This window comes from Zootoca vivipara, chromosome 3 (assembly GCF_965207765.1).
Source record: "Zootoca vivipara chromosome 3, rZooViv2.hap1.1, whole genome shotgun sequence".
In the NCBI taxonomy this organism is placed as follows: domain Eukaryota; kingdom Metazoa; phylum Chordata; class Lepidosauria; order Squamata; family Lacertidae; genus Zootoca; species Zootoca vivipara.
The window spans coordinates 116,594,330-116,718,571 of NC_142586.1; the positions used below are offsets into that span (position 1 = coordinate 116,594,330).

General features: G+C 48.3%; 1 protein-coding gene and 1 pseudogene across 1 annotated transcript; both read right to left on the reverse strand.

The window, feature by feature from the left end:
- Nucleotides 1-32,943: 32,943 nt before the first annotated feature.
- On the reverse strand, nt 32,944-121,581 carry ELP3 (elongator acetyltransferase complex subunit 3). The gene is made up of 15 exons (XM_035110832.3): nt 121,497-121,581; nt 120,743-120,842; nt 120,496-120,634; nt 119,568-119,638; nt 118,438-118,501; nt 115,252-115,320; nt 111,420-111,574; nt 90,724-90,885; nt 81,632-81,758; nt 70,152-70,345; nt 60,782-60,872; nt 58,146-58,211; nt 55,600-55,827; nt 48,795-48,876; nt 32,944-34,638 (listed from the first exon to the last, which is right to left on the reverse strand). The coding sequence occupies exons 1-15, from the start codon at nt 121,513-121,515 to the stop codon at nt 34,562-34,564; spliced, it is 1,644 nt and encodes a 547-aa protein (XP_034966723.3). The 5' UTR covers nt 121,516-121,581; the 3' UTR covers nt 32,944-34,561.
- On the reverse strand, nt 84,142-84,607 carry LOC148686484 (small nuclear ribonucleoprotein F pseudogene; annotated as a pseudogene).
- Nucleotides 121,582-124,242: the final 2,661 nt, after the last annotated feature.

Consider the following 124,242-nt stretch of genomic DNA (forward strand, 5'->3'; position numbering starts at 1 on the left):
AGGTGGGGAACTTGTGGCTCTCCATGTGTCTTTGAACTCCACCTCCCATCAGCATGCTAAATGGTCAGGGATTATGGGTGTTGTAGTCCTGAAATATCTGGGGACCCACAGCTGCCCCATGCCAGCAATAAAGGCCTTGCCATAGCCACCTGGTTGGCCACTGTGAGAACAGGCTGCTGGGCTAGATGAGCCATTGGCCTGATCCAGCTGCCAAGACTCTCTTGTTCTTAAGTGGTTCAGGTAGGTAGCAGTTGAAATAAATAAAAATTGTCCAGTAGCACCTTAGAGACCAACTAAGTTTGTTCGGGGTATAAGCTTTTGTGTGCATGCACACTTCTTCAGATACCTGAAGAATAACTGGACAATTTTTTATTTATTTGTTCTTAGGTGATAATACTATTGAGCTACTGTGTATGGGGTGTTGGGGAGGGGTGGTACCTCTGGGGGGCACATCATGCTCCTTCTGTGGTAGTTTCTTGACCTTTGGTCCCCCATCCTGCACACAGCTCTTACTTGTGGCTCCGAGAAGCCGTCAGCAGGCGACAGAGGCCACAATCCCGGGAAACGGCTTTGACTGGCCAGCTAAACCAGGTGAGGTCTCAAATCCTCAATGAGTTTGGGGCTTCCCCTGCTTGTGAAGACAGGCTCTGCAGATAGAACAAATGAGAGCAAGTGAGTTCAAAGATCAAGAAGTCGGTTTCTGCACGTGATGTAGAGAGAAGTGAGGGTTTTGTTGTTGTTGTTTAGTCATGTCTGACTCTTCATGACCCCATGGACCAGAGCACGCCAGGCACTCCTGTATTCCACTGCCTCCCACAGTTTGGTCAAACTCATGTTCGTAGCTTCGAGAACACTGTCCAACCATCTCGTCCTCTGTCGTCCCCTTCTCCTAGTGCCCTCAATCTTTCCCTCAATCAGGGTCTTTTCCAGGGAGTCTTCTCTTCTCATGAGGTGGCCAAAATATTGGAGCCTCAGCTTCAGGATCTGTCCATCCAGTGAGCACTCAGGGCTGATTTCCTTAAGAATGGATAGGTTTGATCTTTTTGCAATCCATGGGACTCCATGGGACTTTCAAGAGTCTCCTCCAGCACCATAATTCAAAAGCATTATTTTTTCGGCGATCAGCCTTCTTTATGGTCCAGCTCTCACTTCCCTACATCACTACTGGGAAAACCATAGCTTTAACTATATGGACCTTTGTCGGCAAGGTGATGACTCTGCTTTTTAAGATGTTGTCTAGGTTTGTCATTGCTTTTCTCCTAAGAAGCAGGCGTCTTTTAATTTCGTGACTGCTGTCACCATCTGCAGTGATCAAGGAGCCCAAGAAAGTAAAATCTCTCACTGCCTCCATTTCTTCCCCTTCTATTTGCCAGGAGGTGATGGGACCAGTGGCCATGATCTTGGGTTTTTTTTGATGGTAGGTGGGGTTTTTTGATGGTTTTTTGAGGGGCAGGTGGGGTCATCAACCTGGGAAGGAAGCCCATCTGGGAGAAGGAAAACTCTGATCCTGAACCTCCACCACCTTGCAGGAGAAGAAAAGGCTCAGGAGTAAACCCTACACAAATCTGGAGTGGGGCCCCTAAGACGCTTGGATGGCGCCTCGTATGCCTCCTTGCGGCAACTCCTGCTGCCAAGCTGGTGCCAAATGTCTTGCTCTGCTTTCCTTTGGCACATCAGCGAGGCTGGGGGGGGGGTCTTGTCGTCTGGGCAGCCCAGGACCTCCAGACACACTGCCCAGGCTTGCGCCCCGGAGAGTTCACTTTGGTTCTGCTGGCCCAGCAGTTTGAATTCACCCCCTGAGGCACACTCCATTGCCTCCCAAGTCAGACAGGTGCCAACAACTGTTCAAAGGCTTGGAAAAGGGCAACTAAGATTATCAAGTGGATGGAACAACTCTGCTATGAGGAAAGGGTGCAGAATTTGAGGGGCTTTTTTTTAGTTTTGAGAAATAAGAGGTGACATGACAGAAGTTCATAAATTATTCCTGGCATGGCACAAGTGGACAGAGAGGTTTCTCTCCAACTTCCATAGAACTAAAAACTTGTGGGCCTCCAATGAAGCTGAGTGTTGGAAGATTCGGGACAGATAAAAGAAATTCCTTCCTCATGGAAAGCATAATTAAACTGTGGAACTCTCTCCCACAGGAAGCAGCAATGTCCAGTGCTTTCTCCATCCCCCCTTGTTGTCTCTCCCTTGCAGAAAGAGGAAGAGGTGGCGCCATGCAGATGCGCAAAGGATGAAATGGGATTAGGTGTGTCTTTATTTATTTCCATCCAGCAATTTACAAAATCTGCACCGTGAGCAGAGATCGTGTTAAGAGCCAGGCACCAGGAACCCTTGACCCCTCTGGATCCTGCTGAGCTACAGTTCCCATCACCCCTGCCCATTGGCCATGCTTGCTGGGGCTGCTGGGGGTTGTAGTTCAGCACCACCCCGTGGGCCAAATGTTCCCCACTCTGTGGCTTATACAGAGACAAAGGCAACATTGCAAGACCTGGATCCTGGATCCAGACCACTGCAGTGCCCGGAGAAGGCAGTCAGGTCATGCACTCACAGCATTGACCAAAGGAGAAATGACCGCTGGGAGGAGTGCAGAGAGAATAAATGCCATGGTGAATCTGCAGCAGCACAAGCAGATGTCTTCATCTGCCCTGGCTGCAACAAAACATGTCTCTACTGCATCAGTCTCTATGGCCACAGCAGGTGCTATAGCTCTCCAATGGTTTGACTTCACCCCTAAATGCGCACTCCTCCATTGTCTCCCAAGACAGACAGGTGCCAACCAACCAATTCTGGCTGGGGGGCAACTGAAGCCATTAGCCCCCAACAGAGAGATGGGTCACAGTAGAAGGTCACTGTCATCAATAGGCACTTTGGTGCTGAGACTTTTTTAAATGTGGATGTTTGCTGGGTTTTTTTTTTAAAAAATATATTTTTATTAATTTTAATTATAACAAACATCATATAAAAATAAACATTGAAAAAGAAAAAGTTTAAATACAACTGTAACATTTTCCATACTGTTTATACCAGGCTTCCTCAACCTCGGCCCTCCAGATGTTTTTGGACTACAACTCCCATGATCCCTACCAGTGGTCAGGGGTGATGGGAATTGAAGTCTCAAAACATCTGGAGGGCCGAGGTTGAGGACGCCTGGTTTATACAAGCTCAAAGTGTGGGATTTTTCAAATCCCTCGACTTCCCTCTCCCCTCTCCATGGTTCCATTATTTTCATCATTAATTCATGCATGTCCAAATTCAATTCTCCATCTATTCGTATCTAATTCTATCTTTCGTTAAAATACTGTAAATGGTTTTTTTAGAATCCCGCTGATGTATCAACTTGTATACAATGCTTTGATATATACACAATAAATATTTCCCATTCATTTAAAAATTTGTTATTGTCCTGATTTCTGAGTCTTCCTGTTAACTTTGCCATTTCTGCATATTCCATTAACTTCATTTGCCAATCTTTTTCATGGGTACTGTATTTCCAACATTGGGCTATCCATATTTGTGTGGCCGGTGGTTGCTGTTTGTTATCCGCTCTGGGACTACTTTTGGATGTGAAACTATAGGATAATTTATGCATAAGAACGTAAGAATTGCTGGATGAGGACAATGGCCCAACTAGCCCAGCATTCTGCTCTCACAGTGGCCAACCAGATTCCTGTTTTAAAGCTGTAAGCAAGATCAAAGCACAAGAGCCCTTTCTCTGACGCTTTCCAGGAACTGGTGGAATGTGGAGGCAGAGCACAGCCATCCTGGCTAGTAGCCATCAGAAGTGTTCTCCTCCAAGAATTTCTCTAATCCTCTTTTAAAGCCATCCAAGTTGGTGGCCATCGCTGCCTCTTGTGGCAGGGAGTTTCATAGTTTAACCATGTGCTATGTGAAGAAGTTGCTTTTATCCACCCTGACTTTTCCAGTATTCAGCTTCCTTGGTTGTTGACGAGTTCTAGTATTATGAGAGAGCTTTGTGCCCCTTAATTTTTTTTTGATATATTTTAAGACGAATTGCTATTTGCTGACTTGTGAACCGCAATGATATTATAACCCCCGTGGTTATGGCATGGATGCATTTAGACAGCTTCTTTCGCACGAAGCTCTTTGAGCACAAAAGACAATTGTGGAAAATGGAGTATAGAGATGAATTGACTACGGCTGTTTGTGTATCCTAGCAATGCCAGGAAGCGTCTTTTTCCAACCAAATATTTTAGGGCCAAGGAAAACTCAGAGACACAGCATATGCTATAGGGCTGACTTGCTGAATCAAATTGCAGTGATTAGCATACCAATTGCATGCAGTTGAGTCTTTTCAGGAGGCGAATTTAGCAGCCAGGCACGCTGACCCCTCGGGTGCTATACTTTAACTCTCAAATTTTGCAGAGAGGACTGCCAATATCACATGCTGTTCTGCCTGTGTTTACTTGGATACAATGATGGATGGTTACATACAGCCCTTAATCTTGTTCTAGCCTTCTGAGCAACAGCTATCGCTGTAGGAATGACTTTACCATATTCTTGGAGTGCTGGAGTCTCAGCAGAGACTTTGCATGCGGACGTCTCTACCGCCAGCTCCTCCTGCTAACAAACCTTGACAGTGGCTCACGTGAAACAGATCTAGGGATCTAGGGGTCTTCGCAGACCACAAGCTTAACTTGGGTCAACAGTGTGATGAAGCAGCAAAAAAAATGCTCTTCTAGGCTGCATCAGCAGAAATACAATCAAGGGAAGTCATAGAACCGCTCTATTCTCCTTAATTAAAAGACCAAACCTGGAATCCAGTGTCCAGTTCTGGGCACCAAAATTTAAGAAGGGTATTGACAAGCTGGAAGGTGTGGAGAGGAGGGCAACCAAGACGATCCCCATGCCTTATGAGGAGCGGTTGAAGGAATTGGGTATGTTTAGCCTGGAAAAGCATAAGGAGAAGGGACAGAGGATGAGATGGTTGGACAGTCTTCTCGAAGCTACGAACATGTGTTTGACCAAACTGCGGGAGGCAATGGAAGACAGGAGTGCCTGGCGTGCTCTGGTCCATGGGGTCACGAAGAGTCAGACATGACTAAACGACTAAACAACAGCAACAACAACAACAACAAGCCTGGAAAAGAGGAGACTGAGAGGAGGGAGCTGAGTATGTTTAGCCTGGAGAAGAGAAGGTTAAGGGGTGATATGATAGCCATGTTCAAATATATTAAAGGATGTCATATAGAGGAGGGTGAAAGGTTGTTTTCTCCAGCTCCAGAGAAGCGGACACAGAGCAATGGATTCAAACTACAAGAAAGAAGATTCCACCTAAACATTAGGAAGAACTTCCTGAAAGTAAGAGCAGTTCGGCAGTGGAATTTGCTACCAAGGAGTGTGGTGGAGTCTCCTTCTTTTGAGGTCTTTAAGCAGAGGCTTGACAGCCATCTGTCAGGAATGCTTTGATGGTGTTTCCTGCTTGGCAGGGGATTGGACTGGATGGCCCTTGTGGTCTCTTCCAACTCTAGATTCTATGACAGCCATCTTCAAATATGTCAAGGGCTATCACATGGAAGATGGAGCAAGCTTGTTTTCTCCTGCTCTGGAGAGGAAGACCCAAATTTATGGATTCCATTTACAAGAAATTATCATAGGTTCAGGATACCAAGCCAACCTCTGAGATCAACTGGGGGAATGATCCCCCCATGGACTCATGCCAGTGAGGAATTGTGCCGTCACTGCAGTGGGTCCAGCCCCATGGAACACCTTTCCTTTAGAAACCACCCTCGCAGGCACACTTGCTGGGGATGCGGAGAGGGCCTTCTTGGTGGTGGCTCCCAGGCAACTTTGGAATTCCCTTCCTAGGGAGGCTGAACTGGTTCCCTTCTTGCTGTCTTCCTGCTGGCAGGTGAGGACTGTTCTAGCCCAACAGGCCTTGGGGAGCTGACTGGTTTTTTATTTATTTAAGGAAAGGGCTTTTAATAATGCTGCGCTGTTTTCATTATTCATATTTTAATAGATTTTTTAAAATATTGTTTTAATGGTATCTGAGTCCAATTACTTTCTAACCACTGTCATTCATAGATCTTAAGCTTTCTTTGTTTTATCTGTGCCGTTTTCATTTGGTTAAGATGCCTTGAGACCCCATCCAGGAAAAAGGAGGGCTATTAAATAAATATAAATATAGTAATAATGATAATTAATAATGCAAATATCGGAAGCCAGGTTAGGGTGGTTTTATTTCAGGAGGCCTTGGCAGCGTAAATGCTGCTGTTTTATGCTTTGGTGTTTTGAATTTTGTCCTTTGCACGTTTGTGTAAGGCCCAGATGTGGTGAAAAACATGACTTTTTTAAATAAAAAAACCCCCAACAACTAAGCAACCTGAAGCTGTGGCCTTCTGCAAGCTCCTCTCCCGCTGAGCTGTGGATCTTCCCTGAACCATGGGCTGAATGGTGCCCTTAATGGTGTGTGATTATTTCCTCTTTAGCCATCTGCTCCAGGAGACTTTGATCTTCTCCTCCTCCCAAGTCACATTTCACTGGACCAAATTGATAATATCTGCAGTTCCCTTCATTTGGACTCCCCCCCTTTTAATTTTTAATTTTTTAAAAAAGAGCCATTTTCATTTTAATCACTTCTTTATCGCCACCACTTAGCCAGCCTGCTCCACATTTAGTTAACTTTCAGCAAGGTTACCGTGCGCTGATCTCGAGCCATCATTACAGCATGGTTTAAGGTTTCCATAAACCCTCGACGCTTTTTAAAAGCTTATTACTGTAACCTCTATTTTTTTTTTAAAAAAAGGAATAAAACACCATCCTTTTAATTTTCTGTTCTCAATTTTGCCCCAGGCTTGTAGTGTGGGATGGGCACCCCAGAGGTCATCTGGCCCAACCCCGACCCCAGCGCAGGAAATCTCTTTGATTTTTTAAATGGAAGATGCGAGGATCAATAGGGAGCAGACAAACAACAAAAACAAGCAGAAACACGCTCATATATCATATAACATAAGAGCCAGTGAGGGGTTGCAAGGAACCTTTTCCAGCCCGAGGGCCATATTTCCTTCTGGGTGACCTTCCAGGGGCCACATAGCAGTGGTGGGTGGGGCCAGAGACAAGTGTGGGTGGAGCTACAGGTGTCAATCGACACACCCACCAACCCAACTCTCCATCCTTCAATCAGGCAAACAAGGGGCATTATCAGTGTCAGGGCCAGAAGTGGCTGTGGGAAGAGAAGGGCGTGGCCTGGGGAGAATCCAGAGGGCCGCACAGAGATGCTTGAAGGGCCACATATAGGTCTGGGGTTCCCCACCCCTGGCGTGGAGGCTGAGTGTTGAACGATGGCCAGGGCAATTAGCATTTAAATCCTTCCTCAGCCACGAAGATTTCTGAGTGACGACCCAAAGCCAGCTGCTCTCTTTCAGCCTTTCTGCAAAGGATTAAGATGGAAGAATCATTTCTGGCAATCTGCACACCTTACAAACAAGGGGAGATTAAAATGTAGTTATTATTGTTCCTTTTGCAAATTGATTCTCTTTCCTGCCCCAGAATGTACATTGTGACCTACGTTTTACGCGGTGGGGGTTACAGCTCATCCCCATTTGCCTCCAAAGATACCACTTTGGGCTCTCCTCCTCTTCTTGGATATATAGCATACACAACAGCTTAGCTACATTTCCCTTTTAAGTGTTAATTTTGACCAATGCTATTCTTCTAGAAAAAGAGGTGCCGGAACTCACCTTGTTGGAACTGTGCTGGAACGGAGTTCCGGCTGAAAAGGGAAAGTCCTGATTTTGACAGCTAGCAAGTCCAGATCTCTGTATATTCCCAAGTTTTGGAAAGGCCAGGCCTCACAGATCCTACAACCTGGAGTCTTTTGGAGGCAAGGAAAGGCATGTGTGTGGTTGTGGCTTCCTTGCTCACTCCTGTCCACAACAACAGCAGCAGCAGCAGCAGCAGCAGCCTCTCCGAAGTTCACCAAGGACAGCTATGAATTAGCTGCCTATTAAAAGCCCTGAGCCCTTTTGCCAATACATCAATGTCAAAACACTCATTTGTTCCAAAGTGCCCAAGATTTAGTCCGAAAAGAAAGGAGCAGGCAGATGGTTAGGAAATGGCTTCTCCAGCTCAATATGTGAAATTGGACAATAAAATCCCTGCCAGTGGAGAGATTTTATCTCTACCATTTCTTAGAACAATACCCAGGAAAAGTGTGTAGGTATATAGATTTGCAAGAAGCAGAAGCCTCTTGCAGGGGGGCATTGTTTCGCTGGCAACGTAATTGGGATTTTATGCTTTGAATGACTGCTGCCCAATAAATCTTTCCCCAAAAAGATCAATGACTTCTGTTGAAGCTGCGGGCAAAAAGTTGGGGAAGGAAGTGATGGGCTGGGCAGGGAGGGAGCAGGCAACAGAGGCTGGAGATGACACAAGGACTTTATACATACAGGGTATCTATGGTGCAACCACTTTTGGGTTATTGTGTACTGGGCTGGTCACTTCGCCTCAAAAAGGTGGAAAAGGTTCAGCAACAGGAAATAGAAATGACCAAGGAGATGGTGGAATAGCTCCCTTGTGATGAGCATTTGCAATTTGTGGGTCTTTTTAATTTAGTAAGATAAGATGAGGCATGATGGAAGTTTAGAGATTTTTGCATGGCATGGAGAAAGTGGGGGGAGAAAAGTTTTTCTTCCTCTCTCACAAGACTAGAATCTGTGGGAAGATTTAGGACAGATCTAGCGAAGGACTTATTCATAGTTAAACTATGGAACTCCCTCCCACAGGAAGCTGTGATGGCCTCCCAGTGGATGGCATCTGTCTCTGTCTTGGGAGACAATGAAAGAGTACGCCTTTGCGGGTGAAGTCAAACTGTTGAAAGGTCACAGCGCCTGCTGCGGCGGGAGAGACATGTTTTGTTGCAGCCGGGGCAGATGAAGGCGTCCGGTTGTGTTGCTGCAGACGCACCAGGGCATTTCAGCTCCCTGCGCTCCACATGTTCTCATGTTTTTATGGATCTGGTTGGCCACCATGGGAGCAGGGTGGCTGGATCCTGCAGCCAGGCTCCCTTTAGCTTCTTCCGTCCTTGGACATTCTTTGTGCAAAAGGTATTTGCTCTATTGCCCAGTCCTGGCTCCTCTCTGATGGTAACCGGCCCCGTTTTCTGTTTGTATTATTTTTAAAAATTGCAACCCAGCTAAAAATTCTCCCCTAAACAGACAAGGCCAAGGCACCAGCCCCAGCGCCAAGCAATGCTTAATTCCGGTACCCTCCCCAGATCCCTAATTGCCTCCCAATCTTATTTCTTTCCCATTAATCTTCATCCCCGTTCCCCAATAGCTGGGTGAGTCATATCCATCTCGATAAGCATCAGGGGCCGCTGTTAATGGGAGCCAATGATTAGAATAACCTGCTAAAGAAAATAAATCAACCTTCTTATTAGAGGGTTGGATTTTTCTCTCTCTCTCTCTCTCCCCGTTTTCCATTAGTATTTTAGGGGCTGATTAGATGACAATCACAGCCCTTATTTGCTCTTCTGCCGTCCTGCTGATGTCGCAGCGGGAGAGCAGGCGGGGGCAGGAGGGGGGGTGAGTCTTGCGATGCTGAGGGGGGTCACAGGGGAGCAGAGGACGCTCTCCAGCTGAGCAGAAGTGCTCGGAAAGTTCCTGAGTTTTGAGTGTCAGGACGACTTGGCAGCTTTACACAGTGTTTCGATATGTGCATGGAAGCAGCTTCTCTTGAGCAAGACTGTTCTGCTGCGCTGGCGAACTAAGTAGAGCAGCCAACAGGCTGCAGCCCAGTGGTAGAGCTCGCCGAAGCCACCAGGTTCAATCCCAGTGGCGTCTTCAGGTGGTGCCGGTATAATTTCCCTGCTTGAAACAGCCATTGCTGCCACTCAGTGTGGACCATGGGTAGACGAATTAAGGCCCGGGGGCAGGATCCGGCCCAATCACCTTCTAAATCCATCCCGTGGATGGTCCAGGAATCAGCGTGTTTTTACATGAGTAGAATGTATCCTTTTATTTAAAATGCATCTCTGGGTTATTTGTGGGGCATAGGAATTCATTCACACACACCCCAATATAGTCCGGCCCCCCACAAGTTCTGAGGGATGGTGGACTGGCCCCCTGCTGAAAAAGTTTGCTGACCCCTGGTGTGGACCATACTGAGCGACAGCCACGGTCAGGCCAGAGGGATGGCAGCTTGGAAATATTCCCATAAATAAAATAGGGATGCATCTAGGATGGAGGGTAGAATCATAGAATCGTAGAGTTGGAAGAGACCACAAGGCCCATCCAGTCCAACCCCCTGCAGAGCAGGAAACACCATCAAAGCATTCTTGACATATGCCTGTCAAGCCTCTGCTTAAAGACCTCCAAAGAAGGAGACTCCACCACACTCCTTGGCAGCAAGTTCCACTGTTGAACAGCTCTTACTGTCAGGAAGTTCTTCCTAATGTTTAGGTGGAATCTTCTTTCTTGTAGTTTGAATCCATTGCTCCGTGTCCGCTTCTCTGGAGCAGCAGAAAACAACCTTTCTCCCTCCTCTCTATAACATCCTTTTATATATTTGAACATGGCTATCAGATCACCCCTTAACCTTCCCAAGCTAAACATACCCAGCTCCCTAAGCCGTTCCTCATAAGGCATCGTTTCCAGGCCTTTGACCATTTTCGTTGCCCTCCTCATGAAAACGTTCCAGCTTGTCAGTATCCTTCTTGAACTGTGGTGCCCAGAACTGGACACAGTACTCCAGGTGAGGTCTCACCAGAGCAGAATACAGTGGTACTATTACTTCCCTTGAAGTAATAGTACCCTTGAGTAGGAAGTTGATTTTTTGTTTGGGCCAGGGGGAGGTGCAGGATGATAAGAAAGGGGAATTAATACAGAAATAATAAGTAATGGTTTAAAATAGACAGGTAGGGAGGGTGTCTGGAACCTCTTTTGTTCTTTAAAGGTACATAATATTGTTTTGTAAATGTATGGGCAGGAATTGATAAACCGGCAGCTGTTGGATAAAGGGAATTGAATATAAGGGGAATGAATTGTGGGTCAGAAGCAAATATGTAACATCAAGCAGCAACCGGGGGGTGGGGTGGGACGGACGGATGGAAGGACGACAGGGACGCTTCTAGGACAGAGAGGGAAGGCAACTTTTTGGAAATATTGTGTTAAATTTGATGTTACAGTGGTACCTCTGGTTACGAACTGAATTCGTTCTGGAGGTCCGTTCTTAACCTGAAACCGTTCTTAACTACAGGCGTGCTTTTTCGCTAATGGGGCCTCTTGTTGCCGCTGCGCCGCCGGCACACGATTTCCGGTTCTCATCCTGGGGAAAAGTTCTCAACTCGAGGGAGCTCTTCCAGGTTAGCGGAGTTTGTAACCTGAAGCATTTGTAACCTGAGGCGTTTGTAACTCGAGGTACCACTGTATTTGGCACTGATTAATTTTTTTTAAAAAAATATGGGGATAAATAAATAAATATTAATTCTCCAAAAAAGAAAAAGAAATATCCACATAAATAAAAAGAAGCGGACGCTTTTTAGGAGTTCATTCATTCATTTCGGACTCCCTCCTCCTTCTCCTCCCTCTTCTGCCTGAGAAACCAGGTCGCCTCTGCTCTTTCGATTAGCAGCACTCGCTCCAAGCCACCTGCTCTTCTGGTTTGACCCTGGCTTCCTCGCAGGAGTCCGCGGCAACCTGGCATGGAGCTCTGCAGCACTAATTTCTTGCAGGCGCCTCGAGAAGCACCTGGCTCTCCTTTGCCCCAGCTTTCTTCTCCGAGAGAGGCAGGTTTCCAGGCCACCTCTAAGGGGCTCAGCAGGGCGCCAATCGCTTGCTTTGGAGAAATCGTGGTGATCTCCCAGTGCAAAGGTGGGTGGGAGGGCATCATGACACTTCTGCTGGCACAGGGATAGAGACCTACAGGGACAAAATGCCCCCCCAAACACCCTGTTTGCCGGGTCTTCTAAGGCAGCTTTTCTCAGACTTTCAGAGTTCACCCCAAACCCTCCTTTCTAGGCTTATTCCTCCTCCTCCTCCTCCTCCTCCTCCTCCTCCTCCTCCTCCTCCTCCTCCTCCTCCGCCATTTCAGCACTAACCTTCTGAGTTGCAGCTGATGTGCAGAGACCCTGTCACGCAGTGATATACCTAAAACCTGGCATTTTTTGCATTTAAATCGATGGCTTGACTTCTCTACCTGTGTGGGGCTTCCCATGTGGCAGCCACAAGCTGCAGTATTCTGTAAAGAAATCCTGCAGCACGATCGCTGATGGGAGCAAGGCCCTGGCAGCGTATGGCACCTGTGCTCAGAGATCTGCCATGGTAGAGATTTGCTGTGTCCTACCTCCAGGGTACGCGGGTGGCGCTGTGGGCTAAACCACAAAGCCTAGGGCTTGCCGATCAGAAGGTCGGCGGTTCGAATCCCCATGATGGGGTGAGCTCCCGTTGCTCGGTCCCAGCTCCTGCCAACCTAGCAGTTCAAAAGCATGTCAAAGTGCAAGTAGATAAATAGGTACCAGTCCCATGGACTGCAAGAAGATCAAACCTATCCATTCTTAAGGAAATCAGCCCTGAGTGCTCACTGGAAGGACAGATCGTGAAGCTGAGGCTCCAATACTTTGGCCACCTCATGAGAAGAGAAGAATCCTTGGAAAAGACCTTGATGTTGGGAAAGATGGAGGGCACTAGGAGAAGGGGACGACAGAGGACAAGATGGTTGGACAGTGTTCTCGAAGCTACGAACATGAGTTTGACCAAACTGTGGGAGGCAGTGGAAGACAGGAGTGCCTGGCGTGCTCTGGTCCATGGGGTCACGAAGAGTCGGACACGACTAAACGACTAAACAACAACAACAACAACAACAACAACAACAGCAGGAAGGTAAACAGCGTTTCCATGTGCTGCTCTGGTTTGTCAGAAGCAGCTTTGTCATGCTGGCCACATGACCTGGAAGCTGTACACCGGCTCCCTCGGCCAATAACATGAGATGAGCGCCGCAACCCCAGAGTCGGTTACGACTGGACCTAATGGTCAGGGGTCCCTTTACCTTTACCTCCAAGGTCAGAGACAGTATGCATCTGAACACCTTGCTCTTATTGGCATCCGTCTGCCTCGAGGGACAGGAGAAAGAGAGGGAGGAGATTCACTGTCCCGAGGCTACTATGTTGGAGAAGATCATGGGGGGGGGCAGTGCCGGATTCTGCATCGGACTGAGCAGACATGTTGTACATACCCAGCTCACTGTAAATAGCCTGCACTAATAAAAACTGCTTAAAGACAAGCATGCGGAGAGTCGTTACTCTAGAGTAGTTAACCTTTGACAATACCCAACTCTCTCAACCCTTCCTCATAACACTGTGCCACCAGATGGCGCTGTGGAGTCCCGTCTTTTGCCAATGTGATTTCCCATTATGAGGTTTACTACGTGCTTTCCTGGAATGGTTTTTTTTAAAAAACAAACAAACACGTGTCTAGATCCAGCCTTGCTTTCAAGACCCTTGAGGCCACTTTGGTTTCCCAAGCCCCAAACTTGTCACCTCTGCCTGCCCTAAGAAGCCCCCCCCCCTTGGCGACATGACGTATTGAAAACCAGGGCGCCCTCAGAACAAGTTTAAAGGGGGTGGTCACATGAGGCCGCCAACAAGCCTTTATCTCTCCTTACAAATTGTGGTTTTATTGAAAGAGCAGATTGTGCTCATTTACCTGTCATAGCGCAGCTACTCATTAGTCTTGCCTTGGTGCCACAGGGATGGGGGGTCTTTGACAGGCCTGCGGAGCCCAAGACATTCCTTGGGAAATTGCCTCATCTGAGCATTAAATTAAACTTGTCAACACCTCACTATTCTGAGTGCTGTTCAAAAAGAGGAGAATTCCAGCAGGAATAAAATGAGGCCTGTCTCAGGCCAGAAATGAAACTTCCCCCAAAAAATTCAAAATCGAGGGAATGGTTAACATTCTGCGCTGAGATTCTCACACACAACTGGTGTGGTCGAGATTTGATGCTGTGCTCCTGTTGCTCGGTCCCTGCTCCTTCCAACCTGGTAGTTCGAAAGCATGAAGTGCAAGTAGATAAATAGGTACCGCTCCGGCGAGAAGGTAAACGGCGTTTCCGTACGCTGTTCCGGTTCGCCAGAAGCGGCTTAGTCATGCTGGCCACATGACCCGGAAGCTGTACGCCGGCTCCCTCAACCAGTAAAGCGAGATGAGCGCCACAACCCCAGAGTCTGGACCTAATGGTCAGGGGTCCATTTACCTTTACCTTTATCCTTAGATACTGATGTTCCTCCCAAGTAATTCTCGGGGAAAGCCATCCAATCCCAATTATTGTTGGCAACGTCTGTCTTGAAAGACGGTGGAGTGTTAGGAGCACCAAAATGCCCTCACCAGGCCACAAGCCTGACCAGTGTGCCTGGAGGTCCTAGGCTGCCTGGATGGCAAGACCCTCAGCCTGGTTGATGTGATCCAAAGGAAAGGAGAGCAACAGGCTGGGCTGAAGGGGCAGCCGGAAGGAGGCGAACGTGGAGCCAACCAACTGTATTCTGCTCTGGTCAGACCTCACCTGGAGTACTGTGTCCAGTTCTCGGCACCACAGTTCAAGGATACTGACAAGCTGGAACGTGTCCAGAAGAGGGCAACCAAAATGGTCAAAGGCCTGGAAACTATGCCTTATGAGGAACGGCTTAGGGAGCTGGGTATGTTAAGGGGTGATATGATAGCCATGTTCAAATATATAAAAGGATGTCATATAGAGGAGGGTGAAAGGTGGTTTTCTGCTGCTCCAGAGAAGCGGACACGGAGCAATGGATTCAAGCTACAAGAAAGAAGATTCTACCTGAACATTAGGAAGAACTTCCTGACAGTAAGAGCTGTTCGGCAGTGGAATTTGCTACCAAGGAGTGTGGTGGAGTCTCCTTCTTTGGAGGTCTTTAAGCAGAGGCTTGACAGCCATATGTCAAGAATGCTTTGATGGTGTTTCCTGCTTGGCAGGGGGTTGGACTGGATGGCCCTTGTGGTCTCTTCCAACTCTATGATTCTATGATTCTAACTGCCTTAGGGACTCCACTCCAGATTTGTGCAGGGTTTTCTCCTTAACCCAAAGATTTAGGATCAGAGTTTTTCTTCTCCGACCTTCCCAGTTGGACAAGCTCCACTTGCCTCTCACTTCCCTCTACAGCTTGTACAGAAATGGCCCTCTTGACTGTTGAACCCACTCTTGGTCTCGTCTGCTCAATCTTCCAGAGCCTACCTTCGCAGGGGAAGTTCCTAATTTTTCAAGGGTTTGAGATCTGTAAGCCCCCTCACCTGGTTTAGCCAGCCAGTTGAAGCTGCTTTGTGTTGCTGCTGTCGCCTGCTGGCAGCTTTTAGGAGCCACAGGTGAGAGTTACCTTTGAAGGTGACCATCCCCAGCCACTCTGGACGACTCCCAACAAAATAGTAAAAATACGATCAAACATCAAACATTAGAAACTTCCCTAAACAGAGCTGCCTTCAGATGTCTTCTAAAAGTCAGGTAGTTGTTTATTTCCCTGACATTCCTTGATGGGAGGGCGTTCCGCAGGGCAGGGGCCAACACCGAGAAGGCCCACTGCCTGGTTCCCTGTAACCCTGCAACCTCACTTCTCACAGTGAGGGAACTGCCAGAAGGCCCTCGGCGCTGGACCTCAGTGAAGGATGGGGTGAAGAATGGGGGTGGAGATGCTCCTTCAGGGGCTACTGGGCTGAGGCTGTTTAGGGCTCGAAAGGTCAGCACCAACACTTTGAATTGTGCTCGGAAACGTACTGGGAGCCAATGTAGATCTTTCAGGACCGGTGTTATGTGGTCTTGGCAGCCGCTCCCAGTCACCAGTCTAGCTGCCACATTCTGGATTAGTTGTAGTTTCCGGGTCACCTTCAAAGGTAGCCCCACATAGAGCGCATTGCAGTAGTTCAAGCGGGAGATAACCAGAGCATGCACACTCTGGTGAGACAGTCCGCGGGCAGGTAGGGTCTCACCCTGCATACCTGATGGAGCTGGTAGACAGAACTGACCTGCGCTTCCATGCACAGACGTGAGTCCAAAATGACTCCCAGGCTGCACACCTGCTCCTTCAGGGACACAGTTACCCCATTCAGGACCAGGGAGTCCCCCTCATCTACCCACCCTCTGTCCCTCAAAAACAGCACATCTGTCTTGTCAGGATTCAACCTCAATCTGGTAGCCGCCATCCATCCTCCAACCGCCTCCGGACACTCAAACAGGATAGCGATAACGCTTGTGCCACATTGCCAGGGCTGAACATTCATTCTGAAAACAAAACTCGGAAATTTTTAGGGGCTCCGTTCCGAGCAGCCCTTTCTGCAGACTTTCTTTTGCTGCTCAACTTCGGCCAGCATCGGACCTGCTTCTTTGCCCATGGGTCAGCCCAGCTGCGTGGAGGCATTCAAGGGATCAGAACGCTGACTGCATTAACCACCGGGAGGGCGGGCGGCAGCGGTGGCCTTGCCAGGGGAAGAAAAGAGAGGAGTCGGGGGAGGGCGTTCCCTACATGGTGAGTTGTTCCATTTAGCTGGGTAAGGGCACAAGGGGCCCCCCCAAGTGCAGAATCATGAAAAGCGCGTCTGGGAACCAAGGCACGAGCGTGACTCTGGGAGGTGACACCCTGTGGCATTATCAAACTGGGTGGTTTGCAAATGGCAAATGGATGGAAAAGTTCACCTTGGATTGCAAATATAGATCGTACATACATAAAAGGCCGCTCCAGCCCGGATGTGCATATATATTATGCAACATGTCATCGGTGCATTATTTATTTGTTTGTTTATTGCATTGATATCTGCCCTTTCACATTCATCCAGTGCTTTACCAGCTGCACTGGCTCCTGGTGGAGTACAGGATCAGGTTTAAGGTGCTGGTTTTGACCTTTAAAGCCCTATGCGGCTTGGGACCCTTGTACCTACGGGACCGCCTCTCCTGGTATGCCCCGCGGAGGACCTTAAGGTCCACAAACAACAATATTCTGGAGATCCCGAGCCATAACGTGGCTAGATTGGCCTCTACTAGGGCCAGGGCCTTCTCAGTATTGGCCCCAACTTGGTGGAACGCTCTTTCCCAGGAGACCAGGGCCCTGCGGGATTTGTCATCCTTCCGCAGGGCCTGCAAGACAGAGCTGTTCCGCCTGGCCTTTGGGTTGGACTCAGCCTGACCCCTGTGTTTTCCTCCCTCATGGCCTGGATTTATGGACTATTTGAAATGAGGCTGCATTTTAAATTTTAATTCTGTATTTTAATCTGTATTTTAATTAATTGTTTTTATGTTTTATTGTGGTTTTGTTGGTGTGAGCCGCCCTGAGCCCGGTTTTTGACTGGGGAGGGCGGGGTATAAATAAAAATTTATTATTATTATTAATTATTATTATGGCCCAGTGGGGATTCGAACCCAAGGGAGAAGGGGAGCAAGCTCCCTGGAGTGGCTTCTTTTCCTCTGGCTGATGGAGGGGGCCAGGCTGGTCCTCCCCCCCCCACCCCAATCTCGCCACCTTGATTTTCTTCCAGGGAGACTGTTTCCAGAGTCTGCTTCCCTCCCCCTATGGATGCAGAAACTCTGCGAGCATTCCACTGTTTTGCACAGCTCCTCGAGGGCCGGCTGCTGGAAGAGGCCACCGAATTGATTAATTAATTAAATAAAGAAAGAATGGATGCTTTATTATTTTTGATTGCTGCAAATCAAAGCTATGCAGCTGCAATTTGCATAACTCAACGCGGGTCCCCAAGTTCAGCTGTCTTTGGAGCGAGATTTGGGTTACCATGGTGCATAATAGAGATTTTTATTTCTTTTCCGAGGCTAAGTGGCTCGCTGCTCGCTGTGTCCTAGTGACCCACTTTTCAGGGTCGTCGTGAGAATGTCAGAAACAAGGGATGCTCTTATTCGTCATTCCCCGCCCCGCCCCCGAGCTTTTGGAAAAAGAACCGGCTCTAAATCCTAAATATAATTATGGATCCCCCCCCCTTTGTGCAAGAGCGAAGCCAGATGCTCCCGTAAGCGATCCTTTAAATTCTGCCGCTTTCCCCAGCTAGAGGCGAAGGCAGAGACCTGTCAGGAGGGCTGATGAGAATGTCAAGCACTCAGCCCAAAGAGGCAAAAATAGTTTTAAAGGGATCTCCAAGGAAGAGGCAAAAAAGGGCAACCCCTGAGGAATCCGGATGGGGCGTTAGAGGAGGACTCAGTGTGGCACAAAATGTGCACCTTTGAATTAAGATTCACAGGAGGTAGAATAACAGAGCTGTAGAGTTGGAAGGGACCCCAAGGGTCACCCCAGAAAGGAGGAAATGGAATAAAAAGTCTTGTCGTCCCGTCCCCCCCCCCACTTTCCTTCCAGGCAGGGGCCGGATTTAGGTTTGACTGAAGGTAGCTGTCCTTTGTCAACAACCAATTGTCCCTGTTTTTTTTTTGTTTAATATATGCTATATGGTAAATAAATAATAAAAATAATAATAAATTTTTATTTATACCCTGCCCTCCCTGCTCAAGACCGGGCTCAGGGCAGCTAACACTGAATATAAATATAGTAAAAACAAAACAAAACAAAACAGTTGACCTAATAGGTATCTAAAGCCATTTCCACAGGTTGCCCTGCAACCAGTCCATGCAGAATGTAGGCACCCTATATATAGAAAGGAGCAAACGAGTGATATTTTAGGGAGCAGGCGAGCAGGCAGGGCCCATGACTTACATCATAGGGGCCTACACAACACAAAACACTGTTGCTGTAGGTAGGTTTTATTTTATTTGTTTTTTTATCTTATATTTTGGAAATGTACATTCAGTTTCCTCTAAATTTTTTGCCCCCCCCAAGAGAGTGGGGCCTTAAGGTATAGCTTGTTTAGCTTATACATAAATCCGGCACTGCTCCCATGCCCTACACTTCAACCCCCCATACCTGAATTATGAAGGGTGGAGCAGACTGTCTTTCCTTCACTGAAGGTTTTGAAATAGTAGCGGTTGTTGCATTGCAGAGGGTTGGACTAGATGGCCCTTGGGGGGGTCTCCCTCCAACTCGAAAGCTCTACGATTCCATGTGCAATTCAGATTTTTTGCGTCACTTTACGCATATTTCTCGCTGAGCCGCGTCCGTCATTTTACCAACGGCACTTGGGGGGGGATATTTGTGTGTTTAAATGCAAAGGTTCAGAAATGCTGCGTTTAAAGATACCAGCTGCTCACTGCTCAACGAACAAAGGGGGGGGGGGTTAATTCTTAGAGGGACACACAGGAAGGCGCATTCTGCCCTGGACACTGTGAGGTGAGCCGACTTCATTAAAGAGATAATTCAGTCAACACCTGTGGTCTTGAGATAAGGGCTCAGCGCATCCTCAGCCGTTTCCCAGGGACCGATCAGTCACTTCCTCCGACAAAAAAAACGATTCCTCTCTGGGGTGCACTGAATGTTCCTCAGTTATCTGGGCTGTTCTAAAGGATTCATATGACCCCGACGCACATTCATACTTTGATTAGCAGGAGCGAATTTGCATTTCCTTCCCTTCCTGCGATGGAACCTTCAGCCGACAGGGAAATGGAACCAACATCAGTTTAGCGAGGTTTAAGGCACCTGTGCAAATAAAGGTTTATAGCAGCTTCCCTGAGCTGTTTTAGACAAGAAAATGACTGAGGTTTGGTGGCGGAGCATCTGCTGTGCATGATGAACGCACCAGCTTCAATTCCGGATGTCTCCAGATAAGGCCGGAAGTGACACGTCTGAAACCCTGGAAGAGTCACTGCTGCCAGTCGGGGTTGACAATACTGAGTTTGATGGACCGAAGGGCTGGCTCAGCGGTCTAAGGCAGCTTCTGGCTGGAGCTGAAGTTTCTGAGCCCTTTTCAAAAGCATCTGTTATAAGATTTTAAGGTCTCAAATACATAAATTAAATGTTCATAAATTTACAAGGCAAACACATACGTAAGTAACAACAACAACAACAACAACAACAACAACAACAACAACAACAACAACAACAACAACAAGTACATAAACCACGTGTCTGAAATAGTACAGGAGAAGAATCCTGAAGCCATTTTGACTCTCCCAAATTGACCTGAAATATTTCTCTGCAAGGAGGAAGGAAATTGGAAAGCCTCCCCATTGTCTTTAGCTTACCTGCCTTAAGGGTGTATTTGTGTATCATACGAAAAGGGTGAGCCTGTGACCTGGACTCAGGAAATAAAGTATTAACAATACAAAAGAATGCCCAGGCTGCCCAGGTAATGCAATCAGTGACCATTATCAGATATCCTGGCAGGCAGGATTTCTGCTGTAGACCGCCTCCTCTGCTGTAGACTGCCTCCTTCTGTGAGGTATGTATGATGTTTTGGGGGGTGGCGCTGTGGGGGGGGGTGTAGGCTGTGGTTAAACCACTGAGCCTAGGGCTTGCTGATCAGAAGGTCGGCGGTTCGAATCCCTCTGACGGGATGAGCTCCCGTTGCTTGGTCCCAGCTCCTGCCAACCTAGCAGTTCGAAAGCACGTCAAGGTGCAAGTAGATAAATAGGAACCGCTACAGCGGGAAGGTAAATGGCGTTTCCATGTGCTGCTCTGGTTTGCCAGAAGCGGCTTTGTCATGCTGGCCACATGACCAGGAAGTTATATGCCGGCTCCCTCGGCCAATAATGCGAGATGAGCGCGCAACCCCAGAGTCGGTCACGACTGGACCTAATGGTCAGGGGTCCCTTTACCTTTTACCTTGAGCTACAGGGTGGGCAATTTCAAAAGTCTATACATTATAAGGGCTTGCACACCATTGTTCTGGGTCCCTCCTCCCTCCTGTGTGTGGACCCTGTTCCAACAGTTAATAAAGATCAGGCTTACTAGTTGCTTTGCTTCTCAATATTCTCTGGCTGGCCTGTTATTTTCTCCTACTGATAGGGAACCCATTTAAGGACTCTATGCATGCTCTTGGGTACCCCATGAGGGAAAAGGAACAGGTATTTTCTTATAACACAGCCCTATGTAGGGATCTCAAGGAACGGGCACAGATGGTGCAGTAGCTTTACCTGTGCAAATGCACTCCCAGCCAGCAGAGAGACCTGGGCACTCATTTCATGCTTAGGGCTGAGTCCAGGAACATGCCCAGATGGGAGAATCTGTGTCATTATATCATGAAGAGGCCACAGTCTCTGCTGGCCTTCACTGCAATGAAATGGAACCTGAGTAAGCGCCTGGAATATTTCACCCCTGGGGGACAGGGGTGGCATGGGAAGCTGCATAGTAAACCTGCTTGGGCAGGATGAGACCATCGTTCCTGGCGACTGCAAGCAGAAGGTGGTGGTGGTTTGAGAGTCACAAATCACAACCTCAGCAAGTATACTTGGAGGGAAGAGTCCTCCTCTTGGAGAAAAGCTCATCCATTATCGATTTGTTGTTGTGGGGGAAGGAGAAGGAAGGGGCGGGTGACCTTTCGAGTGACCCCCACATCTCGGCTTAGCAGTTCCAAATGGCGCCTGATGCTTAGCTTTTAATGTACAAGAGATAAGAGGGGAATGGCAGATTGACCATGGAAGGAGATAATAATGAATTAAGAACAGTATACAGTCAAACCTCGGTTCTCGAACGTCTCTGTTTTTTAACGTTTCGGCTCCTGAACGCCGAAAGCCCAGAAGTAAATGCTCCCGTTTTCGAACGTTTTTCGGAACCCTAACGTCCGACGCCGCTTCTGTTTTGAGTTTCCCTATTGAACTGAAGCTTCCACTGTCAGTTTTCGAATGTTTCGGAAGTCGGACGGTCTTCCGGAAGAGATTACGATTGGAAACAGAGGTTCCACTGTATAATGAAATTACGAACAGAAGGCGAACCTGCCGGGTCAGCCAGTGGCCCACCTGACCCAACATCCCATTCCCAGCAGCCAACCAGATGCCCAAATGGGAAACCTGCAAGCAGGATCCGAGCACCTCTGTGCTCCTCTTGTTTCCAGCAACTGATCTTCAGAAGCATTGCTGGCTTTGACAGTAGAGGCAGAGCCGAGAAATTGTGGCTGGTGGCCTTTGATAGAGCCACTTCCGCCTCAAGGAGGAGGTGGGGTTGCAGGCTCTCACAACCCCTCCACTTGTGCGGGGTGTGTGGTCAGCCCCGTGCGATGTGTGTGGGGGGGTGTCCCCGGCTGCGTCACTGCCCAGGCGACCAATCCGGTCGGTCTGGAGGTGTGGCCTGCCTGATTTAAGCAGGATGCAGCCGGGAGCTCTCCCCCTTTTGCGCTTCCAGCTGCTCCGGTTTTCCCACCCTCCTACCCTTTAGGTTTTTACCTCTCTTGACCTTGCTATGGACTTTGGTTGGTTGCCGTCGAGGGGCCTGGTAGGATTTCCTCCACTTGGCAAATTGGCACCAGCCACTTGGTTTTCGCCTAAAGGTAAAGGGGCCCCTGACCATCAGGTCCAGTCGTGTCCGACTCTGGGGTTGCGGCGCTCATCTCGCTCTATAGGCCGAGGGAGCCGGCGTACAGCTTCTGGGTCATGTGGCCAGCATGACAAAGCTGCTTCTGGCGAACCAGAGCAGCGCACGGAAACGCCATTTACCTTCCCACCGGAGCGGTCCCCATTTATCTACGTGCACTTTGATGTGCTTTCGAACTGCTAGGTGGGCAGGAGCTGGGACCAAGCAACGGGAGCTCACCCCATTGCAGGGATTTGAACCACCGACCTTCTGATCAGCAAGCCCTAGACTCTGTGGTTTAACCCACAGCGCCACCTGGGTCCCTAGTTTTCGCCTACCTCGTAGCAAATCGTTACAACTTTGTAAGGTTTGGCGGTTAGACATTGGAATTATGTCTGGAGAAGAGAGGAGGGGAGGTAGCGCCATCACCTCCAACACACATTGAAGGGTATTCCGTTAAAGGATTCCGGGGGGCATTGCCTTGTTTGAAGCCTGGGGAGGCTAGGGCCTAAGGCACGACCCCTATTGGTGGCCCCGGGGGAGCTCCTAGTTGATGTGCATCAGCAGGACTCCCCCTACTGGTGGTTAACCCTTTCCAGACTCCCTGCAGACGGGCAGGAGTCAGATATAGTCGGTTAGAAAGAACTTCCTGACATTAGAAAGAACTTCCTGACAGTAAGAGCTGTTCAGCAGTGGAATTTGCTACCAAGGAGTGTGGTGGAGTCTCCTTCTTTGGAGGTCTTTAAGCAGAGGCTTGACAGGCATATGTCAAGAATGCTTTGATGGTTTCCTGCTCGGCAGGGGGTTGGACTGGATGGCCCTTGTGGTCTCTTCCAACTCTACGATTCTATGATTCTATGGTTAGTTCCAATGCCTAGGGCAATACCACTCGCAAGCTGTAACCAATAAAGTTGTGGCCTTTTTTAGCCCATTAACCTAAAATACTGGTCTCAAGTGACTTTATTCAAATTCTCGGGACCTTGCCACGCAACTACTTTATTTACAGAGATGCATTTCTGGGTTCCCCTTGGAGTCTACAGGCTGGGGGTTCAGGGGCTAGAAATTTGTGCGCAGGGCTATGGTGAACTCCTGTATTATAAAACTGACTATTACTGCCCTGGGGAGAAATAGCCTCACTTTCCTGACAGCACAGCTCCAACTTCTTGATTCTTGGTCCTGCCTTATTATTTTTAATAAAAGATTTCCAACTCTGCGCTGCCCTTCTGAGGAAGGCGCGATCAGCCCTGTGTGCACCATCTTAAATGTGGATTTATGATGTATTGCCGATTCCCCTTCTCCACCTCTCTGAAGGGGCGAAGATTTCCACTGCCGTCCTCGCATAAGTGCTGCAGAACATGGTGGATGTGAGCAGGGTGTTATTTATAGTGTCACGCTCTTGAGCGGACCTGGGTGAACTTCCAAGTCTGCAGGACTCACAAAATTGTAGAGGGACCCCGAGGATCATCTAGTCCAACCCCCTGCAATGCAGGAATCCCAGCTAAATTATCCATGGCAAGATGGCTATCCAAGCTCTGCTTAAAAACCTACAATGAAGGAGATTCCACAACCGCCTGAGGAGGCTGTTCCACTGCTGAACAGCTCTGTCATGAAGTTTTTTCTGATGTTAAGTCGGGATCTCCTTTCTTGTAATGTGCAGCCATTGGTTCGAGTCCCACCCTTCAGAGCAGCAGAAAACAAGCTTGTTTCTGCTTCCATGTGTCAGCCCTTCAAATATATTTGAAGATGGCTATCCTATCTCCTCTCAGTCTCCTCTTTTCCAGGCTAAACACACCCAGCTCCATCAACCGTTCCTCATAAGGCTTGGCTTCTAGACCCTTGATTATCTTGGTTGCCCTCCGCTGCCCACGTTCCAGCTTGCCAACATTCTTCTTAAATTGTGATGCCCAGAATTGGACACAGTATGTAGAGTGGGACTATGATGTCCCTTGATCTGGACACTAGATCTCTGTTGATGCAGCCTAGAATAGCATTTGTGGCTTTTTTTTTTGCTGTTGCATCACAATGTTAAGCTTGTGGTCTTCTAAGACCCCTAGATACTTTACACATGTACTACTGGCAATCAAGGTGTACCCCATCTTATATTTGTGCAACTGGTTCTTCCTGCCTAACTGCAGAACTTGACATTTGTCCTCATTTTGTGTTTCTTTAAAGAGAGAGCTGCCAGGTCAGAATGAGTTGCAGAAGGCGATGCTCACGGGAACTGAAGATAGGGATCTAGTTCTGACAAGTGGCAGGATCATTAGGTGGGAGTGACCATGCTCTTCTGGAGTTTATAATCCAGCGGAAAGGAGCAACCAAGCATACTAAGGTCCAAATTCTAGACTTTAAGAAAGCCGACTTCAGAAAACTTAGGGAAACGCTGGGTGAAATCCCATGGACAGTAATACTAAAAGGGAAGGGAGTTCATGATGGTTGGGAGTTTGTTAAAAGGGAGATATTAAAAGCACAACTTCAGGCAATACCAATGAGACGGAAACATGGAAGGTGCCTAAAGAAGCCAGGCTGGCTATCTAAAGAACTCTTGACTGAGTTAAGATTTAAAAGGGATATGTACAAAAAATGGAAAAGGGGGGAAATCTCCAGAGAGGAATTCAAACATATAGCCAGCACGTGTAGAAACAAAGTCAGAAAAGCTAAAGCACAGAATGAACTCAGGCTCGCCAGAGAGGTTAAAAGCAACAAAAAGGGCTTTTATGGGTATGTCCGTAGCAAAAGGAAAAACAAGGAAACAGTGGGGTCACTCAGAGGAGAACATGGTGAAATGCAAACAGGGGACAGAGAAAGGGCAGAACTCCTCAATGCCTTCTTTGCCTCAGTCTTCTCCAAGAAAGAAAACAACGCCCGACCTGAAGAATATGGAGCAGATGATTCAGCAGGGGAAACACAGCCCAGAATAAGTAAGGAGGTAGTACAAGAATACTTGGCTAGTTTAGATGTATTCAAGTCTCCAGGGCCAGATGAACTACATCCAAGAGTATTAAAAGAACTGGCAGAGGTGATTTCAGAACCACTGGCAATAATCTTTGAAAATTCCTGGAGAACAGGCGAAGTTCCAGCAGACTGGAGGAGGGCAAATGTTGTCCCTATTTTCAAAAAGGGGAAAAGAGAGGACCCAAACAATTACCGCCCAGTCAGCCTGACATCAATACCAGGAAAGATTCTAGAGCAGATCATTAAGCAAACAGTCTGTGAGCACCTAGAAAGAAACTCTGTGATCACTAAAAGTCAGCATGGGTTCCTGAAAAATAAGTCATGTCAGACTAATCTGATCTCATTTTTTGACAGAATTACAAGCCTGGTAGATGAAGGTAACGCTGTGGATGTAGCCTATCTTGATTTCAGCAAGGCCTTTGACAAGGTGCCCCATGATATTCTTGTAAAGAAGCTGGTAAAATGTGGGCTAGACAATGCTACCATTCAGTGGATTTGTAGCTGGATTACTGACCGAACCCAAAGGGTGCTCATCAATGGCTCCTCCTCATCCTGGAGAGTAGTGACTAGTGGGGTGCCACAGGGTTCTGTCTTGGGCCCAGTCTTGTTCAACATCTTTATCAATGACTTGGATGATGGGCTTGAGGGAATCCTGAGCAAGTTTGCAGATGACACCAAATTGGGAGGGGTGGCTAACACCCCAGAGGACAGGATCACACTTCAGAATGACCTTAACAGATTAGACAACTGGGCCAAAGCAAACAAGATGAATTTTAACAAGGAGAAATGTAAAGTACTACACTTGGGCAAAAAAAATGAAAGGCACAAATACAGGATGGGAGACACCTGGCTTGAGAGCAGTACATGTGAAAAGGATCTAGGAGTTTTGGTTGACCACAAACTTGACATGAGTCAGCAGTGTGATGCAGCAGCTAAAAAAGCCAATGCAATTCTGGGCTGCATCAATAGGAGTATAGCATCTAGATCAAGGGAAGTAATAGTACCACTGTATTCTGCTCTGGTCAGACCTCACCTGGAGTATTGTGTCCAGTTCTGGGCACCACAGTTCAAGAAGGATACTGATAAGCTGGAACGTGTCCAGAAGAGGGCAACCAAAATGGTCAAAGGCCTGGAAACGATGCCTTATGAGGAACGGCTTAGGGAGCTGGGTATGTTTAGCCTGGAGAAGAGAAGGTTAAGGGGTGATATGATAACCATGTTCAAATATATAAAAGGATGTCATATAAAGGAGGGAGAAAGGTTGTTTTCTGCTGCTCCAGAGAAGCGGACACGGAGCAACGGATTCAAACTACAAGAAAGAAAATTCCACCTAAACATTAGGAAGAACTTCCTGACAGTGAGAGCTGTTCGGCAGTGGAATTTGCTGCCAAGGAGTGTGGTGGAGTCTCCTTCTTTGGAGGTCTTTAAGCAGAGGCTTGACAGCCATCTGTCAGGAATGCTTTGATGGTGTTTCCTGCTTGGCAGGGGGTTGGACTGGATGGCCCTTGTGGTCTCTTCCAACTCTATGATTCTATGATTCTATGATTCTATGATTCTAAGTGTAAAGTCAAAAACAAAGGCTTTGCTTCTGCAAGAACACAAGATGAACACAAGATTGGACCAAAGGCATGTCCAGCGTCCTGTTCTCACAGCGGCAAACCAGATGCCCTATTATGGGAAAACCACAAGCAGGATCCGAGCCCGATAGCAACTCTCTCCAGCTGCAATTCCCCGCAACTGGGATTCAGAAGCATCCTGCGTCCAACAGTGGAGGCAGAGCTTAGCCATCAGGGTCAGCAAAGGCTGTAGGAGGAGGTTAGTGAGAGGATGAAATTGCTGACACCTATTTTCCATATCCTGTGTGTCCTAATGGAAACGCTCTTGCATACTCCTTGAATTATGGAATAAAGCCTAACTGGGATTTTGCTGCTTGAACCCCACAAGGGAATTCCCCCCCCAACAAAGCCCCTTTGTTTTAGATATCAGCTGCCCTGCTTTCTTTCAAAATTGCCCAGCATATTGGTATGGGCAAGTGGTGGCTTGTCTGAGGTTTTTTCATTCTCAGCTCTGCGAGGCAACCCAGAGAAAGACCCGGGAGAAAACACCTCTTACGGAAGCCTTTTGTGAAACCTGGCAGGTGGCGCTTGCAATGGCCCAGGCAGGCATCCTTTCTTCTCGCTTCTGGGGGGCCCTGATGTGTGCGGACTGATCCCTGCTGCTGTTTTCGAGAGCAGGGTGCCATAGGGCCAGTAGGAGCTCACGCTAATTTTCTCCTTTCATGGTGGATTATTATGTGGCAGGTCCTGCTCTTTACTGACACCAGAACAAAAGGACTGGCCTGATAGGAGAAAGGAAACAGCAACCAGGTGTGTGTGTGTGTGTGTGTGTGTGTGTGTGTGTGTGTGTGTGTGTGTTCATGGCAATCCTTCAGCGGCAGCACGGTAAGGAGAATTTGGCAAGCATCTTGGAAGTCACCTGTTTAAAATGGTTGTGCTTTAAAGACCACAAGGAACACATTCTAGACCTGCAAGGGAAAACTGCCAAGTGCAAGCTGTCAAATATGTAAGGTTAGATTAGTAGTTCTCAAAGGGTGCAGAACGCCACACAGGTGTGTCAGGAAAGGATGGCAAGCGTGGCGGGGAGATTCAAGGACAACCAAAGAAGCACCTAAACATTTCAGTGCAGTATATATTCTGGTATAGTATACAGATCAGGAAAGAGAAAGGCTTCTTTGTGCTGATGAGTTGCGTTTGTCTCAAATTAGACCTAATACAAATGAGACTGCCTGGCAACAGCAAGCTCAGACCTCTCAATGAAATAAAAAAAATTCCTTCAGTAGCACCTTAAAGACCAACTAAGTTTTTATTTTGGTATGAGCTTTCGTGTGCATGCACACTTCGTCAGATACACTGAAACAGAATCCACCAGACCCTTATGTATATTCAGAGGGTGGGGGTGATGGGAATTGGTGATGGGCTGATAGGAATGGTAAACCTGTTGATGACTGTTAACGACTGTTAATGACTTCAATTGGTCTTGCGGGGGAGGGGGGAATCAAGGGCTGAGGTGCTAAGGAAAGCTTGATCATGTATAATGAGATAAGAATCCTATGTCTTTGTTCATTCCAGGTGGCTCCATGGTTTTAAGCTTGGTAATGAGTTCCAACTCAGCAACTTCTCTTTCCAGTCTGTTTCTGAAATTTTTCTGTAATAAAACAGCTGCTTTGAGATCTTGTATATAATGTCCTGGGAGATTGGAGTGTTCTCCTACTGGTTTCTCTGTCTTGTGGTTCCTGATGTCAGATTTGTGTCCATTTATCCTTTGGCGTAGGGTTTGGCCTGTTTGTCCAATATAGAGAGCTGAAGGGCACTGTTGGCATTTGATGGCATACACAATGTTAGAAGATGAGCAATTAAATAGTCCTGAGATGGTATGTTGGATGTTGTTGGGGCCAGTAATGGTGTTGTCTGGGTGTATGTGGCAGCAAAGTTGGCATCTGGGTTTATTGCAGGCTCTGGTACCAGTGTCCATGTTAAGTCTGGTGGTTGTATTATTGTGGGTGAGTTGTTGTTTAAGATTGGTTGTTTAAACCTCTCAATGAGTTTGCATACCTGCTTAAGGTACATATGTAAGAGGCTCGTTTTGAATTATATTTTGGGAAGGATTACGTAGCTGCCTTGTTTCATGTTTTCTGGATTCCCCACGAGCATATTATAAAGCAGTTGTGCTCTATGTCATAAATCAAGCGCTGCCGGGCATTGTTTCTTTTTGTTTCCCAGTATATTTCTTATCAATGAAAAATTTGGTGTGGAGCCAGCAGATTTTCATTCTGAAAGTGTGGGGCAGAGGGAAAAGCTTGAGAACTACTGCATCAGATCAAGCCTTGCCTTTCTCAGAACAAGAGACCTCCTTCCCTTGGTGCGATTGAGACCTGGCCGGGACTCCAAGAGGAAAAAAGGGAAGTGATTCTCCCCCCCAATGCTCCCAACCAACCACTTTACCACTTTTCTGGAAACTCTGACCGCCGCCTTTTTGGGATGGATGCAGGGGGTCAAGGAGGAACTAGCTATAAATAACCACCACTCTTCCTGCAGTTGAAAGAACACTTCAATAGTGTTGCATTCACAGAAAACCTCAACCCAAAATTAAGATTTACACCATGGGTAGAGAACCTGGGGCCCACAATTGGCCCGGCCCAGGCTCCAACTTGGCCTACCAGCCATAGTGGCTATGCTCTGCCTCCACCGTCAGAGGCAATACGCTTCTGAGTGCCTGGAGGTGGTTGGAGGATGGATGGCGGCTAACAGATTGAGGTTGAATCCTGACAAGACAGAAGTACTGTTCGTGGGGGACAGGAGGCGGGCAGGTGTGGAGGACTCCCTAGTCCTTAATGGGGTAACTGTGCCCCTGAAGGACCAGGTGCGCAGCCTGGGAGTCATTTTGGACTCGCAGCTGTCCATGGAGGCACAGGTCAATTCTGTGTGCAGGGCAGCTGTCTACCAGCTCCACCTGGTACGCAGGCTGAGACCCTACCTGCCTGCAGACTGTCTCGCCAGAGTGGTGCATGCTCTAGTTATCTCCCGCTTGGACTACTGCAATGCGCTCTACGTGGGGCTACCTTTGAAGGTGACCCGGAAACTACAGCTAACCCAGAATGCGGCAGCTAGACTGGTGACTGGGAGTGGCCGCCGAGATCACATAACACCAGTCTTGAAAGATCTACATTGGCTCCCAGTACGTTTCCGAGCACAATTCAAAGTGTTGGTGTTGAGGTTCCGGTTTCCGCCTGCAGGAATGGCGGACCTGTTTTCCATCCCTCTGACCTTCGTAAGGAATTTGGCGGTTGCTAGGGGAGTAAATGGCAACCCCCTACCCTCTCCGGGGGTTACGGAGAGGGGCCGCTGGCCCGCGATGCCCCCAGACCCACTCCGACTGTTTATGGAGTGGGGGGAGCTTGGGCTGAAGCACTTACGAGGGCCAGGACTCCCGGACGCTAATCTGCATGGCGGGGATTTCCATGATTAAAGAAGATAATTAGGCTTAAATCTATGGACATACTTCAGAAGGAGGGGCAGAAGCGCTGTTTACTGCCGAGAAATCTATGCTGCTGAGGGTGAGGAGTTAAAGGCTGTATTTCATCTGGAAGAAGGACTGATGGGGACGGAGCGATAAGGGAAGCGAGTCTTTTTTATTTTTTTTCATATGAGTTACTCCGTACCTTCCCAGACGTGATGTCCTGGCTTGTTTGGAGTGAAAGAGAAGCAAAAGACTGTGTGAGTTGAACTTTATAAACTGTTGTTATTGAGCATATTTTTTGAAGATGAGGAGTTGCTGACGAGAAAAGCCCCCCTCTAGTTGGATGGGAGGAGTGCCTGGACGCGTTCGGAGGATTTATGAGTTGTGACGCACTTTGAATTGGAGCAGCGACCTGAAGCTAAGTTCAGCTATAGGGCAAGGAGATCCATTAATTTACCAAGAGTCTATGCATGGTGTGAGGTCTGGTTCTTCTGCCTGGAAAAGCTGTAAATTTTATAAAGATCGTTAATCTATGAGAGAAAACGAAAGTGATTTGAGTTTTTTTAAAGATGGCGCTGCTTCGTGTTGAGAGTCGACGCAATAGGGACGCTCCAGACCAAGAAGATTTATGGGGAGGCTGGACTGATTAACTCACACAGGAGAAAGAACATTTGTGAAACTTTGTTTGACATTTATCTCAGCAGCTGGGAAATAATCGGTTGAAAGAGGAAAACATCTATGTGACTGTAAGGGAAAGATCTGGATTATTATGAACTCGGAGAGATGATTTGAACTTTAGAAAAAAGACGGCAGTGGACGGTTGCGAGGAATCCCCAATTTCTTGAAGCATGGGAACCCAAAAAATTTTTCTAGATGATTTGGCATAACATTCGGTTTGATTGATATATATGTGTATAATTTGAAATAATGAATGTGATATAATTGGTTTTAATTGGAAAAATTAATAAAAATATATTTAAAAAAAAAATCAAAGTGTTGGTGTTGACCTTGAAAGCCCTAAATGGCCTCGGTCCAGTATACCTGAAGGAGCGTCTCCACCCCCATCGTTCTGCCCGGACACTGAGGTCCAGCGCCGAGGGCCTTCTGGCGGTTCCCTTGTTGCGAGAAGCCAAGTTGCAGGGAACTAGGCAGAGGGCCTTCTCGGTGGTGGCGCCTGCCCTGTGGAACGCCCTCCCATCAGATGTCAAAGAGAAAAACAGCTACCAGATTTTTAGAAGACATCTGAAGGCAGCCCTGTTCAGGGAGGCTTTTAATGTTTAATAGATTACTGTGTTTTATTTTTCTGTTGGAAGTTGCCCAGAGTGGCTGGGGAAACCCAGTCAGATGGGCGGGGTATAAATAAATATATTATTATTATTATTATTATTTGCTGGGAACCACAAGCAGAGAGAGGGGCTGTTACACTCAGAACCTGCTTGCAGGCTTCACTTGGGGGCACCTGGTTGGCCACTGATATAATAATAATAATAATAATAATAATAATAATAATAATAATAATAATTTATTTTTAGGAAGAGATGGTGGCCTAGATGGGACATTGGCGTGATCTAGCAGGCCCCGTCTCATGCTCTTTCTTTTGTGCTTGTGCTGAGGACAACTGCATTTCCCCCATGTGTTTGATTCCATCAAGGCAGAGCGAGAGGCAGAGGGAGTCACCTCTGACCCTCCCTCAAATGAGCTGCCATACTCCATTGCCCTGGCGGCCCGAAACAGCAACCTTGACATTTTGCGGAGAAGGAAAGGGACCGTTTCCCCTCCACTGCCTCCTCGAAGTCAAACGGGTTGAGGCCTCCGCGTTTGTTGCTGCTCAGACAAGCCTCTTTCCTTTGTTAAGAGGCAGCTACAGGCGACACAAGGAGGGGGGTCACCCCCAAAGAAAGGGGGAGAGGCAAAGATGCAATGTGTGACCAGGGATTAGTCTTTAAGAGAGAAGGTAATAACTGGAGGGACCCAGCGGCCACCAGAAGCATTATCTACCCCATTGGCCCTTTCGAGAACAGGGCTCGGTTGCAAGGCACTTTGATAAAGCAAGTATTGTGCGGGTTCAAGTTTGACTCGGATCAAATCAGACCTTTGAGCTGTCCATTGTCTCCCTCCAATTGGAAAGATCTCTCCCGATAAGGCTTTCTCTACTGTTGCTAGCTGGATCGGGAGCAGGACGTTTCCCCGTGCAAACCAGATGCTGGACATGAGAACATAAGATGACTCTGCCAGGTCAGGCCAAGGGCCCATCTTGCCCAGCATCCTGTTCTCACAGTGGCCAACCGGATGCAGGTGGGGATCCAGAAAGCAGGATCTGAGCACAAGAGCAGCTCAGTCTCTCCCCTCCTGTGGCATCCTCGCCCACCTCTCCGGATGCCTTGGTTCCAACCAAGCTGTGCTGTCAGTGGAGGCGGACCAGGAAGCTTTTACAGGTGTTCCAAAAGGCCCTTTAACACAAGAGGCACAGCATCTTGTGAAATGCCCCCCTCTCCCAAGCGAAAGTAGGATAACGCACACCCGTTTTTGCCTCCTGCACAGAGATTGGGGTGAAATCCTTGCCCCTGTAGGTGAAATCTCCAACTCCCCGTTTGCAAAGACACAGCCAAACAGCAAAAAACAAACAAACACCTGGGTATTTATTAGCAGGAGCTTTGCAGAAGATGCACATCTTTCACAAGCTCCATCTTTGGTGGCGTCTATGAATGCAAACCACAGAGAAGCCTTAGCGTCAACCCAAGGGGGGGGGGAACTGCTGCACTATAACTCCCACCGGCCGTAATCTATGGGAGTTTGAGCCCAACAAAATCTGGAGGGGCCCTGCCTCTGCTCTAAGTGCACGAGGACAAAGCAGTCCTGCTCTTTTGCAAACATGAAAAAAATATAGAGCTTACATGAGGGGTGGCCAACTCCCAAGAGACTGCGATCTACTCACAGAGTTAAAAACTGGCAGTAATCTACCCCCCCCCCCCTTTTAGGGGTTCAGGTCAAAGTTGTTGAGATTTTTTAAGGAAGGCCCATTTCTAAGGGGTTCGGGTCAAAGTTGTTGAGCTTTTCTGAGGCAGGTGGAAAAGGGGTGAAGAGCTAAAATTTTGAGCCTTTTGGGGTAGAGCCAAAGCTTCTTTGGGGGGAGCCAGTGACCTACCAGAGATCTACCACAGACGTATAGTGATCTACTGGTAGATCACGATCTACCTGTTGGACGTGCCTGGCTTACATCATCCAGGAGAGGCTATTGCATTTGGATCTAGGATTCCTCCTCCTTGGTGTCCCTGCCCCCTGGGGAGGGAGGGGGGGGGACATTTGTAAAATAATGCTGATTCTCCTCTGATGGAAGAGGCTGCAGATATTGACACCACAATGGACATTGGCACTGTTTGCATATTTTCTGCACCGTGGCTGAGTGGGAATCTGAAAGGAGCACATTGCAATTGCCGCCTCTTTCTCTCCTTGCAAAAGAACGAGGCAAAGATGTGCCACTGACAAGCGTGTTGAAACAAAAGAAGCCAAACTGCTAAAACAACAACCCAGAGTGGTCTTAAGCTCCCACAATGCAGAGAGGGCAGCTGAGTTTTGGACAAGAGGCAGGGTTGAAAGCCAATCAGATGCAAACAGCTTCAAGAGAGCAAGGTGCCCACAAGCAAAATTATCCTCTTAAGTCCTCCCCAGCAGAGGGGGAAAGGCGGCTAATGTACACACTCTTCAGCCCAAGGCAAGTTGATAGAAGATCTCCGCCTCAAGGTTCTAGTCCTCTTGAAGGTCCCTGCTGATAAAAGCAGGTGCTCGTGTATGAAAGCCACTACAAACCATAGAATCATTTCAAAAAGGGTTCCTTAGAAATAGGGGGGGGGGAACCATCCCGGTGTAAAATGGGACGCCACTGAGTGCAAAAAGGCAGGTTTCAAATTGCAGGCAGCTGTACTCTTAAATAAAACCAGAGACTTGAAATGAGCTCCCCTTGATTCTGCATTCAAAGGCAATTAATATTTCCAACTTAAATGGCAAAAAGAGAATCCCTTGCAAGTTAGAGGAGGAGTCTAGCTGCAAAGATTCTGCGGCCCAAGTGGGGGACATCGCCAGCGGGAGTGGAACTCTTTGCTCTCTGGGCTGCCCAGTATTTTCACCTGCAAACCAGGCTTTTGCATCAGGAGGTTGCCATTCCCCTTCTGCCTGGAGGCCTCAAGAGAACCGAGGTTCAAAGACACAGCCTTGAATGCTCCCAGCTCCGCCCGTTTCTCAGTCCAGCCTTTTCACCATGTAGGGCCCATCCAGTTCATAGCCGATCTTCCTGTAGTAGTCCCTGGTGCCCACACCTGTAAACAAAAGTGTGGAAATGGGTCAGTGGAAAGTGCAAGGGGTCTGTGCAAGAAGAGATGCTCCACGGAGGGCATCTGTCATGGACTGGTTGGACGCAAGGGAAGAAGGATCAGAGCCTGGGGAGTGGTGGCGGGACAGTGATGAGCTGTCAGATGGAGAAGGGGTAACAGGGCTTAGTGAGCTGGGAGAGTCGGTGGCAGAGAGAAGTTCAGAATCAGAGGCAGAAGATGAAGGGGGAGAGACCAAGAGGCAGAGATGAGTCAGGCTGGTGAAGAGTCACAGGGGTCTCCCTTTCCTGCCACAACAAGCTCCCTCCCCCCCCCCATCTCCCAGTGGCAGAAGAGGCATGAAAAGGGCAGAGGAGAGGTTGGCTGCATGCAGGCACAGTCTCCAATTGCTTGGAAAAAGCCCTGGAGAGGAGGAGACTTAAGATGGCTGTGGGGAGGAGGGGACATTCAGTCTCGGCAACTGATTTCAGGGAGTAAGACCCACAGGGAATGAGCGGCTGTGCTCATTAGGTCTGACACTTAGCCGAGTCTGCGGAGATGGTGTTTTTAATTCCAACTTTGAACTGTGTGGTGTACTAACGGGCACACTCTGCGACAGTATCCCAACTTGCATAGAAGGTGTCCCAAGAGATGCTCCATAGAGACCATCCCAACTTACTTGAGATTATTTCCTCAAGCGGAAGATAAGCCATTTTGGAATCAACATGGCATCTGGCCCATCGGACCTCTTCATCTGCTGCTCCCCACATGCATAGCAGAGGGTTGGACTAGATGACCCACGGGGTCCCTTGCAACGATTCTATGGTACTCCAGTCTTCCCTAGCCTGCTGCCTTCCAGCTGTTTTGGACCACAACGGTGCTGGCTGGGGCTGATGGGAGTTGCAGTGCAAAACAGCTGGAAGGTGCCAGGTGGGGTTGCATGCAGCTCTACTCTGATTGGTAGAGGCACTCCCTAGATCTGCCCTGCGCTGCCGCCCGAGATCTTTTAAAACTGGGAACCGAACCTGCGGCTTTCTGTGCCTAGAAGAATGTGTTCAGGCTTACACATGCAAAAACACCCACCCGCCTTCCATTTGCAAGAAAAAGTGCCCTCTTTTTGAACTGCAAACCATCCAAATGCACATTCTGGGCTTCCAGTGAGGCTAGTGGAAATTAAATGAACAGGGTGGGAGGGAGAGACTTGAACCCGGATTCACCTCTCGTTTTTTTTTTATAACAAAAGAGAAGGAGTGGTAAATCTGTGGAAGGAGCCTAGATGCAGAGATCATTACGGAGGACTGAAGAAGCTCGGCCCCAGTCCTGAGCACGGGCTGGCCCACTCGGCTCATCCTTGATCTCCACTCCAGAAGCACTTCTGCCTTCCGAGGCCACAATTAATTCCCCCCCCCCACCCACTCCTTGCGTGGGCAGGGGATTTGCAAAACACAATTGTCTCCCACAAAGGCTCCTTCTCTCCCTCCTATTCCTCTCCTCTGCTCCTTAATCAGATCCTGCCGCGCTCAAATCGTGGCTTAGTCCCGCTTGCTCGGTGGAGGAACAGCGGCTCTCTGTTAGCGTCCAGCGGAGAGGCAGAACCATTACAGGATAAACAACAGCTGCACACCCCCCTGCCGGGCTGAAAGCAGCACAGAGGCTTCCAGGACCCCTCGCTGGAAGTTTGTTTGAGAGCTTTATCTCGGCGGAGGCTGATTGGTCAGGGCAGAGAGGGCGCTGCCTCGCCAAACTCAGTCCACCTTCAGCCAGCCCCTGCCTTCCATCTTAGTTACAAGCCCAAGGCGTGGCAACGAACTCTCAGCTTCCTCCCCCTCAGGCCGCATTCGCAACACCCATTACAGTGAATGGCATTCCCACCAAAGAATTCTAAGAACATAAGAAGGATCAGGCCCGTGGCAGGCAGGATTCGACCTCATGACCAACTCTCCCCTCCTGTGGTTTTCATCCTGGCTAGCAGCCACCCATATGCCTGTTGTCTTTGTCCATGGAGTTTTCTTGGCAGGGATACTGGAGTGGCTTGCCAGTTCCTTCTCCAGGTGGATCACGTTTAGTCAAAACTCTCCACTATGACCTGTCCATCTTGGGTGGCCCTGCATGGCATAGCTCATAGCTTCTCTGAGTTATTCGAGCCCCTTCGCCACGACAAGGCATTGATCCATGAAGTTTGACATGAGTTTGACCAAACTGCGGGAGGCAGTGCAAGACAGGGGTGCCTGGCGTGCTATGGTCCATGGGGTCACGAAGAGTCGGACACGACTAAACAACAACAGCAGCCACCCATAGTCCTCTCCTCCTCCGTGAATCGGTTTAATCCTCTTCTGAAGCCATCCAAGTTGGTGGCCACCCCTGCCTCCTGTGGGAGGGAGTTCCATTGTTTGCCTACGGCTTCGACTGGCTGGCTAAACCAGGTGCATGCAGCCGGTGGATCTCAAGCCCTTGGTGAGTTGGGGGCTCCGCCTGCGTGCAAAGACAGGCTCTGCCGGGTTGAGTGGATGAGACCGAGAGTGGGTCCAATCGTCAAGAAGGGGCAGGTGGGGCTCGGCCACCTGGAAAGGGAGGCCATCTAGGGAAAGGAAAACTCCAATGCTAAACTTCGGCAGTGAGAAAGGCTTCAGGAGTCAACCGTACACAAATCCAGAGTGGAGTCCTTAAGGCGGTTGGATGGCGCCCTGTATGCCTCTTTCTGGCAACTCCTACAGCCAAGCTGGTGCCCAATGTATTTCTTGCTCTGCTTTCCTTTGGACCACACCAGCGAGGCTGAGGGTGGGTGGGCTGTATTCAATTCTGGGCAGCCCAGGACCCCCAAACACACTGCCCAGGCTTGTGTGAAGTACTTCCTTTTGTCCATGCTGGGTCTTCCAACACTCAACTTCATCGGGGAGCTGTAGTTCATTAAGAGTTGTTAGGAGATCACCCCCCCTTCTCCTCCCGGAGTTACAATTCCTAGAGATGTTGAGCAATCCATCTCTTTTCCCAAGGAGCTCTGGGGATTGTAGCTCTGGAAGAGGAATAGGCTGCAAGTGCCTCATTTGTATCATATGCCCTGAAGTCCCTTCTCTGGGATTTTTAAGCAGGAAGGAGAAAGGGCACTGCAATGTTGACCCTTGGCCTGCACTCCACTCAGTCAGGCTGCCTCTGCGAAGTGCAGCCGCCAAAATTTTGGGGTCCCTGCTGGGTCACAACAAACCCTCCAAGGAAACCGTCGCTCCTGGGAAGGCTCAAGCTATGCCTGCCTTGAGTTGCGTTCATGCTAGTGACTGCCGTGCTCGTCCAAGGTCTCAGAATCTTGTGGCTCAGCAAAATGCAGACTTAGCTGAGAGTTAGGTATGTTCACCTCTCTGAGTGACGCACACTTGAGCATCAGGCAAAAAGTGGCGGTCAATGAAAAGGGCATCCTATTAACCCCTTTCTGCTGCAATTCTCATTCAATATGTGGAAGAGGATGCTTTTAATAGAATCATGGAATTGTGGAGTCGGAAGGGATCCCAAGCGTCATTTAGTCCAACCCCCAGCAATGGAGGAATCTCAGCTTCTGCTAGGGGGAATGCTACCATATCCCCACCACTTTCTGACCCCACAGGAGAGGACAGAACAGGTCCAAGGCCTCCCACCTCCGGCACATGCACACTGCAGCCACCACATTGGAAACTTATACTCTATCATGTCAGCATAGAAATTCCCGTGCAATGAGCAACTCATCTTACCCTAACAGCCCCGCTGAGTTTTAGGGTTGAGAAGCTAAGGTCCACCCAGAGAACTGTGTGGAACAAGCACAACCATCTGAAGATGGTTCGCCCAAGGTCTAAACACGCAGCCCCACTGAGATTTTAAATAATATGTAGGGTTGACTACCAGAATCCAACAGTTTATTTATCTTCCATTATACTGAAAGGGTTGCCGCATGGAAGGCGGAGCAAACCTGTTTTCTCCTGCTCCAGAGGATAGGACTCGAACCCATGGCTTCAAGGAGATTCTGACTCAACATCAGGAAGAACTTTCTGACAGGAAGAGCTACTTGACACTGGAACAGATTTCCCAAGGAGGTTGTGGACTGTCTTACCTTTGAGGTTTTTAAACAGAGGTTGGATGGCCATCAGTCATGGGTGCCTTAGTTGAGATTCCTGCATTGCAGGGGGCTGGACTGGATGACCCTAGGGGGTCCCTTCCAACCCTAGAATTCTCTGATTCTAATATACATGCGTTCCTTAATCATTCCAAAACAGACACACCTCTCTCATTCTCTTTTTAAAAATGAACCATGTTTAGTTTGAGGGTTGGCGGGTAAGAACGTAAGAAGTGTCTGCTGGATCAGGCCAGTGGTCCAACTAGTCCACCATCTTGTTCTCTCAGTGGCCAAACCAGATGCCCCAAAGTGCAACACAAGTTCTCTCCAATTCACAGCAACTTGTATTCACAGGAATATCCTGCATCTGACATGAGAGGGAGCACATCACCTTCTCCTCCATGACCTTGTCTAATCCTCTTAGCAGGAAAAAAGACTTCATTACAGAAGTCAGATTACTCTCCGGTTTGCCTACGTATTTATGTTTCGTCAGCATCAAGTACGTAAGAGATGCAAAGCCTTCTCTCCTGCTCCTGCTACCCTGGATGTGTGCTCATGTGGGGTTTTCGTTATTCAGCAATGAGAAAAACTTTCCGAGCGCAATTCAAAGTGTTGGTGCTGACCTTTAAAGCCCTAAATGGCCTCGGTCCAGTATACCTGAAGGAGCATCTCCACCTCCATCATTCTGCCCGGACACTGAGGTCCAGCACCGAGGGCCTTCTGGCGGTTCCCTCGTTGTGAGAAGCTAAGTTGCAGGGAACCAGGCAGAGGGCCTTTTCGGTGGTGGCGCCTGCCCTGTGGAACGCCCTCCCAACAGATGTCAAAAAGGAAAACAACTACCAGACTTTTAGGAGACATCTGAAGGCAGCCCTGTTCAGGGAGGCTTTTAATGTTTAGTAGATTATTGTGTTTTATTTTTCTGTTGGAAGCCGCCCAGAGTGGCTGGGGAGACCCGGCCAGATGGGCGGGGTATAAATAATAATTTATTATTATTATTATTATTATTATTATTATTATTATTATTATCGGAACATGCTCAGAGGCATTCCCAAGAATGTAAGGAGAGCCTGCTGGGTCAGGCCAATAGGGGCACATCTGGTCCAGCATCCTGTTCTCACAGTGGCCAACTAGATGCCCCAAGGGGAAACCTGCAGCGGGATCTGACCACAATGACACTCTCCCTTCCTGTGGTTTTCAGCAACTGGCAATCAGAAGCATCGCTGCCTCTGACTGTGGAGGCAGAGTAGAGCCGTCCTGGCTAGCAGCCCTCGATAGCCCTCTCCTCCTCCTCCATAAATTTGCCCAACCCTCTTTTAAACGTCTCCAAGTTGGTGGCCATTATTACCTCCTGTGGGAGGGAGTTCCATAGTTCAACTATGCGCTGCGTGAAGGATTCCTTTCATCCCTCCTCCCATTTGTAGATGAAATAAGCCACCCTTGGTTTGAATTAAGCCATACTGAATCATTTCAGTGCTAAAAAGGATTTTGATCTGTTTCAGATTCTAAAGGAAAGGGAGGACATAACAGTTGCCGTTATTCGCATGCAGGTGAAAGCTTACGGTGGCCCCTCTGTCATCCATCAGGGTCTCTTCAGCTGCGATTCCTGCACCGAAGGGGTTGAGGTTGTTGGCTATGTTTAGTCTGGGGAAGACAGGTGACATGAGAGCCATCTTCAAATAGCTGAAGGGCTGTCACATGGAAGATGGAGCAAGCTTGTAACCTCCTGCCCCAGGGGGGTAGGACCCGAACCCATGGCTTCAAATTACGAGAAAGGAGATTCCAACTAAAGATCAGGAAGAACTTTCTGTTCGACTGAGGAACGGACTCCCTCCTCGGGAGATTTTGGACTCTCCTTCCTTGGAGGTTTCTAAGCAGAGCTTGGATGGCCGTCTGTTGAGGATCCTTTAGCTGCGATTCCTGCGTTGCAGGGGGGTGGGCTGGATGACCCAAGGTCCCTTCCAACTCTATGATTTACCCTCCCTCCTCCTTCTCCCCCTACTGCAGCAGCAACTCCCCCCACCCAACCGATCTGTGCCTGGTGCAGCTGGGGGCGAGGCAGAGCTGTTGTGGCGTCATTAATGAAATATTGCCGTCTCTCTAGGAGACCAATGAGATGTAATCGCTCCATCTGGAGCCTCTGTGGTGGCTCCGAGATTGTTTTCAATGGCACAAAAGGAAACCTAATAGATGCGTCCGGAGCAGCCCACCCCCCACCAAAATGTAACAAAAAGCCTAAGTGAGATGGAATTAGCCTGCAGATGGGCAGAGCACCCAGTCTCCCCGACGCCCAAATATTAATGTCAGGATGCTGATCATTAAGCTCCCTTTTAATGAAGTAGAAAATTCGAGCGTAAACTGTTTGCCATTTCAAAATCCATACCATAAGTTTCCACCATTAGCTCTTCCTTCTTACAGAGGGAGCTTATTCCTATTTATTTGCCTTTTATTTATTGCATTTCTAGTCCACTTCAAAGAGGCTCAAGGTGGCGCCTAACTGGGTTTCCCAAACTTGGGTCTCCTGCTGTTTTTAGACTACAAGTCCCATCATCCCTGACCACTGCTCCTGCTAGCTAGGGATGATGGGAGTTGTAGTCCGAAAACAGCGGGGGACCCAAGTTTGGGAAAGCCTGGAGTATATGGTCCTCTCCCCACCCCCATTTAATCCCCACACCAACCCTGTGATGTGGGGCCAGGTTAAGAGAGGCAGAGACTGGCCCAAGGTCACCCAGTGAGCTTTGTGGCCGTGCGGGGATTTGAACCCTTGTCCCCCAAACACTAGCCTAACACTTTAACCAGTACACCACGCCAGCTCTTATGCCAACTTTGCCCCCATTGAAATGTCTCTCTGTGTGCGGACAGCATGAAGATAGCCTGTATTCCTGGCTCAGGTCTGCAGAGATGCTCAGTAATTCCTCCGCAAACATCTCTCTCTTGGCTCCCCGATGCGCCCAGACGCTTTCCCTTTTCGCAGTTGCAGGACAGGTGCTGTCCTTCCAGTGCCTGCGCATGGCATGCAGAAGATCCCCAGGTCAACCTCCATTTTAAAAGGGATCTGTTAAGCAGAGGAGGTCCTGGAAAGCTAGTACCGGTCAGAAGGGGCAGACAGAGAGGAGTAAGACAACTGCATGTGCACTTTCTCATTCCATAGGGAGTCATGGGGACGAACTCAGCAGGAAGGAAGCCTCGCAGGTAGCCAACCCTGACGGGCAGCAATGTCTCTCCTCCGTTTCAGGCAGTACGTCTTTACACACTGCACAGTTGAACTATGGAACTCCCTCCCACAGGAGCCAGTGATGGCCGCCAACCCGGACGGCTTTAAAAAGAGGACTGGAAGTTAAGGCTATCAATGGCTCCTGGCCACAGTGGCTATGCTCCACTTTCATGATCAGTGGCAGCCATGCTTCTGAAACCCCCACTTGCTGGAAAGCACAGGAGGGGGAGGGCTGCTCTTGCATTCGAATCCTGCTCGCAGGTTCCCCAGAGGCACCTGGTTGGCCGCTATGAGAACAGGATGCTGGACAAGATGGGCTCCTGTTGGACGGATCCAGCAGGGGCCTTTGCATGTTCTTATGAAGAAGATTTCTACTAACAGAATCATAGAATCATAGAGTTGGAAGAGACCACAAGGGCCATCCAGTCCAACCCCCTGCCAAGCAGGAAACACCATCAAAGCATTCCTGACATATGCCTGTCAAGCCTCTGCTTAAAGACCTCCAAAGAAGGAGACTCCACCACACTCCTTGGTAGCAAATTCCACTGCCAAACAGCTCTTACTGTCAGGAAATTCTTCCTAATGTTTACGTGGAATCTTCTTTCTTGAAGTTTGAATCCATTGCTCCGTGTCCGCTTCTCTGGAGCAGCAGCAAACAACCTTTCTCCCTCCTCTATATGACATCCTTTTATATATTTGAACACGGCTATCCTATCACCCCCAGAGGCTTGTAACATAACAGAGGCTTGCGTGTACACAACATGCCTCCCTCTGCCCCCCGCCCCCGAAACGAACACAGAACCATAGGATTGCCGTGTTGGAAGAATGCAAAGATCGTCTAGTCCAACCCTTTGCACTACAAGAATCTTTTGCCCTACGTGGGGCTCGAACCCACAACCCTTGAGATTAAGAGGCTCATGCTCGGCCAACTGAGCTACAGATATTCTGAGGTTCAATGGCAGGAAGGAGAGCTGAGTCCTCAGTCCTGCCGTAGCTCAATTTCCCCCTTTTGTTTCTCAAAGGAGCTGGCCAACGAAGGGACAGCAAGCTCGGACGTCATCGCTTCCCGGAGCCTGCCCCCCCTTCCCAACCCCGGCGGCTGCAGTGCCCACTCAGGCATTCAGCATTTCTGGCCTGTGTCCATGTTAATTTTCTACTTGACGGCACACAAATCGAAATCTGGTCTGGGGGAAAGCTGATCAGCCCTGCTACGTGGTAATTAATTCGCGGCGCAGAAGCGCAACGCTGGCAAGGTGGACCCCCTCCCCCCTGCCCCAACGCTGCCCCACAGGAGAGGTGGGACGTCATTGAAATGACGGCGAGTGGAGGGGAAAAAAAGGATATTTTTATCTCCCCTCCCCACCACCACTGGCTCACACACAGACCCAACATGAAATAGGAAGGCATTAACCATCTTCGAAATGACTAAGGAGCATGTTGCAAACATTGCTGGACCGAAGTCTCTTATCAGGGAGTGATGGCATGCACAGAACATTTTTTTATCAATGGGGAAGCGGGAGAGATTGGGGGCAAAGGGCAGTCCTGGTCAATGCCTGGCCCCTCCTTTCAGCTGGGGAGTTGCAGAAGAAGCCTGTGGGAGTAAGGGGGCTTGTCCACCTGGGAGAAGGAAAACTCAGGACACCTTTGGGAGAGGAAAAGGCTAAGGGAGTAAACCCTCCACAAATCCGGTGTGGAGTCCTTAAGGAGGTTGGATGGCACCTTGTGTACACCTCCTTACGGCAACTCCTGCACTCAGCTGGTGCCAAACGTCTTCCTCTGCTTAGGGGGGGGGTCATTTGGGAAGCCCAGGACCTCCATGCACACTGCCCAGGCTTGCACACCGGGGAGGTCAGTCTGCTGCTGCTAACGCAGTTGTTTGACTTCACCCCTGGAGGTGCGCTCCATTGTCTCTCAAGACATACAAATACCGACAACAGCAACATGCAGGATGGCTATGCTGTGCCAGTGGCTGGAAACCGCAGAAGGGGAGGCACTAGACACAGGTTGGGGTGTGTGAAACATTCGGAGCCGGCAAGTTACCCCAAAGCTTTGCCTCGCCCTCTTTTTAGATTGAACTTCCTACTCAGAGAGATTTCTCCTCTGGGTTTCCATCCATTCCATCCAAGCACAATTTCTATAGCCTCCTTAATCTCTTTTTTGGAGAATGCCTAGGAAAGGCTAGATGGAAATCTGTCGGCGGGATTGCTTTGTCTTAGGGCAAAGGTGGGATTAGAGGGTCTCTTCAAACTATGCTAAACGTCACAGCGCCACCCCCCCAACCAACCAAAGCTTCGGCAAAAGAATGCAGCTTTTAACAAACACTCAAGGGGGGGGGAAGCCAGCCCCCTTTCCAGCCTAGCACTAAGTGCTAAGTGCCCCCTCTCTCCTCCCACAAGATCCACCAATTCGGCAAATCAGAATGATCCCCGGCTGAGAGAGAGAGAACTTCCATCGCCTGATGTGTGGCTAAGTTAAGAACTTAAAAGACTTCACAGGGGTCTCTATCACTATGCCAGCCCACGCGGGTGTCACGCTGGTTCAATATGGGCTCTTAAGCTCTCAAGAGCTTCCTCTTATTTGCTTCTTTTATGGAGCAAACGAGATACAATTACGAAGGATAACCAGTTCTTCGGCGTCTTTGAAAGAAGTTGAAAAGAAAAACGCCAAGTTTCCACTTCGGGAAGACCGTCTCCAAAGTCCAAATTGGAGAAAAAACATTGGTGGGGAAAGATTTCCTCCATTGTCAGCTCAATTCACAAACATCTAGTCCAAATGGGCAATGGAGATTGCATCTCAGCCTTCCTCAGCCCTCCAGACGTTTTGGACACCCACCATCCTTGTCTGGGGCTCATGGGAGCGGTAGTCCAAAACAATAGGAGGTCCCCAAGTTGGGGTAGGCTGACCTATAAGCACACAAGAAGAGCCTGCTGGATCAGGCCAATGGCCCATCTAGTCTAGCATCCTGTTCTCACAGTGGCCAACCAGATGCCCCTTGTGGGAAACCCAGAAGCACTTTCTTCCCCTCTATGGTTTCCAGCAACTGGTATAGAATCATAGAATCATAGAAACATAAAATACAATGCATAAAACACAATGATCTGCGGTCCCCCCAACAGTCCCTGCAGATTACCACCCATCCAGCCGACAAATTAAATAGCTGACAATTTGCATTGTTTGTAGCACACGCCAAGGAATCCAAGAGGCAAGGCAAACCTCTCTGCAGGGGAGACCAGCACCAAGCAGATTGGGCTGTTTTTCAAAGGCAGGATGCAGATGAAGGCTCCACTTCTCTCTGTATATACATATGGGTATGTATGAATCGAGACTTCCACTCCTGCTGGAAGTCACGATAATTTCGCTGCTGCATTGTGAACGCTCAGAAAGGTGGTTTGGAGAAAGGGAGGAGGAAAAGAAAATGTCCCATCCCACCCACCCGCCTCCTGAAATTAACAAAGCCAGATAATCTCCGCCAGTGCAATAAGTCAACCTTGCCTGTATTTTTACTCATGATAAAACCCCACAGAGGAAGTTGAGCGTTTTAGATTGCATTTCCCAGGTAACAGCTGGAAAGCCTCTCTTCTTGGGAGGCTCTTTGACCAACTCTCTTTCCCTTTTCTTTCTTGCAGCCCAGTTCTGAATCCTGATAGCTTCGGAGCGGAAGAGACATGCAACCGTCTGGTCGGGAATATTGTGCTCGCTCAAAGAAGCAGGCAGCTAAAGAAGCCCACTCAACACAGAGCTCACACTGCGGCTGCATCTCCCTGCTCCCCGATTGGGGAAGAGCACCGTCCCCCATTTACATTTCCCTCCGGTGCATGCTCCGGTTGGCGATATTAGCATTAGAACGAGACCCCTGCCATGCCTATAACCCTCACAAGGAGAGAACGGTTACCCAATTTCCTCCCGGTTCATTTAGATACAGTCTCAAATTGGCATCAGCAGAGAAATGAGCCCTTATGCTTAACAGCTCCTCTTTGCTTTCTGTCGCGGTGTGCTCTTTAGCCATACAGAGCGTTCTCATCCCCAATAGAACGCATCGAGCGCAGTGCCCGGGTTAGAAGGGAGCCAGTCCTCCTGCTCGCTTAAAGGTAAAGGGTAAAGGGACCCCTGACCGTTAGGTCCAGTCACGGACGACTCTGGGGTTGCAGCGCTCATCTCGCTTTATTGGCCGAGGGAGCCAGCGTACAGCTTCCGGGTCATGTGGCCAGCATGACTAAGCCGCTTCTGGCGAACCAGAGCAGTGCACGGAAACGCCATCTACCTTCCTGCCAGAGCGGTACCTATTTATCTACTTGCACTTTGACGTGCTTTCGAACTGCTAGGTTGACAGGAGCAGGGACCGAGCAACGGGAGCTCACTCCGTCGCGGGGATTCGAACCGCTGACCTCCTGATCGGCAAGCCCTAGGCTCTGTGGTTTAGACCACAGCGCCACCCGCGTCCTTCAACAAGTGCCACCCCGCAAATCTGAAACTCAAGGGAAGGATCGGAATGTGCCTTTGAGGAAAGCTTCAGGCAACCTCTTGTTGGGATTCTCTGACAGGGGTCAGCAAACCTTTTCAGCAGGGGGCCGGTCCACTGTCCCTCAGACCTTGGGGGGGGGCTATTTTTTTGGGGGGAAATGAAGAATTCCTATGCCCCACAAATAACCCAGAGATGCATTTTAAATAAAAGGACACATTCTACTCATGTAAAAACACACTGATTCCCGGACCATTTGCGGGCTGGATTTAGAAGGCGATTGGGCCGGATCCGGCCCCTGGGGCCTTAGTTTACCTACCCATTCTCTGGAGGGTAGGACTTGAACCCATGGCTTCAAGTTACAAGAAAAGAGATTCCAACTAAACATTAAAAAAAAAACACCTTTCTGGCAGTAAGAGCTGTTCAGCACTGGAGCAGACTCCCACAAGAGGTGGTGGGCTCTCCTTCCTGGGAGGTTTTTAAGCAGAGGTTGGATAGCCATCTGTCATGGATGCTTTAGCTGGGATTCCTGCCTTGCACAGGGTTGGACTAGATGACCCTCAGGGTCCCTTTGAACTGTAAGATTCTATTATTATTTTTCTTCCTTTTGCTCTTGCAGAAAAGGACAGAGACCTTCCTGAAGTCACAGGAAAACAGTAAAACAGCAATAGAAGGTGCACCACCTGGTCTACACCACTGTAACACCATTTTCAGATAGGACTTTAATACATGCAACGGCTTAAAATGGCAGATTTGGACAATATAAATTGTATGTTGCCTTGTTTTTCATGTTAGTTTTTATTGCCGTTATATACAGTGGCCGACCAGATAGATGCCTTTGGGAAACCCGCAAGCAGGACCCAAGCACAAGAGCATCTCTCCCCTCCTGTTCTTCCTAGCAACTGGGATTCAGAAGCATGGCTGCCTCAAACCGTGAAGGCAGAGCCGAGCCATTGTAGCTAGGAGCCATCCATAACCCTCTCCTCCTCTGCGAATTTGTCTAATCTTCTTTTAAAGCCACCTAGACTGGTGGCCATTGCTGCCTCCTGTGGCAGGGAGTTCCACAGGTCAGCTACATGCTGCGTGAAGGACTTTTACCTGCCCTGATCCTTCCAAAAATTCAGCTTCATTGGATGCACGCGAGTTTTAGCATTATGAGAGGAGGAAAGGCTTTTCGCCATTCGGTTTCTCCATGCCATGTACAATTGTATAACCCTCACCTCTTACTTGACTTCTTGATACGAAAAAGCCCCAAACACAGCAACCTTTATTCACAGGGGAGTTTCTTGCTCCCTTTTGCCCTTTTCTGAACTTTTTCCAACTCTGCAATATCCTTCCTGAGGCGAGGCAACCAGAACCGTACTCGGTATACTAAATTTGGTCACGTTACAAACTTGCATAACAAGATTTAAATTTGTCTTGGGCAGTCCCAACAAGAAGAAGTAATAACAATTTGAGACTTTGAATAACCACAGACCAAAAACAGATTAAAACTCGCATCCACTTACTAAACGCCTGGGTAGCCTAAACAGGAATATTTTTAGCAGGTGCCGGGCAGTACAGGTTAATGACCGATTCGTGCAAGCACAACTGGCAAGAGACCGCGCATGCATGCATTGTGGCGACCCGGAAGTGGCCGGAAAAGGGGTCAGAGGGCATTATGTCTGCTCCCCCGTTGTGCGCGATGACCTGGAACTCAAGTCCTGTGCAAATCGGGGGTTGCAAATCAGGCGCCTGCCTGATATCAATAGTGTTCAGAAAATAAAATAATCAAGAGGGCAACCAAAATGGTCAAAGGCCTGGAAACGATGCCTTATGAGGAACGGCTTAGGGAGCTGGGTATGTTTAGCCTGGAGAAGAGAAGGTTAAGGGGTGATATGATAGCCATGCTCAAATATATGAAAGGATGTCATATAGAGGAGGGAGAAAGGTTGTTTCCTGCTGCTCCAGAGAAGCGGACACGGAGCAATGGATTCAAACTTCAAGAAAGAAGATTCCACCTAAACATTAGGAAGAACTTCCTGACAGTAAGAGCTGTTCGGCAGTGGAATTTGCTACCAAGGAGTGTGGTGGAGTCTCCTTCTTTGGAGGTCTTTAAGCAGAGGCTTGACATGCATATGTCAAGAATGCTTTGATGGTGTTTCCTGCTTGGCAGGGGGTTGGACTGGATGGCCCTTGTGGTCTCTTCCAACTCTGATTCTATGATTCTAAGAGTGAGGTATAAGCAGTCTCAGAGAACCCAAAGGTTTACATGAGTAGGAGAAAGTCTTTGAAAAACCTGAGGGCGGGCAGGGGAGGGGGAAGGAATGGAGTGTGCTGCAAGGGGGCAGCGTTGAGCCAGGGCGCAACACCTCGCACAATTTTGCTGCAGCCCCCCCCCCACTGTTAAAAGTGGGAGGCAAATTTGTCTGGCATACCTGAAATGACTGCGATCTTCCACGACCCATGCTCTTCCTTAGCGATTCTCTCCGCCTCTTCCATCAAGAGCATCCCAAATCCCTAGAGAAGAGGAAGGAAGACAAGTGAGTGTCTTTTCAAGATTACAAGGAACTTGTAATTTAGGGATTAGCAGGGAGATTGTTTGTTTAAAAAAAACCTCTTGCTGGTGGAATGGGGGGTGGAGGTCACAGAAGAACTTGCAGGCATGAAAAAGGGAGCGTGACAGCAGAGATGAATTTTTAAAAACCCACTCCAAACATTTCTCTTTTGTTTCCCCGAGTAATCTAGAGGTGGTTTTGCTGGGACACTCCAGCTTGCAGTGTAGGAAACGGTGGAATGCACAAATGCAGTTTGGATTTTTAAAATATATTTAAACAAGGGTTGGGTGACCTTCGAAGGGCCAGGCGCCCTGGGCCCCAGAACCCTCCACAGGCCACTCTCTTCCCTGGTTGGAATGTACCTTTAAATTCCCATATTGCTCCTTGCTTGTCTGGATGGGAGACAGAGAAAGGTGTGTGCAGAAACCAGTCTGCTGTACAGGCACAACATTAGCACCTGGGGCTCCGCCCACTTTCCCCTCTGGCTCCACCCACCTGACACGTGGCCCTTGGGAGGTTGGCCAGAAGGAAATATGGCCCTCAGGTTCGAAAAACGGTCCCCACCCAGCTTCAACCGAGGCAGCTTTGCCCATGGTCCAAGTTTTAATCCTATTAACTTTTCAAAAGTCTTTGTTGTTGCTGTTTAGTCGTGTCCGACTCTTCGTGATCCCTGGACCAGAGCATGCCAGGCATTCCTGTCTTCCACTGCCTCCCGCAGTTTGGTCACTCATGTTGGTAGCTTCGAGAACACTGTCCAACCATCTCATCCTCTGTCGTCCCCTTCTCCTTGTGCCCTCCATCTTTCCCAACATCAGGGTCTTTTCCAGGGAGTCTTCTCTTCTCATGAGGTGGCCAAAGTATTGGAGCCTCAGCTTCAGGATCTGTCCTTCCAGTGAACACTCAGGGCTGGTTTTCTTCAGAATGGATAGGTTTGATCTTCTTGCAGTCCATGGGACTCTCAAGAGTCTCCTCCAGCACCATAATTCAAAAGCATCCATTCTTCGGCGATCAGCCTTCTTTATGGTCCAGCTCTCACTTCCATACATCACTACTGGGAAAACCATAGCTTTAACTATACGGACCTTTGTCGGCAAGGAAAAAGTCTTAGGTCGCTATTAACTCTTTCCCTTGATTATTTTATTGTTTTATCCTTCCTCTTATCTGCAAACTGCTTTGAGGTTTCTCCCCCTTTCTCCGTCAAGTCTTGCAAAATAAAAATAAAATGAATAAAAAGGCATCCCGAACGGGACTTGCCATAGACCCATTTTCAGGAGAGTCTGGCGTTTGCAAACTACTGCCCAGGGTGTTTGCACAATTTGTGGGCAGCTTGCTTAAAATTTGGAGGCTCTCAGGCTCATGTTGCCTTTGCTGCTGCCCCGCCCCCAACTACAAAAAATGGCAGCGCGAATTGGCCCAGGAAATCCTGCAAGCCGCAGCCGGGAGGACGATTTGCAATGTCTGCCTTTGCTGTGCTCACAAGGCCAGTCGGAGAGGGTTTCTGAAGGGGATGCAACCCTACCTCAAGCAAAAAAGAAGAGTTTGAAGAAGAATAGTTTGGATTTGATATCCCACTTTATCACTACCCGAAGGAGTCTCAAAGCGGCTAACATTCTCCTTTCCCTTCCTCCCCCACAACAAATACTGCATGGAACAAGAGCATTATTCTTGCACACAGGGGTCTCTCTTATGCTAAACGTACCAGTCTTTAGCATCCTGCTTTGGAGAAGAAGGGAGTGTTTATTTGTGTGTGTAGGGTAGGGAGTATTCATTTTTAGGGTACTGATGGCTGCCCACCCCCCAATAAACATTCCTTCAGCCCACATTTGTGCGTCATGCGCCAAAGTCTCCATTTCCAATCTATTTCAATTTGTTAGCGCTGGGCTCCAGTCAATTGATTTTCCTCCCCCTTCCACCTTCCACGTGCGTCAACCATTTTTCCGCTCCCGGCTTTTGAAATTTCGCTTTCAGGAGGTAAGCATTCATTTTCTGCTCTCTTTCTCTCTCTCTTCTCCTCCATGCTCCCCCCCCCCCCCGCCGCCGCCGCCGACAAACCCGCAAATTCCATTTTACCACTTCTGCCTTGTTGCCTGGGGGTCATTACTATCAAACAGAAGTTGCATCCTAATGCACATGCAGCCGGCGGAGAACGCTTAATTTAAAACAAAACAATTTTTTTATAAAAAACACACACAAAGACAATAGCGAAATTAAAACATCGGCCCTGGAGGATTCAGGTGGAAAGGAAACAAGGACCATTCCTCTACTCCACCATCTAAAATTATTACTGTATTAGGGTTATTGTATTTATTTATATCCTGCCTTGCCCACCTCAGGTGCAAGGCAGCTTACACAAATCAAAACAACACAGACGAAATGCAGAAAGTGTGGAAAAGATTGCAGTCAAAAAAAGCGATTAAACTCCAATGGAGTTAAAATAAGATAAAACCCCCCAACATTTATTAAAAATACAGATAATAAAAACAGGGCAGCACTATTAAAAAACCTTCCCTTAACAATATGTTGTTGTTGTTTAGTCGTTTAATCGTTTCCGACTCTTCGTGACCCCATGGACCATAGCACGCCAGGCACTCCTGTCTTGCACTGCCTCCCGCAGTTTGGTCAAACTCATGTTCGTAGCTTCGAGAACACTGTCCAACCATCTTGTCCTCTGACGTCCCCTTCTCCTAGTGCCCTCCATCTTTCCCAACATCAGGGTCTTATAGTCAGTTCCCAAAGGCCTGCCGGAATAAGACTGTCTTCACCTGCCCGTTGCAAGTACAGCAAAGAGGGAACCAGTCTAGCTTCTCTAAAAAGGGACTTCCAAAGTTCCTTGGAAGGAGCCACCCCAGAGAAGGCTCTCTTCTGCATCACAGCCAAGCAGACCTGTAGGGGTGGGTGGGACTGCGAGAAGGTTCCCCCCAAAAGCCCTCAAAGCCTGGGCGGGTTCATATGGAAGAATATGGATAGAATCATAGTCCAACCCTTGCAATGCAGGAATCACAGCCAGGGCCTAAAAGCCCAAAGCCTGGCCACTTAGGATCATATGCAAGCAGTACCTGTGCTTTGAGATGTTAATTGTGGCATATTTACTCATTTGTGGTCCATGTCTGTGTTTCAATTTTTTTTTAAGTATTGTTTTAATTCTATTGGAGTTTGATTCCTTTTAAAACAATTTTATATGAATTTTATCCGGTTTTTTAAATTAATTTGTGTAAGCTGCCTTGAGTCCCCGTTGCGGAAAAGGCAGGATATAATGAATATAACAATGATTTTTATCGCTAACATGCATTCCACCCAGGGATCCTTTGAGAGGCAGGGCACGATGTAAATGAATGAATGACTGAATGAATGGAATATCCAACCCTCTCTGGAGCCTAGGAGATACCTAGGGCAAAGTCTCAGAGGGCTATCTTGAAGAACAGGTTGATTTCTTATGGGGTGCTCTGGCTCCTAGCCAGTGCTTCAAACTGTGCCTTGTGAATTCTGTTTATTTATGGGGTTAGGGTTTTCTGGGTCCCTCCTGCTGCCAATGAGCCAGGGACTGACCCCAGATAGCGCCCTTGGGTGTTGTGGTGCCCCATCTCTGGAATATTCACCCAACACACTCACTAGGGTTTTTCCTGGCCTTTGCATGCGCCCAGATCTTGGCTCCAATGCATTTTTTTATCTGTCCTGCTTTTTTTATCTGTCCTGCTTTTAAATTGCTTTATTTCTCTGTTTGTGTCTGTTCTTTCTTCTTCGAAAAATAACAAGATTTTTATCGCCAACTGCTCTCATGGGCTGAAAAGTGGTGTTAAAAGGAATCATAGAATCATAGAGTTGGAAGAGACCACAAGGGCCATCCAGTCCAACCCCCTGCCAAGCAGGAAACACCATCAAAGCATTCTTGACACATGCCTGTCAAGCCTCTGCTTAAAGACCTCCAAAGAAGGAGACTCCACCACACTCCTTGGTAGCAAATTCCACTGCCGAACAGCTCTTACTGTCAGGAAGTTCTTCCTAATGTTGAGGTGGAATCTTCTTTCTTGAAGTTTGAATCCATTGCTCTGTGTCCGCTTCTCTGGAGCAGCAGAAAACAATATTTCTTCCTCCTCCATATGACATCCTTTCATATATTTGAACATGGCTATCATATCACCCCTTAACCTTCTCTTCTCCAGGCTAAACATACCCAGCTCCCTAAGCCGTTCCTCATAAGGCATCGTTTCCAGGCCTTTGACCATTTTGGTTGCCCTCTTCTGGACACGTTCCAGCTTGTCAGTATCCTTCTTGAACTGTGGTGCCCAGAACTGGGAATCTGGTATAAAATAAATAACTGGAAGCGAGTGAAGACGTGAATCCTGAAAAATGCCAACTAACTACCTAGCTGCTGTGCTGCCATTTCTGAATATTCTTCAAAGACATACAATTCATTGCGCAAGAACATAAGGAGAGCCTGCTGGATCAGACCTATGGCTCATCTGGCCCAGCATCCTGTTCTCACAGTGGCCACCCAGCTGCACATGGGAATACTGCAAGTAGGATTCGAACACAAGAGCAACTCTCTCCCCTCCTGTGGTTTGCAGAAATTGGCATCGCTGCTTCCAGAAACATTGCTGCTTCCAGCTGTGGAGGCAGAGCAGAGCCATCCCGGCTAAAAGGTAAAGGTAAAGGGACCCCTGACCATTAGGTCCAGTCGTGACCGACTCTGGGGTTGCGCGCTCATCTCGCATTATTGGCCGAGGGAGCCGGCGTATAGCTTCCAGGTCATGTGGCCAGCATGACAAAGCCGCTTCTGGCAAACCAGAGCAGCACATGGAAACGCCGTTTACCTTCCCGCTGTAGCGGTTCCTATTTATCTACTTGCATTTTGACGTGCTTTCGAACTACTAGGTTGGCAGGAGCTGGGACCAAGCAACGGGAGCTCACCCCGTCACAGGGATTCGAACCGCCGACCTTCTGATCAGCAAGCCCTTGGCTCAGTGGTTTAACCACAGCGCCACCTGGGTCCCAACAATAGTCGCCAACAATAGCCCTCTCCTCTGTAAATTTTCACCTGGCGCCTAAAAGTATATAATGAAGGTGCCAGAGGGACCTTCCTGGAAAGAGCATTTCAGAGAAATAGACCACCCTGATCTAGTTAAATACTCCCAAGTACATCTGCTTAAAAGTCTTCAGGTACCTGAAGTCGACACACCGGGTAACAGATACAGGACACAATATAGATTTTAACCTCTGGGGGAAACTTTGGAAAAGTGATTTGAAGTTCATAGCATGTTATTCCTTGAAGGAAAACTACTTGAAAATGATTTACAGATGGTATTTAACTCTGAGTAGGCTTGCCAAGATGTACAAGACTGAATCAGGTAAGTGCTGGAGATGCAAAGAGGCGGAGGGAACGTTCTTTCATATGCGGCGGCCTTGTAAAAGGGTAAGAGTATTGGGAAACGATCCATAATGAATTGAAAAAAGTACCCCCCCCCAAAAAAACCCCAGAGTCCTTTCTGTTGGGGATAATTCAGACTGAAATTCCCAGGTGTCAAAAAAGATTATTTATGTAGGCTACTACTGCAGCCCATGTTTTGTTAGCCCCCAAATGGATACTGAGCGAGGTCCTAACCAAAGAAGAATGGCAACTTAAACTGATAGAGTATGCACAGCTTGCGGACTTAATGTATAGAATAAGAGAACAAGAAGAACATATGTTTAGAGAAGATTGGAAAACTTTTATTGAATACTAGTGTAATTCAGCCCGTTGAATAAACGGGCGCTAGAACATCCCGGGGTTCAGAGAAGCGCTTGCACAGTGCTTCTCCGAACCCCGGGACCTGTCCTTGTTGTCGGTGGCAGGGGGACAGGAATGAAGGAGAAAGCAGCCCTTTCTCCTCCTTCCTTCCTCTCCCCCAGCCGCCGATAGAAAGGAGACATCCCAGGGTCTCCGAACCCCGGGACCTGTCCTTGCTGGACGCACACGCGCTCTCTCCCCCCCCCCCCGCTGCTAACGCTCAGTCCGGCTGGGAGCAACGGTTGGCGGCCGCAGGGAAACGGTAGGTGGGGGGGGGAGAGCGCGTGTGTGTGTGCGTGCAGTCTCTGCATCCAATCCCTGTGTCTGTGGGGCACATGCGCAGTAGCGCGGACACAGGGACACAGGGAATCTGGACGCAGAGACACTTGCACTTTATTATAGGATACAGTGGTACCTTGGTTTACAAACTTAATCCGTTCCAGAAGTCCATTCTTAAACCAAAACCGTTCTTAAACCGAGGTGTGCTTTCCCTAATGAGGCCTCCTGCCGCCGGTGCCCTTCCACCTTTGGGATTCCGTTCTTAGACCCTGGTAAAGTTCTCAAGCCAAGACATTATTTCCAGTTTTGCGGAGTTTGTAAGCCAAAATTGTTCCTAAACTGCACTGTTCTTAAACCGAGGTACCACTGTATGGGAAATAGTTGTGTACACCTGAAAAGGTTGGCAGCATTAAGATAAATTCAACAGTGCAAGTAAGTTTTGATGGATGCAATAAGGGAATACTGAATGGTTTACCGGTAGTTTTTGTAAAATATGCAAGGATGTATGATATGCAAAATGAACCATGGAAAAAGAAGAAGGGAAGTCACTGATATTTTAAGGATGTTCAAATGAATACTGTATTTTAAACTGTAAACAGAAAATAAATCTTAAAAAATTATATAGAGGCAGGCTTCAGGTACCTGATGCTGGAATTTCGAGGGGTCGCGGCTGCTGACGGGGACCACGCTCCCATAGACGTGGAGCTCTCGGACAATGGAGACGCCCCCCTTCAGCTCCGCCCGGAACGCCTCCTCTGAGCACTTCCGCAAGCGCAACAGGCCGATCAGGATGTCCTGCTCGGGGTCCTCATAGGATAGGAAGGTCTCCCAGCCGCCGTTGGCCGCGTACTCTCTCCGGATCAGTTCAACCTGTTCGAAAGAGAGGAAGAGGAGGAGAAAGGCCTGAGAAGCTGACTAAGAAAAAATTAAAAATTGAGATGGCAACCATGGGGGTGATCATAATTGTGCAGCCCTTGGAGTCCAAAGTCAATTTCACGGCCATGCAGGCAATTGTCTGCGTGGGGCTTTGAGTGGAGCATGTGTGTGTGTGTGTGTGTGTGTGTGTGTGTGTGTGAAATCGCTTCAAGTTTGTCCGCCTCGCTGCAGATGGATTTTCAGCAGCATCAGATAAGAGCTGAATGTGAGATTATTGTATTTTCACACAAGGGAAGCTGGTGTTGGAACTTTAAATGAGAAAGCATTTGTAGAAATCACACACCCATGCTGGGCAGGTCAGGCATAAAAGGAAGAATGTCCTGAACATTGCCAACATTAAGAGAGAGAGAGAGAAAGAGAAGAAAAAACGACAACCGAAGGGTCCAGACCGTAAGACCCTTCATGGCCTACCACAATCACTTATGCTCGATCAATCTTGCACAACTTTGTGCCCTCCAAATGTTTTCACTGATAGATCTAAATATATTTCACCTGTTTCTATGCTGCTTTCCACTCAAATGAATTCCAAAGCAGCCTGTAATCAATGATCAGCAGCAACATAATGAAACGTCCCAAGTACAGCCTAAATCATGGGTTGGCAAACTAAGGCCCAGGGGCCGGATCCGGCCCAATTGCCTTCTGGATCTGGCCCGCGGATGGTCTGGGAATCGCTGCGTGGATCGGCGTAGGGATTCTGATCATTCGGGCTGCGCCATTCCCCCTCTCCATCACACACACTGCGGTGGCACCTCCTCCCTCCCTCCTCCTGGCTTCTCCCCGCCCTGCCTAGAGGAGGAAGGGGGCTGGGCTTTGTTGAGCCGCAGTTGGCTGAGCGCCATTTTAAGCAGCCCCTCTCCGGATCCTGCCCTTTTGCACCGCTCATTGTCCCTCTGCCGCCGCCAGTCCCTGCCGCTCGCAAGACACAGGTAAGCAGCCACTGGGGCTCGTCCGGTGCTGTGGAGAAGGGAGGGGAGAGTTGGGGGGGATTCCCCCCCAAAAATATAGTCTGGCCCCCCACAAGGTCTGAGGGACAATGGACCGGCCCCCTGTGGAAAACGTTTGCTGACCCCTGGCCTAAATCATATAATACCATGTGCACTACATGTGCACAGCAACTCACATTAGAATCATAGAGTTGGAAGAGACCACAAGGGCCATCCAGTCCAACCCCCTGCCAAGCAGGAAACACCATCCAAGCATTCTTGACATATGGCTGTCAAGCCTCTGCTTAAAGACCTCCAAAGAAGGAGACTCCACCACACTTCTTGGCAGCAAATTCCACTGTCGAACAGCTCTTACTGTCAGGAAGTTGTTCCCAATGTTTAGGTGGAATCTTCTTTCTTGTAGTTTGAATCCATTGCTCCGTGTCCGCTTCTCTGGAGCAGCAGAAAACAACCTTTCACCCTCCTCTGTATGACATCCTTTTATATATTTGAACATGGCTATCATATCACCCCTTAACCTTCTCTTATCCAGGCTAAACATGCCCAGCTCCCTAAGCCGTTCCTCATAAGGCATCGTTTCCAGGCCTTTGACCATTTTGGTTGCCCTCTTCTGGACACGTTCCAGCTTGTCTGTATCCTTCTTGAATTGTGGTGCCCAGAACTGGACACAGTACTCCAGGTGAGGTCTGACCAGAGCAGAATACAGTGGTACTATTACTTCCCTTGATCTAGATGCTATACTCTTATTGATGCAGCCCAGAATTGCATTGGCTTTTTTAGCTGCTGCATCACACTGTTGACTCATGTCAAGTTTGTGGTCTACCAAGACTCCTAGATCCCTTTCACATGCACTGCTCTCAAGCCAGGTGTCACCCATCCTGTACTTGTGCCTTTCATTTTTTTTGCCCAAGTGTAGTACTTTACATTTCTCCCTGTTAAAATTCATTAGCTGCTGCCTGTTGGAGGAAGCTGGGCTGGACCACCTTCATGAGACACCCACCCAAAACTTTGCAAAGGATTGTGGGCATTAGAGCGTGCCATTCATTTGCCTTTGGTCACACATGACACCGAGAGGTTTTCTCCCCTAAACTTAGGGCTACCGTTGAGCTGAAATGTTTAAGAAAAACATTCAAGGAAGCACCTTTAATGTGGCTTAAAGAGGAAAGTAAAATAGGATCGCTTAAACTGATTTCATATGTGTGTATAGTTTTTATATATTCAGAAAAAATAATTTTGATGTGGCTTTATGAAAAATCACACATATACACACACATGGACCAAGGCCCGCTGAGAAGGAACAAGTCTTACCTGATAAGGTCTCACTTTGTGATGAATCTCTTGAATTCCGACTTCTCTCGTCCTCACATCGCGACACTAGGTGGGGGGAAAGGAGAGAGGCAGGTGGCAATTATGCAAGAGAGAGAGAGACATGATAAGGGACACTGCACTCCCCATAATCACCTCCAGAGTTTAAAATGAAGTTGGGATAGACTTCTTAACCTGATCATTTCAAATGGGGAGGCTTCAAAATAAAAATGCTCAGCGATCCATCCCTAATGCTTCTCTGGGAAAAACAAAAGCCCAATCCTTGGTGTTTCGAGATGCAAAAAAGGACATACTGATTGGCATCGGTTTCACTGAGCAAATATGCATCTCAGGAGAAAATGTGCCATTTGATGTAAAGCACCACGGCACAGAATGAGGTGCTAACTCTCATTGTGCTCCATGCTGGAGAGATATAGAATTGGAAGGCGGAGCAGTAATATAATGTCCTGCAGAGAAACTCTTGAGCAAGTTCCTTCGGAATGCAGGAGGAGGCTTTTAATGACAATTTCTGGGCGCAGAAATCTGATGTGAGTAGTATTAGGGAGGACGTCAGAAGAGTCCCCTATCTAGAACACCTGGCCCTTGACCTATCAGGGCAGGCAAACCACCTGTCCTTGGTACCTGGACCTGTGGCAGGTGGTCTGCCTGGCCTGAGAGATCATCTTCAAACTATTCTGGATAGGCATGGACGACTCTCACCGGCCCTGACTACTGGCCATACAGGCTGCCACTGATGGCAGTTGTGTCCGAAAACATCTGGAAGGCCACATGCTAGCTATCCTGCCCTAAAAGATAAAGTTCACAGCTTGGGCATGCTGTTAGTTCTGGCTGCTCAGGTGACTCTTCTGGGAGTGAGAAAGGCTGGCCACCTGAAGGTTTGCAGAACTTGAATAAGACCGCTGCAGTGCTCTGTATGTTGGGTTGCCCTTGAAGACCGCTTAGAAATTTCTGGCGGTCCAGAACTTCACTGCAAGAGGCTTGATTTGGATTGATCCAAAGGGTCGTAACACATCGGGCCAGTTCCTAACGACCTACGTGGGCTACCTGAAGGTCTGGAGCAGGTTAAATGGTTGGTTTAACCCAGCTGTGCTCTTAAGCATCGCCTGCTGTCTCTTGGTCGCCACCCATTTCACCCCACAGGAAGGATTGCCTGTTGAACTCTTGTCTTGGAGAGCCACGCATGGGGCAAGCCTTTTATCCTTCCAGTGCCAGGCAAAGAACCTTTTCATATTTATCCGAAACTGTTATCTGCTTTTTTGTTTATGGCCGCTGCCGTTTTCAGCTGATGACGCTCTTGTTGTTTTGTTTCTAACTGCAAGCCATTCCGAAAGCTTGACTGTGAGCCGGTGGGCAGGGTATTAATCTTCATACGTACACAAATGAATGAGGACGCGGGAGAAAATGTATTTGCCTGCAGAAAACCAGATGGCATGAAAGCAGTGTGCAGGCGGGATCTGTGATCTAAGGGGGGTCTTCCCCAACCTGGCGCCCTCCAGAGGTTTTGGGCTACAATTCCCATCAGCCCCAGCCACCAGAGCTGTGTCAGGGCACCAGGGTGGGGAAGGGTGACCTTAAGGAGACAGGACACCTCCTCACACCAAAACAGGAAAATATAAGTCATGTCCAGCAGGGAGGGAAATAAATAGGGAGAACTTTTCACATCCAAAATGTCTGAAGTGGCAACCAAACCTAGCTGGGCCGAGCAGTCTGTGGATTCTCACTGTGCTGGGCAGACTCTGCAATTAAGACCCACACACCAGTTCTGTGTTCTTGATCTGGAAGCTGCAGCGAAATTGCTGATGGGAGCGGGGCATTGTCAGCATACAACGCTTCTGCTAAGAGGTCTGTGCCGGCTGCCGATTAGCTACTGGGCCAGGTTCGAGGTGTTACTATGAGTATGCAAAGCCCATAGCAACTCGAGACCAGATCACCTGCGAGATCCTCCTGCCCCACATGCACCCATTCAAACCCTTCTGTAGAACTGGCGCAGTTACAGGTACCACGCAAGACCCGTTCTACATTTGCAACAACTTGGATCTTTTAGTGTGGCAGCACCTACACTTGGGAACTCCCTGCCTCTTGACACCAGGCAGACGCAAACATCCTCGTCTAGACAAGCCTGCCCAAATGTTTTAGAAAGCTGGCGCGAATTTTAATCTGCTGTTATTTTAACTTCTCAAAAAGTCTTTAACTATTGTTTTTTTTTCTTATTGATGATTTTATTGTTTCATCTTTTTTCTATATTGCTTTGAGGGTTTGGGTTTTTTTTTTTTTACAATTGAGTGGTGTATAAATTTTATGAAATGGACAGACATGCATGTCCGGATTTGATCAGTAGAGACTTCTCTTCCAATCGTAAGAGCAACGAGCCATCAGGTGCCCCGGCTGAGTTTGAAGAGGGAGGGCAAGATGGCGTAGAGCCCAAAAGACCATGCAAAATTTGGAAAGGTTTCCCTGCCCCCTGCCCACAAGCTCTTCTTGGGTGGGGGGCTGTGGCTTGCGGTCCTACTCTTGTGTCATTCCTGGGAACAAAGCACACTTCACATGGGAGTCAGTTCATCTCTGGAACAGGCAGGAAGGAGACACCAGAGAAGCTCGATTGGAACACCACATTTTACCTCCGTCCCCAGGTCTTTCATCCTGGCCAGAGCGAGTTCCCTCAAGTTGCCGTGCTCTACCCCAGAACTGACGAGAGGCATCGGAATATCCCTGAAAGCAAGAGTTCAGAAAAGGATTACAAACAAGGACATACCCACAAATCATTGACACGTTTTCCACCTGCAATGGAAGTGGTTCGAGGGCGTTTGGGTTACACTTGGGTCCTGCTTGCAAGCCTCCCTTTGAGCCATCTGGTTGACCACTGGGCCTGATGGACTCTAGGCTCCATCAACAGAAGTACAGTGTCCAGATCAAAGGAAGTCATAGTCCCATTCTATTCTGCCTTGGTCAGACCACACCTGGAATCCAGTGTCCAGTTCTGGGCACTGCAATTTAAGGAGGATATTGACAAGCTGGAAAGTGTCCAGAGGAGGGCGACCGAGAGGATCAAAGAATCTGGAAACCAAGCCTTATGAGGAACGGTTGAGAGAGTTGGGTGTGTTTAGCCTGGAAAAGTGGAGACTGAGAGGGGATATGAGAGCCATCTTCAAATATCTCAAGGGCTGCCACGTGGAAGAGGGAGCAAGCTTGTTTTCTCCTGCTCTGGAGGGTGGGATTCAAACCAATGGATTCAAGTAAAAAGAAAGGAGATTCTAAGTAAATCTCAGGAAGAACTTTGTGACTGTCAGAGGTGTTCGACAGTGGAATGAACTCCCTCGGAAGGACTCTCCTCTATTGGAGGTTTTTAAACAGGTGCCACCTGCCAGGGATTCTTTAGCTTTGATTCCTGCATTGCAGGGGGTTGGACTGGATGACCCTCAGGGTCCCTTCCAACTCTACAATTCTGTGACTTCCCCAGCCTCCATCCTTCCATCTGAGCCACTGCACAAGTGATTCTCACAGCTGCAAATAACTGTAAAAAGATCCGGGGGAAGTCAGTTGTTAGAGGCCAACAACTTCCTATAATAATAATAATAATTTATTATTTATACCCCGCCCATCTGGCCGGGTTCCCCCAGCCACTCTGGGCGGCTTCCAACAAAACAGAAATTCTAAAATACAGAAATCCATCAAACATTAAAATACAGAAATCCATCAAACATTAAAAGCTTCCCTAAACAGGGCTGCCTTGAGATGCCTTCTAAAGGTCTGGTAATTGTTGTTCTCTTTGACCTCTAGTGGGAGGGCATTCCACAGGGTGGGTTCCTAAGCTTGCTGGGGTCTCCCTCAACTTGTTGCATGTTTCGTTCCGTCCCAAAGACGAATAACCTAATTCCCATGTTCTCTCTCGATACAGCCTTGGCTTGTGGTAAGTCGATTTTACTTCTGATTCACACCAGACTCCGTGGAAGCAAGATACTTACCTATGGTGCTCTAGAATCAATATGGACTCAGACAAACCTTCCACTTATTATCCAAACCAGTGGATGTCCTCTTTTCTCCCTACTTGTAAAGCTCTTTGAAGTGGATCTTTGTGAAGCAAGGCGCTCCCGAGAGAGGGGAGATGCCCTGATGCATTTAAAAAACTCTTCTCCATGACAAAAACACTGGCTGCATGTTACAGTCTGGGGGACAGAGTGACAATTGGCAAAAGGACCCTCTACTCACAGTCAGCAGAGACTGATGGGAAGTTGAGGGAAACAGCCATTCACCGGCAAATCATTAATTTGATCGCTTTGGGGCAGTGGTGAGTGATAATTTAGGCTTCACAGATGTTATAAATCTGGAAGAAGAGAACATTTGAGGCTGCAGGGGGGACGGGACTCAGCACCACGTCTGGCTGCTCGCAAGAAATCAGGCCCAGCGGTCCACCTCATCCAGAACCCTCTTCTCTTAGTGACCAAGCAGATGCCTATGGGAAACCCACAAGCAGGATTCAATCACAAGGGCATTCCTCCTCTCTTGTTGTTGTTTGCAACAACTGGTATACTGACTTCAGAGGCATTCTGCCTGCGGGGAAACCTGTCTGTGTGCATACAAAGGGAGGCAGGACAGAGCCATTCCCTCCCCTCCTCCATGAATCTGTCTAATCCTTTTCTCGGTTGGGGGCCATTGCAGTCTCCTGCGGAAGAGAGTTCCACGGTTTAACTATAAACTGTGTGAAGCCCTTTCTTTCTTTTTATTCTGTTCTGAACATTTCCAACATTCAACTTCATTGGGTGCCCACAAATTCCAGGGCTATGAGAGAGGGAGAAAGAACGTCTCCTTTTCCAATTTCTCCATGCCAGGAATAATTTTATAATCTTCTGTCACATATCATAGAATCATAGAGTTGGAGGAGACCACAAGGGCCATCCAGCCCAACCCCCTGCCAAGCAGGAAACACCATCAAAGCATATCCTTCTTACTCACATATTCCCACGCCTCCCACAAAAAACCCTATGAAGTTCCAATTGTAGTAACCCTTAGTCACAGAAGAGAATTGATTTTTTGTGTTGCCTTTTTCTAAACCTTTTCCGACTATGCAATATCCTTTCCGAGGTGACGCAGGTGGAATTGTTAACAGTATTCCAAACGTGGTCACACTGTGATTTGTATGACGGTATCGGCAGTTTTGTTTCCAATTCCTTTCTTAATGATCCCAGAAGTGAAATTCACCTAATTCACAGAGATGTCACACATCTGGTCGACATCTCCATCGAGCTCTGCGCCGCAGCCCCAAGGGCTCGCTCCTGGTCTGCCACCGCCGGCTCAGACCCCGTGAAAGTAATATGTGAAATTAAGATTTCACTTTGAGTTGCAGTTGCTGTTTTACTGCCCATTCGCTCCGTGCGGATGGGTCTTTTCGGAGCTCCTGGCAAGCCTTTTAATTTCAGCCGTGCTGAACAATGTGATGTTGTTGGCAACCTTGGCTACTTTCCTGCTTGCCCCAGACTCCAGGCCATTTGTGGAGAAGGTAAAAAGCACAGGTCCCAATGACAATGCCAATACTTTGGCCACCTCATGAGAAAGAGAAGACTCCCTGGAAAAGACCCTGATGTTGGGAAAGATTGAGGGCACTAGGAGAAGGGGACATCAGAGGACGAGATGGTTGGACAGTGTTCTCGAAGCTACGAACATGAGTCTGACCAAACTGCGGGAGGCAGTGCAAGACAGGAGTGCCTGGCGTGCTCTGGTCCATGGGGTCACGAAGAGTCGGACACGACTAAACGACTAAACAACAACAACAAAAGGGGGCAGGAAGAGAGATTTTGCAGATTTCTCCTAAAGTTCCAGCTGCCTGGGTGAAATCTGCTCTTCCGGGAATAATGGAAAGCAAACAATAAAGACTGCAGTGCCTGGGGTGTAGGGGCAAGGACAGGGAGGAAAGGCAGGAGGCAGAGCTGGCTTGATGACTCTGGGGCGGGGCAGGGCAGGGGAGGCAGATGTTCCTATCCAAAGGGAATGTCCCTAAGGCTCAGTGGGGATTTAATTCCCGTACCCCCTGCTTTCTCCTGCATTGACTCAGCCACCCACCCCCTTCCCCAAACCACAATACCTACCCCCTCCCTTGTTAATTTATTCAACCCGTTTCCGAGAGTAAATACAACATCATCGAGCCGTTAACAGGTCTCTGAACAGAAGCAATTAGAGGCAATCATCGTTTCTCTGCTCAGTCTAAAATAGGAGACACCGGAGGGGAACGCGATCTCTTCGATCTCTTCCTCTAGGCACGTCAGGAGCAAAGCTGTCGAGGAGAACCCTGCTTCATCCCAATTACCAGAGACTTTCAGAGGGCCCAGAGGTGGCTGGGCAAGTCGCAATGAGGATGCCAGTAAGAGCTCTGCCTCCCTGGCAGGAGGCTGACATTGGGATATCCAGCGGGGCGAGTCTTGACATCTCTGGAACAGCGACACAGGGCGCTAGGATGCCCAAGGACGTGTCAGTAGCATCACCTGCTTTGTGCTGACAGCATGTGACAGCAGACAGAGGAATGCAAATTCGGGCAATTTTTGCAGGCATGACTCAAGGCGGAGGAAAATCTACTCTCCCCACATCCAATTGAGCTAAGGGCGAATGTTTCAAGATGCCCTTTGGGAGTCCCGCTTCCCTGCAAGGTCACGTGAAGCTTAGAACGCGACGTTAGGATGCTGAGCTGGCCATTATATATCTATTTTATTAGTTTATTGCTTGTATATCCCACCCTTTTCCTCCAAGCAGCTCAAGGGGGTGTATATGGTTCTCCTCACATAACCACCACAACAACCCTGTGAGGTAGGTTAGGCTGAGATGCAGCGCGACCGGCCAAGGAGCTTCATGGCCAAGTGGAGGATGCTGTGTACAGTTCTGGTTCCTTCATCACACAGAGGATATTATAGAGTTGGAAAAGGTTCAGAAACAGCAACCAAACTGATTAAAGGGAGGGAGCAACTCCCCTATGAAGAAAGCGTTTGAGACTTTTTAGTTTAGGGAATAATAATAATAATAATAATAATAATAATAATAATAATAATAATAACAATAATATATTTATACCCCGCCCATCTGGCTGGGTTTCTCCTGCCATTCTGGGCAGCTTCCGACAAAAAATTAAAAATACATTAAAACATTAGTCATTAAAAACTTCCCTAAACAGGGCTGCCTTCAGATGTCTTATAAACGTCAGATAGTTGTTTATTTCTTCGACATCTGATGGGAGGGAGTTCCACAAGGAGGGCGCCACTACTGAGAGGGCCCTCTGCCTGGTGAGCAAGCAGCGACATGACAGATGTTTTAAAAATTATGTGTGGCATGGGAAAAGGTGGATAGAGAAAAGCTATTCTCCCTCTCTCTTAAGACTAGAACTCGTAGACATCCAGTGAAGCTGAATGTTCAGAGATTCAGGAAAGAGAAGAGGAAGAATTTCTTTGCTCAGCATTCAGTCAAACTGAATTTTGACTACGCAAAAGCATTTGACTGTGTCGACCACAGCAAACTATGGCAAGCTCTTAAAAGAAATGCGAGTGCCTGATCACCTCATCTGTCTTCTAAGCAATCTCTATGTGGGACAAGAAGCTACAATGAGAACTGGATATGGAATAACTGATTGGTTCAAAATTGGGAAAGGAGTACGACAAGGCTGTATATTGTCTCCCTGCTTATTTAACTTATATGCAGAATTCATCATGTGAAAGGCTGGACTGGATGAATCCCAAGCCAGAATTAAGATTGCCGGAAGAAATATCAACAACCTCAGATATGCAGATGACACAACCTTGATGGCAGAAAGTGAGGAGGAATTAAAGAATCTTTTAATGAGGGTGAAAGAGGAGAGCACAAAATATGGTCTGAAGCTCAACATAAAAAAAACACCAAGATCATGGCCACTGGTCCCATCACCTCCTGACACATAGAAGGGGAAGAAATGGAGGCAGTGAGAGATTTTACTTTCTTGGGCTCCTTGATCACTGCAGGTGGTGACAGCAGTCACGAAATTAAAAGACGCCTGCTTCTTGGGAGAAAAGCAATGACAAACCTAGACAGCATCTTAAAAAGCAGAGACATCACCTTGCCGACAAAGGTCCATATAGTTAAAGCTATTGTTTTCCCAGTAGTGATGTATGGAAGTGAGAGCTGGACCATAAAGAAGGCTGATCGCCAAAGAATTGATGCTTTTGAATTATGGTGCTGGAAGAGACTCTTGAGAGTCCCATGGACTGCAAGAAGATCAAACCTATCCATTCTGAAGGAAATCATCCCTGAGTGCTCACTGGAAGGACAGACCGTGAAGCTGAGGCTCCAATACATTGGCCACCTCATGAGAAGAGAAGAATCCTTGGAAAAGACCCTGATGTTGGGAAAGATTGAGGGCACTAGAAGAAGGGGACGACAGAGGATGAGATGGTTGGACAGTGTTCTTGAAGCTACCAACATGAGTCTGACCAAACTGCGGGAGGCAGTGGAAGACAGGAGTGCCTGGCGTGCTCTGGTCCATGGGGTCACGAAGAGTCAGACACGACTAAACGACTAAACACAACAATAGTCAAACTGTGGAACTCTCTCCCGCAGGAGGCAGTAACAGCTTCCAACATGGATGGCTTTAAAAGAGGATCGGACAAATTCATGGAGGTTATTGATGGCCATTAAGCCATGATGTCTATGTTCTGCCTCCAAGATGGAGACAGCAATGCTTATGGAAACCCCAGGAGGGGAGATCTTAGCCTCAGATCCTGTTTGCTGGTTTCCCACTGGCATCTGGTTGACCACTGTGAAAACAGGATGCTGGACTAGATGGGCCATTGGCCTGATCCTGCAGGGTCTCCATAGGCGTTTATGTTCTTAAGCATGGCAAATGGAAGCTCTTCTCTGTATCCCCTGGCCTGGGGGGTCACACTTTGTCTCAAGTGCAGAGGCCAAGCTTGGAGGATCATACCTGTTCAGACTTGCACAACGCTCTCCTAAAAACGGTTTACTTTGATTCTGGTCACCTGATGGGCAAAGATGAATTACTTGGTAATGACATCCCTTCTTTTGATTAACTGCCATCCTCAAGCAGGCCAGCTGTTATTAGAAATGTTTGGCTGTGACAATTACAAATTGGATATTCTTCCTTCGCTGGGTAGAAACGGGTCGGTGATAAATGTGGGGTTTAATATTGTGCAATGTTATCGGCCGGCCACTGGTGCCTTGGCTAAAGTGGGACAACAAATTGCTTTTCTGGCTAATGAAAGTTGTTATCTGTTAAAAGGTGGATGGGATAGGAGATGATATGAGAACGCCACTGGTACAATTGGGACATTACGCAAGGACATAATAATAGCCTGGTGGATCAAGCCAAAGGCCTATATAGTCCAGCATTCTGTTCTCACTGTTGCCAAGCAGGTGCCCCAAAGGGAAGCCTGCATGCAGGACCCGAACACAAGTTCAACTCTCTTAAAAAAACAAATGTCCTGAAACCTCAAACATTCGGTTTCATTGGATGGCCATAAGTTCAAGTGTTACGAAAGGGGGGGTGGTTCTTCTCTGTCCACTTTACCCAATAAACAATTTTATAAACTTCTCTTAAGTTGCCTCTCACTTGTGTTTTCCCTAAACTAAAAGGTCCCAAACACTGCAACCTTCCCTCATATGGGAGTTGCTCCATCCTTGTGATGCAACAGGACTGGGGATGGACCTCTCTATATTCTAGAGCAGACTTGGCCCATCTGGTGCCCTCCAGATATTCTGGATTACAACTCCCATCACCCTTTGCTTTGTATGCACATGCTTAGTAAAAGGTAAAGGATCCCTGGACGGTTAAGTCCAGTCAAAGGCGACTATGGGGTGCGGTGCTCATCTCGCTTTTCAGGCCGAAGGAGCTGGCATTTATCCACAGACAGCAAGCCAGAGTGCATGGAAACGCTGTTTACCTTCCCGCTTCAGTGCTACCTATTTATCTACTTGCACTGAGGTGCTTTCGAACTGCTAGGTTGGCAGAAGCTGAGACAGAGCAACGGGAGCTCACTCCGTTGCAGGGATTTGAACCGCCAACCTTCCCGATGAGCCAGCCCAAGAGGCTCAGTGGTTTAGACCACAGTGCCACCAGCGTCCCGTCCCCAAAGTGGTAAGCACCAAGGCTACCCCCTCTGCCTGCCCAGAGCCCCTCCTTTTAACGATGCTGTGTGTGTAATTGTGAACACACACACACACACCCATCTTATTGTAATACCTTTTCTTGGGTCTATATAATCAAAAAGGTGAATTGCGGCAACACTGCCACTTTTTATCACCTCTCCCTAGTTTGGCTCCCCAATGGGGAAGCACCTGCCCAAGAGGCAAGAGGTCACGATCCACGGTGATTCACCAAGTGGAAACGGAGTCTAGGAGCAGCACATTATTGAATCATCAAACAGCATCTGCAATTACCATGTGATTAGCCTGGCCTGTGAGCGCACCCTGAATCACATGAAATAGCTCGACGTTCCTAATGAGAATTAGAAGTGGATGACAAGACAGCAGGCTGGGCTGAGCCAAGCAGGGAAATGAGGATTGTCGAGAGAACGGAAGGAAGTGAGGGCTTGGGGCGGGGGTGGGGGGAGACAGAAGAACAGCCTGCTGGGTCAGGCCAAAACGGGCTCATCTCGTCCAGCATCCTGTTCTCACAATGGCCAACCAGATGCCCCAAAGGCAGGACCCGAGTCTGTGGTTTCCAGCAACTGGGATTCAGCAACTGTTGGAGGCAGAGCATAGCCATTATGACTCTCCTTCACTAGAGGTTTCTAAGGAGAGGTCGGGATGGCCATCTGTCATAGATGCTTTAGTTGAGAATTCCTGCATTGCAGGAGGTTGGACTAGATGGTCCTCGGGGTCCCTTCCAATCATTCTAGGGTTCTACGATTACTAGCCATCAATAGTCTTCTCCATAAATGTGTCTAATCATCTTCTAAAGCCTTCTAGGCTGGTGACCATCACTGCCTCCTGTGGGAGCGAGTTCCATAGGTTAACTATGACCTGTGTGAAGAAATACGTGGAATCATGGAATTGTAGAGCTGGAAGGTGTCCCCGAGGGTCATCTAGTTCAACCCCCTGCAATGCAGGAATCTTTTGCCCAACCTTGGGCTCGAACCCACGACCCTGAGATGAAGAGTCTCATGCTCTACCAACTGAGCTATACCAGCTCCTTCCTTCTGTCCGGAATCTGCCAACGTTCAGCTTCACTCGACGTCCATGAGCTCTGGTGTTAGGAGGGAGAAAAACTTGCCACTCTGGGCGGCTCCCAACAGAACATTAAAAACACTATAAAAGATCAAACATTAATAGCTTCCCTAAACAGGGTTGCCTTCAGATATCCTTTAAAAGTCAGGTAGTTGTTCATTTCCTTGACATCTGGTGGGAGGGCGTTCCACAGGGTGGGTGCCACTACCGAGAAGGCCCTCTGCCTGGTTCCCTGTAACCTCACTTCTGGCAGGGAGGGAAACACCAGAAGGCCCTCGGCACTGGACCTCAGTGTCCGGGCAGAACGATGGGGGTGGAGACGCTCCTTCAGGTATGCTGGACCAAGGCCATTTAGGGGTTTAAAGGTCAGCACCAACACTTTGAATTGTACTTGGAAACATATGGGAGCCAATGTAGGTCTTTCAGGACCGGTGTTATATGGTCTCAGTGGCCGCTCCCAGTCACCAGTCTAGCTGCTGCATTCTGGATTAGTTGAAGTTTCTGGGTAACCTTTTCCAACTCTAAAATGCCCTTTTTGAAGTTTGGTGACTGGAACTGTGCAGAGTATTCAAAATATGGGGGGGGGAGCTATTCCAGTGATTGTGACATTCAAGCCTTCAGAAAGTTTCTGTTTCACAGTAAGTGGCACCAGTGATTTTAAAAAAGGAAAAAAAGGCCGGTACGCACCATGAAGTTGTTACACTTTTAACACTGGGGGCAGGAGGTGCCAGTACTGCGTACCCTTGAGTGCCCCCCCCAAAGCACGGAGTGGCCCCATCTGACTGCAAGCAACTTTACCTCTGCACACGGTATACTCGCGTCCACGGAGGCACGAGAGCCAGTATCCTCGCCACCAAATCCACGAGGGTGCTCGGAGGGTAGCTCTTGTACCTCCCGGTCTTCCAGAGCTCGTACAAGCCGGTGCCACGGATCACGAGGGTCGGGTAGAGCTTCATGCCATCAGGGCGAAAGGCGGGATTCTCGAAAAACTCCTGGGGGGGGGCGGGGAAACAGGAGAGACACAAGATCAAAATGCAAAAGGTGCACAATGGCAGCACTTGAGTTCAGCAGCTCTGTTTGCACGCAGGGATATAACTGAGGCTGAAAGAGGCCGTCCGGAGGAGACAAAAGAACATAAGGGGAGCCTGCTGCTGGATCAGGCCAGTGGCACACCTAGTCCAGCATCCTGTTCTCACAGTGGCTGACCAGATGCCCCAAAAGGAAACCTTCAATCAGAATTTGAACACAACTCTCTCCCCTCCTGCGGTTTCCAGCAACTGGTATCATAGCTGCCAAGTTATCCCTTTTTTTAAGGGAAATTCCATTATGCTGAATAGGCTTCCTCGCGAGAAAAGGGAAAACTTGGCAGCTATGACTGGTATTCAGAAGCCTTGCTGCCTCTGACTGTGGAGGCAGAGCAGAGACGTCCTGGCTAGTAGCCACCGATAGCCCTCTCCTCCTCTGCAAATTTGTCTAATCCTCTTTTAGCACCACCACTGCATCCTGTGGGAGGGAGTTCCATAGCTTAAATAGGCGCTGCATGAAGAAATACTTTCCATTTTCCCTCTATCCACCTTTCCCCAACGCCTTGTGTCCCTTCCAGACGCCTTGGGCTGCAGCTCACCTTAGCCCCAGCCAGCCCAGCATCGGGGTGGCGAAGACTGCTCTAGGTCAAGCCTTACAGGAGCACTTGGTGGGCGGGCGGGCGGGGGGGGAATTGCCTTTGTTTGCCGAGATGGCAGGCCTTGAGCAACAGAGCGAGACTTTCCGCTGCAGGACAAAAACCAAAGCCATCAAGGGTCGCCTGCTGCTCAAAATGCCGCAGGTCTGGCAGAGTCTGAAGTGGGGCAGGGCACACGCCTCGCTTTATTTCAGCAAGCAACCGCTGCTCTATGAATTGCAAAACAACAAAATGTCAATTAAAAACCCAGCAGCGCACATTGTCAGTGCAGCAGTCAGACTCACCAGCCACGACACGCATTTTATAGGAACAATAATTGATTTCGCTAGCAGAAGTCTGCCTCAGAAAAGGGAGAAGGGGGGACATGCCTTGCTGTTATTAACACTAATGGCACTGACAGGCTCCCATTCATTCACGCCCTTGTAAACCTGCGGCTGGCATAAATAATCGGGAGGTGATTGGTATAAATTACTCATTTCGGTGCCAGGAAACTGCTGCTTTTTCATCAAGGTAGAAGGGGCAGTTACTCAGCTGTGTAACAGCTGCCTCTCCTCCAGTACAAATCAGTGGCCTGGCAAACAGGTAGATTATCTTGTCTTAGCGGGAGAAATATCATCAGAATTGGTTACCTCTGTCAAGAGGTATTGGAGAAAGGAAAGGCGCCCTTTGGCAGACAAGTTGACAGAAAACAAGAAACGCCCCCCACCTCAATGAATTCAGGAAAAAGTGACATCGTCCTGCTGTCCACCCACATCATTGCGTGAAATGAGACAGGCTGGAGGAAGAGGCAGGACCTTTTTAGTGGTGGCACCTACATTGTGGAAGAGATCTGCAAGGCTACAGCAATGGATGCAACCCTTACCTGTGCCAAGCAGGCTGCATCTGAGGCACAACGAAAGTCAGACATTGGCACCAACAGATGCACACACACACCTTTCCACCCTCTAGTTCAAGGACATGCACTCAAAGAAGGTTTTGAGCTGCGCATGGGCCCAGGGGCCGCCTTCTCGTTGCACAGGTTACCCACAACAGAGGGCAGATCAATTTTGCGTTCCTAATCCAGGAGTGCACAGAGCAGATTTAAATTCTGCTTCCTTGTTCACTCCTGCATTCTTGGAGGGTAATGAATAGCAGCAGCTAAGATTAACACTTCAAAGCCACGACTGCTTTTGCCGATTGTCTCCAAACCTGCAGGGCATAAAACAGTCCCTTGGCTGTTGACATATACAAATGCAATAATTTCTGTCGCTTTCCTATGTGGCTCCAGCATTAAAAGTCTACAGGGGATTAGATTTTCTCTCTTACCCCCAAATCATACAAACACTCGCTCTCCTTTGTGCCGATCTGGACTGTGTGATGAACCCTGAAGATTAGCTTAAGAACTGTTGGGAAATGCCACAAATACGTTTCAAGAGTGCCATAATCATCTGCTCAGCACGTGAGAACAACACAGAGCATACTGCCACAAAACAACTCCCAAGTTTCGGTGCGAAAGAATATGAGCTATCGAGAGCAGCAAGGATCACGGAGAGGTTTAGGGAGCAAAACACCCCACACCAAAGGGATTGTTTATACTAGCACAACAAATACAAAATGTAAAAAGAAGGAGTGCGCAGAACGGCCCTCACCAACCCGGAGCCCTTCAGATGTTTTGGACGAAAACTCCCAACTGGAGGACACCGGTTACTTAAGAGACTGCCTTGTCCCTTATCGGAGATCTGCACTGGTTGGCAATTTGTGACCAGGCTAAGTTCAAGGTGTTACTGTTAGTATATAAAGCCCTTAACAACTTGGGTTCACCTACGACATCACCTTAGGTAAAAGGACGCCTGGACGGTTAAGTCCAGTTAAAAAAGACTATAGGGTTGCGGTGCTCACCTCGCTTTCAAGCCAAGGGAGCCGGCATTTGTCCGCAGACAGCTTTCCAGGTCATGTGGCCAGCAGGACTAAACTGCTTCTGGTGCAACGGAACACCGTGACAGAAGCCAGAGGGCACAGAACCACCGTTTACCTTAATGCCACAGTGGTACCTATTGATCTACTTGCGCTGGCGTGCTTTCGAACTGCTAGGTTGGCAGGAGCTGGGACAGAGCAGCGGGAGCTCAGTCCGTCATGGGGATTCGAAACTCCAACCTTCTGAGTGGCGAGCCCAAGAGGCTCAGTGGTCTAGACCACAGCGCCATCCACATCCCAACTCGAGATTGCTTTACCCCACAAGTGCTCACTCGACTGCTTCAATCCGCAGAACTTGCATAGCTACAGGTGCCATGTAATTCCCATTCTGAAGTGGTAAGAACTTGTTTAGTGTGGCAGCACCTAATCTTTGGAACTCCCTGCCTATTGATATCAAGCAGGCACCTTCACTGCATTTTTTTCGGCGCCTGCTAAAAACATTCTCGTTTAGGCAAGCCTACCCAGATGCTTGGGACGCGGGTGGCGCTGTGGGTTAAACCACAGAGGCTAGGGTTTGCCGATCAGAAGGTCATAGAATCATAGAATCATAGAGTTGGAAGAGACCACAAGGGCCATCCAGTCCAACCCCCTGCCAAGCAGGAAACACCATCAAAGCATTCTTGACATATGCCTGTCAAGCCTCTGCTTAAAGACCTCCAAAGAAGGAGACTCCGCCACACTCTTTGGTAGCAAATTCCACTGTCGGCGGTTCGAATCCCCATGACGGGGTGAGCTCCCATTGTCTGGTCCCTGCTCCTGCCCACCTAGCAGTTCGAAAGCAGGAAGTGCAAGTAGATAAATAGGTACCGCTCTGGCGGGAAGGTAAACGGCGTTTCCGTGTGCTGCTTTGGTTTGCCAGAAGCGGCTTAGTCATGCTGCCACATGACCTGGAAGCTGTACTCGGAGACAGTAAAGTGAGATGAGCACCACAACCCCAGAGTCGTCCGCGACTGGACCTAATGGTCAGGGGTCCCTTTACCTTTACCTTACCCAGATGCTTAGAAAGTTGATGTGAATTTCAACCTGTTTCAGTAGTCTAACTTTTTGTATGCTGTTTTAATTTTTGTTGTAGCATTTTGAAAACCGCTTTGAGGTTGGTTTGTTTTTTTGGTTTTTTTACAATCAAGCGGTGTATCTGTCTGTACAGCCGCAGCAGGCGTTGCAACCTTCCAATAGTTCGACTTCACCCACAAAGGCACAGCCCTCCATTGTCCCTGGAGACAAACAGATGCCAACAGCAATATAGGCATTTGTTCCCCATGAATTTCAATCTTTCTCCATTATTACAGCACGTTACAACATGTCGAATCAGTACAATTGCTATTTCAGATCATGCACTATCTTGCTAGGCAGTTTATCTGATAAGGTGAAAACCTCTGGCGTGTGGTGTTTAAATATCTCACTCTTCGATGATGAGAATTTTCGAACACAGGTGGGTGCTGCTGACCTTCAGGAATTATTCTTATTGCTCATGTGAGCTGATGTTGCTTTTCTTTTTCCTTCCTGTTATATTTGCAAAGAACACCCCCCCACACACACACACCAAGGACAGCATTTTGCAATAGCAACAAACAGAAGGGACATTCTGTGCCAACAGTTTAAGCATGCAAAAAAATGAAATGGGGGGGTCTAGAATAGGCTTGCCATATGTCTGGTAAATTCTGAACATGTACGGAAATCGGATGCTTAAAATGGTGACCGGGGGGGGGGGGAGATTTTAAGAGATGTCTGGAATTTCCCACACGTATGACAACCTAGGGCTTTTTTTTTTTGTTTTCTGTTTTTGTGCGTGTGTGTCACCGAGGCTTTCTGTCCCGCTTCGGCCGCCTTCGGCTTCATTTTCAGCCCTGTCCTCTCTCCCCTGGCACTGGCTCCTCCCACCATATTGCAGCCCACAGGCAAAGCTCTCCGCGGGAAAGGCCTGTGCCAGGCATGGAGAACCTCCCTTCCTCGGGTACCCCCCCCTGGGCTCCCAGGGTGGGCAGCGAAGGGGTTGCCTCCCCTCCTTGAGAGCCTCTTCAGTCCTTCTCCCCTGGAGGTCTCGGGGTCTCTCCCCCCCCCCACCTTCGCACCCCTGCAGGCCTCTGGCGTCACTGCTGCGGCAAGGCCTTTGAGCTCCGTCCCTTAAATGTGGGGTGGGGGCTGCCGCCTCGGGCTGGGCGCGGGGATTCACTGAGGCTGGGGCCTGTATTCTGAACATGCTCAACTTCCCTTAGGGCGGGTGGGTGAGGTGTCCCCTCAAGAATTCAGGTGGTTTCCTAAAAAAAAGCTTAACAACTACTCTGGGGGGTATCAGAAATTTTACTTTTTGAAATATGGCAAGCCTAGTCTAGGATGCAGCTAGGAAAGGAACATCAGCTATTGTAGTAAGGTCAGGGCAGCATGATTTGCAGGCACCGAGGCCTCTCTCCAGAGACACAAGAACTGCTCACACATGAGGATGCTATGGGTGAGTGATGGCCTGTGAGAGCAGCAAGCTTCAGGCTTGGGATCAACATTATATTGGAATTTGGCCATTTGCAGTTGGGTTCAGAGGTGGGGGGCCCGCAATTAAATGAACACCGTTGACTTTTCCTCTTGCAGTTATTTAAAATGTTTGAAATGTCAGGGATGCAACAGCAACAATTAATCCATAGGCAGAATGGAGACGAGGGCTGCAAAGGTTCATCGCTCAGACCTCTAAGTTGGCCCTGTGAACTATGAATTCATGATTCATAAGCAGTCCTTGCCGGCAGGGTGAGGGTTGGGGAGTTTTGTTGATTTTGAGTTGCAAAGAAAGAAAGAAAGAAAGAAAGAAAGAAAGAAAGAAAGAAAGAAAGAAAGAAAGAGAGAGAGAGAGAAAGAAAGAAAGAAAGAAGCAGCAACAACAGAAGTTTGTCAGTTATTCATAGAATGGCTAGGAAGTTTGGGTGGGGGGGGGGGGATAAGCCTACATCACACAGTCCATAGCTCATACACACGCATTGTGCCTGGTGCTGTATAGTGTGAGCAACACACGAGCACCGAGATCTAGGAAAACAGTCTAAAAATATTTAGTGCCTTGCTGCCAAGATGCTTATTTATCAAAAGGAGAAGGTGTGTGTGTGAGAGAGACAGAGAGATCAGCCATTAAGTTGTCCATAGTTCAGCTGACTGCAATTTGTCTGCAATTGAAAGCGATTATTTCAGGCACTTAGGGAGCGCTGAACAGAGCTCTAGAAAGCATTTCTGGAGGCCTGATCACCTAAACACCTTCTGGCCTGACCTTGATAATGTGCCTGTGGGGAAGTCACAGGACGGTTTTGGCACGCAGTCACTGTTGCCTGCCAAGAACGGCAGGTTTTCGAGGGACAGGAGATTGAGCAGCACCGGTTTAAAAATGACTCAGGATCAAGTTGTCTTGCTGATGCAAGGATGGAGGGAAACCACCTTCCTTCCTTCCTTCTTTTATTTCAAGTTTTAAAATCCACTTCTACAGATCTACAGCGCAGCAGTGGGCGACATTTCTCAGCCTGAGGGCCGCATTCCCTTTTGCGCAGCTTTCTGGGGGCCACATATCAGTATTGGGCAGGGTCAGAGGCAGAAGCAGGCAGGGCAACAAATGTAAATCTTACATTTGTGCAGGAGGCTAGTTTCTACACACACTCCCTCTCTCCTCCATCCTAGGCAAACCTCAGCAGACAAGCTCCACAACCAGAGAGAGAACATGGTGCCAAGCAGAACCAGTGAGGGAGTGTGGCCTGTGGAGGATCCTGGGGGCCAGCGAGGGCTACATCTGGCCCCCGGTTTGAGGTTCCCCACCCCTGCTGCAGCAGAAGCACCAGAGGCCTGAGGGGTTCATTGGCCAGTTTGAGCCAGTATGAGACGTTCAGGCATATCCTACCTTACTGGCCAGATGCCCTTCTAGTCCTGCAGCCCTTCTAACCCATTCCAAAGAAAACAGCCCTTTCCTCTGTAGCTCTCCACACCGCCTCTGCTTCAGATCTCCTCTTTTCTCCAGCCGCCCATTTCCCAAAGCTCTCCTTTCCCCGATGCTCGTCTCCCTTGATCTCCTATGCCCTCTTCCTTCTCTGCAGCCTGCCCAGCAGCCCCCCTGCACAGATTTATGATGGGAATGGGGAGGATACAACCCTAAACTGCAGTCCTGGCCTGAGAACATGAGGAAAGCCTGCTGGATCAGGCCCAGGGCCCATCTAGTCCAGCATCCTCTTCTCAGATGCCCTGTGGGAAACCTGGAAGCAAGAGCCGAGCACAAGAGCATCTCTCCCCTCCTGAGGTTTCCAGCAACTGGTACCCAGAAGCATTGCTGCCTCCAATTGTGGAAGCAGAGCACAGGCTTTGCGACTAGTAGTCTACTCTTGAGTAACGACCTTCCACATGCTTGTCTTTCAGAAGCTTTTATTAGTGCACATTATTTACAGTGTAACGAACTGCTGGTTTCATGTCTACTCGCTCGAGTCAGATTCCTGCACTGCCCCTCTCCGCGTTCTGGACCAACATAAAAGCCTCGGAACTGAGAAGCGCCTCCCTTTCCTCCTCCTCCTCCTCAATTCCGGCGTCAGGGGGGGGGGAGAAAGGTCTCCGGTCTGACTGATTCCTGTCCTCTCTTTCCCCCTCCCTCTCTCCATGCCGATGGAGTGGGGGCTCTTGGATGTTGCCAGAGCCCTGGCACTCCCTTTCCGTTTCCTGACTCCCCCCTTCAGACCCTTCGCTCTCATGACTGCTGGGAGACGAGCTGCTTTGGATGGGGGGGGGGCTGTTCTCTGTAAGCCCTCCCCGTTACACTTGCTTTGGGCTTTGGCTTTGGGGATGGAATGGCCGTTTTGGCAGTTGTTGGGCGGTGGTTGATGATGTAACCATTTGGCCCCGCCCTCGGAGATCTGCCTTTCTATTGGATGCTGTTGGAGTCTTCAGAGCTTCTGCTGGTGATGTCTAATTTGGGCGTCACTTTTTTGTGTGTTTAATCATTATTTTAGGTATGAAAGGTGTGGTTTTTTGATAATTTTTTTATGCTAGATCCCTCCCTGATGGGCAAGGTACGCTTTGTCCTAATTTGATGCAATTCGGTTCAGCGGTTATGGTGCAAGGTTGGGATATCCGCGCACGCAGTGGGAATATTTTTTATATATAGATTAAACCGTGTGCTGTGTGAAGAAGGACTTTCTTTTATCTGTCTTCAATCCTCCAACATTCATCTTTGTTGGATATCCATCAGTTCTGGTGGTCCCCCCCCCTTACTTCAACGTTTAGGCTGGCCTTTGCTAACATGGTGTCTTTCAGGTGCTCCTGGACTCCCACTCAGTCCCAGCCAGCATGGCCAAAGGTTAGGGAGCGATGGGAGAGGCGGTCCAAGACAAGTGGAGGGGGCCTTGGGTTGGCAATGGCTGGCCGAGGCAATTTGCTTTGACGGGCCAGCAGGGGAGTTTATAAAACGATCAGATTAATAGCTGGCATAAATCAAGCGCTCGGCAGGATTAATGAGGTTTTTAACAGAGCCTGCACCTCAAGACCGCATCAGGCAATAAAAAAAGACACACTTGTGAGTTGTCGTCACATATGAAAAATGAGGCGACCCAGGAGGTAGACGGATGGAGAGAGGCAGGGAGTGGGGGCTGGGGGCAGAGATGATCCATGAATCACACTTGTTGTTCGGAACAGAACTGAGAGGAGAGACAAATGCAGGAAAAGACACGCTCGGGATTCCCCCCTTTTTGCTGCATTTTGATGTCAGGCGCCTCCTGAAGCCCTTTTCATGCAGACAGGCCTATGCAGCTATTTACTCTTCTTCCATCATTTTAGAATCATAGAATCATAGAGTTGGAAGAGACCACAAGGGCCATCCAGTCCAACCCCCTGCCGAGCAGGAAACACAATCAAAGCATTCTTGACATATGCCTGTCAAGCCTCTGCTTAAAGACCTCCAAAGAAGGAGACTCCACCACATTCCTTGGCAGCAAATTCCACTGCCGAACAGCTCTTACTGTCAGGAAGTTCTTTCTAATGATCATTCTGTTTTGTTTTTACGGGTGTCTTACCATATATACCCTACACTGCCTGGGTATTTCACAGGTAGGTAGCCGTGTTGGTCTGCTGTAGTCAAAATAAAAATAAAAATAAATAAATAAATACCTTCCGGTAGCACCTTAGAGACCATCTAAGTTTGTCATTGGTATGAACTTTTGTGCATGCACACTGAAAGCTCATACCAATGACAAACTTAGTTGGTCTCTTAAGGTGCTACCGGAAGGAATTTTTTTATTTGGGTATTTTACATGAGTTGGTGGCGTATATATATATATACTTCGATTAAATTAAAAAATAAATAAATTCTAGGGCGTGAGGAAGAGTGGCTTCCAGCAACTGGCATTCAGAAGCAAGGCTGCCTTCAACTGTGGAACAGTTTATCTCAATGCCTAAGAGGTCCAAGCACACCGCCTCTAGCGCAGTGGAAAACTCCTACTTCTAGAAAAAAAAAAACAACTCCCAACACTGTCAGGAAAGCAGCATTTCCCCTCAGCTAAGGGGAACTGTTGACGTTGCTGCGTTCTCAATCTCACATCCTTCAAGCGGTGCACAAAGAACCAAAACCCCCGGACATGGCTATTGATCCGTTTGGCGATTCCAGGGAGAGAGATTACCAAGGCGCTCCATCTTCAGATTCTCATTATCGCAGAGATAGATGATGAACTAAACGAAGCCTCACACAAGACAGGAAGCATTCAGGCAGCCGGTGCTATTATTAGAAGATTTATAATCCGTCTAATCTATTTAACAATGAAGATCTCAGAAACAATGGGACCTCTCCGCTGATTCGCAGCAAGGATGGTAAACTGAAAGACCCACCAGTCCCTGTCATAGCATATAAAGTCACTCAGGTCAGGGGTGGAGAACCAGAGGTGCAACAGGGGATGCTCGACTGTAACCCCTATCATCCTTGGGCATTGCCCATGCTGGCTGGGGATGATAGGAGCTGGGAGTTCAACAGCAGCTGGGCAGCCACAGAAGTTCCCCCTCCCTGGCTTAGATTGCAATAGTGCACCCTACGGAATATCACTCCTGGCATTCTGGAATGCCCTTCCCTCTGCCATGTGGGAAGCAGAATCATCATCATCATCATCATTTTATTTGTATGCCACCTTTCCATAGTTGAAACTATGCTCAAGGCGGCTCACAACATGACAAGGTTTACATAATTACCAACACAACAAAAGTCATAAACAATAAATAAAACACATCAAAAGATGCAAAACCAAATGGAAAACAATTTCCACATAAATCGTAAAATTGAAAACTAAAAATACAACATTAACATCAACAACAATTTAAAATGACACAGATAAAAAAAATCTCTGCAGCACCCGTTGGTGGTTTCTAAGGACTTCTAATGATACAACCTCTGTGGTGTAGTGGTTAGAGTATCGGACTAGGACCTGGGAGACCAGGGTTCAAACCCCCACTTGGCCACGAAGCTCACTGGGTAACCTTGGGCCAATCGCCACCTCACAGCCCAACTTCCTCACAGGGTTGTTGTGTGAGGATTAAAAAAGGAGGAGGAGAACCATAAGTGCCACCTTGAGCTCACAGGAGAAGAAGGTGAGATATAAATGTAACAAGCAAGCAAGCAAACAAACTTTTTGCCCGTGGTTTCCCTGACTCATACAGTTTGGATCTTGTTTTTACTTAATCCCTGCTCTCTAGTATGTTCTTATGATACTGTTTTATTGTTTTAATATTAGGGGCAGATGGGGAAGGGAGCCCATCTCCTAGATGGGAAACTCTGACCCTAAAATGCTGCTGCCTTGTGGGGCATCTTTGGGAGAAGAAAAGGCTCAGGAGTAAACTCTACGCAAATCGGAGTGGAGTCCCTATTGGATGGAGCCTTGTACGCCTCCTTCTGGCAACTCCTGCAGCCAAACTGCTGCCAAATGTCTTGCTCTGCTTTCCTTTGGACCACATCGGCGAGGCTGAGAGGGGGGTCTTGTCATCTGGGCAGCCCAGGACCTCCAGACACACTGCCCAGGCTTGCGCCCTGGAGAGGTCACTTTGGTTCTGCTGGCAAAGCAATTTGACTTCACCCCCTGAGGCACACTCCATTGTCTCTCGAGACAGACAGAGGACAACAACAGACAGCTTTTATATTGCATTTGTGTAGGCCCCAGTACTACTCCACCGCTCTCGTCTCTGAACCTGAGCCTGCTTCAGCTAACGCTCAGCTTCCCTCCATGGAAAGAACAGCAATGGCTGCTGCCCATCAAGGCTGTGCCCTGCCCCTCTATGGACAAAGGGAGCAATGATTCTGAGTATCAGTTGATGGAAATCGCAAGTGAAGAGGGTGCCCTGCTTGTGGGCTTCCCTTTGGAGCATCTGTCTGGCCACAAGACGGGGCCCCCTTCAGCCTGACCCAGCAGCCAGGCTCTTCAAATGTTCATGGTACCTCCTTGAACATGGACTTTCCCCCTGAACCAGGATCAGTGTCTACAAGTTATCCAGGTTCCTGGTAGAAAAGGGAACCTGGGGGTTCATGGGGAAGGGGCCTTGGTTACCCTTTCACCCCTTCAACCTTGACTCTGAACTGTCTCTTCCCCCAACCCCGAAAAAGGAAGGACCACAATAAGGGACCAACGGAACAGCAGCCGAAAGGAGTTCAGACAGAAGCCACTCTTACCCCAAACTGGTCGATGTCTCTCTCCAGTCCCATGTTGGGCAGGTCTGGCATCATGTGTGCCACCACTTTGAACCCGGCGTCTTTGGCTAGGTGGAATGATTCGCACACAGCCTTCACCGTATGGCCCCTGGGGGTGGGGGAGGAAATGGGGGTTAGAAACAGAAGCAAGCATCTCATGAGAACCTAGGAGCCTGCTGGATCAGGCCAATGGCCCATCTAGTCCAGCATCCTGTTCTCACAGTGGCCATCCATTTTCATTTCATTTTTTTCTTCCATAGTGGTCATTTTTCTTCAATGACAATGTTTAATTTTTTTGGCCATAAAATAATGTTACTTGACAAAACCTTTAAAAAGCAAAACCGGGCAACTAAATTTCTTTCTTTTTTTTTAAATGATTTTTATTAATTTTACAAACAAAACTAAACAAACTACACAAACATACAAACATACAATATAACACTGTCCCTTCGTTTTCCCTCCACCCACTGGTTCACCTCTGCCACCAGTGAAACCCGTGTGCTTTGAGAATCAAAGGGGGTCCATTGTAAGTTGGGTTTAGCCTCCCCCCTCCCTCCTCCACCCTCCTCCCCCCCCTGCCACTGAAAGGAAAAGAGTGGAGGTGCTCTGAGGATTGGCTTCCCCCAGCTCTTTCATAAGTATACATTTGACAAAAACAGACATAATAGGGGAGAATTTTAACTCCCCAATTCTTATTACCTTAACCTAATACTTGTGACTTCCTCAATAGTCTTCCTCCTGGTTTTCCTTAAACAAAATCTAAAATTTATGGCGGGTTTTCTATTTCAGTTTAAAATCCTTTTCTTATAATATTGACTCAACCCTCCTCCTTTTCCCTGCTGCCCTCCCACAGACCCCCTCCTGCCACAAGAGGGACCCGTGGGGTACAGCATTTCCAAGGTTCCATTATATCCCCTCCTCACCCCTCTGAGCACCCCCTGCCACTGAGTATCTCAGAGTAAGGAAAGGAGAGTAGACAGCTTTCTGCCTAAACCTAACTTAACTTACAAAAATTTACATTAACTTAAATTCTTTCCTAAGCCGTTCTTATAATTCCCTCCAGAAAGCACAACTTTTTCCATTCATATTTACACTCCATCTCTTCTCCCTAAGTCTTTTCCCCCATTTGGATCAGCATTTCCGTTAACAGGCCAAAATTTCAGAAACCGTCTCTCAGAAACTAAAAACAAGGTCTTTTAACTAGATTATTCACCCCACACCCATTCTTTCCCATCTCCATCTCCAGGCCCTTGTGCCCCCCTGCCCCTGTCTTTCCCATTCCTCCCTAACATCACCCCACATTTCAACCCCTCCAGGATCTTTAAGTCCATCAATCCTCAAATTCCTTTGCTTCTCATTTTCTTGCTCTGCTTGATTTTCTTCCTTTTGAGGTCCATGCTTTGCTTCATCCCAAACATATTTTTTAAAGTCCAAGTCCTCTTTAAGATTTTCATCTAATTGTTTCTCTTGGCATCCAGATTCAGTCTCCACAGTCTCGAAAATCAAATTTTCCTCTAAATCCTGGACTTGGACTTCATCCTCATCTGCTGGCAAATTGGGATGCTGCCGTTCCTTGTAGATATCCTCCCATATTTGTAGATAGTTTAGCACAGCCTCCTGGAAGGCTCGAGAGTACTTTGTTTTCATATTTCTCCTGACCACAGACAAACAGGAGGTGGAGGACAAAGAGGTGCTGGAAAATTCCTTTCTCAGACGGTCGACTCCATTTTGGCTGTTCTTTTCCTTTGTCTTTTAACTCAAACACAACTCCATTCTTGATTCCAATATTAAATAGTTCTACCACATTTTCAGTCAAATTTTACTGATTTTAACAGTGCAATAAGTCCACCCGGTCTTTTGACAGCTTGACAGCTTTTGACAGCTGTCAAAGCGCTCTCCCCCTTAATAATGCTGTACCTCAAGGGGTGCCGGACTCGGGAGTTGAGAGGGTTCAAAAAGGTCTTTCTTTCTCTCGGGTCCACAATTCCAGATGCCTTTTGTCGTTCAGCTTAAGATTATTTAAAGCGCCTCCCAATTTTCCATTAGGAAGAGACCGACTTCCGTTTCTTTAGAGTCTCTCCTGTTTTTCCAATTAACGAATTTGAAGTCCGTAATCGCAATTCCACTTACTTTTTGGAAGTTTAAATTTGTTCGGAAGAATCTGCCGCTTGCCGGGTCAGGACTCGGAGCTTCACTTCTCGGAGGTAAGATATAGCCCAAAATGGCTCCCGCGGTTCCACCCCGCCGGCTCTCGATCGCTCTATTGAGCTCTCGGGCAGCGGGGGATCCGCAAAAAACGGAGCAACCGCTGGGCTCGTGAGTCACCGGGACTCTCTACCCGGTGTTTTTACGGGGAATCCGCTCGCTCTGCGGACCTCCCCCCCCTCCGCGAAGCCAGGGACATCGGCGCGCGAGGTCCCTGCGTCCTTCTCTCCGCCGCGACAGACCGGAAGTCCGGGCAACTAAATTTCTTAGCACAGTTAAAAAAACAACAACTCCCCCCCCCCAAAAAATAGTTATTCTCTCATTTCTCCACCTTCTTCTTCCACACCCCTAATATAAAGGACATTATTGCACCTTATCAGAACTTCAGCAAGGTATCTAGATAATGCACCATCAATATATTATTCTGTATTTGCAAGCTGCATGTTCGTGTAGCCATTTGTATGGCTTTGTATTCCATCCCCAGCTTCAGCATCACTGGCTTCCCAGTCAGCCTGTTTAGGAAGGGCTTTGGGTTGAGCAACAAGACCAACCTAAGGGCGGCTGGAGCAACAAAAAAATTACTCACGGGCAGCACGCGTGCCCGCCAAAGCTCTGAAAAGAAAAAGGCCATCCAGATGCCTGTGGGAAACCAGTAAGCAGGATTCGAGCACAAGAGCAACTCTTCCCTCCTGTGGTTTCCAACAACTGGGATACAGAAGCATTGCTTTTCTTTTTTGGGCTGACCCAGCAAGGCTCTGCTTAATGTTCTTATGTACTATAACCAAGTCTGAAGCCCTAGGCACCACATAAATGAAGCCGCAGGTTCCCCTCCTGCCTCCAACAATTTTCTCCTCTGCGTATTTTTAAAGATTTGTTGGCATCTTGGAGCAGGGACCTGGCTTCCCATTCTCTCCCCCCCCCCCTTCATATCTATATCTATATATAAAGCCGTGAACAGAAGCAGAACACTCTAACCAAAACTGAACAGCTGGGACTTGTATTTTGCACCATTTGAAAGCAAACAAACAGATACCGAACCTCATACCCTAAAGGCTTTCATTTCCTTGAATGACTGAAGCATCGTCATTGCCCAGCGGATAAAATGCCATGGCGGGCTTTGCAGAATGAATAGAAAGGCTGTCTCCTGTTCGCACTGTTACAATTCCCACCTACCCCAAATTCTGTGGGGTAGCCAGCCTCATAGAACCAATGTGCTTAAGTCTAATTAACGCATGAAGGAGTTAATACCATAGAGGAAGCTGCTCTGCTAGACTTAGCTATGTCCACTTCCCCTCACCTTGGGGAGAAGTACTGTAGGTAATCGGGCATTGTCCTCTCTCAGTCTACCTGACAAGCTCACCATGTGAGGTGGCCTGAGATGGCTGCTCCAGTTTAGACTGCATGGCTGTCACAAGCCACTCCCATACAAATAATTTAGAAACTTTCACCACTGTGGAACTAAACCAAGTTTTACTTCCTGTGAAATTTTTCTGAATGCTGCGTGGAAAAGCACATGAATCTGACATTTGGAGAGTTTGTAAGTGCTGTAAACCATAGTGCTAGGGGAAACTTTTGGAACTCACTTTAAAGGACATACAGTCATACCTCAGGTTGCGAACGCTGCTAGTTGCGCGTTTTTGGGTTGCGCTCCACGCTGAACCCAGAAATACCGGAACGGGTTACTTCCGGGTTTCGCCGCTCACACCGAAGTGCAAAATGGCGTCGCACACATGCGCAGATGCAGTGCTGCGGGTTGCGAACGTGCCTCCCGCACGGATCACGTTCGCAACCCGAGGTCTGACTGTATTTTAAAGGTCTAAATCCTATATTTCTAAACACCACTTAAGAGCGGTTCTGAGAAATTTCGTTGTTCCCTCAAGGGGACAATGACAATAAAGATCTATTCTACACCAAGAGGTTCAGAATTACCGGTATTTTTAAATAAACATAAATAAAAATAAGTACGTGTTGCTACTATTAGATAGCTAGTTATAATAGGTGTCAAATGTATTGCTCTGCTTTCCTTTAGAGCGCATCAGTGAGGCAGGGGGGGTCTTGCCGTCTGGGCAGCCATACATACTCCAATGCTTCTGGAGAGATCATTTCAGTGCTGCTAATGCAGCAAAAACTATGTGGGAGGCAGCAGTCATAACAGGTCTCTGCAGCCACAGCAGGTGATTTGATTCTCCAGCGGTTTAAATTCACCCCTGGAGGCACTCTCCATTGTCTCTTGAGCCAGGCAGAGGCCAACAACATCTTTCCGCCTGTAGTGGTTTGCTCCCCATATTCTGAACCTTCCAGAGGGCAATGATTGTGATGCAAGAGGGTTTTTAAAAATAAAAATAGGAAACAGCCTTGCACCAGATGTTCCACCACTGAGCCTATTACCCTTCCCTACTGTATTATTACAATGCACAAGCAATTCACGGGACAATGCAGCGGCGCTTGGAAATGACTGCGCCTTCCTGAGCAAAGTTCTCTGCTCACTCGTTGCTGCCTGCATCCTTAGAGGCGTTTTAAAAAAGGAAAGGGGAAGGTGTTCAAATGGAAACACTCACCAAATGCGTAAGTGCACAGCTTGTTAAGTAAACAAAGGCAGGAACAGAGGCTTTTCATACAGGTAAGGAGAAACGCCTTTTTCACAATGGCAGAGGTGCCAGAAGCGTGGTCATCAAAGGCACAGAAGTGAGCCACAAGCATCTTGCTCCCTGCCCTTTGCAGCTGCAGACCCTGCGCAAGGCTCCTGTTTCTTTGGACAAACTTAGCAGCAATTTGGCACAGGCGGGATAGTGTGAATTGGCTGCCACTGAGAAGAGGTGGACCAGCTTGACCCCACCTGTCCTGAGAGCGAGTTTCTGGGGTGGGGGTGGGGAGACGAAGCTGGAAACGGTGTGGGCAGCGATGAAGAAAAATATTAGCTGCAATGATGGGTGCCAGAATAGCATGAAAAGAAAAAGGATGTGAGCTTGCTTGCTCCTTACCCTTCCTAGCTGACGCTTCTTCTCTCCAAGACTAATTTTTAACACTCATTTGCTGGCGATTTGGTATAGGTGACATGTGTGAATTAGCCCATGGAGGCAGGACGAGAATATTCTACTCACCCTGAGGGTGTGTTTGGGGATGGGGAGAGAGAAGCCAGGCATGTTGCAGGCAGGGCAGGGGACTATCTAGTGTTGGCCAGTGGGGTGCACCACAAGGGGTAAGGGGGGGGGGGTCAGCAACTGCAGTCATATGAAAGCGGCAGATAGATAAAGGCCCGGGTATGAGATGGGGAAGTGGAGATCTCACGTTGCCACCCTCTAGACCTCTTGCAGAGGGATTCACAAAGAATCATGATCACAGGATCCAGGTCAGTTCATATGGGGAGATTGCGGTACTGAGCCGTTTAAGGATTTATAGGTCAAAAACAGCACTTTGAATTGGGCCTGGAAATTAATTGGCATCTGGTGCAGTTGGGCCATCATTGTGTTGTATGCTTTAACTGTCTTGCTCCTGTGAGCAACCTGGTTGCTGAATTCTGTACCAGCGGAAGTTTCCTAGCTGTCTTCAGAGGCAGCCCCACATCTAACGTGATGCGGTAATCTAACCTTGAGGTTTTTTCAGTAGCACCTTAAAGACCAACTAAGTTTTAGTGTGCATGCACACTTCATCAGTGCTACTGAAGGATTTTTTTTATTTTGTTTTATTTTTTTATTTTGTTTCGACTCAGACCAACACGGCTACCTACCTGTAACTTGAGGTTTTTATTATTCTTTTTATTATTATTATTATAAAACATTGAGGTTTTATTATTTTAATAACAACCTTGAGGATATTATTATTATTCTACCTGCTGTCAACAACTTGGGGGGGCTCATCAAAGCTGTCCCGCCCCACCTTCCCCGCGTGCTCCCTTAAGACGTTCTCTTCAGCTTTGCATGTTCTTCCCGTTTGCATTTTATGCCTTGCCATTCCTCAATATTGCCACGCTTAACTGGCTTTTTAAAGGTGCTGCATTTTATATGCCTGAATTTATGACGAAGTTGTTATTCGGCAATCTTGCGTAGGCAGAAAAAAGGTACGGCAGCTTCATAAATAAAAATACGCTCTTCGCTGGAAATATCCAAACTAAATCCCGTGTGATATAACAGTTGGGGGGGGATTAGGCTAGGACCCAGGAGAGAGACCAGGGTTCGAATCCCCACTCAGTCAGAAAGCGACCTAGGATTAAGGTTTCTGTCCCTCAGGCCAACCTACCTCACAGGATTGTTGTGGGGGTAAACTCTTTGGAGGGAAAGGGGGCATATAAATGCAATAAACCCAACCCAACCCATAAACTCGCTTAAATTTACATAAATAAAAATTACTCTCCTCTTAAAGGGGATTGTCCTATCAGGGCAAGGCTGAACATCCCACTGGTTGAGGGAACCAATGGCAGGGGGGGGTATCTCTTGGGCCTTCCGGGGGGGGGAGAGGAGAAACTCGGAGAGGAGAGTTAGGGGACTAACAGCACAACCGAGAGCTGGTGTGCCAGTCACTGTGTGAAGGAAGGCCTTTCATAAGCCCACCCACCCACCCTGGATGGACACGTGTGGGTGATGGGGCTTGTTCCGTTCCCCGCTGGTGGGAATTAATGCCTTTGTCCTTCTCACTGTAATACTGCTCCGTTGACAGAATTTAACTCTCTCGAGTTCCCCGAAACCATAATGGCTCTGCTCTGGCTCCAGAACACCAGTTGCTCGTGGTCACAGATAGACCTTTCCTCCTCCTCTATGTTGGTGGCCATCAGTGCCACCTTGGGGAGAGAGTTCCACAATTTACCTGTGTGCAACTTTACATGTCCTGCATGTTCTGTACTGGGGGCTAACAGATTGAGGTTGAATCCTGACAAGACAGGTGTACTGTTTGTGAGGGACAGGAGGTGGGCGGGTGTGGAGGACTCCCTGGTCCTGAATGGGGTAACTGTGCCCCTGAAGGACCAGGTGCGCAGCCTGGGAGTCATTTTGGACTCACAGCTGTCCATGGAGGCGCAGGTCAATTCTGTGTCCAGGGCAGCTGTTTATCAGCTCCATCTGGTACGCAGGATGAGACCCTACCTGCCTGCAGACTGTCTGGCCAGAGTGGTGCATGCTCTAGTTATCTCCCGCTTGGACTACTGCAATGCGCTCTACGTGGGGCTACCTTTGAAGGTGACCCGGAAAATACAACTAATCCAGAATGCGGCAGCTAGACTGGTGACTGAGAGCGGCCACCAAGACCACATAACACTGGTGTTGAAAGACCTACATTGGCTCCCAGTACGTTTCCGAGCACAGTTCAAAATGTTGGTGCTGACCTTTAAAGCCTTAAATGGCCTTGGTCCAGTATACCTGAAGGAGCGTCTCCACCCCCATCGTTCTGCCCGGACACTGAGGTCCAGTGCCGAGGGCCTTCTGGTGGTTCCCTCGTTGCGAGAAGCCAAGTTGCAGGGAACTAGGCAGAGGGCCTTCTCGGTGGTGGCGCCTGCCCTGTGGAACGCCCTCCCAACAGATGTCAAAGAGGAAAACAGCTACCAGATTTTTAGAAGACATCTGAAGGCAGCCCTGTTTAGGGAGGCTTTTAATGTTTAATCGATTATTTTATTTCATTTTCTGTTGGAAGTTGCCCAGAGTGGCTGGGGAAACCCAGCCAGATGGGTGGGGTATAAATAAATAAATTATTATTATTATTATTATTATTATTATTATTATTATTATTATTATTATTATTAGTGCTTGAGCAGGGATGGGGGCAGGGGGCAGCCTGGGGCCGGAAAGGGATGTCTGGTGGGCTGCATCTGAACCCTGGGGCTGAGGTTCTCCACCCCTGCCTCATAGCTTGAGGCACACAATGTGGGCCAGTTCCATCACTAGGGGTGAGCTCCTTGTTTAATGCTCACTTTGGCCCACTGACGGCTGCTCAACCAGCTTGTCTAGCAAGGAATCCTTTCTAGCAAGGCTATTATCCAAGAGGAGGAAGTGTTTCCACTTCATCAAACACACTTCATCTCTTTCTTGGACTCTGAGAAGGTGAACAAATCCGCTTCCTTTTTTCTGAATTGCATCTTCCCAGAATACAAAGGACGCGATGGACAAATGCCAATTCCATCCTCCGTGGCGTTGCAGAACTAATCTTGTCTGTTGCCATTCCGTGGAGAGCTTTAGCCCAGGAATTTGGTCAATGTGCAGCAAAAAAAAAAATCAAGCTACCTTATCGTTAATTAATTCAGTATTATTATGACTAACGCCTTCCTGTGTATGTTTTATGATCCTTATTTCCTTTACTCTTTGGGGCTCCATGGTGGGAAAAGCTTCAGAAAAGGGCAACCAAAATCACCATGTGGCTGGACCACCTCCTGTTATAATGAAAGGTTGCAACATTTGGGTTTTTCAGGTTAGAGAGATATCTGGAGGACTGTCACGTGGAAGATGCAGCAAGCTTGTATCCTGCTGTTCCAAAGGGTAGGACCAGAAGCGATGGCTTCAAGTTACAAGAAAGGAGATCCCGACTAACCCTTAAAAAGAACTTTTTGAGGGTAACAGCTGTGAATTCTTCTTCCTTGGAAGTTTTCAAGCAGAGGTTGGATGGCCACCTGTCAGGGATTCTTAATCTGCGATTCCTGCATTGCAGGGGGTTGGACTGGATGACCCTTGGGTACCCCTTCCAAATCTATGATTTCATGTGGGATCACTTGTGCAGTCATGTGTAGCATTTGCTATGCCTTTGAACTGTGTTTTTTTCCTGGGTACCACATCGATGTATTAAAAAGCTTTTGGTAGAAACTGCTACCCCATTTCAAGTTCAGTGAGAAGGAGCCAGGATGTCAAAGCTGCACACACACACACCCCACCTTGCAAGCCCCCTCTCCTTACCTATTGGTGTCTCTGGCCACGTCCTCATAGACACTCTGCACACCAATCTCCAGCCTGGTGCATCCATATGACAACATATCGCTCAAGTGCCGTTTCAGGCAGTAATCTGGCCGGGTCTCTATAGTTATGCCAATGCACTTTGTAAGGCTTCGCTCAGAGTATCTGCGGATCAGAGATGGGGGTGGGAAGGGATGCAGAAGAGAGAAATATAAGTGAAGTCTCTGCTACATTAAGCCGAGGCAGTCAATATTATGGTCCAAAAAACAAAGAGCCCCCAAACAGGAGACGTGTCGCAACTAGCAAGGCTGGCGCTCGTCGTAACAGTTGGGTTCACAGCATATGGTTGGCAAATTGTGTTCACAACAATTGTGACGGATCTGCATTCTGAACCGCCTGATTAAAATACAAATCTCCCATCATCTGGGCATCCTGTAAGCAGGCAGCTTTCGCTGACGGACAGGCTGGCAGCCGATCTCGCCAGCAGATGGCTGTGGCATCGGAGAACGTTTTGAAATTCTGTCTCACGGAATGGCTGTGGAGAGGGAGGGTACCTTCTTGGGCATTTTTCTTTTTGGAAAAGATGCCCCTACGTTTGCTGTGAGACGACTTCATACATCCTGTTCCGCAGAAGAACTAAACGTACTTTGCAGGTCTTTTTTTTCATTTTGGACATACAAACCCAAGATACTGACTAGTGCAAAGACTTCCTGCCCGCTGCCCGCTGACTGTCTCTCCAGAGTGGTGCATGCTCTAGTTATCTCCCACTTGGACTACTGCAATGCGCTCTACGTGGGGCTACCTTTAAAGGTGACCTGGAAACTGCAACTAATCCAGAATGCGGCAGCTAGACTGGTGACTGGGAGCGGCCGCCAAGACCATATAACACCAGTCCTGAAAGACCTACATTGGCTCCCAGTACGTTTCCGAGCACAGTTCAAAGTGTTGGTGCTGACCTTTAAAGCCCTAAACGGCCTCGGTCCTGCATACCTGAAGGAGCGTCTCCACCCCCATCACTCTGCCCGGACACTGAGGTCCAGCTCCGAGGGCCTTCTGGCGGTTCCCTCCCTACGAGAAGCCAAGTTGGATGGCGCCTTCTGGCAACTCCTGCAGCCAAGCTGGTGCTAAACATATTGCTCTGCCACATACAGTGGTGCCTCGCTAGACGAATTTAATTTGTTCCAGGACTCAATTCGTCCTACGAAAAATTCGTCTAGCGAGTCCCGGTTTCCCATAGGAATGCACTGAAACTTAATCAATGTGTTCCTATGGGCTCTGGGGGACTGGCGGCGGCACGGGACGGGGCTTCAGAGAAGGTCTCCGAAGCACCGTCTGATGCCGGCTGTGTGCGAGGCGGCGGGGGGGAAAGCAGAGGAAGGAATGGATCCGTTCCTCCGCTTCCCCCCCCCTTCTTCCCGCGCTAGTGTTCCGCTGGTCTCTGCCGGTTGCCCCTCACTGCTCACGGCAACCGGCAGAGACCAGCGGAACACAAAGGGGAACCAGCTGCAGCGCGGGAAGAAGGCAAAGGAAGATCAGCTAAGAGGCGCTGACAGCTGTCAGCGCCTCTCAGCTGATCTTCCTTTGCCTTCTTCCCTTGCTACAATTGGTTCCCCTTTCGCTAGACAAATGCCTTTTGCAAATAGGTTTTGTGATCGGAGGTTTTTATGCCCACGTTTCACAAGACGAAGCGGCAGCCATAGAAAACCTCATTGTCTTGCGAGGCAACCTCCGATCGCAAAACCTATTCGTCTAGCGAAAACTTCGTCTAACAGGGCATTCGTCTAGCGAGGCACCACTGTAGTTGTTTTAAACTGTTTTAATATTGTGTTTTTAATTATTATAACCTACCCAGGGACTTTAGGGTGAAGGGCGGGTAATAACAACCCCCGCCGGGTGCCGTCCAGCTGTTTTGGACTACAACTCCCACCAGCATCAATACAGCCTTACCGGCCGGGGCTGCTGGATATGATCATCCAAAAGGGCTGGAACATACCAGGCTGGTTTGTCATGATGTGCAAACTGAGCTATTAAGAACATGCAATCACTTCGTGACAATTTTGGGAATCTGACCCACGTATTGGTTAGCTCACTGTAAATCATTTTTAAAATTGCAACCCAGGGAACACTGATATTCCTCATAAACTTGCCAGGATTACCTCCATGAGAACTATCAGTAATAGAGGTGCTTTACAGACACCTCTTTTTTAGGGAGAGGCACAAAGCCCATCATTTTGCACTGGCGTTGGGGGAACAGGGCTGCTCTTATCAGTCTCGTTATTTTGCTATTTCGGCAGCGTGAGTTCATATTGTACTCTTACGCTTTTAATTGGTTTTTATATTGCCTTCTATAAGTTTCTACGTCTGCCTCCAGCTGTGTAGGAGGAAAAGTGGAGTCACATGCATGAAATCCATAGGGGAGGGGCCTTCCTTGCACCCCAAACACTGCTCTGATGCTGCCAGGTAAATCTTCATTTGAATAGCAAGCTCCAAGTGCTACAAATCCTCATGAAAGCCCACTGCAGAAGATCGTGTGCTGTTTGGCCACCTGGAAAGGAATCCACTGCTGGGATCTACGAGAAGCAAATGCTAAGATCCTGCTGCAATGTATTTTCTAATTGCACAGTTTTCTATGTTTGAAAGATAACAAGATATAACTTGCATCCTAATAGCCCCTGGGTACAGAATAAGCACCGTCTTCCTCTTCGGCTACCCACCCAACTCTGCAGATCCCAAAATCATCTTAGATGAGCTTAATTAAATGAATAGACAGAAAACAAAACAAAGCAAGAGGGATGTTTTCTGAGATTCCCTGACAAGAGAGTCCACACCCTTCCTCTATCCCCAAAGAGGCTGAGGGAGCCCTACCAGCTGTCTTCAGACTTCTCTGCATTTTCTCTTTTCACATGCCACTTTCTCACCGGCTCCAAGGAACATGAAGCCAAACAGACCAGCCATCTATACCTGGGTCACTCATTTTCCCCAGCTCAGCCTCTCGGCCACCAGGGCTGCACCTTTGAAACTGGGAAGCTCGATTCTTGCTCAGTCTCCATATCTAAGGGGTACACAGCCCATAAGTACTGGGCTAGAACTCAGGATCCACTTCAGATCGAGGACTGTACTTAGAAGAACTAAAACCTCCTTCCAGAATTTCGCTAACCTCCTGCATCCCCCAGAACAGGCCTCCTCCCCCTGCAGCACCACATCTCCAGCAATTGTCTGAGGTCGGGAGGCCGAAGGGGTAGCAGCAAGCAGGTAGCCAATGGATGCTGAATAGTATTTTTGCTGTAAGGTAAAGGTAAAGGAACCCCTGACCATTAGGTCCAGTTGTGACCGACTCTGGGGTTGCGCGCTCATCTCGCATTATTGGCCAAGGGAGCCGGCGTATAGCTTCCAGGTCATGTGGCCAGCATGACAAAGCCACTTCTGGCGAACCAGAGCAGTACACGGAAACGCCGTTTACCTTCCCGCTGTAGTGGTTCCTATTTATCTACTTGCATTTTGACGTGCTTTTGAACTGCTAGGTTGGCAGGAGCTGGGACCAAGCAATGGGAGCTCACCCCGTTACAGGGATTCGAACCGCCGATCTTCTGAACAGCAAGCCCTAGGCTCAGTGGTTTAGCCCACTGCGCCACCTGGGTCCCATTTTTGCTGTAGGGATCACCAATATTTTTAGGCCCTGGGCACATTTGTTGAGGGAATGCAAAGCCTCCTCTGGTCATTTTTGATCCCCTCCCATAGAGTGAAAAATATGAACACACATACTTCACGTTTCCAAGGGATCTGGGTAAATAAATGTCAGAGAGCTGGAAGAAGAAGTGGGGGAGAGTGTTGCTCTTCCAACTTCAGCTCTGTGTACTTTTTCCAAGGGAGAGAAAGGTAACCAGCTCAAGATCAAGGGCTGAGACTTCATGGGTGCTTGGAGGGGCAGGATGGCCACCGGTCAGGGCATCTCTAGCTGTGATTCCTGCACTGCAGGGGATTGGACTACTAGATGATCCTTGGCCGGGGGGGTGTCCCTTCCAACTACTGTATGATTCTATTCAACACTCCAGAGAGCCCCATCCCATCCTCTCTCTTTTTCACGGCCACCCCCCCCCCCGCGTCTACTCTCTCCCCTCCATGAGATCCAAAACACAGTCCAGCCTTGCAAGACGGAAGCAGGTTCCAGATGTCTCTCTGTTTTCAGTGAATGAATGATTGAACACTAACCTTCAACCGATGACTAATATACAGTGCGTGCACACACACCCCAACTAGGCGGCTGGAGGCAAAGGGTAATGTTATTGGATTCGAGTCTAATCATATTACTTTGAAGTTGTAGGAGAGGTGCTTTAGAAGGAAGAATACAATTAAGGCTCCCAAACGACACAAAATGTTTTTTATATATATTATTATTCATGCATTAATCATAATTCCACTTCCAGGCATCCATCTACTCACCGCTGAAACACTGCATTGCAGTAACTGGTTTGTCGGAACAACACTCTGCAGCAAGTTACAGCTGAAATAAATTAACTTAGCAGGACTGCACTGGTAGATGTCACTGCTGGGCTGCCCCTACCCCAAATAAATAATAATAATAATAATAATAATTTATTTATTATTTATACTCCACCCATCTGCCTGGGTCTCCCCAGCCACTCTGGGTGGCTTCCAACAGGAGAATAAAATAATCGATTAAAGATTAAAAGCCTCCCTAAACAGGGCTGCCTTCAGATGTTTTCTAAATGTCAAATAGTTGTTTTTCTCTTTGACATCTGATGGGAGGGCGTTCCACAGGGCGGGCGCCACTACCGAGAAGGCCCCCTGCCTCGTTCCCTGTAACTTGGCTTCTTGTAGCGAGGGAACCACCAGAAGACCCTCGGCGCTGGACCTCAGTGTCCGGGCAGAACGATGGGGGTGGAGACGCTCCTTCAGGTATACTGGACCGAGGCCATTTAGGGCTTTAAAGGTCAGCACCAACACTTTGAACTTTGCTCGGAAACGTACTGGGAGCCAATGTAGATCTTTGAAGACCGGTGTTATGTGGTCTCGGTGGCACAAATAAGCTGTTGCGTACCTTGATGCTTTCCAACCAGACTACCAACCAGATCTATTTTTGAGGGGCACGTTTGGACTAGTATCCCAGTCTATCCCTTCGACTCCAGACAGGAAATTGTAGAGTCACTATGGTGTACAGTGGTACCTCGGCTTACAGACGCTTCAGGTTACAGACTCCGCTAACCCAGAAATAGTACCTCGGGTTAAGAACTTTGCTTCAGGATGAGAACAGAAATCGTGCAGCGGGGGCGTGGCGGCAGCGGGAGGCCCCATGAGCTAAAGTGGTACCTCAGCTTAAGAAAAGTTTCAGGTTAAGAACGGACCTCCAGAATGAATTAAGTTGTTAACCCGTGGTACCACTGAAAGACCATGGTTTTGAGTTTCCTCCCCAACCCTCCAGAGCAGATTTGGGGATAGTGTGGGGAGAGGGAGGAGAGGAATTCCTGTTGCACCCGTGGGAATCTTTGTGGTGACTTCTGCCTGCACACTGGGTTGGCTGAATGCAGCCCAAGGAGTTTGAAGCATAACTCCCACTACTCAGGCAGTGACTGTGAACAAACATGAGTCAAAACATGGCCACTGAGCAACTCCCAAATGCCGTACACAATGCATGTTATTAGGTTTTTAAATTTTGGATTATGCAGAATGCTTTATCTGAGTGGATGTAGCAACCGAGTAATTTCGTTGTTCCCGCAAGGGGACAATGACAATAAAGATATCTTATCTTATCTTATCAAAGTTTCCAAAGGTTATCCCAGGGAGTAGTATCCTGACATCCTAAAGCTGTGTTATTCAACTTTGGGTTCCCAGATGGTGTCGGACTACAACCCCATCGCCCGCAACCAATGAGACAGGATGATGAGAGTTACAGTCCAACAACATCTGGGGACTCCAAGTTGAGGAATATCCTTCACCTGCTGCCCTCCAGACAATGTGGACTACAACTCCCATCGTCCACAGCCAGATTAGCCAATGGGACAGGATGGTGGGGGTTGTAGTCCCAGCACCATCTGGGGACTCCAAGTTGAGGAATAGCCTTCCTTCACCTGCTGCCCTCCAGACTATGTGGACTAATAATAATAATAATGATAATAATAATTTATTATTTATACCCCGCCCATCTGGCTGGGTTTCCTCAGCCACTCTGGGCGGCTTCCAACAGAAAAATAAAACACAGTAATCTATTAACCATTAAAAGCCTCCCTGAACAGGGCTGCCTTCAGATGTCTTCTAAAAGTCTGGTAGTTGTTTTCCTCTTTGACATCTGTTGGGAGGGCATTCCACAGGGTAGGCGCCACCACCGAGAAGGCCCTCTGCCTAGTTCCCTGTAACCTCACTTCTCTCAGGGAGGGAACCGCCAGAAGGCCCTCCGTGCTGGACCTCAGTGTCCGGGCAGAACGATGGAGGTGGAGACGCTCCTTCAGGTATACTGGACCGAGGCCATTTAGGGCTTTAAAGGTCAACACCAATACTTTGAATTATGCTCAGAAACGTACTGGGAGCCAATGTAGATCTTTCAAGACCGGTCTTATGTGGTCTCGGCGGCCGCTCCCAGTCACCAGTCTAGCTGCCGCATTCTGGATTAGTTGAAGTTTCCGAGTCACCTTCAAAGGTAGCCCCACGTAGAGCGCATTGCAGTAGTCCAAGCGGGAGATAACTAGAGCATGCACCACTCTGGCTAGACAGTCTGCAGGCAGGTAGGGTCTCAGCCTGCGTACCACATGGAGCTGATAGACAGCTGCCCTGGACACAGAATTGACCTGCGCCTCCATGGACAGCTGTGAGTCCAGAATGACCCCCCAGGCTGCGCACCTGGTCCTTCAGGGGCACAGTTACCCCATTCAGAACCAGGGAATCCTCCACACCTGCCTGGCTCCTGTCCCCCACGAACAGTACTTCTGTTTTGTCAGGATTCAACCTCAATCCATTAGCCGCCATCCCATCGTCCACAGCTAGATTAGCCAATGGGACAGGATGATGGGGGTTGTAGTCCCAACACCATCTGGGAACCTAAGGTTGAAGAACAGTGTCCTACATTACTTTGTGCTGTTGAGTACCAGCACTCAATATGTAGCATGGCTGGCCAAGCTGGGGTAGTGGGACTCTGTGGTGATTCCACTGCCTGGGGCTGGAACACAAGGCCCCATAGCAACCAAGCTCCCCTGCGGCACCTTGAAGGCTAACAAATGTATTGCCATGTAAGCATTTGTCAGGCGACTTGGGCTGAATGTAGTATATTTACGGTGACGCATGCCTCTGCTGAACCGGCACCCTCCTCTCCCTTTGACAGCTTTGTCTGCATCTCAGGGTGTTCTTGTGAAGATAAAGAAATCGGAAAGATCTTCCCGGCGCTGAAAGGAGCTGCCAGAACAATGAATACAGAAAGCCGCTCTTAAGGTTAGCTAGTTAATGACCGAATTGGACAAAGGAGGGACGGCTGACAGAATAGCTGAACTCCCTTTTGTCATGCAGGCAATCGACAGAGAAATAAAAGGATGGATTCTGGTGGGCTTCCCAAAGCCATAAGGCACCAGCATTATCGGAGTTCAAGGACACACTTTCCAGGCAGGCATAAATGTTTAAGGTACCATTGCAAAGCAGGGCTGGAGCGGAGTTGTGGCCTGGAGAGCCCTGGAAGGGCACATTTGGCCCGTGTTCCTGAGGTTGCCCACCCCTCAAGCAAAAGAATGTACCACATACATTTGACATCCAAGGCCAAAGCTTATTACAGATACAACACAGTTTATCTGCCACGGGGGGGGGGGGTGTAGCTGATGGACGGAAATGTTTTAATATACTGGCCTCGGTCCAGTATACCTGAAGGAGCGTCTGCACCCCCATCGTTCTGCCCAGACACTGAGATCCAGCGCCGAGGGCCTTCTGCCAGTTCCCCTCGCTACGAGAAGCCAAGTTACAGGGAACCAGGCAGAGGGCCTTCTCGGTAGTGGCACCCACCCTGTGGAATGCCCTCCCACCAGAGGTCAAAGAGAACAACAATTACCAGACCTTTAGAAGGCATCTCAAGGCAGCCCTGTTTAGGGAAGCTTTTAATGTTTGATTTCTGTATTTTAATGTTTTGTTGGAAGCCGCCCAGAGTGGCTGGGGGACCCCGGCCAGACGGGCAGGGTATAAATAAATTATTATTATTATTATTATTATTATTATTATTATTATTATTATTATTATCATCATCATTATTATTATTATTATTAAAGAAGGCTGGTTTGCAGCAAAACCTCGACTCCTGAAATAAGGGCAGACAGCACTGAAAGGCACACAGACCTGTCAGCCTAAGAACAGCCCTGCGGGAGCACAGGAAAATGGCCCATCTAGTCCAGCATCCTGCTCTCACGGCGGCCAACCGGATGCCCCAGCGGGAAACACGCAAGCAGGGTTGAAGCACAAGAGCCCTCTCTCCCATTGTGGTTGCCAACAACTGGCATTGCTGCCTCCAACTGTGGAGGTAGAACATAGCAGTCGTGGCAACTAGCCATCGACAGCCCTCTTCTCCATGAATTTGTCCAATCCTCTTTCAAAGCCATCCAGATTGGTGGCCATTGCTGCCTCCTGTGGGAGTGAGTTCCATAGTTTAACTATTTGCTGCATAGAATCATAGAGTTGTAGAGCTGGAAGGGACCCCGGGGGTCATCAAGGTCAACTCCCGGCAATGCAGGAATCTCAGCTAAGGCATCCATGACAGAAGAAGTATGAAGCCGCACTTTCTTTTATCTGCCCTGAATCTTCCAACATTCAGCTTCATTGCATGACCACTTCTAGCAGGGGTCCCCAAACTAAGGCCAGGGGCGAGATCCGGCCCAATCGCCTTCTAAATCCGGCCTGCGGACGGTCTGGGAATCAGCATGTTTTTACATGAGTAGAATGTGTCCTTTTATTTAAAATGCATCTCTGGGTTATTTGTGGGGCATAGGAATTCATTCATATTTTTTTCAAAATATAGTCCGGCCCCCCAAAAGGTCTGAGGGACAGTGGACCAGCCCCCTGCTGAAAAGGTTTGCTGACCCCTGACTTTTAGTGTTGGAAGAGAGAGAGAAACTTTTCTCTATATACGTTCTCTCTCTTTTCGTATAATTTTTATTAAATTTTGTTTTACATTTTAGAATATGCATTTAAACAATGTTAAAATGACTTCCCTTCTTCTCTTACCATGGTTCATTTTGCATAACATAAATCCCTGTAAATTAAATAAACTAAACCATTCAGTATTCCACTATTACATCCATCAAAACTTATCTACACTACTGAATTTATCTTAATGCTGCAAACATTTCAACTGTACACAATTTCTCCCCATATATTCAATAAACACTTTCCGATCTTCTTTAAACATATATTCTTCTTGTTCTCTTTATATGTTAGGTCCGCAAGCTGCGCATATTGCCATTCTTCTTTGGTTGGGACTTTGCTCGTTTTCCATTTTGGGGCTAACAAAACATGGGCTGCAGTAGTGGCATACATAAATAACCTTTTTTGATACCTGGGTATTTCCATCAGAATCATCCTCAATGAAAAGGACTCTGGTTTTTTTGTGTGTTTTTTTTGAAAAGTACTTTAAAACATTTTTTTCATTATAAATTATTTCCCAATACTGTACTCTTTTACCCTTTCACAGCTCCACCATAGAACGTACCCTCTCTATATACTTTCTCCATGCTATGCCCAATTTTATAAACTTCTATAGTGTCTCCTCTTACTCGCCTTTTCTCCAATTAAAAAGTCCCAAACGTTGTTGCCTTTCTTTAGAGGTGGAGCCACTCCACCCCCTCGAGCATTTTGGTTGCCATTTTTCGAACCTTTCCCCAACTCTGCAACATCCTTTCTGGGAGGCACAGAAGATGATTCTGGCTTCCTGAAAGCAGCCGTTTCCAAACCCCGAAGCAGCTGCAGCACAACAGAAAAGCCCACATTATTGATTGAAGCTATCGTTTGGCTGATCTCGGCAAATAACTCTGCAATCGCCATCTGTTTCAGGATTAGCAGAACCAGCCTGCTTGGTTGAAATGTCACGCTGTACCTAATGCCCAGTGACACAAATGTGCCGCTCAGTGACAAAGACCCAAGACAAGGTGTGCACTGAAAAGGCTGCAGCTAAGCGGAGAGGGAGAATTCCCACTTCTACCTTGATCCCTGCCAGCCACGGCAAGTGGAACTAACACAACAGCTGGGAAGGCCGTTCTCTTGCAGAAGCGCAGCAAGGATGTTGCAACTTAAGCTCCTGCCCTATGTACCGGGTCTGAGTGCTGTCACAGTGCTTAAGAATCCTATAATATATCTGAAGGGCCTGTAGGTTTATCACAGTTAGGCTTAGAACAATGTCCTTAGGTAGACCAGCGCAGGCTGGTCTCAAGGCACATCAAGTCCAACCCCCTGCACTGCAGGAATCTCACCTAAAGAATCCCAGACAGACAGCCATCCAACCTCTGCTTAAAAACCGCCAAGGGAAGAGAACCCACCACCTCCTATGGTAGCCCATTCCACTGTCAAACACTTCTTACAGCTGTCTTGTCATCTGCACACCTTCCAGCTTGTCAATATCCTTCTTAAATTGCGGTGCCCAGAACTGGACACAGCAGTCCAGGTGTGGTCTGACTAAGGCACAATAGAGTGGGACCATTGCTTCCCTTATTCTGGACACTTCACTTCTGTTGATGCAGCCTAGAATTGCGTTAGCTCTGTTTTCAGCGCCTGGAGCTCTGAAGCAGGGCTGGAGTCCGGAGTCTTCACAGCCTGTTGGAACTATCCATAGTCTGGTAGATCTGTGTCTCTGACCCAAGCTTGTCTGTCTGTCTGCCCCCCTCCCTGCCCCTTCTCTGTTGAGGTGGCTCCAGAGCACTCTGCTCCCCTCTCTGGCTACAGACTGCCAGCTTAAGTGCCACCTGCTGCTGCTGGCTGCCATCCACCCACCCACACATGTCACAGCCAGGCTTCAGAGGACCTCGTCCAGCGCCCACAGGTCAAAACAGGACCAGATTATATGCACCTGCCCATTACCATCTTCAGCAACCTCTTCACTAGCAATTAAACCAAACTACTCAAGTCACGTTGCAGATACAACTTCAGGACTTGGCAGGTCTTGCCAAGCAAGACCTTTGTGAGTTTGGCATTAAGTAAAATGAGCGCTTGTGCTGACAAGGCAAAATGGAGTATAGCATTAACAGGAGTATAGCATCTAAATCAAGGGAAGTAATAGTACCACTGTATTCTGCTCTGGTCAGACCTCACCTGGAGTACTGTGTCCAGTTCTGGGCACCACAGTTCAAGAAGGATACTGACAAGCTGGAACGTGTCCAGAAGAGGGCAACCAAAATGGTCAAAGGCCTGGAAACGATGCCTTATGAGGAACGGCTTAGGGAGCTGGGTATGTTTAGCCTGGAGAAGAGAAGGCTAAGGGGTGATATGATAGCCATGTTCAAATATATAAAAGGATGTCATATACCGTAGAGGAGGGAGGAAGGTTGTTTTCTGCTGCTCCAGAGAAGTGGACACGGAGCAATGGATTCAAACTACAAGAAAGAAGATTCCACCTAAACATTAGGAAGAACTTCCTGACAGTAAGAGCTGTTCGGCAGTGGAATTTGCTGCCAAGGGGTGTGGTGGAGTCTCCTTCTTTGGAGGTCTTTAAGCGGAGGCTTGACAGCCATATGTCAAGAATGCTTTGATGGTGTTTCCTGCTCGGCAGGGGGTTGGACTGGATGGCCCTTGTGGTCTCTTCCAACTCTACGATTCTATGATTCTATGGTACCCCTGTGATCCTCCGTCACCCATCTCCAGGCTCAGACTGCCTTACTGAAATCAAGATACTCTATCTCCACAGCATCCCCCTGATCCACCAAACTTGTAACACCACCAAAAAAGAAAAAGAAATGTGATTTGTCTGGCATGACTTGTTTTTGAGAAACCTATGCTGGGTCCTCTTCTAAGTGCTTGCAGAGCAATTGTTTATCTGTTGTAAGACTTTTCCTGGTATTAATGTCAAGCTGACCAGTCACTAGCTACCTGGGTCTTCCCCCCCCTCCCCTTTGGAAGGTGGGGACAACATTTGCCCACCCCCAGTCCGCAGGAACCTCATCTGTTCTCCAATAATCCTCCAAGATTATAGTCAGAGGCTCTGAGATTACATCCGGAGGCTCCTTTAGTACTCTTGGATGTAGCTCATCAGGCCCTGGAGATTTGAACTCATTTAAAAGTAACTACCGTAGGTTTTCCATCACTACCTCTTTCTCTATCTCGGGCTGCAGCTCCCTCCTTACACCATGTTATCACCAGGTTGGGCATCACTTTCCTTTTGGGTGAAGACAGAGGCAAAGTAGGTGCTGAGCAGTTCTGCCTTCTCTCTGTACCCAATAGCATTTATCCATCTTCTCCATGCAGAGGACCTGCCACTTGCTTGTTCTTCCTCTTGCTTCAAGCAGAGCCAAATAAACTTTTAAAAATTATTTGTAACCCTTCTCACAAGCCTGAGCTCATTCTGAGCTTTTGCCTGCCCGATCATCTCCCTGCAAATAACACCACCCAGTTACATGTTTTTTGGAGTTAAGAACCGGAATCATTGCCAATTTATCCAGGGTTTTATCCCATTAATAGGTGTAACCAGGAAAGGACCCTGTTCTTCCTCTCAAGTGGCTTTGACCAGCCAAGACAGGCAGATGCAAGAGCAGCTAAGAATAATTTCTTCACAGCTGCCGCAGCACAGTCTTACAAAATGATCTGTGCTACAATCAGCTGCTTTTGGCACGGGACTACATGTTCTTAGCCCAGTGCAAAAACAGGCTTGATCACATTCCACGAGTACCTCCCACCCGGCAATCCCCTGCAGATGTAGGAAGTTTAACCTGCTGTCTGCGTGATGGGGGCTGGCATGGACATGATGGTGAGGTGGATGTGAAGTAAGAAGATAAGCAGAGGCCTGCAGTGGCCAGATCAGGCCAAAGAGGGCCCAGCATCCCCTTTCACACCGTGGCCAGCCAGATGCCCCAATGGCTTTAAAAGAAAATGAGACCAATTCATGGAAGCTGGTCATGACGGATGGCTATGCTCTGCTTCCACTGTCAGAGGCAGCAATGCTTCTGAATACTAGTTGCTGGAAATGACAGGGGGAGAAAGTGTTCTTGTACGCAGGTCCTGTTTGTGGACTTCCCATTTGGGTATCAGGTTGGCCGCTGTGATAACAGGATGCTGGATTAGATGGGCCATTGGCCTTATCCAGCAGGCCCAGGGCTGTGTGTTCTGCTTGAGAGCAGCCCTTTGGGGCCACAGGCAGAGGATTGGCTCCCTAAGATCATTGAGTCCAGGAGGTCTCCTGCATGAGAGGCAGGTGTTCCATTGCTGACCAATGGTGCCTCCTTGCATCACTTGGGAAGACAGGCGAACTAATATCAGTGTACTGGAAGAAGCAAAGATCACCAGTGTTGGAGCAATGATTCTTCAACATCAACTTCATTGGACTGGACATGTTGTGCGGATGCCTGATTATCGTCTTCCAAAGCAACTACCGTACTATATTCCCAACTTTAAAATGGAAAGCGTAATGCTGGTGGTCAGCAAAAGAGGTTTAAAGACTGTCTCAAGGCAAATCTTAAAAAATGTTGTACAAACACCGACAACTGGGAAACACTGGCCTGTGAGTGCTCCAATCGGAGAACGGCCTTTACCAAAGGTGTCATGTGCTTTGAAGAAAAAGAAACTCAATCTCAGGATGCAAGGGAGAAACGTGCTAAGAGGAAGGCACACTTGGCAAATCCACACCGTGATCAATTCCCGCCCAGAAACCAATGTCCCCACTGTGGAAGGACGTGTGGATCCAGAATTAGCCTCCACAGTCACTTACAGACTCATGGTTAACACTGTGTTTATGGAAGACAATCTTACTTAGCTACGAGTGATCGCCAAAGTAGAAGAAGCCTCATTGCATATCAGATGGCATAGACAGTGGCTTTTTCACAGCCCGTTCCTTAGTGCTCATAAGAAGTGCCTGCAGGGTCAGGCCAGCAGCCATCTAGTTCAGCATCCTCTTCTCACCATGGCCAACCAGATGCCCATTGTGGAAAACCCACAAGCAGGACTTGAGCACAAGAGCACTTGCCCCCGTGGTGGTTTCCAGAAACTGGCATTCAGTAGCATTCCTGCTTCCAACTGTGTGGACAGAGCATAGCCACCCAAGTCGGTGCCCATCCCTGCCTCCTGTGGGAGGGAGTTCCACAGTTTAACCACACTCTGTGCGAAGGAGGACTTTATTTTCTCAGTCCTGAGTTTTCCAACATTCAGCTCAAGAATTCTGTCCAGCTGCTGTTGCAAACAACATACTGGACCATGATTCAATTCACACGTCAATTCTTACGCCTTTTCTTGAAAATGTTCTTAATGGGTTTGAGAACTCGCAACGGCAAAGGATGTAGTACACTGATAGAAATGTAAATGTGTGCCTAAAATCACGGGGGAAGGCAATTCAATCCAACACACCTCTGTTTAAAGGTAAGAGAATTGCTTTTGCTCCATCAAAATGTCAAGAGCAAACCCAGGCGCTGAATGGTCAGAGGTCAACCCTCCATTTCAGCATCACCTCTGCTGGTGACTCACACCTTCCCTATCTTTGTTTCGCCAGCTGCACATCAACAAATGTTTACCAGGTGCAAATATTTGCACTGAGCTGCTTGGATTGAAATGTGGCACAGGCGACAATGAAGAGACCAATTTTGGCAAGTGGACTATTATTCTTGCACATGGTGGGGCTGTAGCTCAGTGGTTATAGCATCGGCATGGCATGCGGGAGGTGCCAGGCTCAATCCCTGATGGTTATCTTCAGGTACGACTAGGGCAAGATGCCTGCCTGACACCCTGGAGAACTTCTGTCTGTCAGTGTTAACCAGGGATGGGGACCCTTCGGCCACCCGCCCCTTGCCAACATCGCCAAAGGCCAGGAACAGGAGTCCAGCAACACTTGGGAGGACCACAGATTCTCAGTGCCAGAGCATCTACTTTGCAGGAAGTCGGTCCCAGGTTCAATCCACAATGGCATCTTCTGGTAGAGCTAGGGAGAGACCCCCCTGTCTGAAATCCTGGAGAACCATCACCAGTCATTGTAGACAACACTGAGCTAAAAAGACCAATGGATCCTAGAGCCTGCTGGATCAGGCCAATGGTCCATCTAGCTCAGCATCCTGTTCTCACAGTGGTCAACCAGATGCCTGTGGGAAACCAGGGAGCAGTTCATGAGCACAAGAGCCCTCTCCCCTCTTCTGGTTTCCAGCAATTGGGATTCAGAAGCATTTCTGCTTCCAGCTGTGGAGACGAGAGCACAGCCCTTCTGCCTAGCAGTCAACCCTAGACCTCTCCTCCTCCATGAATTTGCCTAATCCCTCGTTTGACTATGTCCCTATATTTCACAGATGGGGAGGAGAGTCTGAGCGTAACTGCATCCATTAAGGACTCAGAGATAGCTACCTCGGTTTCCCACACTGGATGGGCCATATATATATGTATAAAGGAATCTCAGCTTCTTTCGGTCTTCACACCCCTTTGCCAAAGTTCTCGATTAAGCCACTGATCCCTTCCGTCGTCTTCTCAGGAACTGAACTGCATTCAAAACAGCAGCTCTCTTTTTTGTTCGAAACATGATTCATTGTTAAACACCACAAAAAGAAATGCATAAAGGGGAGAGACAGATCAATAGCTTTTTAATCTTGCTGGGAATCTTTCCGTCCTCTTTCAGCTTACTCCTAAGTCATCCCACTGAAGATGGTAGCAATTCAGAACTAGAAATGAGTCCTGCACCTGCTGCCCCAGGATGACAGGTGGCTTACAATCAGAATTCACCAACCTGGTGCCCTCCAGATGTTCTGGACTACAATGCCCATCAGCTGCTTCCAGCGCATTGCGAACCCACCTTTTCCACAAGGAGCTCAAGGTGGCATGCCTGGTTCTCCCCCTCCTCATTTAATCCCACAACAACCCTTCAAGGCAGGTTAGGTTGAGAGGTCCAAGGTCACCCAGTGAAGTTCACAGTTCCGTGGGGATTTGATCCCTGCACTCACCTGGGTCCTGGTCCAACACTCCAACCCAGGAGGACCAACCTTTCCTACCAAGTGTCCTGCAAGAGTACTTTGACATGGAACCTGCTTGACACAGTGCCTTGTCGCAGGGGGGGGAGCGAGGCCAAAATATGATGCCGCCCACGCCAGACCTCCCCCAAGCCAGGTAAGCGAGGTGCAGGGTTTGGGGAAGGGGGCACAAGGCTCTGACAGGAGGATGGAGGAATCTAGGACCCTGTCAGAACCCACCACCTCATTTAAAAAGCTTTGAAAAGGCAGCAAGAAGACTTGGCAGGGGATGTCAAAGGTTGCTGAGGGCCACAAAAAAAGGTCTCAAGGGCCAGATGCAGCCGTTTGGCCACATACTGGACCACCCTGATCTTACCAATGCAGTGCACTGGCTGTCTTTTGTTGAGAGGACATCTCCCCTCCTCCTGCATGGCTATTATTCTTATTCCGATATTGGTCGCCTTTGTATTTTCATTTTACAATTTCAGTTGTAGTATTTTTGTAGCCCGCCCTAGGGTCATGTGGTGAAAAGGTGGGGCTATAAACCCAAATAGCAAATAAACAAACATGAACTGGGGCAATCCCGAAGACAGAATATTGATCTGGGAACTCAGAGACAAGACACAAGACACACATCTTTGAAGAGCTTCCCCAATCTTAATATGGCGGTGGGGGGTGCATTCTGGCCAAGTTATCAAGAGTTCAGGAAATACTAAGATGTCAAATAACACCCTGCGTCTTCTTAAAAAAAAAAGGAAGAAATTGCTTGGGAGATACTGGATCTTGTGGCAATATTACGACGCAGCAGCATCTCATTTCCATTTAACACCTATAATAAAATGAAAACGGCGGAACTAGCAGAATGAATATTGTTTCAAGATGCCATCAGTACAAGGGAATAGCGATGCGAGAAGCGGCACGAGAAAGGCAGTCAAAGAGAGTCAGTGTGGCGCAGTGGTTGGACCTGGGCGACCAAGGTTCAAATCCCCCTTACTCGGCCATGAAGCTCCCTGGGTGACCTTGGGCCAGTTAGTCTCTCAGCCTGACCTACCTCACAGGGCTGTTGTGAGGATAGGATGGAGGGGGGAGGTGAGGTGAGGGGGGGGGGAGAACTATGTGCTCCACCTTGAGCTCCTTTGAAGGTGGGATATAAACACAATAAATAAAGCACAAGAAGACTGTAGGTAGAATAGAATCATAGAACTGTAGAGTTGGAAGGGACCCTTTAGCCCAATCCCCTGGAACCACTGGAATCACAGCTAAAGGGTCCCTGACTGATGGTCATCCAACCTCTGCTTAAAAGCCTCCAAGGAAGGGGGGCCCACCTTCCCACCCCTCTGAATTAAAGATGGGGGGCAACTCTCTCTCTCTCTCTTTCTCTCTCTCTCTCCCCCTCTCCCCACACATACATATAAACCGGACACCGCAGAACTAAGGTTTCAACAAGAGTCCTCTAGCCCAGTGTTTCCCAACCTTGTGCCTCCAGATGTTTTGGGACTACAACTCCCATCATCCCTAGCTAGCAAGACCAGTGGTCAGGAATGATGGGAATTGTAGTCCGAAAACAGCTGGAGGCACAAGGTTGGGAAACACTGCTCTAGCCTTCTTTCCCATCGGCAAAATAAGCCCAGCACAGCTGAAAGATTTGCCCTCCCATCTTCCAATTTGTTTGGAAGCCTCTTAAGCATCTTTGAACAGCACCTAATTGGAAGGCAGTGTTATCTTTCTCCCTTTCCCCTGCCAAAAGTTGCTGGCAACTTCACAGCAAGTTCAACTTAACTTTGCTGGGTTTTTGCAGAGGGTGAGTCACGCAACGGGATCAGCGTCTCCTCCCCTCGCCAGAAATGAGTCAGAGGGGGGAAAGCGAGATAAAGAGAATTTGCACCTAGGATTTAAGCCCCTCTCTGGGCTCAAACATCTTCCCCCCTCCTTCACAATTCCCCAGCTTTTGCATTCCGATGCCTACAGGTGAAAGCCTTTCTCCAGAAGAACGGAGCCGACAGCAGAATAATGGCTCTTCTGCCATACAGACAGCTGTCCTCCCACGAAGGGCTGCTCTCTGCCTTATCGCCAAGTGCCCCCCCTCCTTGTTTGATAGAGATCCAGGAAATGTTCTGAAATCCCCTTAATGCCTTGTGTTCTCAAGAGATAAAATTAAAACTTTGCTCATCAGCAGTGACAGGCGCCCTTCACAAAAGGAAAATCCCTTGCGGTTGGGTAAGCGGATCCTGCACCCCCCAACCCCTGCCACCTCCCCCAGGTATCAATGTTGCCTGATGCAACGCACCCTCCAGGGAGAAAGAGCTCCTGCTGGAACTTTCCACTGACTGGCTACCTGCTACCATGTCAGAAAGTCCACAGAGCAGCAAGATCACCCTGCGAACGCAGGAACCCATTCCAGCCAGAGAACATGGCAGCCAGGAAATTTTGTGTCTCCACAAAGAGATTAACAACAGCCTGGCAGCCTGCCGGATGGTGACAAATGAAGTCCCCACTACTACCACACACACATACTGACTAGGGTATGGGGCTGGGCAGGATTTCCAAAGGGCAGGGACCTGCTTTCGCACTCTCCACCAACTAGGTGCTTTTAAATTTATTTTACAAACAATAAAGTGCTTCACAGCCTGAAGCCATCAAAGCAGTGTCGAATAGGGGTCACCTTAAACCTTATGTCCCAGCTCCATCACTGTGATCATCCGCAGGAGCATCGTTTGGCATTCCCTGAATTGGCGAGGCTCATTCGACAACAACAAGAAATGGAGCCTTCAGTGTCATCAGCCCAGTCCTGTGGAACTCCCTGCCAATAGAGATTCTGCGGGCACCTTCCGTTCCAACTTTTAAACGCTTGCTGAAAACTTTTCTTTTCCACCAGGCTTACGCAGGCAATTAGGAGTACGTTCTCCCACAATGGTTGATTGATGCCTGTTTTTAACCTTTTTGTGGTCTTTATTGCACGGCCTTTGTGTTTTATTGCTTTGTCTGTTTCTTAAGACATAGCAGTACATAATTTTTTAAATAAAAGAATAAATAAAAGCAGTAAGTCAAAGCAGAAGCGAAACACAAAAAGTACAAGGTGAGTCTCTCTGAAGCTGTAATGGCGCGAAGTGATTGACAGGTGGGGCACCCTTGCCCTCCTGCCAAACTGCCTGGTGGGCAGTGGAGGTGGGAAGAATCCAGGCTACTGGTTCCAAATTCCTGGTCTAGAGAGAAAGCCAGGGATATTTTTATTTGAGGCTGTACCCAACATACACCATAGCACAGACCCACTGAAATTAATAGGCATGGTCCACTTGATCAGCCCCCTAGGCTGGATCCTGATTCTCCTTACCCTTCTGAGGGCCAAGCCTGACAGATGGGTAGGGCTAACCTCCTGTCAATTATCAGACGTCACAACGACATCTTCCAGAAGCTGCCCCCCCCCATGCGGTGCTTTGAAGCCCCAACAGTCAGCTGGGGCTTCAAAGCACCGTGCAGGGTTTTATGCAAGCTCCAGCTTTGGCAGATGCCACCAATCAGGTGGTCAGCAACACCCACAACCACGTTTTTGGAGCAGACCAGCCGCATCTGTACTTGCCTCACACTCAACATGATGTCAGGGGTAGGGAAGGTGGATGCAGCTTGGCCAAAATGGCCTCATGGGCCAAACAGAGAGGCCTGGCGTGGCCAATTAGGGCCAGAGGTTGCCTGTGAATGGGAGAGACCAGTCTGCAACATGTCAGTTCAATGCAGCACCGCACAGCCAGTGGCATGGGCTACTCACCAGACAATACTTTTACTGCATGCTTGCAGACAGTGAAATGACTAATGGGGGCGGGGGGGGGGGTTGCAGGGGTGCCCTCTCACTCCTGAACAGCAGCGTAATAAGAGGAGGCGCCTCAAGCAAGAAACATCAGTGAACAGAATGGGAAAAATTGTAAAGGGATATTTTAAGTATGTGCTGCCCTCCAGAGGAAGAGCCCTATCAAAAACCTAGGCTGAATACTGTGCCTGATTTTTCTTGATCTTTACTGTTACGCAGAAAGATCTGTGCCGACGGAAGCCTGGCTGGTTCAGTGAGAAGACAGTTGGGCTCATTTCAATGGGTCTACTCTTAAGTAGGACTAATGTTGGAGGCAACCCAGAGCTTTAATGATACACTCCTCAAACGCTTCTTCCACGTGTGCCCAAATCCCACTCCTGCACAACTATCAGAGAGGCACAGTCCTCTGTACCAGGAAACCCCAACTTCCACTATCCAATAAGCTTCTGAAAATTCATCTCGGAGAAAAACCAAATCAGTACTGGAAGATTCATTTCAAGCAGCTGGATAAATCGTCCTTGCCAACGAACCTTTTGGCCAGCCTTCACCAGCCTAATGCTCTCCAGGTGTTCTGGACTACAACTCCCATCATCCCTCACCATTAGCCATGCTGGCCAGGGCTGATGGGAGTTGGAAGCCCAGCCCCTAAACATCGGAAGGACACCAGGCTGACGAAGGCTGCCTTACGCCGTTCCCGAGGTGGTCGCTCATGCAGCGTAGCTTCTCGATGCAAGAAAAGCAAGCCAACCACACACAAAAATGAGAACAGCCATTCAGAGCCTGCAACCAGGGGGCCACCTTACCTGACAGCTTCTGCCACGTTGTTGGAGGTGTGGCCCGATAAAGCGTCGTGCAAGTTGCGGATAAAATAATCCCGGTATTCTTCGGGAAGTGCCATGAACGTCCCACCCATCACAATGAACTCCACTTTGTCCACACTGTGACCCAACTGCTTCAGCTGCAAAAAGTAAGATGAACACATGAGACAGCTGCCTCCGTGCCTTTCAGAAGATGGGGAGATGCATAAGCTAAAATAATAATTATTATTACTTGTCCCCTGCCCTGGAGGGGAAAGCGGTCGTTGGGTATCCAGGTCTCTCCATTTGGCTCCTGAGGCCATTTTGGCCAAGGCACACCCTACAGCTGACATCATATATGACATATACGACAGGTATGGGGCAAGTAAAAACCTGGCTCAGGTGAAAGGCTGTTTTTGCAGGGACCGTCACCCATCAGGGGGGCCTGAAAAGCACTTCACAAGGTAACTCTTTGAAAGGAGCTTCACAAGACCTGGAATTCAGGACAACCCTGGAAGGGGCTGGACTCTCTTTCATTGGAAGTTTTTAAACAGAGGTTGGAAGGCCATCTGCCGGAGATTCCTTAGCTGCAATTCCTGCAGCTAAGGTAACTCTTGGGTTCCCTTCCCACTCTACAATTCTATCATTCTTGCTAAGTCCCTTGCAAAGCACTATCGTATGTTTTGCAAAGCGCTTGGCAAGACCCCTGGCAAGAAAGAGAAGCCACCTGTCAGGTGGATTGACAGATGTGGCCGGTTCCATCCACATGTCAAACTTAGCCTGCAAGGGAGATCCAGATGCACAGAGAAGAGAATGAAAGGCTGACAAGGGAATCCCAAGATTGCATCAGAAAAGTCTGGCTCCTTCACACATTCCAGTTTCCTTGTTTCACCCTGCTGAGGTTTTTTTTAAAACAACAACAACAACAACCAAAGGATTCCTTTTTTGTAAGCTGCTTTGAACAACACCTCTAAGAGCAGCCTTACCATGGGAGAATGTTAAGGAATCACTGTGGGTACCCCTTTCATAGAATCATAGAATCATAGAGTTGGAAGAGACCACAAGGACCATCCAGTCCAACCCCCTGCCAAGCAGGAAACACCATCAAAGCATTCTTGACATGCCTGTCAAGCCTCTGCTTAAAGACCTCCAAAGAAGGAGACTCCACCACACTCCTTGGTAGCAAATTCCACTGCCGAACAGCTCTTACTGTCAGGAAGTTCTTCCTAATGTTTAGGTGGAATCTTCTTTCTTGAAGTTTGAATCCATTGCTCCGTGTCCGCTTCTCTGGAGCAGCAGAAAACAATCTTTCTCCCTCCTCCATATGACATCCTTTTATATATTTGAACATGGCTATCATACCACCCCTTAACCTTCTCTTCTCCAGGCTAAATATACCCAGCTCCCTAAGCCGTTCCTCATAAGGCATCGTTTCCAGGCCTTTGACCATTTTGGTTGCCCTCTTCTGGACACGTTCCAGCTTGTCAGTATCCTTCTTGAACTGTGGTGCCCAGAACTGGACACAGTACTCCAGGTGAGGTCTGACCAGAGCAGAATACAGTGGTACTATTACTTCCCTAGATCTAGATGCTATACTCCTATTGATGCAGCCCAGAATTGCATTGGCTTTTTTAGCTGCTGCATCACACTGCTGACTCATGTCAAGTCTGTGGTCTACCAAGACTCCTAGGTCCTTTTCACATGTACTGCTCTCAAGCCAGGTGTCACCCATCCTGTATTTGTGCCTTTCATTTTTTTTGCCCAAGTGTAGTACCTTACATTTTTTTTGCCCAAGTGTAGTACCTTACATTTCTCCTTGTTAAAATTCATCTTGTTTGCTTTGGCCCAGTTGTCTAATCTGTTAAGGTCATTTTGAAGTGTGATCCTGTCCTCTGGGGTATTAGCCACCCCTCCCAATTTGGTGTCATCTGCAAACTTGCTCAGGATGCCCTCAAGCCCATCATCCAAGTCATTGATAAAGATGTTGAATAAGACTGGGCCCATTGTCCCTTTATTGGAACAATGTGCATTTTTTATAGTATAAAACATTTATGTCCTTTTTCTGAAGCAGTGTTTACTCTAGCTCTGATTTTTTTATAAGCAGGTTGACACAGTGGCTAGGAGTCCCTTTTATCAGCTCCATTTGCCAAGAAGTCTCCTTCGCTTCTTGGGTCAGATAGGAACTTGTAACACTAAGCCATGTGCGACGAACCCAGGACGTGGCCACCAATTTATATGCGACAGTCCCGGCGTTGTCACTAAAATTTGCGATGATCCCACCTAATATGTGCGGATCCCACCAATGTGATGTGCCTCCCTTTTTACCACTAGCAGAGTGTTGAAGGAAATTGGTTATTTCACAAAGAACCCACTGATCCTTCTTCCTCCCAAATAAACTGCCTCTTTAGGTTTGGGGTCTGCTAGTGATCGAAGTGCAGTTCCAGTTCTCCCAATAACGTGGCTCAGTATCCCTTTTAACTCCCGGCAAGTGTATCAGGAACCACCTTGTGCTCACAGTCAGGATTCCCTTTTTACCTAAGGTTCACCTCAGCAGCCTGTTGCTACTTGGTGGCACCTTCTTCCTGGCACTTGTCTTCCCTGGGCTTGACCTTGAGGTTTTAAACTATTTTCCTGCTCCTCAGGTTTAGTCTAACCTCCTCCCTACAGTCACCACCCCTTTGAGTTAGGATACTTCACTGGAATAACAAAGCACATCCGTTTTTAACGTAACATTTAAGAAAGCTTTATTAAACTAGAGGACATGTAAAATGCGTAATGGTTTCATGCGTATAAGATCTTAGTTCATATTCTTAGTTACATATAACACTGGCTGTAATATAGTTCTAGTAAACTTCTCCAAAAACACTCTAATATTTCCTACTACTACCCACACGCTCCCGCTCCCAAAACCCCTCTCAACTCTATCCACTCTCTCAACACTTTCCACCCTGGCGTTCTATCGCAAGCCAGCCCAGTCCATTACACCATGCTCTTCTAAGTCTTCCAGCTTGACTTCTACTATGGCCTCAACCTGGGGCTGCTGTCAAAGACAACTCAGAAGCTTCAGTGACCGGAAAACTGATCCTGCCATGTGGAAGTGGGGCACCATGATCACAGTCAGCCAATTTACCCCAACTGCACTGGATGCCAATGTGCTTGCAGGTTCAGTTCAAGGCGCTGATGCGTTGCTATAAACACCTTCACGACAGTGACGTATCTCAAGCAACACCTGCCCTTACACTAAAGCTAGCATTACGGGAGGCAATATTCCCACAGCCAGCTCCAAGTCTCAAATTCACCCAAAGAAAGAAGTAGAGCCTTGATACCAGTTTCCCCAATGCTGTGGAATGACCTTTGTCCCCTGAGGTTCAAATGTTCCTCTCTCTACTGGCCTTCCTGGGGCTTCGGGGTAACAGAATTACCAAACTTATCCCATGCACTAACTTGGACGCTCAAAAGGTGGTTGACAAAAGGCTTTAAAGAAACAAATAGGTATCCTTTTTGGAAAAGAAAACAGAATTATGGCAAACGAAGTTAGTAGGACTGGAATAACACTTGTAGTTTAATGGTGAATTTTGGATATAACGGAGATGTAAAAGATTTGGATTATTATAAAAGATGCAGGAGGAAATAACTAACAATAGGACCCACAAAGGGGAGGAGGGAAGTCCAGGAGATTCTTTGTATTTTATGATGTATGTTGGATATGTGAGTGTAAAAAGTTAATTTGAAAAACCAAATAAATAATTTTTTAAAAAAATTATGGCAAACAAGAGCATGGCCGTCTTCATGATCAAGGAGACATTGACACATTCTTCCCATCCTAGCAAATATTTACCTGCTCAACACGATGCCTGGTCTGGAGATAAGGGTCGTACCTGGCACGGATGGCTCTCATCGAAGTTGGCTGCCAGAAGCAAGGAAAAGTGGGTTATTTCAGTTTAATATTTGCAGTCTGCTTCTGTAACAACAACAGCTGAGCTCAAGAAAGCTCGCAATAACCACAACAGCATTAAACAGTGCTATCACTAGGTTATCAAACACAGTAGCATATAAATAGAGCAAACAACAAATTCATCAAAAGAATTCAATAAAGTCAGAAGAATTCAAAGTTATTTTAAAAGCATTCATCAATACGATAAGCCCACAAGTTACGTACATTCAGCTTTACATGCATGGCATAAAAATAAAATGTCATGGGTCAGAAAGGGAGCAGGTTTCTGGGGGAAAATGATTTTGGCAATCCTACGTAAAGGGACCCCTGACTGTTAGGTCCAGTCGTGGACGACTTTGGGGTTGCAGCGCTCATCTTGCTTTATTCGCCGAGGGAGCCGACGTACAGCTTCCGAGTCATGTGGCCAGCATGAGTAAGCCGCTTCTGGCGAACCAGAGCAGCGCACGGAAAAGCAGTTTACCTTCCCGCCAGAGCTGTACCTATTTATCTACTTGCACTGTGTGCCTTCAAACTGCTAGGTTGGCAGGAGCTGGGACCGAGCAATCCTAGCCACCATTAAACCTAATGAGTTTTGACTCTGCAAGATTTTGGCTTTAGGTGCAACCCCCAGAACGTAACCAGCAGGCTTACTGTATGCAAGAAACAGAGAAGGCCAGTTAGAAAGGCCTGCTCCTCAAACTCTCAACGCCACCCTGACACCATAATGTATTATATGATCGAGGGCTTAAAAAGAGTAGACAGTGAATTAATTTCAAAGCAGCGAATTGAGGCCATGCTCCCATCAGGGTCCCCGATTCATGGTGACCATCCCAATACTGTACAATTTTGGCTTTCATCATAAGCAAGTCTCCACCTAGTGGCCAATCAAAAGTGTGTGCATTGTCTCTTTTTGCGGGTTGTAAGGTCTTTTCTACAGATCAGTTACATTTGTTATGAGACTTTGGTGTTGAGTAATGTATAAGGTTGGGGAAGAAGAGGGGGGAGAGGAAGGGTGGGGTGGTGAAACTTATATTCTTTTGTATAGTGTGCGTGTGGGGTTTTGTGTCAGTGTCAACTGGGTAGGTTCTCTTTCCATTTGCTCATTACATTTCCTCGGTAGTGAGAGATATGGGGGAGCCCAGAGTCTGGTTGGTTGCAGGGGGGTTTGTCTGCATTTGTGAGGGCACAGGGAGGGCTTGTTGAGTCAAGTAACCCAGACGGATTCGTATGCTGTCGGTGAGTTCTTGTCGTCTTGTTGGGCTGTGTAAGTGATAAAGGGGAGACATACTGGGGTGAAGGCATCCTCTTCTATTTGACCCCGTGTCAGTTTCAGTTTGTTGGTTAGCTTTTCTAGTACAGTCATACCTCGGTTTAAGTACGCTTCGGTTTGAGTACTTTCAGTTTAAGTACTCCGTGGACCTGTCTGGAATGGATTCATCCACTTTCCATTACTTTCAATGGGAAAGTTCGCTTCAGGTTAAGTATATTCCTGCGTATAAGACTACAGTGGAACCTTGGTTTATGAACACCTCGGTTTACGAATTTTTGGTTTACGAACGCCGCGGACCCATCTGGAACGGATTAATTCACATTCCATTACTTTCAATGGGAAAGTTCGCTTCAGTTTATGAACAGACTTCCGGAACCAATTGTGTTCATAAACCGAGGTACCACTGTACTTTTTAACCCAGGAAAATCACCTCAAAAGTCGGGGGTCGTCTTATATGCCGGGTCGTATTTCTTATACGGCGAGTGTATCCCAAACTCTATATTTTAACTGGAAAAGTTGGGGGTCGTCTTATACGCCCAGTCGTCTTATACGCCAGAATATACAGTACACTTCAGGTTAAGTACAGACTTCCGGAACAATTGTGTACTTAAACCGAGGTACGACTGTAATGCTGTTTCCTCTACAATTTGGTACCACTGGTCCCTTGTTCACTTCTGGCAGGTCTCTCCAGTGTCTGGCTATGAGGTTTCTGGCTGCTGAGAGTAGGGGGGTTATAAGCTCTGTATAATGTGAGTGGTCATTACGATCTTGCAAGGAAAAAGCTTTGTCATGGGGAGACATGCAAGGGATTAGCAGAGGGTCTGCACACCCTTTCAAGACAGTTGAATGTTTTATAATGGGGGTTGGCTGGGTGGCAGTGGCATTATGGTGCAATGACATTTAGGTCAAAGTTGCTCCATCCCTTCGATCACGTTGACTGCCCTTTTGGACACTGGCAAGCATATACAAGTTTAACCATTTCACCTAGAAACAGGGCAAGGTCCATATTTAAAAGCCTATGCCATAACATTTTCTAGGTCTGTAGATACTCTGAGACCCTTCATGCTTTTGCTGCAACAGATAAACAAGGCTACCCCTTAATAATTTAAGTCCATATTTGATTAAATATAGAAGGCTGATTGCCGAAGAATTGATGCTTTTGGATTATGGTGCTGGAGGAGACTCTTGAGAGTCCCATGGACTGCAAGAAGATCAAACCTATCCATTCTTAAGGAAATCAGCCCTGAGTGCTCCCTGGAAGGACAGATCGTGAAGCTGAGGCTCCAATACTTTGGCCACCTCATGAGAAGAGAAGAATCCTTGGAAAAGACCCCGATGTTGGGAAAGATTGAGGGCACTAGGAGAAGGGGACGACAGAGAATGAGATGGTTGGACAGTGTTCTCGAAGCTACGAACATGAGTTTGACCAAACTGCGGGAGGCAGTGCAAGACAGGAGTGCCTGGCGTGCTATGGTCCATGGGGTCACGAAGAGTCGGACACGACTAAACGACTAAACAACAATTTGATTAAATTTAGTTGGGGTGGGGCAGGGCAAGAGAGGAGCTGCAAGATCATCATGAGATGAAGCCTAGATGCTGAATTGTTTAGGGCAATTCAACCTCTTTAAAAACCAAGCATTTATCTGCCTCTCACCTAGCGCCACATATGACATCGCATACAAACCACCAGTGCCACATGTACTGAAAAACATGCACATTTAACTGCTGGTTCCCCCCCAGTAAAATTTCTGACATCATGCCCAGCACTGAGTAAACCTACTTTCCCTGAAGAAGGGCCCAAAGAGTCTTTAAAGCAGTACCTCGTATCCGGTGTAAGACTGAGTTGAATATTCAAAGTCAGAATCGGGACCCCCTGGACAGTACCTGCATTTTCAAGAGAAAAACAGCGTGTCACGCAGAGGCAGACGGTTTAAGGTAACCTCCCCCCAGAATATGTTCTCCAAATATTTGGGCAATGTGTTTAATAATCACCGACCACAAAAACCTTTGCTGGTTGGGACTTGATGGGAACCAGCACTATCCAGAGAGCACCCGGAGGGGGGGGGAGGAGCTGGTTTAAAACTGGCGTGTTTCTTCCACAATCTGGAGGCAGCAGGAGATTCTGCCCATTTGCAGGGCCCAAAAGCAGTGAGGGGAAACCCACAAGGTGGGCATCCCCCACTGAAAGGTGCTTGTGCTACCTATTTGCCTTATTACATTTATATCTCACCTTTCCTCCAAGGTGTGGTACCTAGTTCTCCCCTTTCTCGCATTTAATCCCTACAACAACCCAGTGAGGAAGGTTAGGCTGAGAAGCAGTGACTGGCCTTAGGTCACCCAATGAGCTTCATGGTCCAGTGGGGATTTGAACCCCGGTCTCCCAGGTCCCCGTCAGACACTCTGAAGCCAATAAGAGTGTGTTGACTGGACAACCCTAATTAGTCTTGGGCGAAACCTCCAGTTAATTGCTGTGCATTATTGTACAACTGGCTGGGGACGGGGACTATTCAAATATCTTTCTCTTTGAAGTGATGAGTACAGATCTTTCCTTAAACAGTTAGTTATTCATGAAGATTTACTTCCTGACTCACTTTTAAGCAAGGGAGAGGAACAGTAGATCATTTAGCTGCGATTTCTGCACTGCAAGGGGTTGGAATGGATGGTCCTTTGGGTCCCTTCTAATGCTACTGTTCTATGATTCTATGACATATACCTCCTCTGCTGGAGGCAGTGGGAATCACAAGCGGAGAGCACTGCTATTGCACTTAAATCCTACTTGAGCACTTCTCATTGGTGGATTTGGTTGGTCACTGTGAAAACACAAAGCTGGACTAGATGGGTCCCTATGGGCCTGATCCAGTTCAGGGTTCTTCCTAGGTTCTTACATTTCAGTTATCTACAACCCAACCCGCCAACACTTCTGAATATTCCAAGGGTCCACTGTACTTACACACAAATGTTTCCTGTGAAGTTAATGTGTGGACATCTGTGTGGCTTACACATCACTGCCACAACAGCAATCTGAAAAAAATGAGAGAAGCATTGCAGAGAAGTTATCACAGTTCCCTTGAGAAGAAAATAACATAATAATAATAATAATAATAATAATAATAATTTATTATTTATACCCCGCCCATCTGGCCGGGTCCTCCAGCCACTCTGGGCGGCTTCCAACAAAACATTAAAATACAGAAATCCATCAAAAACAGGGCTGCCTTAAGATGCCTTCTAAAGGTCTGGTAATTGTTGTTCTCTTTGACCTCTGGTGGAAGGGCATTCCACAGGGTGGGTGCCACCACCGAGAAGGCCCTCTGCCTGGTTCCCTGTAACTTGGCTTCTCGTAGCGAGGGAACCGGCAGAAGGCCCTCGGCGCTGGACCCCAGTGTCCGGGCAGAACGATGGGGGTGGAGACGCTCGTTACATTTAAAGGAACGGAAAGATGTACGTACTTCACAACTGCCTGCCCTATGCAGAATACCCTATACCGGAATGATTGTCCAACTGAGTCATTTTTAGGAACATGGGAAGCTGCCTTAGGAACAAGAGAAGATAGGCAATAAAGGTGCCGGACGGGTGTCCTTGGGGGAGAGCATGCCGCACACGGGGAGACACGACAGAAAAGGCCCGTTCCAATGTTGTCACCCTCTGGAGCTCTCCTTATTGAGGGTATGAACTCAAGGCACCTGGGTTCACACTCCACAACTAGGCCACTAGCCCACAACACTGAATGATGACACGGGGGATAAATCAACGTGGCCTCCAGATGTTTTGGACTACAATTCCCATCATCCCCGACCACTGACCACACTAGCTGAGGCTGATGGACATTGTAGTCTAAAACACCAGGAAGCCCCTTATCAAACGATGAACAGGCCTACCCCACTAGCAGTGCGGATGGGCTTCGCCTTCAGCTTGGGAACCAGCACTTTGCGATACTGGGGTGGCACCGCAGCAATGATGTCCACAAGGCGGGGCTGTGCCGAAAGCCCATACTTTGCAGCTGTCTTGGTCTTTATCCTGGAAAAGAAGAGAGTATGATTTCGTGAGATGCTATACAGGGAGGATAAAGGGCATGCACAAACGACAGAAGGCAGAGAAGAGTGCTGGCTGGCCAGCCAAACTTACTTGTTCAAGTTGACATCTTTGCCCTGGTCGTGAGCTTCAATGAGCTGCTTGATGACGTCCGTGATGGTCATCATCATCAGCTCTGCCCGGCTGAGGTCTCCTGAAACAAGAAGCAAAAAGCTGCTGGTTGTTGCAAATTGCAGGGGGCAAAAAAGTTCTGCATTCGCACTCGGGTCCTGCTTGGGAGCTTCCCACGCCAGCACTTTGACCTCTGCCCAGAAACAGACCCATAGCCAGTGGAGCGCAGCCCCCTTCTCCAGAGCAGCACCACAAGGGGCTGGACTAGATGACCATCTGGGGCCCTTCCAGCTCTCCTCTTCTGTGATATATAGATCTATGAAGCATGCTCCCTATAGCCAACCCTGGGATCAGCAACCTCTTTGGGGCTGCCTGCTGTTTCTGCTTTTCGGAGGCAGCCCCAGCCTAACCTGAAAAGGCCACAGCCCACCCACTTATCATGAGGCAGGGAGTCCCGAAGTTCTCCCCCCCCACCGCTGGGTCCCCTTTTTCCCTTCTTCTCCCCCGAGCAGCACCTGAAGGATTTCTGCCTGATCCTGGAACTGTTGGGGGGGGCGAGGAGGAGGGAGACCTGCTGCCTCTTCCACGAGGTGCCCCCCCACTGAACTGAGGGGAGAGGGGGCCTCGGAGAAAGACCCCAACCCCCAAAATCCCCACAGAAAGTGGGGGTGAGAGAAGAAGCCGGCCCCTCCCCGTCAACACGTGACGCCCACTCCCCACTGCCAAACGCCTTTACCTTTCTTCTTCTGCCTCATGGCGACGCTGCCTCCCCGCTTCACGGCTCCCCACAAGTTGACTCTCCGGCCAGCCGTCAAGCGCTCTCCGTCTTCACGACGCCGTCGCGAAAGGAGAAGGGCGGAAGAAGGCACTGACGGCCGTCCGCCTCACTGCCGTAAAGCGGTCCGCGCACGCGTACACCTGCCACTGCAGTGCCATGCTGGCCCTTTTGATCTGATTTTGGCTCCGCCTCCAAGACGAGGGATTGGTCGAGGGCGTCCCATCCCGGCCCTTTTGATTTGACTTTGGCTGCGCTTCCCAGACGAGGGATTGGTCGAGGGCGTTCCATCCCGGCCCTTTTGATCTTTGGCTCCGCCTCCCAGCAAAAGCAATTGGTCGAGATCGTTCCATCCCGGCTCTTTTTAATCTGATTTTGGCTCCGCCTCCCAGACGAGGGATTTACATCGGCTTTTTAAATCCCGCATCGGCTCCGCCTCCCAGCCAAAGGGATTGGTCGAGAGCGTTCCATTCTGGCCTCTTTGATGCGGCAACAATTTCAAACTGGATTTCAGCTGTCATATACTCGCCCGGTGCCTTGTGCTGTCTGTCTTCAACGCGAAGTTCCAGGTTCAACGTAGTAATTTAGATGATTTATTAATAAGCAAACGCCCCTATGCGCATAACACCCACACGCCGAGCTTAGCATTCTCTAATAGAACTCTTAATTTACAGGTTTGTGTTTAAAATTCTGTTCGTCTTAAAAAAAAATAGTACTATAAATCATCATTATATGTGTGCAAAGGGGGCCGCAGAATAGGAAAGAGGATGATGCATGGAAATGGGGGTAGTCTGTGTGCAAGGGAGAGTTGAGAAAAGTGAGGAGGGGGAGATAAAAAGGATGAATGTGAACATCGGGGTACAAATGGGGTTGTAAAAAAGGAGGGAGTAGGAGGCATAGGAAGGGGGTGAAGATGAAAGCAGTGGCACGAAAGGGTCTGAAGAATAGTTGGGGATGGTGGCTTTGTAATTGGTTGGGAGGTGCTTATTGCAGTGTATGGAAGAAGGAAGATACAGGTTTTAAGGGGGGGAGACATGGGGGCATGAAGGTGAAAATGGGTGCAAAGCAGGGCTGAGGAACAGAAGTGGCTTCACAAATGGAGTTAGGAAAGTGAAAAGCAAGCTTAGTAGCTCCATGCAGGGCTTTTTTTCAGCAGGAACTCTCTGAAACTGAACTCCGGGCACCTCTTAGGTGGGCGCCATCGCCATTATAAGATAACAAGATAGATGTTAATGGCAAGTTGCTGCACCTCTTTTTCTAGAAAAATAGCACTGGATGGGGTGGGAAGGGGGAGCTCTGGGGGTGTTGAGGCTGAGGGGTGGGGTTGAGTCACAGCCCCTAGTTTCTGCATAAAGGTAAAGGTAAAGGGACCCCTGACCATTAGGACCAGCCTGCAAAACTCATTTCCCACAAGCACCTGGCGGGAACAGGATGCCCGGGGAGATGTCCTTAACCCACCCCACTCCCCAGTGTGGTGTGGCCATCAGAGGGTGGGCCAGGGCCTGGGAGGTAAAGGTAAAAGGACCCCTGACCATTAGGTCCAGTCGTGACCGACTCTGGGGTTGCGCGCTCATCTCGCATTATTGGCCGAGGGAGCCGGCGTATAGCTTCCAGGTCATGTGGCCAGCATGACAAAGTCGCTTCTGGCAAACCAGAGCATAAACACAGTTAATTTAGCTTTAGCTATTCTTGTTTCAGTCAAAGCAGCCAGATGTTTGGGTGCATCCCCCCCCCCAAATCAGAGCATTTCCAAAGGAGAGGCTTGGAGGATTTGAGAAGGCATCGGAGGAATGCAGAAGAGGGATGTCTGGACTCGTTGGGTCTGGCAGCTCCAGGTGGGATTTGTAGCTGGATTATGTTGCAGTTTAAGGCCTTAAGGGATTTACGGGGTGGGGGTACTCATGAAGAATGAAGCCAGTGGAGAGGAAGCCAAATAAACAACAAGTGCTGGGTGGGTGGGAGCAAGAAGTACAAGAGCACCAAATGAAGGGGGGGCGGAAATCCAGGGTGGTACTGAAGGATCACCAGAAGTTCAAGTGGCATAAAACATATTTTAGCCACCTAGACTGGTATCCCAGTTGTCACTCTATGTAAGGGTTGGAGTTAGATGCGGGTCAGAACCAAGAGGCCATATTCAGTTGTCAGTGTACAGTTGTACCTTGGAAGTCAAACAGAATCCATTCCGGAAGTCCGTTCAACTTCTGAAAACATTCGGAAACCAAAGGTGCGGCTTTACTGATTGGATGCAGGAAGCTCCTGCAGCCAATCGGAAGCCCCATCGGACGTTCGGGTTCCAAAGAACGTTCGCAAACCGGAACAGTCACTTCCGGGTTTGTGGCGTTTGGGATCCAAGGCACGACTGTAGTTAACTCTTTTTTCAAGGAAAATAAAAAAATTCATTCAGTAGCACCTTAAAGACCAACTAAGTTTATATTTTGGTATGAGCTTTCGTGTGCATGCACACTTCTTCAGATACACTAGAAACAGAAGTGTCAGACCCTATATATATACAGAGGGTGGTGGGGGTGGGTGGGAATGGGTGATGGGCTGATGGGAGTGGTAAACCTGTAGATGGCTGTTAATGGCTGCTGATGGCTGCAATTAGTCCTGGGCTGAGGTGCTAAAGAAAGCTTGATCATGCATAATGAGATAAGAATCCGATGTCTCTATTCATCCCTGGTGCTTCCATGGTTTTAAGCTTGGTAAT

Bases quoted from the DNA above. Each gene is read 5' to 3' on its own strand.
- ELP3 (XM_035110832.3), bottom strand. The intron at 118,502-119,567 runs GTAAGTACAGTG...TTGAAAATGCAG, and splicing joins TTCACAGGAAACATTTGTGT to GTACTGTCCAGGGGGTCCCG. The intron at 90,886-111,419 runs GTAAGGTGGCCC...TCTGATCCGCAG, and splicing joins AACGTGGCAGAAGCTGTCAG to ATACTCTGAGCGAAGCCTTA.